A 104,137-nucleotide genomic window follows, 5' to 3' on the forward strand; every position below is an offset into this window, starting at 1 on the left:
GGCGATGATAGCTTCCCAGTTTCCACTGCGGGTGGATCCCGCGTTGATGTTTCTGGTGAATGACTGAAGGTGTGTTCACTATGATAATGAGATACTTTAGAGAGGCAGCACTTCATTTTACAGGAGGTAATCGATAGAGAATATTAATTCCTCAATGATATAGTAAAATTTGAGAATGTGCGTCGTATATTTAATTTAATGTTGTAAAGTAATCCATCATAAGCTTACAGGATACACAGAAACAAAAAAATAAATCATGGTTCAATATTTTTATCATTTAGCAATAAAACTTTCAAGAAGGTTTTTATCAATTTAATCTCAAATACTTGCACCATGTTGTAGATGGTAGAACAAAGAAATAAGCAGAATGCTGAGCTCAGCAGTGTGCAAAAGCATTATCTCATGATCCCTTCTTCTCCAAATCATGCATACTAATAATTTACCACTCACCTTTGTTGGCATTATCCTCCTTAACTTTCGATTTTCCGCTCATGGAGCTCCACTTTTCCTGCTCGTAGAATAAAACTTCGGAGAAAAGGTGCAGCAACGCAGTTTTACTTCTTTATGTTCGCTTTGTATCCCTCGGCTGAAAATACCCAACTCCTCCAGTCCTCCTCCGTCCCTGCTGTCCCCTCTATGGCTCCGTCCCCTCAGACAGACAGACAGACAGACAGACAGACAGACAGACAGACTCATCTCTGGATGTCACCATGTGGCTGCAGACACACCAACATGCGCGAGCTCTAAATCTGCACGCGCACACGCAGGGAGGGACAAAGAAAGATGGCACGAAACTGTTGAGGGATGCAGATGCAGTTAATGGTTTTAATGCTGTTTCCAATATGACAGCTCATTCACTGAGGGGAAAATGGGCAGGTTATTGTGTCACCATTACCGTTACTGTCTTTTCTATCTGTTTATTGCTTAGTGAATGTTCACATAATTTCTTTGTATTACAATTAATATCACGCTAAAACTCAACCAATCCAATTTCCATTTGCAGAAATTATCTCCATATGTGCACTGTAAAACACACATTTCGCACTGTACTGCATAGACATTATTAAAAATCATTAGTTTGCAATGTTCTAATCCAGTGGTTCTCAAACTTTTTTCAGTGATGTACCCCCTTAAAAATATAATTTTAGTCAAGTACCCCCTGACACGGGCAAAACATTTTTGGAATAAAAAAGAGGTACAGTGCTGTAAATACCTTGTAAATACTGAATATAAAATTCAGTGTATGAACACACATTTATATTTTATCGAACTTTTTACAAAATAATTTTTCCCAAGACTTATTATGAGGAGCCTACTGATTTTTTAAAGATATTTTGAAAAGCTTCACGTAACCCCTGCAGTACCTCCACGTACCCCCAGGGGTACGCATACCCCCATTTGAGAACCACTGTTCTAATCAATTCAAACAACTTGTGTTATTGTTATGTTATTGTGTTATTGGTAACAGAATCACGCCAGATAATTTTAATTAAAACTTGACTGAAGATATTGAACCAGTTCTTAAGGTGACTGTTATGATGTAGAGAAAATCTTAGCTGTGTTAGAGAAAAGATTTACATGATTCCACCAGTAAACATTTTAAGTGTATTACTATTTCAGTGACGTTTTATGACTTACACAGATCAGAGATTCTTTTTTGTTTTCTTTTTAATGTGTAGAGTAAGTTGTAAGTATAATTTGACTTTCTTACATAAGTAAGTATATGTTATAGATTTATTTGAATCTTACTATAAGTATCTCTTAACTGTTAAATATTCAGAATTTAAATTAAGATAACTTTATTTAAATTATTAAAATAAAGAAAACTTGAAAATTGTTCAACAGCTGTTTTACCCATGTAAACTTAGACTAGTAAATGTGATCTTAGTGCAAAATGTGCATAAAGTGAATGCTGAAGAACCTAGTATTTGCCCCTTTCTTTAGGTCATTGGTGGCAGCTCTAACATGTTTACAAAAATTATCCATAGCTTTGGACTGAGAGAGGAAAACCCTTGTATTTCTGAGGTTGTCCTATTAATGCAGATCTACTTGCAAATTCAGCAAACCGAATGCAAATTAATTAGTTAATCGATCATTGAAATCAATTTGTGCTGGAAATTTCTCAACTCTTTCACAAGGCAAAAAACAAGAACATAAATGTATCTGCTGAACCTGGATTTTCAGTGATGAACATCAGCCATGATTGTTAGTCCCTGTGTATATGCATACATTAAAAACTATTAGTAGAATAATTTTAAGAATAGTGTTACTGATGAAAAATAACACTTCACATATTTTGCTTTTCTTTCAAGACCATTTTTCAGAACTGATGTTTTGTCAGATTACTGCAATTATATTTTAAACATGCACATACATTATTTCAGACTCGGGACAACATTAATAATAAATTACCAAGTGCATTTTTCTGCCTGGTGCTCAGTTAACTCAAACCTATCCAGTAAAAACGTAATGGTTATTGTGCATTTATGCAAATTTGTGATCTAAACCAAAGAATTTCGCTCAGAAAAAAAAAATAATAATAAAATTGTCTGTTGGGGTCTAACTCACAGCAACCAAAATGTAAGTATAATATTGGTTTGTATCCAGAAAATGAAAAATGTCAACATGTACTTTAATTTTCTCAGCTATTCAGTCGTCTTGCAGCTTATTGTCACCAGTGTGCCTATTTTTGGTAGATTTTGGTGCAAATAAAACACAAAACACAGATTGCAACAATTAACGGTTTGATGCAGTTTTACTAAAATACTGCATCAAAACAGAAAGCCAAAGAATGACAAACTTATCGTGTTTTGAAATAGGTACTTAGTAGCATTGGCTTCAATTATAGAAGAAATTTTGTGAAATTGATTACATTTGGTTCAAATATGCATTCCAATATGTAACGAGTGGAGAAAAACATTTATCAAAACTACTACTATTATTTAAAACAATGGTGTCATGTCCTTTAAAGAACTTGACACACATAAATATTCATCTCAGTTAAGTAATTAGGCTGTTATTTTCCCACTTTGTTGGTGAGGTCCACATGCTATTGAAATGAATCCCTCTAAGCGGTGAAAACAAGACTGATGCATCAAGTCATCTCTGAATTTGACTCATGGTAACCAACTGTGTGCCAGCAGAGCAGCTGGTCCTCTGCAAGAGTCTCCTTCTGTGGATTAAAAATCCTGGACCATCTTCATGGTTACAACAAAAAGTGTCACATCAATCAGCTCCCTGTTCCATCTATCAGAAGATACTTTGGTAAAGTTCGGTTGGAAATTAGAATTTGTAAAAATGTTGTCTGGTGTGTTTTGATTTACGCTGCAATACTACGATATTTACTACAGAACTTGGTACAAAGAACATTTAAAAAATGAATTTGGTGGTGGTATAGTGGTGTAGATGTTAGTTGTAGTTATTTGAGTAAATTTGAATGAAACAAAAAGAAGTTTGATTTAGTTTACTTGAACAAGTATTTCATCTACATCCATTTATGTCAAGTTTTTTTAAAATCATATTTTAATTTTATTTGTTTTTGTTGGCTCTTTTAATATAATATGCAACTACATTCTTATGGGTTTCATTGAATCCAACAAGCAGATTTCACAGCAGTGATGCAGTGCTCATAAAATTGTGTAGCCTGGAAGAGATTAGGATCACTGCAGTGATTTTTCAGCTTTTAACCCACTTTTCTCAGCCTCTGTTGGTGTGTTTACATCTGATATGGCGTCAGCAGTCCATTCCCCCGCAGCTGAGATATTGTGGACATCATTGAATAATCAGATCTCAGGGGGCAGTTGAATCATTACATAATAATTTAAAGGGGTCCACTTGATCTTCCCAAAAAGTTTCCAGCTTGCAGGATTAATGAATCCATAAACTGGCCTGAGTTGTAATAAACAGATAGATAAAATCCTTACTCATCCCACATGACGGAATAAATCACAACAAGGCCGCTGTGGCTGAGGAGCTGCCAGCCCCTGACATTCAGTGATTTGTCTACAGCCGCACCCCGTGTAACTCAAACTGTAATCGGACGGCTGTCAGTCGTCGTCTCTGAGCCTGGAGATCGGCTGCCCTTAAATCTCCTCGAGTGAACAGCAGCTGCAGCAGAGGAGTTTGAAACCAGCGGTTTCTTTCCTGCTGTATTTAAACGGCTCTAAGCTGATTTGCCTGCTCAGATTTACAGCAACATTTGGCTGCTCAGTTTGTGATGCAAAGATGCATTAGTGGAGCTTATGAATGTTTGTGTATGTACTGTGAGTGCTTTGCAATTCTAGGTTTTATAGTTTAATTTGACAGTGGATTTAGTGAGTATTTATGGAGCCAGTAAAATGCAGAAAAAAAATTGCTTCAAGTAACAACAATTATTTAGATTGCATTTGCATTAGTAGTTTGTGCACAGTATCTCTGATAGTAATCAAAACAGTAATCCATAATGATGAGCACAAAGCAAAAATAGTGTTTCCTTTATTTCTTTTAATACAGTTTTCCATTTATTTTACAAAGTGATTTAAATCAGAAGTTGTCCAAATGTGTGTCAGTATTCTTGATTCGTAATGCTTTATACTTTTCATTGTATATAATATAGACCTTCTTTTTTGTTGGCACAGTTGTTTTCCAGGGAGCAACCTATCACACAATTTATTATTTAAACACAAAATGATGCAAACTTGATTGTAATTCTACTAATTTCTACTGATTTTTTAATTACCTGGTGATCATTCTGAGTCTTCTTACAGTCTAAAGCACATCTATTAGCTTAACTTAGGGGTTTTCCAACGCTGGTCCTCCAGGTACATGCCCTGCATGCTTTAATCACGTATCAAACTCAAGTGTAAACATTATTGTGTGTAAACATTATTGGTTGAATCTCCTATCCCTTACCATACTGCTATTCAACATGTCGTTGAACATATTTAATTTAGAAAGATTTTTATTTTTTTATTAGCGCTCAGTCTATTTCTGCTTACAGTAGGTCTCAGGCAACATGTACATGAAAGTATACATTTTGTTTAGGTTGTCCTCCAATGGCTCAGACGTTATATATTCAAATTTGCCTTTTAACCTTCTCTTAAAGGTTTTTGCAGTTTGTTTAACTTTTTCTATGTGTGATGTGTAAAGATGCTCATCACAAAAAGGACCAACAACATTACAAATAGTTGAGCACAAACATGCACACACAAAACATTTTCAACTGTCATGAACTGTCAATATTAGACAATGTTTGACTTGAAGCCAACATGATCACCACCTTCACATTAAGTGCTTCTATAAATCTCTTTTTCTCATGAAATTGGTATGATTAATTCCAGAATAATTAGGTATATTATTTTACCTCACACTTTCTTTCTAATGTCTAAATCTAAGCAAATGTGAAAGAACAAACACTGACAGATTGTGACCACACAGGTGAGTAAACAGAGTGTTCCCTGTACTTTGGAGTGGTGAGTTAGTCTAAGCGCACTGCTTGAGTCTGTGTGTCATAATGAGCCAGATCACTAACAGCAGTAAAATGGCCAGAGTTTGTCTGCTGGTTTTCATTGTTGGTCTTCAACTGGGGATTCCTGGAGCAAGTGCTGAGATCACAGAAAACAACACAGGTAAACCGCAGCTTTTTGGACTTGATTGTTTTGGAAAAAACAGACAAAGATTTAGAAAGCATAGGAGCTGAAAAATCTGTTCTCATTAAGCATCGTCACCTCTGAAAGCATATCAAAGTAAATACAGAATAGAAAAGTTAGAATTAAGTGAAAAAAAAGATTTTTTGTTCTTTTGATAGTTACTGCACATTTTCATCAAAATACTTTGTTATTCCGATTGTGAAATGTAATTTTATTGAATATTTTGTTGAGATTAGTTAAAATTTATCACCGAATATGATATTCACATTTGGTTTAACGTTATCTTTTATCATCAGTTCAATATACCTCTGTTACTTTAATCAGAATATATAGCAGACAATTTTACTATAAACTGAAACTGTGATAAGAGTTGAAATGAAATAATCTCAGAGTGTGAGATCAGGTTTGATCAGGTTTTTGCCCCTCTGTTTTCTTTTCAGAAACCGTGTTTATCTCTCAGCAGAAGGCACATGTGGTGCTGAAACGACAGCGGAGATTCAACAGTGGGCGTCTCGAGGAAGTGCTACAGAAAGCCAACCTGGAGCGAGAATGTAGAGAGGAGCAATGCACCATGGAGGAGGCCAGGGAGTGGTTCGAGGATAATGAAAAAACTGTAGGTTGAACACAAGCACCAGAAGGACCAAACCTTCTGCTTTAAATGTTAAAAGAAAAAACTGAAACCTTCTCTTTAACTTACGTTTCACTTCTAGATGCAATTCTGGTCCCTCTACACTGGTAAGTCAAATATTTGTCAGCTTCCCACACTGACAAGTTAAATCAGCTCTGACCCTCTACTGTGTTTGTTTTTATTGCTTGTGCGTAGATGGTGACCAGTGTGAGTCAAAGCCCTGTCAGAATGGAGGAGTTTGTGAGGATGAATTAAGCTCCTATAAATGCTGGTGCAAAAAAGGTTTTATTGGTAAAAACTGTGAGATTGGTAAGTGGTAACAGCAAGCAATGATGTTTTCTTTTAAGACCTGGCGTTCGGATGTGTTAGTTTACAATTTAACACGTGATTTTATTTTTTACAGAAACGGCCAAACAGTGTTCGATCAACAATGGTGGGTGTGCACATTTCTGCAAAATGGAAGGACGCCAACGTGTGTGTCACTGTGCAGCTGGTTACGAAGTTGGGACAGATAGAAAAAGCTGTGAACCAACAGGTAAGTTAAAAACAGACCACCTATAAGTACACATGCACTGTAAAACAATTTTTAAAATCTTGTTTAGAGTGTTTAATGTCTGCTCCATAGACCATCAGGTACCTGTAATCTAAAAAATCTGCGAGATTTTTCAGATGTTCAGTGTGTATTATTCATATTCTGGAAAAGTCAACAAAAATATAAAACTCTATCTCACCTCAATGTGGCTAAAAACTATTGATGCATTTATTTGTGTTTTGTTCTTCAAGTGAAAACTCTCCTGGTTGTTTCATGATGTCTCTAGTCCTTTAGTTCTTATTCCACAATGATAAACTTTTAACAAAACCATGTGGAACAAAAATGATCACATAAAAACAGAAATATAAGAATACGCACAGTATACTGAACGTTATTAATTTGTTATTTTACTAAAAAAGTAACACATGGTAGTGCAATTTAATATGACACAACAACAGTAAAGTTGTCAAGCTCAACAAGTTACAACCAGCACATCATGAATATGTAAATCATTCCATAAATTAGATGCATTAAGATTAACTTAATTTACTTGTATTAATGCCTCCATCCATGTTAGACAGTGCAATAAAGACTTCAGAGTTGAAAATATGTTAAGAATAATTAGCAAAGAAGGTATAACACAGATCATGTTGCCAAAAATACTAAAGTTATAAAATTCTAAAAGCAGGAAAATCAACAGATAAATTCAACTAATTTGAACCTTTCAAATTATTTCAAATTAATGTGGTTTTCATAAAGCTGGAATGAAACTTCCCATAAATCTGCAACGTTAAGTCTTCTTTTTTTCAGTCAATCTGAAAATGTTTGTGCTTCTCATTTGGAAATGTTGACAGCTGGTTGTTATACAGTAAAAAGACAGAAAGCTGGACCCGTCATGTTTGACATCCTCCATCCTTTAAGGCATAACAAGCTGACGTTTCAGTTCGCAGCTGTCAAATAAAAGACATTGCTACTGAGTGAGGCTGACAGGGTGAAGATGCTTAGAGCCAAGTAGTGAGCAGACAATAATTATCAGATAATTACACTACTGACATGGAAAAAAGGACAGCAGATCTCACAGCCCCAATTCCAAGAAAAAATACTAAAACCATTCTTACCAATAATCCACAAGGTAAGCATACACTGAGCAAACCTGAAGTCTACCAACTCATAATTTTTGCAACAATGTTTATATAGCATGAAAATATATTACCAATAAAAACATTGGAAAACTGAATTAAACAGAAGTTGTTAAGTTTACAGATGATCTTTAAGTGATAAAACTAACTAATCTCCCCTTTTTTGCCTTATTTTCCCCTCAGGGCCGTTCAGTTGTGGTATCGTAAGCCTGTCCTCTGGCCTGGTTGCCAGATCTTTCAGGTGGACACAATCCTCCAACTCAACTAACTCCACCAGACAGGATTACGACTATGATTACACTGTAGAAATCGAGGATTACCTCAACTCTCCAATGAACGAATCAAAACTGTTCAACAACTCAGCAGATTCTGTATTAAATGTCAGATCAGTTGGGTTGGATTCAAGTTCCTCCTTAAATCAAGCCGAGACTATCAACTCTACAGCAGAGCTAGATGACAGCAAAAGTCCCAGACAAAAGCGTTCCTGGGATTTGCCTGTGCTCCCCACCATCGTAGCCCAAAAGAACGTGGACGAGAGGATTGTTGGAGGAGATGAAGCCACACCTGGCGAGATACCTTGGCAGGTAGTGTTACTGAATGCATAAAGAGAATGATTATTTTTGACGGATAACTTATTTTGTTTTGTATGGAATCAAAGCTATTGGTTTCTCTTTACATTGGATTAAAAACAATGTATTGACATGTCGGAAAACTGTGATTAATCTTTTTCTTGCTTTTTTTCCCAACTATTACATGACACAAACACTACCTCACAATGTTTCCTTGCATATGAGATGTTTCTTTATCTCCACCATTAATTTTAGCCTAATCTTTCCAGATTCTCACAATAATATTCCATATATTAGATTATTTTTGACATGTCAATTTATTTCATTAATTTAAGTTACAAATGAAACACCTGTAGATTAATTACCCTGAAGTTTCCAAGCCTTTATTTCTGTTTTCAGCTGACATTTAAGATTAAAATATTACATCAGACAATAAATGTACTACTAAAATGTGGGCTCAAGAAAAGCTATGTGTAATACCTGCTTAAAGGTTGCTGTTTTTAAAAGGCTCTTTTATTAAAAAAAAAAAAAAAGAGCCTTATCAGAATGCATATTCTAATTTATTGAAGATAACTTGTATAGTTGGAAATACACTTTATTTTTTAGGCATGCCAGAGTCTGTAGGCCCTAAGCAGGCTTTTATTAAGGTTACAGTATGAGCTGAAAAATACTCATAAATATGTTTTTTCATGCTTCTAATCAGTTCTTGATTGTACAGGACAGCACTATTTAAATTGGTGGAAGAGACACGGAAGTTAGCTGCATCTATCACTGAAACATTGGAATGTCATGTATCATAAACAGATCCAATAGATTTATTATGTTCTTTTTTATCTATGTATTTTTGCCACACTTTAGCTTTTTTAGCTTACACTTACACTTTAGTTTTCGTTTTTTTTGTTTACCAAACAAATTTAAACCTTTTGGGGGGAAAAACAACAACATTTTACTTAAATTATGTATGGCAAACCATCCAGGTCCTGCAGCAGCAAAGCAGCCCCAGACCATCACACCATGACAACGTTTGACTGTCAGGATGACACTCTTTTTCTGAAATGCTGTGTTTGTTTTGTACCAGGTGTAATTGGATCTGCACCTTTCCCAAAGTCTGGAGATTATAAACATGTTTTTTGTCATCTATGAGATATACTTTATTTTTTAGACCTGGAACTATCCTATCGAATTGTAAACACTGACCATGTGGCAAGGGAGGGCTGGCGTTATTTAGATGTTTGAACATTTTAAAAGTCTACAGCAGAACTGAGACTGGAGAGTAGAAACCTGTCCTGGGACAAAAACAATTGAAAAGACATTGGAAATAGTTATTGCTGTGTTAAAAACCAACACATGACTGTGGTGAGGTTTATATGTTTACATTTGATGATCTGATGACTAAAGTACAAGTGTTGCTATGTGTGTTTTCAGGTGGGCCTGATGGCTTTTTCACCCAAGCGAAACAAAACGCTGCCTATCTGTGGAGGCTCTCTGCTAAGTGAATTTTGGGTAATCACTGCAGCCCACTGCCTGGATGTGGCCAAACATAAAAAATACACTATCTTCGTAAGACTTGGTAAGACAAAGCAAAAGAATATCTAACTGTATACCTTAAAACTGATTAAACTGGGATTAACAGAGCACACAGACCTTCAAATAAAAGGGGTTCTTTATTCTCAAAAAGAAACATTTTCTCTGAGTTGCAAAAATGAAAAAATAGTCCTTTTTTACATGAATGGTCCATATAACACTAGGATGACACTCCTAACCAGCAACACTATTAGCACTCAACAGAGTTGTCGCAACGCAGCTTCACAGTTTATGACATGGGGTAAAAAAGGACAAACGGAAAAACATGCCGTCAGGAATATCACTTCAGCTTTGTGCATGGAAAATAATACAGTTCAGACATTAATTACTGAAAATCTGCATTTTTTTACTCATGTGGCCATGGACCTTACCAAGCTCCGCCCACAACCGACCCACGTGACCGCAAGTCTCGCATGCAAAGCCTCGCGGCGCTTTGTTTCTATGTAAACGTGACTCGATTAGTGCATTATTTCTACCGGATTTTCACAATATATCAGCTATTAAATGGACAGAGGAACTAACAAGTTCATGTCATCATCTGGGAGGAGGTTACTGGTTTCTCAGTCACAAGCTGGTTACAAACCTGAGGCCAGCAGGTGTCAGTCAGTTATGGTAGATCTGAACTTTGACCTCAATATGAGAAGCTACAGGCTGACAGGAGGAACCAAAGAGCTCTGTAAAGGTAAAGGCAAATTTCACATAATTACCGCGGTAGAAGCCATTTGTTTGTTAAAATTTTATGAAATATATTTGTTCTATTTGATGTTTGTTGTGAATGAGGTAAACTCACAAACGAACGAGGTAATTAGTCCAATGTTTAGAAACTACAGCGGCTGTAATGCGCCACAACAAAGGTAAACAAAGGTAAAATAACCTGAACAGGTGATCAACTCAAAACCACTCCTACCTTTTTACTCTCTCTCTCTTTGTAGTTTAAGCACACCTGTTACCGTGGCAACCGCCTGCGCCCCGCAAGACGAGCAAAGATTACGTTAAAAACATAACATTCAGTCCGTTACGATATCAAGTTTCCAGGCTTGATATTTATTTCTCGATTATTAATCAGCGCTTCCCTGAACACAGCGATGGTTGATTGACTAGCTGTACTTGGTGCTAACGTGGCTAACAGGAGTAACAGTTTAGTCCAAAGCCTTTTCTGCTAAAATAAAATCTTTAGTGTATGTCAGATACAGACACATTGCATATTGATCTGTTTAGCTAACGTAAGACTGTGTAGCAGACAGGCTTCAAGGTGTAGAAGTTGTATCAGTTCTGCCATTATGCTGTATTTAGCTAACGGGAAGCTAAGTGTGTTTGTGAGACGGCCACGCACGTGACCACGTAGAATGGGCATCAGCCAATGAAACGCAGCCCCTCTGGTAAGGTCCATAAAGTAGTCCTCTCCAACAAGTCTCGGCTCCAAAATGTCATTCACTTCCGTTTTATCAGTTAAAGTGCCAAAGTTCTTAAACAAGAAGTTTTTTCAACTTCCGGTACTTTTAGACCTCTCTATCACAACAGCACCCCATGCTGAGAAAAACAAGAATTACAACCATTAGATGAAATAAACGTGGTTGCACTGAATTTTCTGTATATGCTTGGAAGCTAATCACAACTAGTTTTTAATATTTTATTGTTTCATACAATGTCAAGCTCTCATGTCATCAACATTTCCAGGTGAGCATGATGTGAATGTGGTCGAGGCTTCAGAGAGCAACCATGAAGTGGCGGAGGAGCACATCCACCCCCGCTACAACTCGAATCACTCGCAGTTTAATCACGATATCGCCCTGCTGAAGCTCGCCACTCCTGTGGAACTGTCCAATGAGAGACGTCCCATATGCGTGGGCCCAAGCGCCTTCATACAGGACCTCCTGAAAGACTCCAGTAGCTCTGTGGTGAGTGGCTGGGGACGGTTAAGGGACAAAGGTCTTGAAGCTGACAAGCTTCAGAAGTTATCGGCTCCTCTTGCGGACCGAACCCTGTGCAAACAGAGTAGCCGGGACCACATCACCCGGTTCATGTTCTGTGCCGGCTTTGCAGACGGACTGAGCGATTCGTGCCAGGGAGACAGCGGCGGCCCGCATGCCACCAACTACAAAGGAACTTGGTTTCTCACCGGCATCGTCAGCTGGGGGGAGGGCTGTGCAGAGAAAGGAAAATACGGCATCTACACCCGTGTTTCACGATACTACTCCTGGATTGTTCAGACAACTGGGATCTTACAGTCCAACTAAAATATGTAGTTCAGCAAATTCAGGATTTCTTTTGACGGTTCCAAGCTGTTGATATTTTACCTAAAGGAAATACTCTTCGTTCCTTTATTTGGACAAAAACAGATTAGTTAGTCCAACTGCTAGTCTGAGAAGGACGAACAATAGAGAGGACGTCCACTCTGACATCAAACATGTTTTTATTTTTCCATAAATAAATTATAATAATTATAACGTGTTGCTTGTGAAAAACGGAGCTCTGTAGAATCATACTTTACAACATGCTGTGGTGGAAGAATGAAACACCCTTCTTGATATTTTTCTGAACGTTTCCACTACTAGATTGGGAACAAAACCTCTTCCATGAATCTACAATAAATGTGCATGCAAAATTTAGCCCTGTCTTGTAGCATTTGTATAGATTTAACTCTACTGTGATTTTTCTTCTAAAACATATATTTATAACTGGTTATATTTGTTTTTCTTTATTTCACAACTTCCAAGCAACACATCAGATGTTCTCAACATTTCTTTGACAAGAAAACAGTTTCTTTGTGTCTGCATTGGCCTGAGGCTCACCATGAAGAAACTGATCCCATTAAGCTTTTCTGCTTTACAATGCTGTCTTCCCAGCTAAATAATTATTTCATATGTGAGAAAAACAGGGGTCTTGTAAGTAAGCGGTGTATTCTGTATATCAGTGATGATGAAAATAGGAAACAGTTTTCTTAATTGGATCAAAGCAGGATGATCACAGGAAACTAAAACTCAGTGAGGTGCAGATGAACACATAAAAAGTGTAAACAGTAGGAATAAGGTTTTAAAAATAAGACTAGAAATGAACTTAACTATAAATCAAAACATAGCAATCCAAAAATCATGTGATTTTAAACCTTCTGTCTGTCAAAAAATAAAACTAAGCATTGACATAAATAATCTATTTTTTAAGATTGTAGCTGTGGATTATTCATTAGGCACATTGTGGCCCCAGACCTAGCAGCTCTGACAACAAACCAGTACATCTCAATAAAGGAATTAACAATTCATCACAGGCAACAGACTAAAAATCAATCTAAGTAAGTACACGCCAAAAGAACGCTGAGATTATATTTTATTAGGCAATAAGAAATTAAAACATCTTTGTGTGATTTTATGAAGTTCAGTTTTTCTGCAAAGACCCACAACATCAGAAGAGGAGTTGAAATAAACCCCTTAGACACATCAATCAGACAGAATCAAATGAAATAACCATGTGCTTACATTTCAGAAAACAGTTACAGGCATTATGCATTATAATACAAGCTTGTTCAATGTTTCAAAGGATAGAAAAAAAGTGCAAAGTGAGCAAATGCAGCAAACAAGTTCAAGTTCAAGAAGCCTGTCAGAACAAAACCGTTTCTAACATCTGAGTTGGTTTGAAAAATCTCACAAAGAAGTAGCTACAGTCCTGTAGGTGTTAAATACAGTGAGATTAAATCTAGTTTCACTGGTGAAGTTAATCTTGAATTTGGTATTACTGGAAGGGTTACTTTTTTTTTTTTAGGATATCACTAATATTGTGTATTTTTAGCCTATCTGTTTAAGTCAGTTGATAGTTTTTGACTGCCTAAGTTATCTATTTAGATACATTTTACATACTAAACTAATAATAATCTTTGTATTTACATATTCACATTTGAATTTTGCTGTCTCAAAAAGTGTCATGTTTTTATAAGTGGCAGTGTTTTAGTGCCACTTCTTACACTTATTCTGTGAAAAACCATTAGTTAAACAAGATCCGTGATAATATGGAAAAGTCAGTCGTGGCAGTTTTTACAGAGGCAGTAAACCGTCTGTCTGTTTCTTCATCATTTCAACTCTAATTAATCTTTGGTTACCTCTTTTTTTTTTTTTTTACAATTATAGCCAACACTAACCACAGTTCTGTGTGTGTAAAACAGCAGAGGAGGCAAAAATAAAGCTAAAGGTAAGTGCAAATCTATAGAGAGGTATTTGTCCACACAGCACTGTGCTTGATAGATGAATGTGAGGAGGACAAGAAACATTTCATGAATAGGTTGCATATGTAACTTATGCAAAGCCCAAAAGCCCAACCCAGGAACAAATACATTTGTAATTACTCAAAATACTCTAATAAGCAGCAATCAAATAATAAAGATTGAAAATGAACAACAAATGAATTAAAAGGCCTGAAAGGGATTTCTTTCTTTGCCACTTTGAGGAGAATAAAGCAGAAACAGAGAATGGACGGAGGACAAATACAAATAGATGGGAGTTACATTAATTTTGAACAGAAGCCTATTTTCTTGTATTCTTTTCCAGTTCTTCTAGATTACTGACCACTACTGTAGCATTAGGTTAACTTTCCTCCTGCATTTTTTCACATTGTATAATATGAGAAATACCAATGTTGTTTGGTGAATAACGTTTCTCTCTCACAGAATGGTTTCTGATTGGCAGAATGCGTAATATAACGGATTACTAAACAGAACTGAATTAAGTTAAACTTGCCCATCATCATGTCCTTAGACATTTTACTGTAAATAAATCAATCTTTTCCTCAGAATGCATCTATGTATATGACCATGAATTACAATAAAACATCTGCAAATTGTCTTCATGGTTCATTGTCTTTTTGCATGCGTGATTGCATGCAAAAAGTTATCCTTTTATTTGATATTTTTAAGACGAAAGGAAGAACCACCGACATAGATGCAGATTGTACAAAGATCAAGATATTGCTAATGTGCACCTGCATGAGAACTGACTGATAAATTATCTTGTGGCTTTACTCTACCAAACTTTTGTCAGATTGTCTTGAATATGTAAAAGTCTAACCTGAAGAAACATAACTCATTGTCTCTCATTATAAACCACTGAGGTGTGAAGATGCAATTTTTTACATGCAACAAAATGTCAACAAGAAGTGGTAAAGTATAATGTTGCCTGAAAGAAATTAAGACAACTTCTTATTTCTTGTGTCCTCTAAGGTAGGTAAATGTAGGTAAATGCAGCTGGAAGACTATCACTACCTTTTTTTTTTTAGTTTACTTCCATTGACAAGAGGTTCTGTCACAACAAATTTACAAAACCTCCTCTCAGGTCGACGTCAAACCTGATATTGCTGCATGACTACCTTTCTGGGCAATGATCTGTATGAATATCTAGACATGCACATCTAGAAGGAATCGTAATCACAAAATGCAAACTGAGGTTATGAACTCTGAAGTTCTTCTTTATAAGTTGCACTTTTACAATTAAAAATGAGTAATATGAACCAAACATACAAGCTGCTTGCACCTCAGCCTTACCCTACTCCTTCCTTTCACTTTTCTGAAAACATTTTGAGGTATCAGCACTTCATATTTCACAGGGAACCCAAAACATACTGATCACTTTGTTCAATGTTGTTATTTATTGCTATGGAGCAAGCCTAGTCATCTAGATAAAGTCAGAGCAGCGGCAGGACAGACTGCTGGTGTGGATGTGATGAGGTGGTAAGTTTGATTTCTGACCAGCAACATGAAAGATCTACCACAGCTACCCCCACAATCTTGCATTGTATGTTTTGTGAATGGACAGAGAAGTCATAGAGCTTCTCAGATAACACCTATGGCCGAATACAGGGGCAAAGCTAATGTGCCAACTTCTTTGCACTACAAGAAACACATCTCATAATGTTACAGGGTGTGCTTTCTAGAGTAGAAGAAGGCAGGTCTCACTCAAAAACATGTCACAAAAAGAAGCTGCAGTGATCAGCTTTCCTACTTGGCACACAGATGATATGTACATAATTATCTGCTTGTGTTTTTTTAAATATGTCATAAGAAAATATTATTTATACAACATCCAAAATAAAAGTCCATATAGGAAGTATGCAGAGGACCCACCAAACCAGTCCAGTCCAAACATTCTTCTGCATCATTGCTAGAGCAGGTAGATAAAAATGGCTTGTATGTGCTTTCAATTTTTACATTCCTCTGAGATCTGTCCTGCAGTACACAGCTTCTGTCACAGCTCTTTAAAGTCGAATAAGCGGCTGATGGAGTGTTTCAGTCTGACTTGACTGAATCAGATGCCTGCATTTGTTTGGGAAATGAATGGATGATGTGAGTTTTCTGGCTTTTGATTGGCTCTCAGCAGCTCTCTCCCAGAATCCTGTGCAAGTCCTCAGGCTGAACTCGACCTTCTTCACCACGACTGATATTCTTCACCATCCTAAAATTACAAACAACACATCAGAGCACAACAAACATTTAAGATTTCTTTTAGACTATGTATATCCATGAATGCATTATAATTTGAATTTTGTTCCAATCGGCACGTTACCACACTCCTGACGAATCCTCATAAAGCAGCTGGATGACATCGCCACAGTTAAAGATGATGTCATCAGAGCTGGCCATGCTGCTTTCTACCATGACCCTGTACCTGCCCGCCACCTGAACATGAGAAATTACATCTCTAGATTTATTCCTACACCAAAGGGAAGATGGGCTTTGTTGTTTTCTGTATGTAGGTGGTTAAATCATGACATTTTATCCATATAACAACATATAATTTGTTTGTTCCCAGCCCTTAAGGAAAAGTTTACCAGTGGGGAGGGATGATCCTCCTCATCCGAGTCGGACAAGGCAGAGAGGTCTGTTGCACCCCAGTCCTCCAGGCCTTCGCAGATCGCCACAGAGTGAGCAGGAGCAGGCCAACCTGAAAAGAAGAAACCCAAACTGCTGCACATTTAAGCCAGAAACATTGTACAGAAAGTATTTAAACCTCCCAAATTTATAACATCAAAGATCAGAGATGAACTTGACTGAAATGTTGAGCTGAGACAGAAAGAAAGAAGCACTCTTCTTTTTTTATTGAAGTGTTTGTAAGAAGATTTCACAATAATACAAAAGACGGACATTTCAGAGAAAATGATGAAGTTAGTCTTGCTTAGCATGCTGTTAAGCTATTAGAGTGCCTATAAAAAATCTCCAACCGCATTGGATTTTTTACCCTTTTTATTGGTTCTACAAATCAATTATGATCAGCAAAGTTTGGCTTTTTTGACAAAAATTTTAAAACTGATTTCTACAAAAAGAAAATAATGTAAAAATATGAAACATAAAATAAGTGATTGCATATATATTCCCCACCTTTAAGTCAGTACTTGGTAGATGCAACATTGTTGAATTAGATCTTTCACTTTAAAGAAGGTGATATTCATGCAAAGACTTATTTAGATGTCATTATTTTGTAAAAATAAGTTTTCACTTTGACATTGCAGTTTTCCAACTCACTACGTCGAGGCGAGTGAACCACAGGGTCTGAGTGGGCGGGGCTCGAATATGTCGACTCCTCCCCTCTATACTTGTGGGCGTGGCTTGTTGCGGAGGAACTGTGAGGAACAGGAAGACACGCTGAGCAGCCTCCCACCGGCGCGGCGCCCCACGACACACACATCTCTGATGTGCTAAAAAAAAGCAACGCATGGCCACAGAAACACAGACACGAGCACCACAAACAGGACAGGCAAACAAACATCCACCGTGTCACAAAAACCAAGGTCAAACCTCGTTTACATTCTGGAGGTTCACACTGCATTCCACTCATTTTGCAACAACATATATTTCAGCCTCTGATTTCGAACTGTGTTCAAACACAGATAACTTAGAGTGCTGCAATATATGGAATTGTTATTTTATTTAAACAAAATTCTACACAAACACATGAGAAAGGTCATGTATATTTATTTCATTTGCAAAGAAAGTGTAGTTTAACTTGCTTTAAGTAGCAGATGGGTGGGATTGGTCCATTCAAATCCAGTAAATTGAGAAAAATTAAAAAAAACAGTGAGTAGAAAAATACTTCTGATTGACTGAAATTCACCCATTTCCTACATAAAGCACAAACAAAGTATTTAAAAATGGTCTCTAATCAATCTTCTGTTTGTGAAAGCCAAAAAGTCTTTCAAGACAGAGTCTCCTCTAAGTCTAGTCTAAAAGACTAGATACTATAGAAATATATGTGATAGGCTATAGTTTATTATTCTTCATAAGTAATTTCAATCCTGGTCTTTGAGATCCCCAGAATGTTCTAGATGGTTCAATAAAAACAAAATTTGGTGTAACTGTCACATCTTTGGAATAAACTGCTAAATATCACATTTTCAGACATCTACCTGTCTTCAAATTTTAAAACTTCTTCTTAAAGCTGACCTGAAGAAAACACATAATCTGTTTTGTTTACCTTTTTACTGATAGCATATTGTGTTAAATTTTAGTTGGAATTGTTTTCTGTGTTCAAAATTTAGCTTGTTTTTACTTGTGTAATTATTTGCATTCCCTAGTTTTGTGATATCACTCACTCACACTTTTACTTGAAACAAATTTAGTTTATCTTCATACCAAAAAATGTCTCTTCTTCACTTTCTGGAAGATGAGAAATTTCTTAACTTAAATAACTTTATGCACAGGACTTTCTTCACGTCACTCAGAGTGCAGGATTAATATAACTAAAGAAGATCTCACAGAACAGATACCATATCTGTTGTAAATTTTATCCGATTACGGCCTTTTGGTAAAACATAAATCTATAATGTCATGCATGGAAACAATGCTGTTTATTTTCATCTGTTGGTAAAATATGTTGGAAATTATTAAAAAAAACAAAAGTTACTCAGACATGAAATAACATGCTGGCATGCAAACACCAATCACTATTACTTTAACATACACAAAGATACAAAAACACCTGTAAAGAAATATAGTTAATTATATCCTGATGAGACTGAATTCTCATTAAAAGTCATTTGAAAAATGGCATAAAAAATAAATTAAAAAAAATAGTGTGTTTTAATTTTTGTCTCATGTTATGATTCCTGGGAAGTATGGCAGAAACTCACTGTTTACAAAAAGAATGCGGTTGAGAAGCAATTTGCTGAAAGACAATTATCCAAATACTAGAGATAGCAAACGTACATATTTGAGCCTGTAACGTTAACACTGTGTATATTATAGAAAATTAGCATTAAGTCAAACTTGTGCAGTCAAATCTATGTTTTTTAATCACATAGGAAAATGGATGGATAAAATGTGCTGCTAAAATATCAAAATATATATAATATTGATATCAGTGATGAGTGTACATAAATATCTGACCAGATTTTTGGTTTGGATATCACTGAGATCTTTAAAAGCGAGTCACCTGTCAGAGAGAAGGTTGTCTGGGAGAGCAAGAGAAGAATCTTCCTCTGAGGATAGATGAAGACAGACACGCCTGGGTTACATCTAAGTGAATTTGAATTTATAAACCACATTAAATTAGTAGAGCAGAAAAAAACTCTGTAAGGAAACGACACTAAATAAGTACAGTTCTGCAGTATTCCTTTACATGTACAAATTATAGCAGATTGCAAGTTTTATATCATTGGCATTTGCTTAAAACATGTAAAGACGTGTTTTAACTGAACAATTTAAGTGGTAGAAACCTTGTTGTAGTTTCTGTGGGTTGGCCAGTATTTTTTGAATCTCGTTCAGCCAGGCAACTTTGACCTCCACCGTGGGAGCCTAGGACAGACAGCATACACACAGACCAAATAAAAACAAGTTTTAGGCTGAAATTATATGTAACTCAACAGAAAATAGCAAACCAATAGCAAAATACCTGAACTAAATAAACAACTTCTCTGCCACTGTAGCAGATTTCAAATTTCTTCACATCTCCTTTCACAGTTTCTGTGATGGCCACAGTGCTCATCTAGAGAAAAACAGAGATGATATAAAACAGCTTTATATACCAAATCTGTATGGTATCAAAGCTGCCATACAGATTTGATACTCAACCAGTAAAATAGTGTTGTTACTACCAAGAAGCCAGGCTTTTATGTGCAGTTTACGTAAACAATCCACACTACTTTAAAGTCTGGACTGAAAATGAAGGAAATCCACAAAATGATTGCTCAAGATCTAATTAGTAATCGGCTGCACAAAACAAACTACTATGAGCTTCATTTACAATATTAACCCAAGTTTAGAAGAATACGCCCCCCAACTCACTACTTGACTCTCAACATCACCCTCCTTTCTTTGACACATCATTTTACTGCATCCTGGAGTAAGAGCTAGATCTTAACTCGGAGGCAGGACTTGAAGCTGTAGAAGCTGTCCTGGCTGTCCTCGTCTCGTCGCTTACAGAAGAGCAGTGCGTGATCGTAGAGGAAAAGATGTCGCTGCATGGGTTTGAATCTGGCCAGCTCCTTCATTCGCACCGCTGCCCGTTTGTGACTGATCCATACACTGAAGTTCCCCTGGAGGATTATGCGGCCCAGCTGGCTAATATCACCCTGAAAACCAAGACACAAATGCTACTAAGATCAAGAAGATCCTCACTGAAAGAATGTTTTTGCTAGTTTTAGCAGCAGTATACATTAAATTAGATGAACTCGGTTTAATTTATTGGTTTGGTTTGCTGGTACCGGATATCCTGTGATGGCTATCTGATGCATGGAGTCGTTGACAGACTTCAGCAACTCCAGCATGGAGTCCAGCGCCTCCTGGAGCTCACAGCGGTAGTGCTCCTCCACACAGTGTTTCAAAAGCTCCTGAGTAAAGACAGACACAGCAGGAAATGTCAGCAGCTTCTGCATAATCTAATCTAGTAAAACTGGAAGTCACTGTCAGCCAGTCTGCTGAGCAGCAAATTAATGAAATCAAATCTACATTTTGTACATCTACAGTTTGTATTGTTGTGCCTGTTTAGAAACATCTACAAGAGTCCTAGTCCCTTGTTTTGTTTTGCATGAATATTAAAATGAAGTTTAGAACCATTTTTTCTGATGTGTTCATTGATCTGGAAAAGACCAGATTTTTGGGGGGGGGTTTAATTGTTGAGGGCCGGTTAAGTCTGACTTCTGTCAATAGCTGATTTCTTGCTGCATCTAAATTGTAAACTTAGTTTGGATGAGCAGAAAATTACCATTTTGTTACCAAGTGCATGTAACAAGCAGTAACAATTTTGCAAAGAAAAAAGCAAATTCTCTTAACCTTTATTGTCAAACCTTTGAAAATAAGCTCCTGTATATTGCTGAAAAGTTACTTATGAGTTAGTTTTGTGTCATTTCAAGTGTACTGAGATATTTGCACTAGAAACTAGATACAAATTCTTATTGAGATTTTATGTTTTTGCAGTGTATACCTAAAATGTTTGTTTTTTCATTCATGTGAAACAGATTTCTGTAGGATTTTAAAACCTTAAGCAGCAGCTGGTACTTAGTGAGGCGTTGGATTGGTTTCAGAAGATAAGAATCTAGGCCCAACTTGTGGTCCAACTTTTTCTGGCACTCCTGAGAGTTACAAGAAGAAAAAAATTACAAAGGGACAGAGTTTATTGATGAATACGTAAATGGAGTAGAGAGTTTCCATATGTGTGCTACATGTAACTACCTGGAAAAATGGCGAATCAGAGCATTGTCTCCAAAGCAGCTCAGAGCAGGGTTTGTTTTGGCAGTAACGTTCGTACACCTGGAATTTGTCTTTCTACTCAAGCACACATAAGGCTCCACTTAGTTCATGCTTTTTTGATCAACTTTGATTCAGTCCTCACATCCCTCCTCCTGTCTACTCACCCGCTGCAGAAAACAAGCCCCCACCCTCTCTGGTGTTTCAAGGCAACCCTGCAGATCATGGAGGAAGATCCTAAACAGAAAATCCAAGAGAAGAAAAAGGCAAGAAGATCTGATTAGAGCAAAAAGAAAGGAAAGAAGAAAGCAAGGACGACTCAGTGAGAGCTGGTGAGAACACGTGTGAATGAGCCTGAAGGCTTGCCTGCTGTGGAACTGGTAAATCTCTGGCATGTTGCCGAACAGAACATCTTTCTGGCAGCGAAGAGCTGAGGGAAGTAGATAAGACGTGGAGGGGTCCTCCATTTCTGCCCTGTAACCCTGATAAATCAGAAATAAAGATCAGAATAAAGATCAAAATAAATGGGAAACTAAGTCAAGAAATATAAAGCATAAGTATTTTTTTCTAATCTTAATGTTTTCTTTGAGCTGCTTAAACTAAAAAATGCAAACTCACCAGAAGAACAGAGAGCAGTTCATCAACATAGATCCTCTCTGTAGCTATCAGTTCCTTCATAATGTGCCTAAAACAGTTCAATAAGGAGACAAACTATCTTGAATTCAAAATAGAAAAAAAATACGTAATGCAGAAAAAGACGCAGATTAAACAAATACATGGTTAGAGCAGAGGTCAGGGGTCACTTACCGTGTGACCTGCTCTGAATTGTCCTCTGCTTCTGAATCAGTTTCTGGGTTGGGACCGTACAGGCAACTGCGGTTACCTTGGTAATCATGCATCACCTCAATCTGACAAAACACGCCCACAGTGAGACGGTGAAATTAACACTAATCACAGATGAAGAAGCAGCACATTAAATAGGTTTTGTTTTCATCTGGAGGCTAAGATGGCTGATGTTTCTAGTGATTTGGCCATTTGTTTTGGGTCATTATTAAGTTGAAAGACCCATTTTCAGATTATTGGTAGAATCCACCATGTTGTTATTTAAAATATCCGGATATTTCAAAACGATCATGATGGAGTGCAGGCTTGACAGCTTCCCAGGATCTTTGGATCGCCATGCTATACTGGTGATTTTATTATTTCTTTCAATATCATTAATAATAACAAAAAAAGATGCACAATAAAATAAACATAAATTGTATCTTCCTAATGTTTCTGTGTGTAACTAGGCCACAGCAGTAAAAAAAGCATATTTTTTTCAACATCTTCACATTTGTGGTAAATATTACAGGATACTGCAGATATAGAAACATAATTAGCATATTTACTAAATATAATATATAAGATACATTTCTGGCTTAATATGGGACAAAATCTTAAGTCGAAAATAAAAAAAATATTCCTTATATAGACTATGCCTAAATGAACACACACCTTGCGCGGGCTGTTGTTTCTCCTTGAAGCTCTTTTGCCAGGAAGGAGATCAAATGAGAACTTTGAGTTCAAGACATTGAAGTCCACACCTGTAGGAAGTGCCACACAAATAAACACAGAGGAAACGATCACCAAATAATACTGATGCAAGTGGAAACATCAACATTAAAAAGAAATCGCGGTACACTTAAAATCAGCAGCAGCAGCAGACCAGATCAGATCGAAACGAATTGCGGTGAACCATTTTGTTATTTGATACAATTCAAGTATTATGCTGTCCAGAAGGAAAGTGCCATAAACAAATAAAATATAACAGAAGCTAAACATTTGAAGAGACAACTGAGGTGGCTTGTACCGTGTTTTGGGGAGAAGAGAGGTGACTTGCAGCGGAGTACGGTCTGATCCGGTTCAGGCCGAGGCGCCACCAGCTGTATGGGTCGAACCTGCACATCTGCAAGCTTCTTCAAACACTGCTCTCTGTTTCTGATCATGCACTGAACTGAGCTCAGCTTCTCTTTCACCATGGTAATCTGGGACTGCGAAAGGGACAAAAGTGTGAATTCTTGCACTGCAACTGAGGAAGCAGCAGAGCAAACAGCTACCTGCAGCTGAGGTGTGAGCACAGCTTCAAACTCCAGGCTCAGCGTGTCCTGGGTGTTTTTTACAACAGATGGCGCCCTCTCCTGGTGGCTGCTCAGGTACTGCAGAGCCTCCTGAGCTCCCTCTTTAGTTTGGAACTTGTCCACCATCTGGCTGGCGAGCAGATAGGCCCCCTCATCACACCAACGGAGAGCCTGTCAAAAAAAGAACAAGACAAAACTATAGACTTTTCTTAAATAACAAAGAAAATATCACAAATTTAAAACAAACATAAATAAATTAAGGATTAAACAAATATTGGCAGATCGAGATAGCTTATGATTGTAATATGTTTACCTCCTCAAGGCGCCGTAGCAGGTCTCGTGTCCGGGTGAGCGAGGCCCGCTTGGTGCGTACGGCAGTGCTGATGACATCACAGTGATGTCGCAGCTCGTTGCAGCGCTGGACGATGAGCGCCAGAGCGTAGTGGTGGTTGGCAGCCAGCTGGTGGCCGTGCAGGATCACAACCTGGGCCCGATTCATCTCCTCCTGATGTACACAAAATTATACGCCCAATGTCAGGGTGTGAACATTACATTAAACTTCACTGACATTTATCTTTCTTTTGAGAACCAATGTAGGACGTAAGCCTTGTGGGTCATGTCACTCGAACAAGAAGTTTCTGTTAAAGAACAAAGTACTAACGCTTTCCTGTGTTACTCCTTGTATTTGTTTTTCTGTGGCCCACCAACTCTAGCAATAGTTAGTGTGAAGAAATGTACAATGTAGATGAAGGTAGACTAAAAATAGTCTGGAAAGATGTATGTTGCATGCAGCAGTGTCAGCATATTTTTGTTGTTGTTAGGTTTCAACAGCCAGCAGAGAACAACTGATTCCACTTTGCCCTTGATGAGGAGAGTAGAAAGCTGGAAAAGCAGCTGGTTTCATGCCAGTTGGGTAGTGTATGTGCTGCATGATCTTGGTCACTAAATTGAGTTTCCCAGTGAGCACTAGTTTCTAGGTAGAAATGCTTTGTTTAAATTATGGGACTGCTGGTCTTTGTGTTTCTGGTCTGGTTGGTGAAAGAGCGGCGTTGCTCAGTAGGTGGAGAATGATGTTAGGTGTTTGTCTCCTGCTACTTTATTAGCGGCATTAACACAATTCTAAAAAAAAATTATTTGAAAAATTTCCCCAACAAATTTCAGAAAACCAAAGCCTTATTTGAAGTCCAATTTTCTACCAATTTGTGTGATGAATCTCATAAATAATCTGAGATATCTCCATTCAAATAACTAGCAATAACAGTTTGTTTACACATAAATGTATTTTTCTAAAGGTTCAAAATCATCTCTCTTTATTTCCAGCTTCATCCCAAGATGCAATATCCACATCTTTTTATTTTAAATGAGACAGGTTTGGTGTAGAATATCAAGTGCAGAATCATCCAACGACTATTGACTATTTACTTTTGATTTACAATTTAAAGGCTCAAAATGGGAAACAATATCATCTCATTTTTGATTAAGCCCACATTTCTATATTAAAAACATTTTTATTGATCTGAAATAATATTCTAACTCACAGTGTTTCATTAGCTTTGAGTAAAAAAAATAATCACATTTAACATAAATATAGGCTTGAAAACATCATTCTGTTGAATTAATCTGAAAAATGAGTTTCAGCTTTTGAATTCAGTAACTTTTCAATATTGCTGTCATTTATTGAGATACACCTGAACATTGAGTGAAGTGAATCTTTATGTGTTTCATGACCTGAGCTCGTTTATCCAGACTGTCCAGATCTTTAAGTAGCTGTTCTGTCTGAACCACTGTAGTTCCCACACAGGCAATTTCCTTCTCCTGGGCCGAGATCCGCTCCAGCACCTCATCCATCTGCACACAAACCACAGGAGTGTAAACCAAGAGGCCTGACTAAAATGACTTTTATGGGAGTGAGAGCACAAACACCAATTATCCCACCTGCTGGAAGCTGCTTTCATAATGCAGCAGCTGGAGGTACTGTTGCAGCTTCAGGTGGTGTTTTTCAAAGAAACCATCAAATGCCTCCTCCATGTCTCTGAGCTGTGCCAGAAGCCTAAAATACACACGGCAGGCACACTCCCAAACAAACTCTCTGCTTAAATAAAGTTCAAATTTTCAAACTGAATCTAAACATGACAAAAAATCTCCAAGAAATGATCCTGGAACCTTTTCACATGAACAGCACCTCTGAACAGTTTCCATGTCGGCTTGTATTTCCCGCTCTTCCTCAGCTTCTCTCTTTGCGGCTTTAACTGTTTCCAGGTTTGACAACAGCAGGCGTCCTTCTTTCAGCACGCCCCGGATGTCATCCTGACAAAACAAGAAAAACACACACAGCTAAAGCAGCATGCACCTAAAATTTAGGAGAAAAACTGCTATAAAAAGTAGAGGAGAGAAAAAAAGACAAGGATGGACAGTGAGTAAGTGCCACCTTCATCTGTCTGTATCGATGTGAGTGGGAGTGGAGCAGGAATTCAATGGCATTAGCTTCATCTGGGAGTTCGGTCTCAGACAGCTCAGAGCCGAATCCCTGCAGCAGCTGAGCGATCTCTTTCACCGTCACTGCAAAGGTCTCAATGGACTGCATAAACAAACAAATTGTCAAAAGTATAAAAACAGATGACATTTCATAAGCATAACTTGGTGTGGTGGATTCGCATCAGTTAGCTGTTTACCGATCGTAGGAGGACCCAGTCACTTTGGCAATATTCAACCTTTGCAGTAAAGTCTGATGCCAGGTGGTTTTCATCGATGTAGCGCAGCAGGTCACCCACTGAGCGCAGCATCACCACCTGCAAGACACAGAGCAAAAATAAATCCTGAGTCCAACATTGCCGTCTAACATTTACAAAATTAGAAAATTAACTAAATGCGGTGTTGCATGCAAAATATGCTGTGTGATATTCGGTAAAGTCTTTTTACCGGCATCTTTAGGAGGAAGTCATCCTGGCTGAAGCGAAAGCCCAGGTCTGTGCTGGAGGACGGACTGGGGGTGGAGCTCAACAAGCTGGTGGGGCGAAGCACCAAGACCAAGTGAAGGTTGCCAGGAAAAGAAGTCTAAAAGAAATAATTCATTTCTTACTTTCATGAACTCCTGAATTCTGTACAAAAATACAACTTAAAAATGTCAAAAATCTTTGACATTACATCTTTTGCTACCAAAGAAACAAACTTTTTGCAATGATGCAGAAAGTGTTGTTTTGAGAATACTAATAGATATAAATCTTTCTGTCTTTCAACTTGTTTTACAAAAAAAATGCTTTTAATTACAGAACATCAGACTGATTATGTCAGCCAAATGACAAACATGCAGCACAGATTATTTTTAAATTTCAGATCAAGCATAAAAAACAACATAACACAGTTTCATATTCCAAGTATTACAGACATAATTATTCTGGAAATGTTATTGTTTTAGCTACAACAAACAGATTTTTGTGGCTTATTCTGTTACTTCTGGCAGGCAGGAAACAGAGAGACGGTACTGAAGACGTTAGACTGCCAACTCAGAGAAAGAGTGCGAAGCTTAACACAGCATCAGCATCCTTCAATGTCAGTCTGGCAGATCTTTCAGCTTCGGTAGCATTTCAGCGCCTCTAAAAATCGGCTCTTCTTACTCACTCCGCTGCTTAGTGAAACATCTTCCTTCAGTCTCAGCTGTCAAGCCAAACTCCCAACAAACAGGCACATTTTCTTTGTTGTAATAAACCTTACAATGTTTTTGTAAAACGTTGTAGTAGCTATTTGGCAGCTGAATGCCAGTTATTTACTGTCATACTGTGACTTACAGCTGTATTTTCTATGGTAAAATAACTGCATTTTAAATCATAAAAAATCTAAAATGTAGCAGTCTGTACATTTTAGATTTTGCAGAAATTAAAGCATATTTTTTTCTTCAAAAGCAACATTTCAGATTTCTGCAGAAGTTGCAGGGTAAACTTTATCTTATCTTCAGGTAGAATTTAATAGCAATTGGAAACTTGATTTTAAAACTCTTTTTGTAAGAATTCACAGTTAGCTTTACTTTAAAAAGACAGTTTGAACAGATGTAAACTGATTATTGTTGCATTTTTTTCACCTAGTTCATCGTAATCTATTGTGAAACAAAACAACATTGAGAATTTTCACTACAATTTATGCAGGAGGTTGAGGATTACATCTTAGCCACTTCACATCACGCACTGAATTAAAAATTACTACATCTGGAGTTATTTACTGGTGTTTTAGAAAATATTCTTTCTTTATGGTTGCTATCAATATTTTCATGAAGATGAAACCATTTTAGTCCAGCGGCAAACTAGTAAACATTACTCTGATTTCATTCAGGATAAAAATCAACAGATAACAGTTTTAAGTGTAGCATGTATTTGTATTTAGTTAAAAGTTAAAGTTACAGTTGCAACTATTTTTGGGGGAATTTTTCTACCCACTTGTACATCTATAGACTGAAATTTCTGCAGTATTGCCTTTGAAAGTTTTCCTGGATTCGATAGGGGACATTTGTAAACATTAATTTTCAATGAATTTAGCCCCATTCACATTCTGGTTCACTCTAAGCCCCCAATATGATGAGGCCATGCATAATGTTTAGCATGACTACAAAAAGGTTCAGTTCGTCTCGTCTGATCGGAGCATCTTTTTCCACGTTTGCTGTCTCCTCTGAATAGGTTGTGTTAAAATCTTGATGCTTTTTGGTCTTTTGTTTCTCTGCTGTAAACGTTTCTGTAACATTATTATCTGCAGAGCTCATTGGTCTTCATTATGCTTTTTGTTTACTTTTGCTCTCTACCGAACCTCTGAGGCCTTCAGAGAAAAGCTGTATTTACACTGAGACAAATACTTGTGCACTTTTTACCAATTAGGTGACAACAAAATGTATCATTAGTATTTAATGATATCAGAATGAAGGGGTCTGAATGCAAATTAACACCCATCATGTTTTAGTTGTAAAAATATTGAAAGCCATGTTAAAAGTGCACTGTCCACCTATAAACACACCTTTACAAATAAAATGTGGACCTGTCAGCAAAATCTACTAAATCTTTCATTCTTATGGGAAAACCAACTTAAGTTCAAATTGTGAATCTTATTTTTGCTCACCCAGCAGCCATGATGATGTAACCAAAACTTGTAAGAACATCAGCATTGCACAACTGTGCAACATATAAAGATCAATGAGGCCGATTTGACTTAATACACAAACAAGGCTTTAACAACACCTTCATTTCTTTGGTCTCCCAGGAAAGCTTTCTGTTTTGCACCTTCAGGACCAATCCAAGCACATTTGTCATTGGCCTGTCCTACACCAAACACAGACTTATTGACAGTGAGCTGCACTCTGCAGCCTCTAGGAAAAAGGCGTGTTAAAAATGTATTGCGTCTTAAAAACACATCACGCACTCGGTGTCGCAGTGTAAAACAGTATTATCTCTCTTTGCTGCAGTAGCTATCCTTCACCGCCCAGTCTGAAGCCTCCCACGTTCCCCACCTCCCGGTGGAGCTTACCGCGGCCCGGCGCAGACGGGGAAACCCCCACCGCATGTTAGATTCGGCCATGGCTCCCAGCGGTTTCTCCCCCCCTGTTCTGTCCCGGCCCGGACCGGCTGTAGCGGGAAGTAGAGTCGGGAGCGAGCTGCCGCAGCGATGGCTCGGTACCTCCACTGCAGTGTCCGGGCGGGCCGAGCGGCGCGCTCAGTGCGCACCAGACGTCCTCTGCTCTGCACCGGGATGGAGGGGCGTGCGGTGCTGCACTCACCTGACGTCAAAACTAACAGCAGCTACGTTAGTGTTAAAGCAAACAACCTCTCTACTGCTATTACTGCTGCGAACATAACTCTAATCTCTGCCACTTGACTGAATTCATAGAAAAACCTGCCGCACACCATTGTAATTATAAAAGAAAATGTTTTTTTAAAAAAAAAAAAAAAAAAAAAAAAAAAAAACACTTTCCCTTTGTTTAAACACGCCTTTTTGAAACATAATTTAAGACAGACCTGGATAAAAACCTTAACATTAAGCTAAGATACAAATAACCTGTAACATAAAAATAATTTAAAGAATTGATTGAACGTTTCTAATAGGATCCGCTAGATGGCAGTAAATGCAAGAATTTGTCACCATGTCTGCAGATCAAAACTTAGCCGAACATTAGCATGAGTTTTAACAGACCTTTTAGTCCTCAGAGATAAATCGTTACAATGCCTGCGGAATCATTCAAAACGCTGTTCAGCAACGATAAGGGTCTGATTATTAATATATATTTTTATACATTTTTGAGAAGGACATACTTTTCTTCCTTGTATTTTTTCTTTGAATGTAAACAATTTTATAAATATGGCCAGAGTTTGTTTTGTTTTTTTTAAGAAAAATGGTCAAAATGTCATTCTGTATTAAAAATAGTAGAGTCAAACTCCAACAGACCTTTGTAAGAAGGTCAGTGCACAAATTTTTTGATTAATTACGACAGAATACAAATTCACAACACACAATTTAGGTTTGGTTTTAATCTACCATGTAAAATTTTAAGAAAACACTATTTGTAATGTGACATATATAAAATATAAATGCAAGGCGCTGCAAATGGTTAGTTTTATCTGCAAGTCCTTCATGTAATGTTTGAGATTAAACTGCAGACAGCTTTTTTTACTTTAGGTTTTATTTGCTCCTAAAGAAAAATAAAATAGTTTAAACTACTGATGACACCTATAAATCATCGGCTCAACTTGGGCTGAGTCCCATGTTTGCCCTAACCTCCAGTTAAACCTTTGATGTAAGGCTGCAGCATTTGGTTTGTGTTGAACCCAGAGGTTTATAGTAGCTAAATTCTAACTTAATTAGCATTCCTTCATTTTTGAGGAAACATTTTTTGAAATGTAGTTTTTTTTTAAGAAATACAACCTATTGCATTAAAATTAATATTACCACTAATAATAATTTCCAACATTTTAAAACTCTGTCAATAGCTTGTCATCATTTCTTTAACTGTGGTATTTTGAGGGCTGAAGGGAAACACCACTGATCCTATCTCACCTTTGACCCTTCACTAAGACAGTGCTGAATAAGTCAGCTTACTCTGATGTTTCTGTCAAGGCTCCATCATCCGTATTGTAACGTGACTGGGAGCTGCTAATCTGCCTCAGTCAGATAGACTTAACTACAGGGAAACCCCACACTGCCCCACAGAAGACTCCAAATTTACAGACTCACTTAAACCTTTAGTTTGACTTTGTTTAATTGCTTTCTTCAGACTTTGATCCCAAACCCAAAGGCTCGGTCCACTTGAGATAGCTGTGACTAATTTTTTCACCACTTACCGACGGGATCTTGTTGGACTTTTACATTTCTAGCCTTAGTCTGTCTTTATTGCCAGTTCTGTAAACATGATTTCCATGAAGTCCTATTATCTTATTTTTGGTTAATGCAACATGACTTCCAGCACAGTTCAGACTAAAAATAACAGCTTTAAAGGCTATTATTAAACTCTAAGTAGACATACTTTTCTGCAAACTATTTAAAGAAGTTTTAATCTGTACAACGCTAAAACACTAAAAGTAAAATGATAGGGATTTATTGTAGTATCTAAGTAAATGTGTATTTTATAGTTGGATTTCTTACGTCTGCAGTGAATAGCAGGCTGGATTAGCAACCTACTATGACCATGCTATGTGGTGGCTGTTGGGTTATCTGAGTGACATTTTTAAACTCTTTGTAACCCAAAATAAGCTGTGGGCTGATTCCTTAATTGGATTATGGAGGAGGCAACGACAGCAATGTAGCTGTTAACTCTGAAACCGAGACAGCAAGATGGTATATAAGGGGACACCAAATGTCATTGGCCACACTCTCAACTCACCTTGACACACACTGACACTAGGAACTTGAGGTAAGACCTTCTTGTAGCGTTAATATTCATGATTTACGCTATATTTACATATATGCAGAGATCTATGAGTGTTTTAGTTGATGCTAGGACTGAAAAATGTGGATACTTGAAAGACAGATGACTGTAGACCAATGTTGCCCAAAGTCGGTCCTCGAGGGCCGGCATCCTGCACGTTTTAGTTCTCTCACTGGTGGTACCAACAACCTTTTCAGCATGTCAATGTTCTTCTTAGGCCTTCTAAAGAGCCATCATTTGATTCAGGTGCGTTAAACCAGGGAGAGAACTAAAACATGCAGGATGCCGGTCCTCAAGGACCGACTTTGGGCACCACTGCTGTAGACAATTGCAAGTTTTAGGAATACAGACGTTATCACCCTGGCAAGTTTGGTAAATTGGTTATGACCTAAGTGGTGTTGTATTTAATCAAAAAAATGCAAATCTATTGTTATTGCATGTGAAAACCAACAAAAATTATCTTCATTATACAAATGTCATACATATGTGAATGTAATATTTAATTAAGTCTTTTACTGCATTAAATCCAAAGCAGGCTGACATTAATAATTTAACAACAGATTTAAGCATTTGGTTGTGTTTTTTACTGCATATCATATAATCATCTTAACATTTACAATATGCAATTTTACTGGCTTATTTTCATTTTCTGATATCATGAAGTCCTAAGTGTTAGTTGAAATAAACTGTCTTAAGGTCAAATATGTGATTGCGTATTAGTCACAGCAGACTGATAATCTGGCCATGCGAGGTCAGTCTGGACTTGTGTTCAGATTAAAGTAGATTTTAGTCTTCTTCTGTGGTGAGAATCTTCTCTTCAGAGTAAAGTTATGGCTTATCTTTGTGACTTCAACATTCTCAGCAGCCAAAAGATGGACAAACCAAATAACAATAACATGTTTTTCCTTACAAAATCCAAAAAGTAGCACAGCCAAACATTAGTGTAAAATTTTTAACTTCTGAAAAATCTTTGAGCAAAGACTTTTCTTTAGTCTATCAATGATTCAGTTTTATTTCTGTCAACCACAGGGTCATTTTTGCTTGTGTGTGTTTGTGTTACTGTTCTGCACCTCTTTGGTTCAGTCTGAAATCTTCACATTTATCACTCTCATCACTATAATCAATAACAAAATTATTAGTGCAAGATATTTGAAAGAAGTTATACTTTTCATTAAAAGGCTTAACTGCAAACTTCTTCAAGAATTTGAGCATTTATTCCTCCTGTACACATGTATCAAAAATAAAGTAAATCCTCTATAAATTTTAGGGCTTGAAAGTATATTCTTTTGGTCTTTCCCTCGTTGTAAACGTATTTATCTAATAAAAAGTGCAGAAAACTATATGCAACATATTCGTGCATGCCATTTTTTTATTAAATAAAGATGAAACTCCTGTTAAAAGACACAACTCCACACAATTTGAAGCATGTCCTCTCATAATCCGTTGTGAGTAGTTGTAATTCTTCTTTTAGGGCTCATGTGTCCAAAAATACCAACTCAAGATGCACATTTAGATGTTTAATCACTTAATCAATTCTTGTGTACAACCCACAATCTGTTCTCTTGAACTGTGAGAGAACAGACTGTGCTGAATGTAAACTGTCTTTTTATTGGGTTTTTTTCCTGATGCGTATGTTTACGAGGTTAGGGCCAGCTGGCTGAAAGAATAACAGCTTTGGCATTGGCCTTTAACACCAGTGGCGTAATCTTATCGCAAAAGATTAACCTCCTACGGCCTCTCGAAAAGAAATATCACCACACCTGCCAAAAACCTGACAGAAGGCACACAATCATTATTTTAAACGCAGTTTATGGCCAACAGAGTGACCTTTCCATAACTTAAATTGACCTTTTTTGTCTTATCCTCCACAGGAAACTTTGAAACATCTTCCACAAATGGCAAAGTAAGTATTATTTATTTCACTTTTTCTTTTGTTCTTTTTTCATTCTTTTTCTTCTATTATTTTTTCTTTCTTTCACAAGTATGGGCCACACCTTCTAGTGTATATTTGGATAAAATGTTGAAAACCACTACATTCTGTTAATCTATCAAATTTGGTTGGGACATGATGAACCATGAATAAAGATAAAAGTGCATAAATACTTTTGTATAGCATTGTGATTGGGTGCTTTCATTAGAAACTGTTTTTCATGCAAAGTTTAAGATTAAACTTTGGATCTAATAATTTTTGTCACAAACTTCACTGCAGCAACTGATTTAAAATGTATGTATTAAGTTTTTATTTGACATTTTAATAATCCGTTTACATGATGCTTTATCAGAATCGTCAGTGTGCAGCTCCTTTGAATAAAGAACACATAAAATCTCAAGAAAATATTTCTAGAAGTGCCCTAAGGTGTTACTTGTGGTTTGTAAGGACTCATGAGGTGATGCGTTGTTTGAAATGTACTCTCAGACACTAACACTGGTAAGAAGCTCCAGACGGGAGCACAGGGGTTATCGGCTATTTGAGAAGACTTTGGTTGCAGCTTTTATGACTCCCTCACCTGACCCAACCTCTCAATCTGGGCAGGATGAGGTAAAGCAGCTCCACATTTAGCTATTATCTGGATAAAGCAGAATAAAGACTTATTGGGTTTACTTCTACATTCCAGGGAAATGTAGAAGTGCTATCCACTGAATCTTAATTACATCGACCATTCATCCTGACTTTAATTAGTAAATCCTGCAAGACTGTAAATAAATAACAGGTAATATAAGTACTGAGGAGATACGGTTTCTAAATTTCTGTTTTTTTCTCATTTCTTCTCAGGATTTTCAAGAAGACCAGTGGAAATGGAGGGGTTAGTGTCCCTCTTTTGCTTCAACATTTTGATTGTGATGTTCTGACTTTTCTAACTTCTCCAATTGCCTCTGCCTGACAGCTTACCCTCTACTTGGGGAAGAGAGACTATGTGGACCATGTGACTGCAGTGGACAGAATTGGTGTGTGTTTTATTTTTATTTCTCCATATTTCTGAGGTTGTACTGTCAAGATTTTAATCAGAACTCTTCCCAAATCCAGATGGTGTTGTCAAGGTGGACACAGCAGATTTTGGTGACAGAAAAGGTAACGTAAAAAAGATTCCTTCTGGACTTATCTCCATGGAGAGAAAAGTAACTCAGCGATAAATGTTCAAATGTCGTCATGTTTGCAGCTTTCGTGCAACTAGCCTGTGCCTTCCGATATGGTAGTGAAGACTTGGACGTGATGGGCCTGTGCTTCAGGAAGGACATCTGGTTCGAGCAGGTGCAGATCTACCCTGAGTGCACCAAACCTCAACTGAGCGCCATGCATGAGACCCTGCTGAAGAAGGCGGGGGACAACGCCTACCCCTTCTCCTTTGAGGTATGGGAGGATTTTAAGACCTCAGCTGGGTCAGCTTTTTATGCCTCTGTCCATGGTGCTGAACCACTTTGCTGGAACTGTTGGGAAAAGTCTATTTTCATTGATGTCAAATAGAAAATAAGTTAGAAAAGAGGGGCTAGAAGTGAAAAATGTTTATTAAACTTGGCATAATGTTAAGGCTCAATGCTTATTCATTTAATTAGTTTGTTTGCCGCCTGAGTGTTAACAGTTGTGCTACCATGTAATCATTACTACAATTTTTGGACAAATGTAAGAAATTAACCTTAGTGAAGTTACGTAGAAAAAAAAACAAATTTTAAAAAAGAATCAAGTGGATTTCATAGAAAGAAAAATAGTACTATTACTTTCCTACACTATCTGTCCAAATTGCATTTAATTGATTTGAAAAACATGGATATGCCATGGAACCATACTGATGCATAATTCCTATTCAGACATTTTGAAAACAAATATTTGTAAACAATGTAATGAAAAATGACTTGTTTGATTAGAAGCTGCTTCATTTTGTTTTTCCAGATTCCCAACAACCTGCCCTGCTCAGTCTCTCTGCAGCCCGGACCTGATGACAAGGGAAAGGTGCGCCCCTTTTTCAAATCCACACATCATGAAATATGCAAGACCTTCATCATCTTGTGTCTCTTTGCAGGCTTGTGGTGTTGACTTCGAGGTGAAAACCTACCTCGCCATGGAGAAGAACAACCCAGATGAAAAGATTGAAAAGAAGTGAGTGCACTTTTGTTATCAGTCCTGCTCCGGTTTTCAGTCTGAGTCATGTTTTTAGTGTTTATATCTGTGTTCTCCGAACAGGGACACCGCTCGCCTTGTCGTCCGTAAAATCCAGTACGCCCCGTCTCAGGTGGGAGCCGGCCCCAAGGCTGAAATCTGCAAGAGCTTCATGATGTCTGACAAACCCGTTCACTTAGAAGCATCAATGGAGAAAGATGTAGGGGGGCAAATTTATTTTACTTATCTGACATTTAACCTTTCATTTACAACACTGACATACTGTATTTATAAAACAGAGAGATGAAAACCAAACAAACTCCTCCAACTAATTTCTGTGTTTTTACAGCTCTACTTCCATGGAGAACCTATTCCAATCAAAGTCAAAATCAACAACGAGAGCAACAAAACAGTGAAGAAACTCAAAATCACTGGTGGGTTCCTGTGTCATTGATTTATTGATCATTTAATTAAAATCTAGGCCCGTCCTGAAAATGTATCTACTTCACTCTCTTTTCACAGTGGACCAAACCACCGACATTGTTCTCTACTCAGCTGACAAATACACCAAGTCTGTTCTTTGCCAAGAGTTTGGGTACGTCTTAGAGCCTATCAGAAAATAAAATTCAGTCAGATTGATGGCAAGTCAACTTTACAGATTGGGGAACATTCGCGCAAATAAGCAAATGTACCCCAAAAATATAAGGCAAGCCAGATCCACCAAATTGTTTGCCTGAGCTGTTAGGAAAGGCAACATAAAACAGATAAATTAATATAGTTTTCTGATATTATAATGGCATTTGTTTTTGTTTGTTTGTTCAGAGAGACGGTGGAAGCCAACAGCACCTTGGATGTAACTCTGAGCATCACACCACTTCTGGCTGAGAACAAGGAGAAAAGAGGTCTGGCGTTGGATGGACGGCTGAAGGACGAGGACACAAACCTGGCCTCCACCACTATGTCAGTGCAAAAACAACACATCAGACAAAGCTAAAAAAAGAAAAAAAAAACAGGATTAAGTTGTGTTTACACCTTTGGATGTAAGCTCTTTTTAGACTTTATAGTTTTGCTGCTGCTTCTTTTGAAATCCACGATGTCGTATGGTAGTACTCTTAACTAAAATAAACCTGTTAATCCCTGAAATCCTTGTAAATCCCTCTTTCACACAGGCTGCGGCAGGGTGTGGAAAAAGAGGTGTTGGGTATCCTGGTTTCCTACAAGATTAAAATTAACCTCATGGTGGCTGGAGGAGGGTGAGTCTGTGTCACACATTTTTTGTCTCAAAGAAACCTAAATATTAAATGAAGAGGAAAAAATCTTATAATATTGTCCTTGCCCCTAAGCCTGCTGGGTGGCCTTACTGCCAGGTAAGCAGCGTCCATCACAGCAGTTATATCACAGCTGATTACCAAGCAGCTCTTGCTAATTGTTTGGTTTATTTTCTTGCACAGCGACGTCACAGTGGAGCTGCCACTGAACCTCATGCACCCCAAACCTGAAGGTATTTTTTCATTATTAACACACATTTCAGGATGTCTTGCTGATATTAATGAATTGTTGTTTATTTTTTAATTCCTCCAACCTGGGCAGAGTAAAGGATCCGCATCGCTGTAAGTGCTGCTTTTAGATTTCACCGTCAAAAATTATGTAGTTTAGGCTCCGAAATTTTTGTGGAAGCGAAACATCAATTTGTTTTATTACTAATACAATGTAGTGTCTCATTGGATGTACGTATGTGAACTCTGCCCCTGTTACTCTGATAACCAAAATAAAATCCAGTGTAAGAAATTCCATTTAGAACTTGCCTGACTTGTAAATTGAACAAGTGATCCACATAAAGTTTACAACAAGAAAAGGTTTATGGTTAAACAGTAATATGTGTGTTTATGTGTACAAGTTTTAAAACAGAAATGTAAAACTTCTACAAATAAAGCAAGTATTTTCTTACATGCAATATTCCATACATGGAAAAAACATATTGTTTTGTTACAAAGTGGCAAAAAATGACAAAAACATCTTTCTTTTTCATTTTGATGTTGAATTAATATGCCTCTATTGCAGTAAATTAACAGAAAAATGCAAACATTTCTGTTTTTACTTCTGTCAAATTTCAAAACACTGATCAGTTCTGTATCAATGCTAGCCAAGCTTATTAAGAGCCACTTTGGAGGGTCAAAGAGCAACGTGTGGCCCCATTGCCATGGCCAAAGCTTGGCAGGCCGTACAGAGAAAACATTAACCAGAACAGCAAAGAAGTCCATGGAAACTCTGGAGGAGCTGCAGAGATCCAGAGTTGATAATGTAACAAATCTTGAGTTCAAGGAGACTGAAAAAACAGTGTAATCCTGGATAAAAAGCTGTTAGAGGTTAATATAGACTTGAGACCCCAGTGGAGGTTAACCTTGTTGAAACTCCAGCCGATGATACTATGGAGTGGTTAAAATTAAACAATTCTCATGTGTTAGAATGGCCCAGTCAAAGTTAAGAGTTTAAGAATCTGTTGCAACTTTTAAAAAAAAATGATGTCCATAGACACACTTCATCTAGTCTGAGATGTTTTAAAATGTCTTACAAAATTCCAGATGTGCAAAACTGTAAAAATACAATTGAACAAACCTGCAGCTTTAATTGAAAGTTTCCTCTACAAATTATTACCTCTTGGGGCAGAACACAAATACATATTTCTGTCCACTTTAATCAACCTTAAATGAACCCTAAATGAATATTTCAAGATTGTATAAACATTTCTAAAAGGCCGTGTTGGATGACTCAATCGCTAATACTTCATTAAAGATTTTTCACAGTCTAAATTTTGTGCTTGATCCTAAACAGAGAAGATGTTACTCTGCAGATTGAGAAGACATCCACAGAAAGACAACAAGACAACCAAAGCAAGTAACATGCTACAAAGAAGAAGAAGATTCTCGTGTCAGGAAGTGAAGAGAAAAACATTTCAATGCAGTGCAGAAAGAAATAAGATGTAAAATCAATCCCCTGTTAGATCTTTTGTTGTTTCTGTTCGTGTAGAGAGTATTGTCATGTAGTTGTAGAGAATGTTGGTGTTTAAAACAAAAGTAATTCACAAGACCCTTACTTAAACCCTCACATAAGTGGAATTTTCTTTCTCCCATAAAAAGTCAGTTTGAAGCCCATAAAACCACTGTGCTTTGAACTCTGTGATATACTGTACTCACCCATAAAGAAAAAATAAATGACTTGGAAAGAAATGCTTTTGTGCTGTAGTTGTGATTTCAAAGTATAATTATGTGTCTACTTATTTATTTTAAATATTAAAATCAAAAGTTTCTTTCCTTTAATCTTTGCTGATATTGTTTGTATCCGCTTAATGATGGAAGACGTTGCACTTTTGAAGCCTCCATGTTTTTGGTGCTTCTATCCATAGTTCTGAATAATGTCAAGCAAATTTCTGAGAGCAAAAGTTTTGTCTTTCATTAATTCTTATTAACATGGCCCTGGTTTTAATACTGTTGGTTTTCTTAATAATATTGGAATCGTTTAATGGGATTAAATGGATAGTATCTTGCAAATATTTGAATATCACTTGAACTTTTTCAGATTTCAAGCCCTGTAAACAGCGTTGTGCAGTTTACAGCAGGTCATAAAAAGGACACAGCAAATATGAAGGGAAGAAGATGCTCTGGTGGGTTTGGATTTAAAGTGTATTAGGAGAAAATGCTGTTTCCAAGTGGCTTGAATAGGAATGCAGGATCTGAACCTTTGATGACAAGTTTTTCTTGCATGAGTTCCTAACTCTGATGACCATATAACAAGAGGCCACCTGGATTTGTCTGGATCTTGGAACAGCCTCCAAAAATTGCAATAAGTGAGTGTCTTTTTTCCAGGGCAACTTTAACTTTAGATTTTTGTTAGATATTCTTAATGACTTAGCTGGGTCTTAATGGGCCAAAGAAAAACGCTTTAAAAATCCCGTCTGCGTTTAGGTTTTGAAAAAGACTTAATTATACACCTTTTAAAATTCAAAAGCATAATACTGGCAAATGTGATTACTGTAGAAAATATGAAACAATAGAGCATGTTATATTAGAATGTCATAAATAAGAAAAAGAAAGATTTAAGAGGAGAGAGTTTGAAAGTATTAAGGAAAATGTTCATTCATTAGATATTTTGAGGAAGAGTTTGGGAAGTAAACATATACAAATAGTTATTAGATTTTTAAAGAAAACTAAATTGTTTCTTAGAATTTGCTTATAGTAGGTGTGTTTGTGAATGTGTGTATGAAATAGATATAGGTGTGTCTATATATATATATATTTAAACAGTACAGACCAAAAGTTTGGACACTAATAAAAGTTTGGACACCATTAATTCAATGGGTTTTCTTTATTTTCATGACTATTTATAAGGCAAGAATTCCCACTTATTAACCTGACAGGGCAGGTTGACCTATGAAGTGAAAACCATTTCAGGTGACGACCTCTTGAAGCTCATCAAGAAAATGCAGAGTGTGTGCAAAGCAGTAATCACAGCAAAAGGTTGCTGCTTTGAAGAAACTAGAATATAAGGGGTATTTTCAGTTGTTTTACACTTTTTTGTTTAGTGCATATTTCCACAGGTGTTATTTATAGTTTTGATCTACAATGTCAATAGTCATGAAAATAAAGGAAACTCATTGAATTAAAAGGTGTGTCCAAACTTTTGGTCTGTACTGTATATATATATATATATATATATATATATATATATATATATATATATATATATATATATATATATATATATATATATATATATGTATATATATATATATATATATATATATATATATATATATATATATATATATATATATATATATATATATATATATATATACTATTTTATATATTATTTTCTTTAATGGTAGAATATATAAAGAGATATACTGTAGATATACAGTATGTAGACCATTACGAACCACACTCCATACCAGTAAGTGGCGGTAAAGCTACTAAAAATTTGTTGCCAACATCCAGTAAAAACCAACAAGAAGAAGAAGAAGAAGAAGAAGGTTTCGTAAAAGCTGGCAGGGGGCGGTAAAGGCCACCTGCCACTTTGACTAGCCACGAAGAAGACACATCACTCACAACGTGTAGCAGCAGTGAAGCAACATGGCTTTGAATGGAGGTTTGTGAACGTAACTGTCTGTTAATTTTGAAGTTTTAAGCAACAACGTGTAAAGGTTATTATAATAGTATTTAGCACTTATTTCTGTTAGCTTACATCGACCGAGCTGCTTCGTGTACGTGTTGTTATCCTGACGTTACCCCGGTTGCTTTGACTGCTAGCTTGTTATTATTTTCTGACAACTATCGTAGCAAGCAAATAAGAGATCAATAAAACTTTACTCAAACAAATTAACTGAAAGCTTTACAATGTGTAATAAACAATTATACAGCTAGCATGTTTGTAACGATATTAAGGAAGCGTGTGCATGTAGCATAGCTGATATTATCAGAGTGTGTTTGCTCGGATATTGATTTTCACTCGTTGTTGCCGACCTGTAGATGAAGAAGACTTTGAGTGGGAGCCTCCAACAGAAGCTGAGATGAAGGTGATCCAGGCTCGCAGGGAGAGACAGGACAAGATCAGCAAGCTGATGGGAGATTACCTCCTGAAAGGGTACAAGATGCTGGGGGACTGCTGCGAGGTGTGCGGGGTAAGCAGGACGTCTGCTTGTAATAATCTAGTCAGAATAAAAGCGGAAGCACTTCATATACATTCATATTGAGAATGAGCTCAAGCACACTGATCAGGAATAGTACTGTTACAGCCTGCATAGTCCTGTTTCATTTTACTGTCACAGCAGTCCAAATATGTTGAATTACTAAGATTTTAGTGGCAGATGCTTTTAAGTCCTGTGTAATGAGAGGAGATTGGATCTGGAGTGTGTCTTCTGATATTTCTCCAGCATTAACTTCCTCAGCCAATATCAGTTTATCTCTCATCTGTCAGGTTGGACAACATGGGCCAGCCTTCAGTCCCCATGCTTATTAATCATGCTTGTGGCACAAGCATCACTAAACTACTTTCATGCATCATGAATAAAAGTACGGTACTTATATAATCACTAAATATTTTTGCAGTCCAAGGAGTTTGTTGTTAATCCCCAAACTCTTGGAGCGAGGCTGCAGTAAGCTATTTTGCACTTTTTCCTATTACTTTTTCCTTCTTCTCAACTTTCCATTAACATGTTTCCTTCTGTAGCGATGACTGTTTAGGGCTTTTTGTACTATTATGTCTCTCTTTTTTAATTGCTTTTATGTAATATTCAAATGTTCTGGGAAACTGAATGTTGAGTTTTCATTAGTTATAATATTGATATTGTGTGTTAATATTGGTAAATATGACAATATCAATTGCGATATACGCCTGTTTCGGTGTTCCTGTCTTTGTCATGTGCGTTTCCTGTGACCTTTAGCATTTTGAAGATGCTAAAGGTCAGTAAAAATTATTGCACTGCAGACATTTACAATACGTGTAAAAGACAGTGTTACTGGGAGCAATGACTATTGGTGAGTGGAGGTTGTTGTCATGGCTTTGAGTGTAAACAATGGAGAAAGATTCACTTATCTAAGGCACATGTTTGTGTTTCCAGACTGTTCTTCTTCAGGACAGACAGCAGAAGAACTACTGTGTCTCATGTCAGGAGCTGGACTCTGATATTGATAAGGACAACCCTGGTAAACTCCTACATGTTTTTTTTTCTGTAGTTTTCATTTTCCTTTATTCCTTTTAGAGATGTTTAAGTTTATCCTCTTTTTTTTCCTCCTTTTTTATAGCTCTAAATCCACAAGCTGCCTTGTCCCAGGTGAGAGAGCGACAGCTGGCAGCCCAGGTCCTGGCAGCTGCACCTGAACTCAACGGAGGACCAACCAGCAGTCTGGCAAGCGTGTTGGTTCCTCAGCCTAGACCAGAGCACTGCGAGGGGGCCGCCGCTGGAGGAAGGGCCCTGTTGCCTCCACCCGCCGTCGCTTCTCCTCCGCCTCCTGCCTCCACCACCACGCTGGCTCCCATCCGTCCCCCGGTTTGCCCGCAGAACACCACCCTGCAACCTGTTTTGGAAGAAGCAGAAGAAGCGGTTCTGACTAAACTCCGCTGGGCCACCACCCAGTTACAGAGCTCGGCTTCACTGGAGGCCAGCATCCAGCTGTGCAGCCTAATCAGCAGCTGTGCCAACTCACTGCGAAGCCTCAGGGAGCTCAGCCAGTAAGCACACAGGACAGACGAAAAGCATAAAGTGTTAGGAGCGCTGGTTCTTTTGCTTCGGAGTACTGACTGTTGCCTTGCTTCTCTCTCTCTATCTGAATACTTGCTTACAGCTGAATCTGAAGTTGTTCCTAAACACACTTGAATTAGGATTCAGGTGTTTAAAAGTGCACGACTTACTCCTGAAATTATGCAGGCATGCACCTAACAGAAAAATGACATACTGATGTAATAGTCAAATTGTAACTTAAAATTACCAACATTTAGCGTTTCAGACTTTTTGACTTGTTCATATTAGTTTAAATGTATCCTATTGAGATTATTAAACCAGGGAGATTCTACATAGAAAATGAAATCTTGTGCCCTCTTGTTTCTCCACAGCCATTTGCAAAATGTTCCTGTGCTGCAAATCACATTTGTTAAATTAACAAATTTCTCCTGCCTTCACACGCCTGAATGTGATGTTGTGTACATCTAACCTTTAGGAGATCAGTTGCAGTTCAAAAGTTGTTTGGCTTGACTTAAAGATTCTCTTTTTGACCCCCTTGAGATGCAAACATGGTTTGTGAGGCTTTTGGAAGAAAGGAAAAACTTTCAGGTAGTCATGTGGATGTTTTGCATGGATGCTTGTATGAGTTTTATTTTCAGTTTATTATAGCAAGTAGAATAAATAAATCTTTGCAATTGTACATCATATGACGGCACTTCATTTTAAAGATCCCATCCTTAATGATAGCTAGTTTTTTAATATTGGACCAGAATAAATCCTGTTCTAAAGTTGCACAGTGTGTTTCTTTCCACAAGAGGGAGACAAAAATTATCAATTTTTTTTTAATAAATAGGTGAAATAAAAATATAAACTGAAATTATCACCATAGACTTCCTGAGTTCTTAAGTAATACAGCGCCCTGCAAAAGTATATATTTTCCTTGGTCTACTTTTACATTTCTTTCATGTCACAACCTTCTGCATATAATATTGGGATTTTTAACTGACCAACAAAAAGTGAAACTTAATTGTCAAGTGAAAGGATACCAGCTGTCCAAGGTTCTCATATGAAAGCTTGCTGAGCTGTGCATTATCCAGCCACTTTTACTCTCTTTCATCTAGATAAAATCAAATACAACAATTACCAACAAGGTCAGTTGGCCAACGCGTGTAAAGGACACCTGTGTGCAATTTAAGCTCAGCATAGATGCAGCTGCCCTCAAAAGGATTCTGGTGTTTGATGCAAACACCTTGATGAAGAGCAGGGAACCCAGCAGACAGGTCGGTGGAAAAGTTGAGGAATCAGAGGTCTAAATTAATAACATCAGATATCATAGTTCAAGCTATCGTTCACAAGTGTGATGGCACATCAGCAGTTGTGCAAAAGACGGTATAAATCAAAGAAGCAGTCAAAAGGTTTATAGTAACTTTGGAAGAGCTGCAGAGATTCAATGTTCAGGTGGGGGAATGTGTTGACTGGTAGTCATGCACTTCACATATCTGGACTTTTATTGGCAAGTTGCAAGATTTTCCTTCCATTGCTGTTTCTGGTTTCTTTAAGTGTGGGGAAAAAACATGTTGCTCTCAACATCATCGTCAGAAGAAATCACTGCATCCACATCAAATGAAAGAACTATTTATTTAAGTCGTTTAAAGCAGAATCATTTTCCATTTGTAGCAAACAACGACGCGGGGTTTTGTTTTGTCCGGGTGTAGGGGTGGGAAGGTGGGGGCTGTCAGTGAACGCCCCTTCTTTTACACAAAGAGCAGGATGCAAAACAAAGCCCGGAAGCTTCATATTCTGTCTGCAGCCAAAAATCCCTTTTCTCCCGTCTGAACCAGGAAGATGATCTCATTTTCTTTGAGTAAACAGCGCCTTTGTGTGAGCAGCTAATTCTGAGAGGTTTTGAAAACGTAAAATCCACTTTTACTGAGGAAAAAGTGTCATGGACGGGAGTTTAAGCAGAGCAGACTATCGGGTTGGTGCCGCTGTGTCCGCCGCAGAGGGGCTGCCGCCGCTGCCAAAGAGCCTGAGCGGGATCCTGAACTCCAGCGGCGGGTCGTGGAGGGACATGCAGACGATGCACAGCAAGAGGAGCCGCATCCAAGCCGAGATCAGCTGCAGAGAGGCGGCTGCTGCCAAGCCTGGTGGACTGGACGCTGCGCTGGCGCTGCTGCGCAAAGAGATGGTAAGCTGTTTACTCATCTGCCGCAAAGCATCCACGGTGGGACAGTAAATCTTCCTGTGGGACATTTGGGCTGTATTAGAAACTTAAAGTCTAATAAAACTTGCATGAGCTTTGACTTTAAGGATGAGAAAAAATGATAGCTTCCCATGAAGTGTTTACTTGACCAAATTAGGGAATTAAAACAGTATTTTTACTATTTGCCTTCTCTTTGTGCCTTTTCCAGAGCAGAATGAATGTTCTATTACTCTGTCATTTTCCCTTGTGGAACCTTTAATGGCTTAAACTTCTTGAAAAAACGAGTCACCATTTTTCTGTTGTGGTTTTAAAAAGGAATTTTAATTATTTATTTTTTCCTTTAATAACACAGTTTTTACACAATGTCTTAATACCTTTGCCTTTAAAAGGTAACGGTATTAACCTTTGTGATCTTAATGAGCTAAAACACAAGGGTCTGTATGGGAGCTTTAACAATCTGGACTTTTTGGTTCATTTTCTGCTTCTGTATTTCAGGTGGGTCTACGTCAGCTCGACATGTCTCTGCTCTGCCAGCTGTGGTCTCTCCAGGAGGCCATCCAGGAATGTAAGGGCGAAGCCTCCATCACCGCTGATAACGGATACTCTGAGGATGAAGAGGAGGAGGATGAGGATGAACTAGAGGAGAAGAATGAGGATAAAGCACAAAATCCTTCTCAGCATTCTCCCAGAAACTCCTTTCATTTTCACTAGTAAATATAAACACATGGACCAACGGTGAAAAGAGACCGTTTGGCTCTTTGAGACCCTTTTTTATTGACGTTTTAATTTATCACATGCCTGTTTATCAGGCACATTTTGCTCAGTAACGAAGCATACGATGCTTGTTTTGTAGAAAAGCAGTTAACTAAACAATGTTTTATATGAGATCACTGTTATGTTCATGTTAACTTTAAGCACATCAATGTGGCTTTTATTTTTTCTTAAAGGTTAGTTTTGTTTGCCCATCACACCACATCATTCATATCCTACTTATAACCTGATGGGCTTGAGAAAGAATTTAAGTACGGTACACATTTATTAACTTTTATGCCCAATTTAATAAATTATTACTTTTTAATCATTTGCATATAGTTTGTGTCTAGAAAGGTATGAGCATTTTAGATAAAGCCCAATTAGGATTGTTGGGGTAACAGTAAAGAGAGGTTTCTTCTTCACAACTAAGGGTCTTTTTTAAAAAGAAAAATGAAACATAAAACACAGAAAAGAAACCAGCAGGTCAACAGTGTTATTTTGAACAGTGCCAATTAAGATTATTTTATATTTGTGCTGTGCATTTAACAGACAGTGGGGAAGTTTTGATTGCATACAAATAATTAATTCTTTGAGAGTGAAATCCAAAGTACATGTAGGAAAAAAGATTCACACAAAAACGCGTTTTCACCATTTGCATGGTAATCAACATGAACACCACTAACACTGTGTAAATGCAGAATAATTTGGATTTGGCTCATGTGATCCTTTTATGAAGCTGTAAATTACACCTAAGTAGTGAAAGAGTTAAAAGTAAAGAACAGTTGAAGTTCATAGGAATGCTCTGATTTAAATACATTTCTAAAAGGTCAGACAGAACATATTTTTTGTGATATTAAACTTCAGTATCTTAAAAATTAGCCTTTTCCTGACCTTACAAAACTGGATGAGTTGCAAATTGTGGGAGTTTATTTCTAAGGAGTAAACATTTAAAGCCCAAAGATTCCTTTCTGACATCTTCTTTATTTATGTTATGATCTGGAAACTTTTCACAGATATTATGAGATTTTACCAAATCCTAGAAACAACTTTTATTTAGTGCAAACATGCCTTCAATAGCTCTGAATGCCAAAATAAACTTTCCAAGTTTCTTGTTTTATTTATTTAACTCCCACACATAGTTTGAAAACTTCAAGTAAAATGTCAGGTTTTGGTGACGTAAAGCAATGATCCTTTTTTCACGTCTGATGTGAATTTTACAATTCAAATAAACAACAAACATTAAACTGACTAAAGAGATAAAAATCAAAACAAGATGCAGCAACCTGGTTGTTTAAGGGACAACATTGTTGAAGTACTTGCTGTTTTCACAACACATTTCGATTCAGTTCCAGTATTCAGTTTTCTTTAGTCTGTCAGGATCCAACATATTAATTTATATTTACCCTCTTCACCGAACAGAAATGTCCAAATCTATCAGATTGTGAGGACAGAAAACAAGCTTCTGCAGGAGACCCCACAGTTTTTTTTCTTCCAGAGCTTTAATTTCTTTTGTAGATTTGGATATATGCTTGGACTTTCTGTGATGCTGAAAAATTAAACTCTGCAGTGTATTAATGCGTCTGAAGATAAGACAATTGTATTGTGCAGGAGACACACTGTGCCTATTCACGAAGGGGCTCCTTCTCTCCACCATGCCCCCAAGTCATCCAAATGCAGCAGCATGGAGAAAAACATTTGGTGTGGGGAGTTTTCAAAGGATGGTTTTATGTTCCACTCTATTTAAAAGGTGCACAAGCGACAGAGATATCAGAAATGGTAGAAAACGTCCCCATCTGTCTGCCAGTTACTGAGCTAAAGATTTGAATGTACCCAAATTCTGCTCATGTCATCCAAAACTATTCTCATTTGTGGATTTCAATCAGATGTATTCAAATATGGACCTATAACTGGCAGTCGCATTTCTTTTATACAGGTTCTGCCCACATGGATGTAGACAAAGACACTATTTTACTGTAAAGTCATGATATGGTTAACTGGAAGTTAATGGAGTTCCATGCTGGTATTCATACCAGCAAGGAGAAAAATGGAGAACCAGATTATGTTGTGTACAAAAGGTAAAACATTTGTCATTTCTGTCTTTAAATCAAAATATTAAAAGAAATTGTGCAATAAAAGTGAAAGAGCCAGACTCCTGACATTTAACATGCATCTAATATGAAGGTAAAAATTACATATATGTTTCTACCAACATTCTTCTTTCGTTGTTTCATTTTGGTCTCATTTGACCTTCTTCGAAACATTTGCCACGTCCCCAACATGACTTTCAGCAAAAGAGTAAATTGGTCTGAATATTCAGGTTTTTCATTAGTAAATATGTTTTTTTGTTGTTGTTGTTTTACAATTACCCCAATACAGCACAGTAGTAAAGAGGTTAATAAGTTTCTGTTCATGTTCTGAACTACAATACATGAAGACATCAGAGCATCACACTGACAGGTCGGTTTACATGTTTGGTCAAGAAGTGGACGGCACTGAAGACGAACTCACAGTGTAAAATTAGAGTAACTCTGAGTCATGAGAGATTTGCCCCCCCCACCCCACCACACACACACACACACACACCACCCGTCCCGCTGTTGCTGCTTCCCCACACTTCTCCATCCAGCTGCCTCTGTCCATAAATGATCCCTGCCTAAAAATACTCTGCTGCTCTCACTGAGGAAAATCCCTGTGCTTTGACCTAACCTGAAAAGGCACACAGACATATACTTACAAAGTGAACCTGGTCCGTTTCTCTGGTGTGGAGACTATGCTTCTGTAGTTCACAGAAAGAAGCACAGTTTTCCCTGAAACATTGGGAGTGATGTTGCTCAGGAAGTGACTTAGTCACAGCTGTGACTTCTGATACAAACCAGGGACAGAATTGACCAATACAGGATTTTCACCCTTGCACCCAGCAAAGAAATTAGACTATGCAGAGTTGATTATGTGGAATAAAGCTAGATAAGGTTGCTCCAGTGATACAGAAAGTCAGGGTCAAAGTCTCCAAGTATTACAGGGACTTTGCATAGCCTGCTGCTGCATCAATATAAACTCATTTTGCATATCCTCTCTCTCTCGTTCTCTGACATAGACAGAAAAAGGGAGGGTTGGCTGAGTCAAGAGGAAGCAGATCTGTGTTACAACAACCCAGAGTTGAGTAAGCTGTGCTGCCTCCATGTGGATTATAGCCAAACAGGGGAAGACAAGCTGTCAATGTTAACGCCTGCAGTTGTTTAGTTGGGACTTTTTAAAGCCTCAGAGGGAAGTCAGTTTCTCTTTTGCTGCTGCTGCCTGTTGTCGTTGTTTTCCTCGCCTTGGTTTACATCAGGTTATATCTTGTGTAGTGCGCGTGCAGTTCGAGGTGTTGCAAATGAGCGCAAGTCGCAGCTTGTGCGAGTTTCATCAGCGGCGGATGAAGAGGAGGCAAACCCTCTTCTAAGGAACAGAACCAGCCGATGAAAGTTGGATTATTCAACTCTCCCTGGGTGTAAACTTTAACCTTACCAACAGCGGCGATGACTTCGGTCTGGAAACGACTCCAGCGAGTCGGTAAAAAGGCTTCAAAGTTCCAGTTTATCGCTTCTTATCAGGAACTTGTCCTGGAGTGCACGAAGAAATGGTGAGTAACGTCGGTTTGTCTGCGATATGTCAACGTCTTTTTTTACTGTTTGACTTAAAAACATTCTTCACCAGAGCTGTTTGTGTGTTATTAGCTATAATAAGGCTCCGTTATGGCCATGATCAGCCTCATGTTGTTGGTCTTTCCGCTAAACTGAGACAGCTGAGGGCGCCCCGCCCGCAGGCTGAAGCTAGTGGTCGTCGGTTCGATCCCCACCTTTCACAGATATCTGTGACACTGAACAGAAAGTCATTAAGTTTCTTTATCTTTAAAGGCAAAAGTCCGGCGCACCAACATGTGTTATTGATCTCAGGAATGCGGTTAGGAAACACTTTAATTTCGTTTGTTGGTGTCTAGTTAGAAATATAAACACACAAGCAAACTGATGGGCAAAAACAGCGTTTCTGCACATTTCAGCGAACTAAATTTAAGCCTTTTTAAGACCTTCTCAAAGCCAGGTTGAATTATTCAAGATCCTTTAATTTAATTTGCTCAATGTATAGCTTATATTTAAGTTTGTATTTTCTTTCGATAAAGAAATAGCGCAATCATGGATGTGGGGGTTTTCCCTTTGAGCATGACTGTTCTTGTGTGGACTTCTTATAATTTTGAAGACCTGATTGTGGGTTAAACAGAAACCTACAAGAACTTGATTTATTTAGTCCAATAAAGTTGGGCTTTTTTGACCCAGATTACTGGGCTAGGTTTTTAATCCAAAATATAGATAAAATGATTAATAGCCACTTACACCTAATGGGACTTTAAATGTTAAATGCTCTGACTGTACAGTATTACAGTATCACCTGCTCTATGTAGACCAGCCTAACTGGTTAACACAACTACCAAATAAACCAATCACATTTTATCAACTTGATACATCCAAGCATGCAGCGTGGTGAAGATGACATGCTGGAGTTCAAAGAGTTGATCAGGATGATGCAAATCTTCATGGATATGCAGTTAACTGATCTGCTACAGATCCACACTGGTGAATGTTTCCCACACCTTGTTGAATCAATGCTATGAATTATTAAGGCAGTCCTCAAAGCAAATGTGGAGCTGACTTATGACCATCAGAATCACAACTGCCCCAAAGTGTCCAATTTATCTAACAGGCATAATTTCCAGAAAGTTTTATGACCCACACATGGAAGTTTTGTTATTCTTTCTTTGAAGTTTAGTCAGCGAAGATCAAGTTATCTAGTTGAAAATGATGGGCCTGAGGAAGAAGGCCCATTCTAGTCTTTTCTCTTAATGCAACAGTCTCAGCTGTATTTTTATGTAGATTTTGGTTATAAATACTTCTATTTCAACAACTTAAACCCAACATTTGGGTGTAAGAAATAACCTAGCAGTTTTTAGCCTGTAGGCTAAACCTGCATCGTATTAATCTGGATAGGATTTCCAGTCTAAATTATCTGGGATATCATTTATTTTATATATTTTATTTTGCTCAAAGCTCTTTGTATCTCCCCACTGGGGAAATTTCCTGCTATACAAAGGCTGCTGAGTCACAAAGAACTAATTGACTCTAACATAAACAGCCAATTGAATTAATCACAGCAGTAAGTTTAAAACTTATTGTGTAAAGTGTTGGGTTAAGAATTTTTACCCTTTGTCCACATGTCCTCCTGTTTTAAAAACTTATCTTTTCGTATTACATGGAACTGGATAATTATTATAATTATTATATAAGCGGCATGACAGCTCTCTGATATGAAACTTAGGATGTTTATCGCAATCCCTGAAGATTTGACAAAGAAGTGAGAAAAAAGGGAAGTGAGGGATTATTAAGAGACAATAGCACATAAATAAATTGGGAAGTTTTTGTTATTATTGGTACAGTAGCTTGCAAAAGTATTGACACTTCTTACTCTTATCATATTTTGTGAGGTTACAACAACAAGCTTTTAGGCTTTCATGTAGGGGTGGACGGTATGGGATTAAAGTTTTATCACAATATTTAGTGGTATTACTGTGATGAAGATAAAAGTGACAATAAGAACTGTGTATTACTCTTTTTGTAGGTAACATTATGACTGTCACTGCATGGCACAGCAATCATAGCCACACAAACACAAATACTGCTATTAAAAAACAAATCTATTAGTAATAGGCTTCTTTAGGACACAAGTTACATATAAAAAAAAATTGTGATTTGTATCACTGAACTGCATACGGTGATTGCATTTAATCATATTTCTTAATCTACTGATATTTATTGATACTCTCAGTGAGTATCGACAATAAAAAATAACCATCCTAACAATATGGACAGTTTTGGAGTTTTTTAAACATTGTTAATTGGAATTTATTGTAACAATAATAAATCAAAATTCTTATCATGGTAAGAAAGTTATCGATATAAATGATAAACAATACGATAAATGCCCACCCCTAGTTTCATGTAAAAGGTTCCCACACTTTTTGGGGAAGTACCAATTATTGAACATCAATAAAATACTCAATCATATAAATTTTATTAATTTTATATTAAAGCAATAAGGGAGAAATTCCAAGTAAGAAAGAGAAAAGATAAAGAAAAATCCTGCAGCTTATCCAAAACATTGTGTGATTGGTACTTTAAACCGTACAAAGGTTTTGAACACCTCAGACATCACATGATTTATCAGCTGCAGGAAGTGATATCATGGTCCACGTGGAGGAATAGATATTCCTTGTTATATGCAGTAATATGAAGGCATGCACCTACTCTTTGAATGTTACTTTGCTCTGAAAGCCACACAATGCTATTTATTTTTCAGTTCAGATGATTTACAGCCAATACTCCACTATCTCATGTCTTTGTAAAGAGTTTTTGGAGGTCAAAAACAGAAAGAGGAGACAATGAGAAAACAAATCATAACTGATTGCAGTATTGGTCTGTATGCGGTGAATGTACAAATAAGCACCTTACTCCCTAGAAAGTCACAAGAATAAAATGATTAAAAGCAGGGCTTTTTTTTTTACTTCCTCCAAAGAAATCTGTCTAATCATTCCCTGTAGGTTTAAGATTTACTAGAGATAGGGAAACAACCAGCAAAGTTTTTGAGAAACACAATAAAGACACCAACGCTGTTGTTTTGAACAGCCTTGTAATAATAACATGTTACTAACTTTAATTCCACCTCTATTGTCTGTAAAATCTCAGCCTAAGCTATCTATCATTACCCACAAGCTCTGCACTTACTTAATGATTTTGCATCTTTCATTTTCATGTCATTACTTCTGTGTCTGGCAGAAGTTATGACAGTCCTCATTATTTCCTCCAAATCTGTCTCATCTCTTCCAGCCATCATCCCCGCTGCGTGCCCCCCAGGCTATTTCTGAAGCCTACACCGACCCACTAACACACATAAACACATGTGCACGCAAAGCACTGTTGGCTTAGCTTAAACTCTCACATACAAGGCAGCAGAGAGAGTCACAGAGCCATGGATGGAAACATACGGGTTTCATCATTTGACTGTGTTTCCACTGAGTTTTAAAGAGTTTTATGGAAAATTATTTGTATATTATACGATTAGATATCTGCATGAAGACTATAGGGGGTTCCTTCTTCCTGTAAGAAGACATACTTCTCAGTCTGGTCACATGACTCTGCCATTTCCGTTTTCACTTCCTGTACTAAGGAGAGCACATGAAGTGATGCTACCAACACACACACATAGAAGAATGCACACCCTGTTCAGTCTAATAACAGATGAGCAGCTGCTTGGGTTATAAATACTGATAGACAAATTGGACATGTCACCATGTACTCCTGCAAAAGCACACTCTCATACAACTAGCACTGGCTTTTCTTGGACGCAGTGGCAGTATTATTCAGCAGTGACAGTCATAAGACTTTGTGTTGAACCCCGTGGCATCGCATTTAGGCATAAAGTCCACTTTGTTCAGATGGTCTGAGATCTAATTTAAAAACTTTCCAAGTTCCATGTGAAAACCTTTTCCACATCCCTTTTTCTTGTCTTGTTCACTCGATCTTTCAAGCAGAGTGTGTACTAGGTGTAATTATTGAGTTACAACATTAGGCAAGGTCTTATTTCTGTTTTGGTGTGTTTGTGTGTTTCTAAAGGCAACCAGACAAGCTGAGAGTGGTGTGGACCAGGAGGAACAGACGCATGTGCTCTAAGGTAAAGCTGAGATGACAAAACACAACAGACTTATGCATGAGTCTGTGTAGTCTCATGGGGATTCTCCTTTTGGGATCACACACAAAAGCCTTCCCTTAATCTGCAACAGTAACATCATTTTGAACAAATGAGAACCTTACTTAGCATTAGTTGATGTTCTGTCATTTTAAAATCCCTCAGTAGTTAAAATTTAAAACATATTGGCATTTGTTCAGTCTGCTTTCTAGAAGAATTTGCTGATGCATACCAAAACTTTGTATTTGTCAAAACTAAGAGGAAAACTCCAGCTTTACTTAAAGGTTGTCCATGTGTCGATAATGAATTAAAACCCCTAAACAGACATGTTAGAGAATAGCAAAGCTCAACTTTGATGCAGCCTCCCTTTATCCAGAAAAAAATATGTTTATTTTGACTCCATTCTCCATGATGCATGAGGATTGTTTTCAGTAGAGATTCAGATAATCCTGTATGTTGGGGAGGTCTCTGTTTAGACCACCTATAGATAGCACCAGAAATATGAAAATATTGTTTTTTAAAATGTGAGACAATTTTAACCAAACTATTTAGGAAAGACATTTTTGCACATAAAATAGAAGCCAATCAGATTGAAAACTTGTTCAGTTTTGCATTTGTATGTGACAGAATAAAGTCTCTTACTTACTAAGTTAGTTTTTACCTTTTGAGTTTACTAGTCTTTCACCTCTTTTGAACTTTGACTTCTGAGCTTCTGTCCTGCTCAGTTATAAACATTTTAAAGATTTTCATCAAGTTAAGATGCCTTGATCTAAATCAAATGTAACTGTAACATCCATTATGTTAATGAGACAAAGTGGTGAATTGGCTGTAGCACCTAGAGCCTGATTCTCTGGCACATATCTGTGCTAAAGCCTGACAAATTAATGTAATCTGCAGAGACTCCCAGCTCCTACTTGCCATTTTAGGGACTGCAGGGGTTTTTGATGCAGAAACATTGCTGGCCAATGAAAGTCACAGTTATTAGACATCTCCTCTCCTTGCTTGGGCATCAAGAAATGTGACTTGTGCCGTTTGATTTGCTACATCTGAAGAAAAATAGTACCTCATAATTATTTTAAGAGTGCATTTGTTAATGTTAACTTTTTCTTGTGCAGCTCCACAGTTGGCAGCCTGGGATAAAGAACCCCTACAGGGGAACGGTGATGTGGCCTGTTCCAGAAAACATCGACATCTCTGTTACATTGTTCAAGGTATTCCATTTCAAACACTATGAGAGGTGACCCAGGAAATTGTTTATCTGTTTAACTTTTTATTTTTACTAGCTAAAACAAACTACTTACAGAAGCCTTTGTGCACTTTACACTTTCTAAAGTTTAACTCTACTTACTGTAAATTGTCTAGTCTTGCAGTTTTTAACTGGGGCTGCATTAGTTTTAGATAAAGTTTTGGTTTTGCATATAATTTATCTAACAACCAAAATGCAAAGATACTGAAGTGGAACACAACCATCATTAATGTGCTTGAGTTCCTCCACCTCAAAGTAAGCTAATGGGAATTATAGATGCGTTAGATAAATGAATAATGTATACAAAAAATTGAAGACCTGAAGTTAATATTTTGAGTTGCACCTCGTTTCAAAAAGTTGGCATGTCTGGAAGGGGCTTATGCATATCTAAATATAAAATTATAGAAATTAAAGAAACAGGATCACTAAGCTTAGAGAATATTTCATTAAAAACTAATTTTCTTATCACTCCTTTAGGAACCTAACACAGACGAGTTTGAGGACAAGGAATGGACGTTTGTGCTTGAGGGGGTAAGTATCACTCTACTGTTTATGCTGCAAATTTACCCAAGTTCTTTTTACAGTGCAATGTGCAAAACGTTTTTGGTAACCTTTAACTTTTTTGTAATCATTTAAAGAAATCTTTATTACTATGTCTTCAGGATTTCAAAGTTGTTTTTTTTCCTTTAGCTGCTTTTTCATGCAGTGTGTGCTTTAAAAAAGTGAATGACTAAAAAGTACTACTGTCTGGCTATTAAAGACATTTTATGTCTTTAAAACTATTATTGAACATTCTCAAGAATAGTCTTTGTGACGGAATTCTTTCTACATTAAATCAAATTCAATTCACAAAAAGTGAAATCAAATGTTTTTATTACCTAATTATTCAAGATTCTTCAAAGGGTTTCTGTAGATGGGGTTGGTCGAGGGCAGGAAGGATCTCCTGTAGCAGTCTGTATTACAGCAAATTTGGAGAAGCCTCTGACTGAAGACAGTAAGTCAGAGGCTATTAAATTTTTCTTTTCTTGATTTTATGTGAAATCTCTCTTTGCAAACTGAGTATTTATAGACACAAAGTGTGTTTATCAATTGACTTCTGAAGTCTTTTTATGGATGAAGAACATTCCTTTTAAAATAGTGCATCACTAAACTTACAATATATAAAAAACAGCCAAAGTCCAAAGTTGGGCTCCTTGAAAATTCAAAGAAATTAAGGGATGAGTTCCAACTTTTGCACAATAATCACATCTACCTTATCAGATAAAACTTCCACTATAAAAATAAGCGCCAGATAAAATACTTTAAATTCAAAGATTGTTTCTACTCATTATCCACAGGAGAACAAAGGTCACCGCAAGGTGCTAGCTTCTGCTGACATCAACCTGAAGCGCTTCGCCAGTCCCACACCGACCCAGACTGACCTGACTCTGAAGCTGAAGCCACTGTCGGTCAAAGTGGTGGAGGCTGAGCTCAAGCTGTCTCTGTCGTGTGTCTTTATTCGAGAAGGAAAAGCTACGTAAGTTGTTTGAATTACCAGGATCAAACATAAAGATAGGCCCCATGTTCTCTCTTATTCTTTCTTTGCATCAGTTTACCCCACATACTTGCTATAGGATTTCAGTTTGGAAACAGAGATATCCATGGGAGAAGGTTGATTTTCCATCTGGTGGATCAATTCTGTGTTGATGTGGACACATGTTTTGGGTCAATATTGTCCAGAAAGACCCAATGGCCCATTATTAGTTTTCTAGCAGAGGCATGTTCATGTTACATGTTCTTGTATTTCAGTGAGTTCATGTTGCCACTAACAAGGTTCCCTGGGCTTTAGGAAGACTAACAAAACCCACAGCATTACAGATCCTCCACCATAATCCAAAATGTCCATGAGGTGCTTAACCACATTCATCCTTTGTTTTGTACTAAACTATGTGGATTAGTTTTTGTTCAAGGCTCTTAAACTCACATCACATAGTTCCAGTTAATGTCCCTGTAGCCGTGTAGCTCTTAGCAAAATGCATTTGTTTGGGTTTATGATGGTAGGACAGAAAAAGGCATTTTGATGGCATATTTGTTTAAGAAGTAGTTCGCTGAGGAAGATGTTGCAGTATTTTAACCTATGAAAATCCACACCTATGTGTCATATTTGATTCATATCTCTAATCTTTCAAGGTGAAATTGGCCTCTGTATCGTGTTAGGAAGTTATGAATGACTAATTTAAAGTTCATTCTACAGAAATGCTTGAGTTAGTTTATCTTAAATTAATTGTTGGAGTGTCAACAGTGTCAGATTTCTTTTTGGTTCCAACAAAATAAGCATGAGTGTGAAGGTCACTGTTTTCCCTAATACTTGTATTGCATGATTCTTTGATGGTGTCTTCTGATTTTGAATGACGTTATTAAGAATAAAATACATATTTTGGGGTCAAATACATCACATATTTGATGATTCAATGCCTTAAAGTGATGTCGCCTACCCATCTTTAACAGTGGTGTGATAAAGGTTTGTTACTGTTTCTCAGTGATGAAGACATGCAGAGTCTTGCCAGCCTCATGAGTGTCAAACCCACCACCGATATTGGCAACCTGGAAGACTTCAATGAGAGCGATGAAGAGGAGGACCGGAAGTCTGTCACTGCCACGGGTAGGTAGAACGTTTTTCTGATTTCATTTCCTATCATCACACCTCTGACACAACCTTCCTTGTTATTCTACCCTGTTTTTCTGACTCCTTCTGTGCTGGACTCTTTCCATTAATGGCTCCTGCAGTTGTTCCACACACACTAACTCGTCCAAACCGTCCTGCTCCTCTTCCTCCTGACACCCGAACATCCACTGGAGTCACTTTGCCAGCTTCAGGTAGCTCCATCTTGCCTTTTCTGTCACTATTTTTTCCTTGCCAGTGAAGAGGAGGTGTGGATGGAAACACTGTCTGTCTGTCTGCATCAGCTGCTAAAGCACTCAGATTGTCTCGCAGTATTTCACACAGTCCTGTCACTCGCCCTGCTGCTGAAACCCACATACTTCTCACTTAAACACTAAACACATCAGACTCCAGCCATCACTGTTCGGAAGTACATCTGCTAGGATGAACAGTTTTGCTGCGGGACATAAAAACAGCTCTGTCAGCCTTTGCCAATGTGAAACCACAGTACTGAGATCTTGAAACGTTTTAGAATTGCAGGAAAATGTCCTCTGTCGATTCCCATTTCAGTATTTACCAATAAAAAAAATTGTTAGTTGATCCCAAATTGTTTGTGGAAAATCTGACAATTTTTAAAAGTATTGGGAAGCTTACATATCTAGGCCTGATGCTACCTGGAACACTACTGGCTGACATTTGCAAAGCAGTCAATCAAAGAGCATCTTTCTTTTTCCTTGGCACTGATTGGATGTAATCCAAAGAAAGACTGTCGATGTTAGGTTTTGCGGTAGCTAAAATGTAAAATGTAATGCAATGCAAATAAAGGTATATTTTCTGTTTCAACTATTAAAATGGACAGTTATATGCATGTTTAATTGTGGTCCCTAAACCCCAACAAATACCAGAGGTTCATTTTAAAATACCATTGAGTGCTTCAAGAGATTTCCATTGTTATTTAGCTCTCACTTTTGCATTCGACACAGTTACTATTGGATCAGATTTATCAGGAAGCATGCTCAGATAACTTTCTTATACTAGCTTTAGCTTCAGCAGGGGTTCTTTATTTTGTTTTGCTTTAAAACGTGATTTACATGACTGTATCGCCACCGACAGTCATGTGATCCTACCATTGTTTCATTGTTTCGGCAGTCACAACCCTCTTTGTCTTTTTCATAGATTCTCTTTTTCCACACCCCATCTTTCATCACTGTGTTTCTATTAAACCAGCCGGTGGGCGTGATGTTGAACCCTCCACTTCCATTCTTCATTCTCGCCCTCCTCTGCCAAATGCTCCACGTCCCTCTCCCCGGCGTTCCCGACATCTGTTCTCAGCTGCTCCTGTCCAATCAGACATCCAACCTGCACCTGGCCCCTCCCCTCAGCCTTCGCCCAGGTCTAAGCGGGCGAAAATGGCCAGCACTGCCTTTTCAGACACTGCTGTGTGCGACTCTGTAACTAGTCCTCCTGAAACGCAGGCCACAGAAAAGCCTCCCCCAGTTCAGAGTCCCTCCTCTGCCTCTCCGCTCCCTGAAAATTCAGCAACCTCCAAATCTTCCTGTAATACGTCTCCAGCTTTTGCAGAAACCTCTTCACCTCTGACCTCAAATACACCCCCAGCTCCGTCCTCAGAGCTTCTCAAGCTTCCACATTCTTCATCACCATCACCTAAAACAGCAATAACATCCTCATCCATATCTTCTCCAACCACATCTCTCATTGTATCCACTGCTGTGACCCATAAGCCAATCTCAGCAGCCTGCCAGATTCCTGCTCCCAAATTTACCTCCCTCCAAAAACCCCCTCTGCCCCATGAGAATCAATCTGTTCAGCCTCCTGTCACCTGGACCCTCTCTCTGCCCCCTTCTCTGCCCAGAATCTTCCAGGCAGGCCCAGGTAAAGCTAACAGGAGGCAGGCTGGCATACACACTGCAAAAATGCAAAACTAATATTGATCTAGTTTCTAGATCAAAATGCACCTCCCTCTGCTAATCTTAGTACACTTGAAATAAGACAAAACTTACTTGCATGTAACTTATCAGCAAGAAAGAGGAGCCTGTTTTGAATCAATTATTTCTTAATTTTGATGAAAACGTTGTATTTCTTTTGGGAAATAATTTCCCTTATAACAAGACATTTTTCCCATGTTATAGGGTTAGTACTTTTTCTAGTACTTTTTCATTAATATTAAGAAATTATTTACTTAAACCAAACTCCTATTTCTTGCCAAAAAGTTGCTTATAAGTTAGTTTTGTCTTATTTCAAGTGTACTAAGATATTTGCACTAGAAAATAGACCAAATTTACTTGGTAAGATTTTGTGTTTTTGCAGTGCAGGCATGCCTCATACTCTCAGCTGCATGTTTTTATTAGTGTGCTGGTCTTATAAAATGTATGCTTTTAACTATGGGGGTGGGTTTGTTTGTGGACTGTGCATGATGATTGATAAAATATTGTTGAGTTTAATATTTAAATGTTTTATCGGTGATGCTGTGTTTTACCCAGGAAGTGAATGCACCTACTTGAACTCATCTTTTTCATAGTCTTTTTTTCAGTCAAAATTCAAACCTCTGACTCATTTTTATGACTGGTGGCTATCACGATAATGTACTTTCTTTTTTAAGGCTGGAACTGAAAAAGTAAAAGTAAAAGATAACTAATATTTGATTAAAAATGTATATTAGATTCAAATATATTCATACACCCTCTCACATTAAATGCCCTTTGAAAAGTTGCAGAGAAATTGAAAACTATGTAGCTGATAATGAGCCTCTAATACAAACTCTAACTGGACATTTGACCACTTTTCTTTACAAAATAAATACTTAGTTGAAAACGGTTCCTTCTCTTGGAACTGCATCACTTTTAAGCATACAGCAGTGGACAAATGTTAAATTAGTTTGAAGTTGCAGTCGATCATGCAGCTTAATGTAAACTTCCATACCTTTACTTTCAGATTAAGTTTTTGCACTTTTATCACTCATAAATATTAGAAGGTAAATATGTATGTATCTTTAGCCTATTTCCAAATTTGTGGACCAAATTCATTTTTGTTGTTGTAATTAATTTGAGTTGCTTATTGTATGACCTTTTCACTCCAAACAAACAACAGCTCCGATGCAGCTGGGCCTAAAACAATGGCTTTCATCTCCATGTATGCAAACTTTAAGCACCAACACATCTGTACACTCCAACTCAAAACCAGTAACACAAAGTCCATCTTCTGAAGTCTAAACAACACATTCAGTAGGAAAATATTACATGAAAGTTGCAAATGAATAGAAAACAAATGGAAATTTAAACTAAGGCAGTGAGATAGAAAACTACAGACTTTAATTATTCACTAAGTCAAATAAACATTAAAGAGTAATAAAGCAGGTGTAATTCAGAGAAAGCCAAACGGGAACCAAATAAGGTCAAACGAATAAAATATGAAATTCAGCAAACATAAACTGCACAGTGAAGTGGAAATAAGCAGAAGGAAAATAGGCAGAGTTTATACAGGAGGAAGTACGAATTAATAAGAGTTCCTGTAAATGCTGGAACCTGAGCAGAGTGACTGAGCTGCTTGAATCCTCTCTAAAGTGCAGTTTAAAATAAATAGGTGGATAACAGACATTCAAGAATGCACATGTCTATATATCCACATATTGAAATAGAACATGAATCAGATTAGCTGCATTTACACTGACATTAAATCTCAGTATGAAGGATTTTATTTTCTAACTAAAATTTATTCTGAAAGGTATTAATTACAGTAGATTTCATTTATGGGTATATGTATATAAAAAAATAGAAAATCCTGTATCCTTTTCTTTTCACTTTAAATCTGAGCTACTTTGTCTTAGTCTGCTATGGAAATTCAAATAAAATACATCGTTTTTTGTACTGGAATGCTAAAGATCCCTTTAACTGATATAAAAATGCAGCAAACAGTAACAGTAACTAAACTTTGAGAACCACCATAAGCAGGATTCTCTCTTAACCTGTCCAGACTAGTGGATCGTATCTTAAATGAGAGGTTTTGGTTGCAGCTTTTGATTTGTGTTTTCCTAACCTTAGGTTACAAAATTAGCTGAGGAAAAAAGAAAGAAGAATAAAGAAGAACTCTTCAGCTTGACTGAGCTTGCTAACATGCTGTGTAATGTTTTATCTTTTTAGAGGATTTGAGTTTTATTGAGCCAAGTAACACAAGGAAACTGCGTCACTCCTACTTCTGAACACAACCTCTTAGAGATCAGAGCATTGCAAACATAATGAAAAAGCAGAACAAGTTTTCACTAAATCTGAAAAAAGCAAAGGTTTCATCTGTGGTTTCTAAACAGCACGTTTGCTTTCCATCCATTTTCCTTTTTGCTTTTTGTCTTAAGTTTCTGATTTACTTTTTTCTGACTGTTCCTCTTTCTGCTCTCCTTTAAGCTCCTACAGTGCACCAGCAGCGCCCCCAAGAGGTTCAGAACGTAGATGATTCTGCTTCAAGCTCTGGTGTGTCTTTTCTCTTTATTCGATGTATTGCTTATCCGGTTCATCCCTATAATATTTCATTTTTACTCTTGCCTCCTCTGCCATCTTCCCCCCTGCACACCAGGCCGTTCCCACGTTTTCAGACCCCAGGTTGTGAAATCCTTTGCACGCCCCACCTCTCCCTCTCCTATATCCGCTGATTCTTCTCCACTTTCATCATCATCATCATCATCATCATCTCTGCCTAAATGTCCGCCCTCTGGCTCAGAGTCAGGTAACCATTGTGTTTGGTCTACCTCACTTCCAACATGTTTTCTACCCCCTTCTACATCCTCCTCTGTTAGTTCTTCTGCATATGAGTTTTCTTTCTGTTTCCTCTTATGTTTTCTATCTTTACTCTTTGTTTCTGTCAGTTACTCAGGGGCTTTGGCCTACATCAGACCCCGCTCCAGCCATTGGAAACATTTCCCCCGTCCCTCTGCTGACTAGTCCAGATCTCGATGCTCTCTGTGACCCAGAGATGCCAGCTCTTTCTGCCGCCCTTATTTCCTCCCCAACTTTTTTCTCCTCCTCTCTCACTTTTATTAATTCTTCACCTCCTTCTGCTCAAATCAGCTCTAGTCAGACAGGTACACCAGCTTTTTAATAAACCTGTCTCATGTATTTATTTATTTGTATCGGCTTTGGATAATTTGAAATCCATCAAGTCTTGTTTGTCTAACTCTAATGATTTTTTTCCTTGATTTCTGTCTTTATAGGCTCATCACTCTCTGTCCCTCTGGTAGCTAAAGAGACAACTGTAAGCCCAATGAGCCAAGACAAAACGTCTCCTACCAGTAACCAGACAGGCACAAACAGAAGAACATTGGAAGAGCCAAAGCTGATTATCGCAGAGAGCAAAGCTGGAAAGACCAGGTGAGTTCAGAGCTTAATTTAGAGTCTTGCTTTGGTTCTTTTAGACTGTCGGGTCAGAGGAAATTAATCTGTCAACAGTGAACAGATCTTAAAAAGAAAGTGGATAGAAATTGAATATGATGCTGTATTCAGGCTAAAAGAAGATACAACTAGTGGTCCAATCATACAAAAACTATTATCAAAAAGCAATAATTTACCCAACATATCTGTGATGGAGTAACGTGATCCATTTAGACCATTTTTAAAAATTCTCTTAAATGGTTTTCAATGTGTTTTCTGCAATGCTACATAATTGTTTAACAGAACTTCCTGAATCTCTGGAAAAATATAGAAATTTTCATGGGCTGATGTTGTTAATGAAACTATGCATGTTTTGTGACTCTAGAACCGTTTCTAGAACAGATTTTCCTTAAACAGTTGTGGAGGCTGTCAGTATTTAAATGATAATCAGTTAACATGATTAATCATTGAGATGGAAACAGACTGCATTTATGAAACTTAAAACAAAGACAATACTTTCAGAGTGGAAAGGAAATCTTTAAGATTCAGTTATTTTCAGTTACATATATTTTATTTCTTTAATCTTTTGGAACTGAAATGAAAGTAATCACTGAGCATTACACTCAAATTAAACTCCCTGCATGTAAAGTGACTTTTTTGTTGCATGCTGACTACTAATCTACTAACAGCTATTAAACATCATGATGGACAAATCCGATTGGATTCTCTTAGTTTTCCCATCATGACTGTGATGCCCTGCTTGGTTTGTTCTGCTCAGATCACCTTTGGCTCAATGTGTGCTGCTGGAGTTATTTTCACTGCTCTTAAGTGTAATGTGTGACTTTAATGTTTTACAACAATTATGCATTATTTATTAGTTTTTATCAAATGACAAAAAAAATCTATACTTGATTTTTTATTTAAATAAATTAAAACTCTGAAATGTGAAAATTGTGAAGGATTTGTCATGTGTGCAGTCACTTTCCCTGTTTTGAGACTTCATGTTAAAAAAAACCTATTAATAAATTGAACATTTTCTTGTTAGCTGCTGATATTATTCTACAGTTCTTGATAGGACAATGTGCAAACTCACTTTTTTGACTCTATTGTGTAACTCCAAATGAAAACATGTTACAGTACGTGCTGGTTGCATGGATGTGTCTTACGACCAGGTTCACTTCCAGAAAATTTCAATGGGTGGTCAGAGGGAATCCTTTGACAATATTTGCACAATAAAACCAAAAACTACATAAGGGCTATATAATCTGCCCTTATTTGTGCTGTACAGCTGGTCAGCTGACTGAAAGAAAGCTACTTTACTTTTACCTCACATAAAAAGAAAGAAAAATGTGTCTGTTTAGCAATATTTCTGGTTGTTAGTCATGTGGAGTCTAAAGAAGCTCCATAATTGATTAAGATTTTCTGTTTTAAAATTGTAATTAGGAAGGTGTCTATATTATTCAGCTGGTTTGAGGCTCTTTGATATAAGCAGCAAATATGAGCTTGTTACAACTGTGTTCGCAATAAAAAGCAGAATGACAAAAAGGTGTAATATTCAAATAAGTATCCATTTGAATATCTGATGCATATTTTTTTTCCTTAAATATACTGTATGTATCAGATTCAAAATAAATATAACAATCATAACAGTTAATATGTTAATTACTTCAGAAACAGCATAAATTTATGTCTCTTTTTAAATGAAATGTACAAAAATAAAAGACATGCGCCAAATAAATGAATAAATAAATGTTGTAACTCAATAAGCCCTTCCCTTTTTCACATTCATATTCTTATAAAATATTCTTAACATAAGGCTGCACAATGAATAGATTTAATGGGTTCCTTAAAAGCCCCCATTACCCTTTGGTGGCGCCATTGTTTTGACAAAGATTTTAATAGCAGAAGAAAGTGAAAAACATTTCCGTCTGATTCATTTTTTGTTTTGTGTATTGACTAAAGACGTCGTGACAAACATGTAGTGACAGGTTGGGACAGGATTGTTCTTGACAAGTTTTATCATCACTCATAAAGATCCAAACAGCCCCAAGCTAACCAACCCGAGTGATTCCTCTTTCTGATACAAATCAAGGCTTCTGAGAAATGTCTGCCTGCAGTTTCTCAGTACCTCAGTTTGCTTTGTGTGCTTCTGGTTTTGGAGCTTCCGGGTTACTAACAGCTGCACTTCACTTCCTGTTGTACGAATCCCCTTTTCCTCCCTGCATTTAAGATAACCAACAGCTCTGCAGCGGATCCTCATGCTCAAGGTTTTGGAGTCTCATCTAATCACCTGTTGAGTCTGATTGCTTATATCTCTGTCCTCAGTCCTGCTCAGCCCTGCTCAGAGCTGATCATAGCCCCGCCACCTCCCTGGCCCTTTTCCTGCACTGAGCGCTCCACCTCTGAGCAGTCCTCCACCTCTGTTGTTGCTGCGTTTATCACACCTAAGCAGTCAGATGTTGAGGAAAAAACTGAATCGAAAAACCAAATCAGTGAGAGTGTTGTAAGTGATAAGCTGTCCAGAAAAACACCTGAACGTGACTATGAGAACAAATCACTTAACCAGAAACAGAAATCAGGGGCTTTGTTTCTGGAAGAGGACAACTCTAGGCATGACACAATCAAAAGGTGTCCTGCAGGGTGAGTTTTTCTTATTTTAATGACAAGATCAATGTCACAAAAACAAACAGAGTGCTTTGCAAAAGCCATCACCGCTTTTTAATTTGATCGCATCATAAAAACAAACCTTACTGTGTTTTACTGGGGTTGCATGTGGAAAACGAGCAAAAAACGTGCATGATTAAGAAGTGGAATGAAAAGAATACATGATTTCCATATTTTTTTTACAAACAAAAATAATCTAATAAAAACTATTAGATGATTAATTCATGAACTGTTTTCCTGCCAGTGTTTTGTGTTGCTCTATCACATAAAATCCCTATAAAATACACTGAAGTTTGTGCTTGTAGCTTTGCAAAATGTGAAAAAGTCCCAGAGTGTGAATACTTTTGCAATGCACATCAACACAGGACTTCAGAATGTGAGGTGATGCTGACAAAAAAAGTTAAGCCTTTTTATTTATCTGTTCTGCAGTCTTGAAAGTAAAACAAATGAAAAGCCATCACTGACAGAACAGTTTGAGGGAGCAGCCGAGAAGGAGAAACAGTCAGAAATCCAAAAGAAAGAGGAGGAGAGGAGAAGGAAGGAGGAGGAAGAAAAAGAGATGCACCGGAAGCAGAAAGAGGAGGAGTTACGAAAGCATGAGGAAGAGCGGAAAAGGCTCCTGGAAGAGGAGAAGAGGAAGCTCCTGCAGGAGGAAGAGGATGCAAAGAGGGAGAGAGAGAAAAGGAAACTTGAAGAGGCAAGACTGCTGAAGGAGAAGAGAGACAAACAGGAGAAAATGAAGGAGGAAGAGGAACAGAAGAAAAGAGAACAGGAGAGGAAGCTTCTGGAGTCAGAAGCTGAAAAACAAAATCTGAAGAGGGAGGAGGAGAAACAGCAAGAGAGAGAAAGATTCATGAAGAAGATGAAAGAGGAGGAGAAAATCAGACTCTTGAAAGAGGAAAAGACAAGGAAGATGGAGGCAAGACATTTGAAAGAGGCAAAAGAGAAGGAACAACAGAAAATAAGAGAGGATGAAGAGAGGAAGAAACAAGAAGCAGAGAAAAGGAGATATGAGGAGGAGGAAAGAAAGCAGAAAGAGGAGAAGAGACTGAAAGACGCAGAGAAGAAAAAGAAGGAGGAGGAAGATGAGAAAAAGAAGGCAGAAGAAAAAAAGAGGTTGGATGATGAGAGCAAGAGAAGAGAGGAAGAGGAGAAAAGAATGAAAGAAATGGAAGAGAGAAAAAACAGAGAGGAAGAGAGAAGAGTCAAAGAAGCAGAGGAGAAAAGAAAAAAAGAACAGGAAGAAAAAGAGAGACTTTTCAGAGAAGAGAGAGAGAGGATGGAGAGGAATAAGAAGAAGGAAGAGGAGAAAAGGAGTGAAGAGGAAGAGAGGAAGAAAGAGAGGCTTCTGATAGAGCAGAGAGAAAAGGAAAAGATGCAGAAGGAGGCAGAAGAGAGAAAGAAGAGAGAAGAAGAGAACCAGAGAAAGCTGCAAGAGGAGCAAAGGAGGCTGGAAGCAGAAAAGAAAATGAAAGAGGAGAAAGAAGAAAAGGAAAAGAAAAGGAACGAAGAGCAAAAGAAGCTTTTTCAGCAGAAGGAGGAAATAGAGATGAGAAAGAAAAAAGAGGAGGAGAAGACGAGAAGCCCTCCGCTCAGCATTCTGGAGGAAAACAAGTCAGATGAGGACAAGGAGAAGATGAAAACCACCTCTAAACTTGGTTTCAATAAATCCCAAACGGATGTCAAAGGTGAAACACAAACTCAACGGTTCCCTCCACTGGTGAAAAACGGCATTACAGCCAAACAGCTGCCTGAAAAAATGTCCCTTCAGTCAGAAGAAAGAAAGAAACTGAGTGAACCGAACTCTGCTTTTGAAAAGCGGTAAGTTTCAATAACGATGTGGAGCTGCAACCAACTGGTGTTTCCTGCTTTGTGTGGTCTGTTTCTGTGCTTACAATAAAACCTAATGATTTTATTTGTAAAATTAATTATCTTCGAAATTCAAAACTCTCACCTATTTTGTTACTGAGCTGACTTATTCCTTTTTCATGACATTTCTTACATGTGGTGTTGTGCTTACTCTTTGTTGATGAACTCTGTGGTATGGGTTTGGAAAGACTGATTCCTTTAATTAACTAAAAATAAGAATCACCTGAACCATAAATGCAACATAAAGACGAGATTTTCAGAACAAAAGAAACTCATCACCAGTAAAAAATTTTAATAGTAGTAAAAAAAAGTAAAATATTTAAGAATCATTCATCATCTTTGATACATAATATTGCTGAAGTTTAAGAAAATATTCTATTTTGCCCTGGTTTTCTATAACACCTCACAGCCTCTGTGTCACATTGTATTTATACCACAGTGGAAAAAAAAGTTCCTAGAATCGAGAATAAAGGGGAAAAAAGTATATTGTAAATAATTTAAAAAAAATAGCTTAACTTTGTTAATGGGATCAACATTTGGTAACCAAGTATGAAATTTTTCCCCAATGAAAGAACGTTGTGTTCATTTCAATTTCTTCAAATCCTCATTACAGCTTTATTCAGTCATCCTTCCTCCTATTACCAAGCATCAAGTTCTGTTTTCAAATGTCTTACATATCTGTGTGTTTGCTGTAATCTTTGTCATTTTTCTGCTTGTTTCTCTTTTGTTCTCTATTTTCTTATTTGGTTTCCTTCTTTTCCTTGCTTACTCCAGTCTGAAGCAACCCTCTGTAGTGGAATGCTCCCTGTCAAACTCTGATACCTCAGAAAAGAAAGAAACCGCCTCACTTCATTCACCATGTGATATTGAATCAGGCCCCCCAGAGGAGCTGAATAAAATAATGACATTAGAGGTCTTGACGCTGGCACTGCCTCCACAGAGGCTGTCTGACGCAGAGACTCCTCTATGGAAAGTGTTAGAAGGGGGAAGTTGCAAAGATACAACTGTACAAATCTCTGCTGAGGAGGGTACAAAACCTTTGTGCAGAGGGTAAGAACTGACAAGGGAATTTCTTTGTGCTTGCTTCTCTGCTTTATTCTCCCAGCCATTCTTTTGTTTGTTAAGTGTGTGAAACTTTGGTTTATAAATACTGTAGTTTAAAGGAAATATGAATCAGTATTCACCTAGCTCTCTTTGTGTTGCAGTTCATCCTCTGGAGAATCTACCAAGTTGGAAACTTTGAAGAACCAAACAACAGCAGCAGAAGCTCCAGAGACACATTTAGAATCACCAAAACCAGTTCCAGAGGAGACTAAAGAGCCTGAGAGACCTTTTGTGCAACCAGTAGCCCCTTCCGAGCCTTCCCCAAAACCAATCAGAGAAAGGACAGATTTGTCGCCCCCAAAACCAAAACGACAGCTGCAGCAGGAGAATGACATCCAGCCACCAGACAAATCACAACTGGAAGGAGCAGTTGACGAGAAACCACCTAAAGTTGCTGATCAGGAGAGCCTTGTGATCAATGAAGAGTCGTTGTGCCATGAAGAGAACAAACTGTGGGCAGCTATGGAGGAGACCACAGCCGAGACGGAAGCACAAAGAGGGACCGGAAGTACTGAAAGTCCTGCAGTGAAGGAGGAGGAAGAGGTTGTAGTAGGGGGGTGAGTCAGTGATGGTTGCTAGCATTCAGATGCAAACCTGCACTTACTAACATCATTCCACTGTGCTGCCGCCTAACAACAGCAAGTAACTTCTTTCCATACTACCTGTAGATATTCATAAGTGAAGAAATTTTATCTGCAAAGTAAAATAAGTGTGTATGTTTGTTTTTATGTGTGTGTTAGCACCCAGAAAGGTGCAGAGGATGATGTGTGTATTGCAGAAGAGCAGAAGGAGACATCTGCTGGCTTCATGTCAGCCATGTTTGGGGTGTTGCACCGAGGGTGAGTCTGCCTGCTGCTGCGGTCAGATTACCTGTTGAGGTGTGCTGCTGAATGCTGGTTTTTGCGGACTGAAATAACAAAAGTGACTGAATGTCATATTTATGCAGAAATATGCCATATGCTTCCCTAAACCTACAAGAGATAATCTCAGTGCATCGCTTCATTGGTGCTAGTGATGGATTTTCATTGGTTTTGTTGTTAAATTAACTTATTCTGCTCAGAAAACGGCACTTAAATGACATCTAGTTGCAAAGAACTTGCATATTTAGTTATTTTCCTCTTGAATTGAAGCTTTTAACAGCATTTGGAAAGTATTTTGATTGTTCCTGGCTGTACCAAAAGAGCAGTTCTCTCTATTAAAAATAAACCCATGTTTCCTTTGGGCTCTTCGAGCAACATTTTTTGGAAGCACACCAAAACAAAGTCTACTAAGGAAACTAATCAAGCATGATGTTTGGCTGGTTCTCTGTGGTCGAGTTCAGCTGCGGTCATGTTGCTGGGTCATTTCAGGGTGAGCTGTGTCTCATAGTTTTCCTGTCTGTCATATTTTGATTCTTAGCTATGAGACAATGGCCTCCATGCTGCACACATCTGCATCAAATGGTGCCAGTCAGGAGCCTTCAGCAGATAAACCACAGGGACTTACAAACACAGAAGAACAGTCATGTTTTCAAAAAGAAGATGCAGCAGTCTGGTGCACCGCAGAGTCAGATAAAGAGCCACCAAGCTCTGCTGGTGTGGACATTTTACCTCCTGCGGCTTTCTCTGACTCAGCAGAAAGTCAGATGATGGTTGAAGACGAGGTTCCCAAGGCTGAATCAGCTCAGGGAGCAGTAAACATGACGCACGGACTGGGCCTTGTGGCAAGTCTGCGACTGGCAGCCAGCGAACAAGAGAAACAGAGAGAACTGGAGATGGAGAGACGAGAGAGAGAGGAAATGGAAAACCGTAGAAAGGCTGAAAGGGAAAAAGAAGAGGAGGAAGAAGCTGAAAGGCAAGAAAAAGAAAGGCTTAAGAGAGAAGAGACAGACAGGAGTGAAAAGGAAAGATTAAAGAGACATGAAGAAGAGAAGAAGGAAAAGGAGAGACTGAAAAGATTAGAGATGGAGGACAAAGAAAGGCTAAAGAGAGAAGAGGCAGAGAAGACAGAAATCGAAAGATTAAGGAAAGAAGAAGTAGAGAAGAAAGAAATGGAAAAACTAGAGAGAGAAAGGGCAGATAGAAAAGAAAGGGAAAGACAAAGGAGAAAAGAGGCAGAGAGAAAAGAAAGGGAAAGAAAAAGAAGAGAAGAGATGGAGAAGATAGAAAAGGAAAGACTGCAAAGAGAAGAGCAAGAAAGAGAAAGACTAGAAAGAGAAGAGGTGGAGAAGAAAGAAAAGGAAAAACTAGAGAGAGAAGAGGTGGAGAAGAAAGAAAGAGAAAGACTAGAGAGAGAAGAGGTGGAGAAGAAAGAAAGAGAAAGACTAGAGAGAGAAAGGGTGGAGAAAAAGAAGAGGGAGAGACTAAGGACAGAAGAGGCAGAGAGGAAAGAAATTGAAAGAATAAGGAGAGAAGAGATGGAGAAGATACAAAGTCAAATACTGGAGAGAGAAAAGTTAGAAAGGGAACGGATAAGGGAAGAGGCAGAGAAGAAAAACAGAAAAAAGTTGGAAAATGAAAGAATTAGAATTGAAAAAGGGAAGGAAGACAAGGAGACCATTTTTTTCGGCCAACAGAGGAAACTTGCTGATGAGACAAATGAGGAAATACATAAGGAAGAAAATGCAGAGATGGAAAAACTCATGAAGGGATGGGAGAATAGAGAGGTGAAAACTGCTGGTATTTTATTTGTTCAGAACCAAGAAAAAGGAAACAAAAATTCGTCAAACACTTGGGCGCCTCTGAAGGAGGCAGAGCTGGATGATATCGCATATGACGAGAGACTGCAAGGAAGCAATGAGAAGCACAAATCTGACCACAAACCAGCCAGCAAAGTCATCCCTGTTTCTGCAAGTACATATAGGGCGATTGATAATAAAACCAAAGACTCTGTGAGCACTGATGTAAAGGCACAGCACAGTTCCAGTCTGAGAGCAGTCAAGCAGGGTGCATCCAAACCTAAACACAATGCCATCCCAGTGTGGCTGCGAGAAGAGGAGGAGGAGGAAGTAGAGTATGAAAGGGGACAGGAAGATCTGGGCTCCATCTGGCTGGCTGAGCTGTATATGGAAGGAGAAGCAGGGTGAGTGAGGGGTGAGGGAGGGAGACATACTAACAGAAATGGGTGAGTAACTTGGCTATTGTCATAAAGATCTCCTTGTTGCCTGCTGTTGTTCAGAGAGAAGTCTGTTTGAAGCATTTGTGGATGTTTTCTCGTAACACAGTCCATCCAGAACATTTACTAACTTGTATTCTTTGGATACTGAGGATTTGGGTGTTCTCTGTTAGTTTCTCTTATGACAGAATGGTGTCTTCGTGCGTACTAAAGATGTAATCTTGATAAATAATTTATTATCATCTCATATACATCCATTTTAAAACAAAATTTGTGCTTCTCTTGTATAGAGGATATCGTAGGGTTTGGAAGAGATCAGCACACATCTCCAAAGCAGACTCCATGGTTAGCAATCCCTGTCCATTAGGCTACATGCTAATGATAATAGTCTGCAGCACAATCCAGTGTTGCGGGATGTTTATCCACCCCAGCATCATGTAGAATATATGAATTTCACAGCACTACCACTACATTGTTGTCCAGAAGTTAGGATGCTAGATTCCATCATCAAAACAGGCTAATATAATATTAATTACATATTTTTGTTATTGATGGTCGGTTTAAATGTTGTGAGGTGCATTTATTGTTTAAGCCTTGCATGGCTAAATAGGTGGATTAGCATGGTTTTAGTCACTGATGCTGCAGATTAGCAAAACGCTGGTATTTTTATAAGGATGTCGTTGGTCCACTAATGTTCTGGGAGCATTGAAGATCATTTTAAAATAACAACTTCTGGGTTAAATAGCAAAAGCTGTTTGAAAGATTCTTAAGTTTTGTGCTTTTTCACTTGGGAGCATCAAAGTGACATCTCTTCTGCTGTTTGGATATGGCGAAGCATGCTATTAATGCTTGCTATGTTAGTCATACCTGGCACAGGCGATAAATTTAGCTTTGAATTCTCCCTTTTTTTTCTTTAGCCCAGGCCACCCGCCTCCTGCTGTGGCCCTGAAGCCTGCATCAGCCCCCTCCACTGAACAAGCTTCTAGAATTAGCTTTGATGTGAAACAACAAAATAAACCTCACAGTCAGCCTCCTGGCCAACATTTTATGTCTCACATGAAGGAAACAACAGAACAAATTTCAGACCAACAATCCGTGAAAGAAAGGAGTGATGGAGTACTTACTAAAACTGATTCTGATGTAAATGTAAAAGAATTTGTTCAACTTTTGGTGGTATCTAAACCGCCCAGTGGCATAAGTATCAGTAAGGTGAATGAGACAAAAATGCCTGTGAATTTACATGTGAGTCCTGAATTGAAGTCTGAAGATGACCAGAAGATACCCAGGTCAGCCAACAATCTCTCCAAAGAGCAGCAGCTCCAAGAGGAGGAAAGACTTTTACTGGCTAAGATTCGACAGATGTCAGGCGACACATCTCCGGTCAGTGGGCCTCGAGCCATGAAAAGACTCATTCCCACTCCTGGTGATATTGACAGCGATGTTGTGGAGAAAATAGTCCCTTCAAACCCCCCCACCGACATCACTGCTCACAGTCAGCTCTCGATCACTTCCTGCTCCAATGATCTGAAGGAAATAAGACTAAATGACACAGAAGAGCCACTTGTAGAGGAAGAAGCGTAAGTCTGTAACCCTGCGCTGCTCTCTGAAATCATCTCTATTATATGGAGTTGATGATTAGAGAGACTTTTGTTGTCTTCCAGTGTATCTATTTGTAGCACATTGCAACAATTCACTTTAACTGTAGTCATGTTAGTACCACAGAGTAATTGTTTTACTGTCCTAAAATTAAGGAAAGAAAATAGTAGACATTTTATTTTTGTCTTTTGACTTGTGAAAATAACTTGGTATATTCCTGTTTTTATGCTTTATTTTTTGTGCAGATTGGTAACTTTTTTTGACTGAAAAACTTTTTCTTTATGCAGTGTACTTAAAAAACATTTTTTTCACATTTTCATGTATTTGTTTATTTATTTCATAGTGTATATCTGGCTTTAGGCAACTGTAATGCCAAGTCAAAAAAAATTCAGAATACTATATGAATGTTACCTCACGTTGTCTAAGACTCCCACCATTCTTCATTTGTCTTCATCAGCTTGTTCAGCTTTTTCATTATTGCACGACTGCATGTCTTTTGCTTGTATCTCTTGTATCTCCTTACAGTGGATGGATTCTCCTGTTTTTTGGGGGGGTTCAGCTCTCTGTCCCATCTATTCATCATCTGTCTTCTGCCTTGTTGCCTTCTAGGTCAAAGCACAAAACAACAGATGTACCTGATGGTGGACTGGTGAAACAATCATTTCATTCCAAAGACACCTCCAGTACACATACCATCGTTTCCTCACTTCAGTGTGAGATCAAGAATTCTCGGCTTCCGACATTACCAGAGGAAGAAACCCCCGAACTCAGGACCACTGATCCATTTGAAGTGGTCACAGAGGAGGTCAATGGGAAGGATGACACTGAGGTAACTGGATCATAAAGAGACAGTCAAAGGAGATCTTATAATCCCATAACTAAAACTGAATTGTTTTTATTCTGCTTTTCCTCCAGGACCTTGTGAACTCTAGTCAGTCATTGCTCCAGTGGTGTCAGAGCATCACCAACAACTACGAGGGTGTAAAGGTCACAAACTTCAGCACGTCCTGGAGAAACGGCCTGGCCTTCTGTGCCATACTGCACCACTTTCATCCAGACAAAATGTAAAGCATTTCTACACTATCACTCTTGCTAAATATCTTCTTTGAATGCACAGTTCATTGTTTAAATGGTTTTCATCTGTCTTAAATAAATGTTATTGTGCTTCTGCTTTTTCCCCATCAGAGATTTTGAATGCTTGGTTCCTCATGACATCAAGTTAAATAATAAGAAGGTGAGAATGGCGTGGATTGTTTGGTCCTCTGTGCAACCACTGCACTTAGTGTGTTAGTTTTTGAATCTGCTCTAAAGCAAAGAAAATTTAAAACTATGATTGAAATTGAACTGAATATAAATACATCTGTCTGATTTTTACGTCTATAAGATGAATGTGCAATAAAATGCACATTAGTTCATAACATGACAAAATGTATAAAGTTCAAGACAAAATTTTACAATATGTGCAGAGCTTTTTTATTTTGATTATTGTTAATGACAGTTACGCTGCTCATTTTATCCATTATTTAATCTCAGGCATTCGACTGCTTTGAGGCGCTGGGGATCTCTCGTCTGCTGGAACCGTCCGACATGGTTCTGCTGTCCGTCCCGGACCGGCTCATCGTTATGACATACCTCAGCCAAATCCGCTCACATTTCACCAACCAGGAGCTGAGCGTACTGCAGATCGAGCACAACAGCAGTCAGTCCAGTTATGGGCTCGCTCCTTCTGGTCCCGCTCCCACCAACGTTGACGCCGCCGCCTTCTGCATGGCCAGGCTGAACGAAGGTGTGAGTCTAGAGGAAGGAGGAAGCAGTGCCTTGGTGGTGCCACCACCCAGAATCAAAAGGACTATTAAAGGTAAATTTCTCATTTTGTCAAGCTTTTGCTTATTCGTTTTTGCTTGTTTAAGCCTCCTAACGTCAAAACAGGGATGACTGCTGCCTTGTTTTCTTTCTGTTTTTATCAGCTCCTTTAATTTTTACTGAGTAATTTGGAAATAAGCCTCTTGGTGTGTTTCCTATTGCATAAGATTTATTAGTTAATTTCTTATATCTTTCGAAACTGAAATCTAAACATGTGTAACTTGGAATCTCAAAAACTTTGTCAAAGTTTATGGAAAGGACTAAAAAGTATGAATGCCTGGTCTTGACGAGGAATCAGACATCTTATTGCTTTCATAATCTTTTTGTAGTGGAAGAAACAAGAATCCCAGTCCCACCCCCAAGATCGGTTACCAAAGCTGCCAAATCTGAACAGGTTACACTTCTTGTCATCAAATGAAAACTCTTCAAACAATATGTGATGTTTATTAGTGTATTATATTTTGCATTTGCAGGATGAAGATGCTTCATCTCTTACTGAAAATGCTAATAACTCAGGTAGGTATTATCTGGACTGAGTCTTGCTAGCACCTAAAATACTGTGGGATAAAATATAGTGGGGTATTTTTTTTCCACTTTTGACTGGATTATTTTTTTCTTTGCTGCTCAAGCTTTAATCTGCCTTCTGTGTTTCTGTGTTTGCAGAGCTGCAGAGTGCAGTTGACATCCAGCCTCCTAAACAAGAAGAAACTATGGTCAGTTTTGTGTTACAGCCCCATATACACAATCACAATAAATCTCTCCACTGCAGATTAAATTCAGTTTGTTTTCTCCAGTGACTGACTTTCCTCTAATCTGTGACTTTCCTTTTTCTTGTCTTCACTTTTCTTTTCTTCCCCTTCTTCTCCTCTCCTCATGGCTGCCGGGCCATTTTCATTTTTATGTTTATTTGTATTTGTGTGTGTTTGCATGTTGTGTACATGCATACAAATATGTATGTGTGTGATGGGACTTGTGGTCAGCACCTGCAGGACACCAGTCAGTACGTCTTGAGCGAACTGGCGGCACTGGAGACAGAGCAGAAACACATCGACAGCAGAGCAGCAGTCGTGGAGAGACGATTGCGAAGCCTCATGGAAACAGGTTGGTTTTTTATTTTTTTAATCTGTCTAAAAGAGGTGGGAGTGTTCAATGTTCTGTTTTTCACAATGCAGGGAAAGATTTTATTTTCCAGAACTCTTACATGAATATACAAATTGTTCTCTTCTGTTTGCAGGGAGTGATCGTGATGAAGAGGAGAGACTGATCCAGGAATGGTTCACTTTGGTCAACAAGAAGAACGCTCTGATACGCCGACAGGATAACCTGGAGCTATTGTAAGCGAACTGAAAATACATGTTTTATATCATAAACAGTGATTTTATTCGATTTCTCTAATTTCTGACTGCTCTGCAGACAAGAGGAGCAGGATCTGGAGAGGAGATTCGAGCTTCTCACCAGAGAACTACGAGTTATGATGGCTATAGAAGGTCAGTGTTTGGTTTAAGTTTTATTATATCTGTGGATCTGTGTCTTAGTCACTGAAAACAGAGTTCAGGGTAAACAGAAGATTAAATACATGTGTACACATTTAGAATACGTTATTCATAACTTATATTTGTAAATTTGACTAAATTTTGATTGGTGAACATTCTAAACTAATGTCTTGTGAAATTATTGGTGAAACGTAATCCACAGTGTTTTCAATCTCTGCTTTAAAAGTGTCTCATAACTCCTGTAGTCACCAACACTGCATTTACTAAAGTTTGTGTGACTTTCTACCTACTAACTATGATCTGCAGGGCAACTGAATAAATGTTTTAAATTAAAAATGTAAGAAAATGGTTCTTTAAGTTATTATTGTCAGACATTCTGTGGGAGATGGTTCATATTTCAGTTTTTAACTTGCAGAAAGAGAAACTTCTTTGGCATATTAAATCAAAGAGCATGTAAAAGTAATTGTCAGACTTAAACTTGTGTTACAAATATCTAAAACATTAATAAAGAAGTAGCATTTGGCATTTTGCTGTATGTTTCACAGACTGGCAGAAGACAGCCACTCAGCAGCAGAGGGAGCAGCTGCTCCTCCAGGAGCTGGTGTCACTGGTTAACCAGCGGGATGAGATCATCAGAGACATTGACGACAAAGAGAAACGGTGAGTGGATGCTTTCAGTACGGCCAGAAAAGGTCAAACAAACATGCAGCGTTCTACACAATTATTGACCGCAGTTTAATTAAATAAGTTTACAAAAGGAATTGGCTTTTTTGGAGACTGATCCTAAGACTGTTCTGCTTTCTGTAGTTCTCTAAAAATGAACTTTGAAAAGTTTTTTTTCTTTAAATACTTATTTATTAAATAATCAATTTACTTGGAGGCCTTTTACACATTGTTACCCAGAGAGCTATTCCTTTTTTGTAGCTCAGTCCTCTCTATGGTTTTATCCCTGATTATTGAGAAATTGTTTGTCCTGAACTGATGTTTTTGTGTTTGCAGTGCTCAGGAGGAGGACGAGCGGCTGGAGCGAGGTTTGGAGATGAGGAGGAGGAAATTCAGCAATAAGGACAACAAATGTGTGTTACAGTGAAAAGGACAAGCACAAACTGCAGTTGTCATTGAATCCCAAAGTCTCAAAAAGTGTTTTCCTTGAATGTTAGGAAAAAAACGAAACTTCAAAGATATCTGTAGGATTTCATCTGCCTTTTCTCTCCTAGAAATGTTCTCTAAGTCTGAAACTGGACATTGTTGTCTGAATGTAAGGTGTGTGTTTTAGTAGTATTATGTTGGTTTCTTTAATTAGTTTTTTTTTAATTTATTTAAAACGTGTGTCATTTTCTCATACATTTATTGCACTTCTGATGTTTTCCATGTGTTGTGTACATTTTTTGGACATTGCTCAGTATTCACACACCAGCTGGTCCTCTGCTTATTTTTATGTTGTGTGTCTCTTGTGCCTTAATAGAAACTTTTCGATTTGTAGGCCAAAATGCACCAGCCTTTACAAGAATTTATCTGCTCAGGATTCGAGTATGCAAAGAAATATGTTCTGTTGCAGGTGACACTTTTATCTTTTCTGATAGTTTCAAAAAATAAAAATGTAAGCATGTCAAAGCATTTCAGAATTAGTATATTTTGTGATTATTTGAGCTGGACTCAATTCCACAAGGTTTTCAGTGCAGAATGGTTATTGACGCTCAAAGTGGTAACACATCTTAAAACGTTTCTTTTAATGTCGGACCCTGGTGATATAAGTCATCTGCAGCTTCTTTGGATGTTCCAATCTTCTTGACCGGCGTAAGTTAAGTTTTGGTATTTCTGCATAGTTTGATGAATGGTTTTTGATGTGTGCAGTTAAAATGGTACGTATCATTCAAATGTTAATTTCGATATTTATAACTGTTTTATTCATGAATGACAAATAAAATAAAGTTTAAGAAAAATGGCTCGAGATGTGTGAAGTCTTTTTTTGTGGGGGACAGCACAGTACTTCAGACGTAAATGTATTACAAACTAAATCAATGTAAACAAAGCACAGATTGTAGAAATGGAGAATATTAATAAAATTGGCCTACAGGAAGTTCACATTACTGTAATATGTTCAACTTTGTGCAAACCATCTCATTTAGGGAAATATGAAGCATTAAAGGCATGCAATTGAATTATGTACTTACAAAAAGATATTAGTGTCTTAGAAAATGTTCCATTATTCAGGAATGAATCGACTTTAAAATCTGTCAGAATTTGAAAGTTGCTACTTCTATAAAACTTGGGCTTTAACGTTGATTTCTGCGATGTTTCCCACAAATCTTTGGAGAATTTTCTTGCCCGTCTTCTTTGCCTCATTGTTGGCTGATTAGGGGAAAATGACTCAGGGTAATGCATTGAGTTCCACTACCTCAGACATAATAACACTGTTTATTACTTCCTCATTGGAGCCGGCGTCATGTCAGTCATGCGTTGCTTTGCTTTACTACAGAAAATACAAAAGTAATACCTGTCAAGTCTCCCGTTTTGGCCTGGAAACTACCGTTTTCTACCTCATTTTCGCGCTGTAGTCTATTATTTTCCATAAATATCCCGTAAAACCACCACAATACATCAGACGGCGACATTTCCCTTGACTGGTATGATAATACATTGAAGGTCTTTGTAAATATTTAGTAAAGCATTGTGTATATTTAGGACAGTAAGTTTAGTGACACTTAGTGAAGAAACTGTAAGAACAGGCTACAGTTACCACTGAGGCCTGGGCGGGTTGTTGAGAGGCTCATGAGTGCTGGACTGGTTATTTAGCTTTTGGAGGTTTTTACACTTCATGTCCGAGCTATTACTAGAGGAGCAGGTTTACTATGAAGCACGTACGTATGTCCACGTACTAACTTTAAACTGACACGCATATGGGAGTGTTTTGGATTTGTATGACAGCGGTCTCAGTTTGAGCAACTTCCCTGGTGGTCTAGTGGTTAGGATTCGGCGCTCTCACCGCCGCGGCCCGGGTTCGATTCCCGGTCAGGGAACAGTTTCTTTTTCGATATAGAAACTACTACTTTATGAAAGATTACATGATACGGTGCGATTATTTTTTTTATCTATGTCTTTCTGTTGCGCTTTAGTTAATCAGCTTCTCTGCACTGGGATCTACTAATCTAATCTGACATAAAGGATCAAGCTTATCCATTCGAGCATGTTGACCCTGTGCTACTTTATTCATCCCTCTCCTGTGGAACCACTTGAAGCTCTACAGTTTGCAGATCTCCTGTTCTGTCATGCAAGAGCTAGGACATAGCTGTATTAGGCTGGACCAGTACACAATCTGTTGGGTGAGTGTAATGAGTTGCCTTCTGCTGGCTTTTCTCTATGTGGGTAGCTTATATGTCTGCTGGAGTACCTTACCAAGGTATGCAACTCATCATCAGCTTTGCAGTCAGTGTTGTTCAAGTAGCCTGTTAATGAAAGTGTGTGTCTTAAAGGGACCATCCAAGAGTGATAAAGCGTCGCTCTGTCAGTGTAGCTCTGGTGTCTGCAGTGTCTCCTGCGTTTGTGAAGCTATGGATGCACTGGGCTGATATCACAGTGAGTACACTTTCCTCTACCTTTTGATATTTTGGGGTTTGAAAGCTCTACAGGCAATTGATTTTCATTGTGATTCCTACGTGCTTTGCTTTCCAGCTACTAATCATCACTACCCACAATACTCAGGTGATGAGATCTTCTGTTGAAATAACTTTGTTTAATAAATAAAGTGCATCCTGGGTCTCCAGGTTGAAGAGTCCTTGTGGGAGCTGATGGGAGTTCGTTTGAAAGGTTTCATTCCTGCATCTGTTCTGCCTTTGCTATTGATTACGGTAAGCCAATAAGGTATAACATGAACACTTTAAAGGAAAAGTTTTGTAACAATTGTTTTTGTAATTATTTTATTCTTTCTGACTTTAATTTTAAAACTGAAACAAAATGAAATTACTTCTTAAACTGAAACTGAACTGAACTCTTTACCACACACAATCAAATAAGAGGAATGGAATTTTTATTTATTTATTTATTGCCTTCAAGTTGTCAAAAGTGTTTAAAAAGTCATTTTGAACGTGTTTTCCAGCGTCTGCTCACACAGATTTCGAAGGGTTTGTTTTTTTAGATTTACTTTATGCTTTATTGAGGCAGATTAGACATTTTAGATGTTTTATTTAATTTAACTCTTTAACAGGTGACTGTAACTTTATATTTTTATTTGAGCTCCCTTCAGTGTTTAAACTACATACTAAAATGTGTGCCATTTTATCCCTTCATACTTTTGATCTTGTTGTTATTTATTGCCTGTGCATGTTATAAACATCTATATTCACTCTGTTTAATAGTTTTTTTATCTGGGGCCCCTGGTTCAGTCTGCTTTGGACAATCCTGACGGGTTCTCTGGGGAGCTTCACTCTGCTCTGGGTATTTATAAGGTTCTGTTAGAGAAATCTGATGCAAAAAGTTTGACATGTGTGCTGCCTTTGCATTAAAAGTGATCACAATCTCCTGACTAATGTATTTTCCCAGATGTGCAGAGTTGGAGGATGTGCGTCCAAGACGCAGCGTGGCTCAGGAACCAGGTGGTGGCGCCAGTGACGGAGGAACTGGTGTTCAGAGGGGCCATGCTGCCTATGTTGGTGCCTTGCACTGGAGCCACAGCTGTTATCTTCATTGCTCCTCTGTTCTTTGGTGTTGGTATGACAGGAAACTTTGGCGCCACAATGACATCATACTCTACTAAACATGACAAAATGCACCAGTTGACCTGCAGGAGTTTTGCTGCTCCTGTTATAATGTTTGCAAACTTTATTTAAATTTTACTGTCGTTCTAGCCCATCTTCACCACATCATAGAGCAGCTTCAGCTGGGAAAGGACAATTTGAGAGCCATCATTCTGGGGGCAGGTCAGCTTATTCTCAAATAAACTACATGTGGGAGGCGATTGATGAGTGTTTGATCATACATATAACAATAAATCAAATCCCAGTGAAAATCAATCTAAAATTATGAAGACACTAAATGCTATTTATGCACTGTATATGAAAAATAAAGTAGTATTACACCTAAGAAAACATTTATAAGTTACAGTCTAATAAACTATGTTATTGCACAATACCAACAGTTGCATAAATGAGAGGTAACAGAGACAGTAAAACAAATGATGATGTATTTTGGTGGAATTTTGTGCCACACTTGCACAAAGCAACTCGGCTTCTATTTTTAAAGAGGAAGGAAAATGATTTACAGTTTTGATTTATTTTTCTTCTACACATGAAAATCTCAAAAGTGTGGTGTGTTCATATCCTTTACATTACATATTCTATATACTTTCCAAATCTACGGTACCTCTCACACCTAGACTACTTTGCTTTTCTTTTGTTTCAGTAAAACAACTCAAACTCTCTTAAACTGGTTGAATACCGTCTGCAAACATACATTTTTAAATTCTACCTAGAATTCCTGATTGGATTTAGATGTGGACTTTAACTGAGCTATTCTAACACATGAAAATGATTTAATCTTAACTGTTACACTGGCTTTATGTTTTGGATTGTTGTGACAGAGCAACGCTTTATCACTCTTGGATTGTTTGGATTATCCAACTTCAAATCAGCTTATGCAGTTTTCCTGTCTCTGCTGAAGAAAATATCCCCACAGCATCATACTGCCACCACTATGTTTTACAGTGTGGGTGGTGCAATGTTAGTTTTCCACCAAAAATAGCTTTTTGTGACAAGGTTAAAAATATTGCAGTAAGGACATTGGAGAGATGGGGTTGAAATTGAATGCAAACACTACCTTCCAGTTTTTTACTAAAAGAAAAAGCTGAATTTTACTTTCACTTTGCAATAAACATGACTGTGTGTTGTCTGCCATAACATTTTAAACAATGTTTTTGTGACAACAGTCAAAGAGTATGAATACTTTTACAGTTTGTTGATTATTCATTGTAGTTTTCCTTTACAGGGATTCAGTTTTTGTACACAACTGTGTTTGGTGTCTTTGCTGCTTTTATTTTCCTGAGAACTGGTGAGAGGCAAAAATACACATTCATCCTCTAAAAGCGCCTTCTCGTGTACATACGGTAGTTTCACATCTTGTGGTCTGTTCTTCTAAAGGTCATATTGTGGGTCCAGTTTTGTGCCATTCATTCTGCAACAGCCAGGGTCTCCCTGACATTGGTTCCGCTCTGAGCCGCCCTCAGCGTTCAGCCGTGCTGATCTGCTATCTGACTGGAGTCCTGCTGTTTCTGGTGATGCTCTTCCCCTTCACAGACCCCTTCCTCTATGGAGCCAGACCTGTATGCAGCCTCGCCGCCTCTCAAGCATTGGAATGTTGATTGAGAAAATGTCAAATACTCAAGAAAGTCATGAAAAATAAAATCTTGAGACAGATTTTAACTTTAGTATTATTTTTTTCAGTCATGATTGGGACTTTTCTGAAGTGCGTGCATGATTTTTGCGGGTGGACAAGGCAGGAGAAAGATCCCAGTGCTTCAGACATTTCCTGCATGGTTCAAAAATATTTCCTACTGTATGAAACTTAACACCAGCACAAAACTCCCTGGCTACAACAAAGTAGCAGAAGTGTACATGAGTGCAAGCATAGAAAACCAGATGAAATATGGTGGTGAAGAAGGAAAAAAAAGCAGGCAATAGAGGACATGATCACAAAGAAAGACGCGGAGGCAGGCAAAACATGCAGACATCGTTGCCAATAAATACACCAACAGAACCCAATTGGAGAGAGACAGCTATTTAAAATCATGTTTTTAAATCAGACAAGGCAATGAATGCCAGAGGAAGACTTAAACAGAGAAGAGTGGAAAATAAGTGGCTTCAGCCAGGAGCAATAAGAGCAACGCCAGCAGATGAGGAGACACAAAAAGAAAAGGTGGAGTGAGGGAGCGCAGGGATAAAAATTGTTCTTCCCCGGGGAAATTGAAAATTTGGAGTAGCAGAGCAGAGGAAAAGGGAAAGGTCATGCAGGGTATGTTGAAATGTCTGGGAGGTGAAAGGTTGTGTTGAAGCTCCAGATTTATGAGGTAGGTTTATAAGTAATAAAAACTTTGCGACGTAAAATTGGGCAAACATAATAAATTCACATGTATGTGTCTTTCCTGTTCTCCACACAGATTCCAGATGCGTTTTATTTCTTGTCTTTTTTTTTCTTTTTTTTTTACAGTTTGTAGCTGTAAACTCTGGTGCTCATTTTACAATATTCAATTTCACTTGACCTTCTTTTTAAAGTCTGAATGACAAATGAAAGAGGAAAACACCAGTGAAGTCAGAAATGTGAATGTACTCATTATCAACACAAATTTACTAATAATATTTAACAGTTTGCTCAGTAGTTTGCTTCATGGTGCAGTTCAGTTGACAGAAACAAGTTTGGATTGTGGATTTTCTCAAATGCATCCTGTTAACATTGGGACTGCATCTTTTTCTTGACACAGCTGTTACTAAAACGTAAAGCTGCATGAAGGATGCATTCCCATTCACATGGTTCATTTACTGCTTGGAGCCAGATGTTCATAAGAGAAGTAAAAACAAAAATCTAGTTATGGTTACAGAGAATGCAGTGTTAGAAGCTCAGTGTTAGCTGATGAGATCATTCTTGGTATTGACAGAAAATGTTGGCATTTTCTTGACAGACATCACATTACTGTCAAAAAAGCTGAAAATTGATCAATTTATTTCCAACTGTGGTCAAAAATGCTAAGTCACAGCAAGAAGATCAGACTAATGGCTTGTTTTTTTTAGAAGCATGTGTCCTTTCTCTAAATTTAAAAGTAGTGTTGTTCCTTTCACCATTTCACCCCATTAAAAAAGCATTTTAAAAGTTTTAATTTCACCTTCACCTAATCCCAATTTTTGTAGCTGACTGTTGCATTACCTAATGTTTCAGGTGAGGAGTTAAACAAGATCAGAAAATAGGTTTGTTTTTTTTCACGACTAAAGACATACTGAGAACAAACTAATCTCAAAACGGTGTGCTGAGTTCTCAGTCTTCAGTTTGAGCTTGGTTTCAGGCCCACAGAAGGCACGTAGGCTAAGAATGAACAAAGGCTAAACAGCTCGGTAATTATTTATTTATGTGTGTCTCATTTGAGGCCAGTTGTACTTGAATGTGTCTGGGATGTGTGGGTTCATGTTTACAGAACGAACTGTGCATGGGAGGTTCAACAGCTTCTAAAGAATGCGTTAATCTGACGTCTGCAAGGCTGCAAGCAAAACAAGGTGGTTACAAATATGGAACAGTTTCATGAACCCATAGGTCATAACCAAATCTAAAAACAAACCAGCAACAATAAGAGCTTACCTTTCTAACAAACGTTTTTGTTTTATATACTGCCCTGCTAAAGTATTTTCACCCCCTGAACTTTTCCAAATCACAAGCAAAACACTTTGATGCTTCAAATTGAGACTTTGAGCTTGAGTTAGACCGAAATGTTTGTTATTTTTTCTTCTTTTTTATCATATATTTTCAATTTGATGCGGGTTTGATTACACACTGATTATTGTTTAGCTGCAGCTTAAACCTCCAAGCCAGTCTCAAATCCCACATTTTATGTTTAATGCTTTATCCAGTGTTAGCTTGATTGTGTATTTTCAGAATGGTGTTTTAATATGTTGTTCATAATGTAAGGTGTAAGTGTATAATTGTTTAGTGATTTTCTATAGCAAACCTCAGAGGCCCTCAGAGCAGCTGGATTTATTTTGAGGTTAATTACACATTACCTCAACTGTGTATAAAATTTGCTGAATTTTATTGAGCGATAAAGATACAAGATAAAGAAAACCCCATTACAAATGCATGCCACATTCTTTCACAATTCTAACTGAACATGTTTAAGAACCTTATGCCCTTTTTCCTTTCCCTCACAAAAATGCAATAATACATTTTCTAGTAACATAAAACCCAAATAAAATAAACTGAAATTTGATGCTTAATGAGTTTCACTGCTTTTGTACACTGTGGCTCTTCATACTCCAGGTTTAACTTTTCTGTTTCTCATTTTAAACTGAAAGTCAAGCAACTTATCTACAAGGTTGGAGAGTTCTTATTTCTGAGCTGATGTGAATACCAAGAGCAGCTCTGGTCACAAAATCACTTCTTTCCCCTCTGCTCCGTTCTGTGAAACGCTAGAAAGGGTTTGGTCCAGTGGGGATTAAGGCGGCTGTTCTCTTTATTTATTCAAAGTCAGGCGGCTGATCTCTCATTTTGCTCCCTCTCTCCCTCCTGCTTAATACATTTCAGCTCAGTCACACTTGAAGTCTTTCCATTCCAAGAAAGTATTCAGCTGCTGACTGCTTGAATCTTTCTAGGGGGACAACACTGCTGCACTGGATCAAGCTTGTCAGCACTTTTCCAAGATGCAACAGCCTTACCTGTTTGCTTCCTCTATGATTTTCTCAGATAATTATACAGAGATAAAACCTAGCAGCCTCTGCCTCAGTGGCCACCCTCTGAGCTGGTGTGGTGGCCTCTGCCTCCCAGTTGGACGGGTGAAGGAACTAATGGGGGAGGAAAAGAAGACCCTGTTATTAGACTTCCCTGCACATAACAAGTCTGCAGAAGATTTTAGCATTGCGTTTAGGGAGTAATTTGCATTCTTTTGCCGATGCAAAGTCAGGCAGTTTATGGTTTCTTTTTTTTCCCCCAAAAAATGCTTCATTAAAAAAGAGGCACACAGTGGAAAATGAGTCCGAGTCATACAGGGGTAGTGGAGATGTGGTGCAAAACTTCAAGTTCAAGTGAAATGACAGAGAAAGAATAATAGGAAATAAGCCAGACAGAAACACATCGGATGCCTTTCTGTCTCTTTGTTTCTCTGTGAACCTTTTGTGCCCTGATCCTTTCTTGTGGAGCTGACATCCTTTCTTCTCACTGTTAATGCATTTACCATCACACAGACACACACACACAAAATAATCTGAAGAGCAGTATGATGATAGAAGTGTCATGTGTCTGTGCAGATCTACAGTATGTGCGCACGGCTGAGTCTATGGAAAAGTTTAGCCGATCATCTGGTAAAGGAATAATCTGTCAGGAGTCAGCCTGTCCGTGTGTTCTGTCCGTCATCCTTCGCTCTGTTTGTTTGTGGTTTGTCCATGCATGTGGAGGACAGCTGAGAGCACTTTATCTTTAAAGAGAGCATCGATGCTTTGTTTTCTGTTTGTTTCTTTCAGTTTTAGATGGTCTTATGTTATGGTTGAGTAAAAAACTGAAAGATGATAATAGATTTTCCAAACTATCTCTCAATTTAAAAACCTCAAGTTTTTCCATGGGAGCTGTGCTTGCACTCTGCATCTCCCAGTGCTAACATGAGTCAGACGAGGCACGCAGAGAGAGAGACTCATTTTCACTTAAAATCCTTCCTCTAATATGGATTTACTTCTGCGTGATGACATACAGAACTGTCCTGACATTTTCAGCCGACTGATTCAGTATTTTTTAATTTATCACTTTATACTCAGCGGGTCGCTGCAGTCATTTCAGATGTTTGTGGTAAAGATTTGTTGATAGTCTGGGTGTGGATTGAGGGCATTCGTGTCTGCAGCAAGAGATGAAGCATATGGACTTTGTAGAATAAAAGTTTGATCTCTTTCCCCCCCTTTCTCCACCCAGTAAGCAGGGGCTCATATTTAACCATAATGGAGGCTGCTAATTGCTTCAGTGTGTCCCTGTGTGTTTGTCTGTGTGAGAGTAGGCAAATACTGATGGGTTCTGCTCAATTTAATACGGCACAGACACGTCCATATGCACAAACAGTGTGAGTCTGTGATGATCTAACTCAAGACTGCAATGTAATAACAGATCTTGACATTAGTGGGAAGTTAAGAGACATCAGGGACACAGGTCTCCTTTTTATTACCAAAGCAAAGACACTTTGTGAAGGTCAGTTCCTGCAAACGGTGCCGGGTTTTTTTGTTTGTTTTTTTTTTAAAGTATGCCATAATTTTGCTCTGCTTTTATCACTTTGAAAGCATTTAATAAAATCCAGTGCAAACAATTACCTTCACAATTCTAACTGGTAAATTGTCATCCTGTGTGATTTAATCTCTGTATAACTACAACCGTTCTGTAAAGACCTCAGAGGCCAGAGAACAAAATAACCTCATGAAGACCAAGGAACACAGCAGACTGGTCAGGCAGAAAGTTGTGACATACAGTACAGACCAAAGGTTTGGACACAACTGTGTGTCCAAACCTTTGGTCTGTACTGTAGTTTAAAGCAAATATTCTTGAATGTACAATCAACTTGGTGGTGGCAGCATCATGCTTTACAACTAAACTAAACTTTCTGTACAACTAAAGCATCATCCTTTAGCTGTACAGAAGTTTCATTTTTTGATGAACATTTAAAGAGAATGGCAGAGGTGTAAACCTCTGCAGGAGGAGGATTAATCATGATAGCATCACATGATTATTTTAGTTAAATATAATGACTTCACCCTAAATGAAATCTGGCTTTAATTCCTGCATATTTACTCAAAATATTTATTTTTCTAAAACTCAAATCTAACTGTACCACAGATCTCCACTTGCCCAGGGAAATATCTTGGCATCTATTGGAAGGGTTATGGATTGGTACACAATTTGCAGAGACAGTTATTATGTGCATTAAAGCACAAATCACTCTGACTTTTGTTGTTGGCATGTTTTTCCTTTACAGCTGTTATTAGGTTAACATTTTGCTCCCAGACATGAGTGTTTAATTTGGAGTAGGGATCAATATTCCATTTCACATTCTATTTTTATAAATTCTGTAATATTGTAAAGTATGAAGAATCATCTGGTTTTGATTTATCTGTGTTACCAAATACAAACCTAAACAATGCAAAACATATGGGATGGAACTGTGCAACAGCTGGAGTTTATCTATATTGGATAAAATAGTGAGTGTCAGCATGCTTGGACAAATATTATGCCTGTTTTGCATTATCTATGCTTGAATCCAACTGAACACATAAGGATAAAAATCACCTTTCAACATTAAACTTATTCAGTGCCAAAGATTGACAATATATTGACAATATATAGATTGAGCTATATTCAGTTCCTCTGATTTCTATATTTTTTGAAAGTATATTTTCCAAACTCTAAATTCTAGAATTATATATACTTAAGTTGTCTTTTAAAATGCAATTACTTTAAAATATCAAACCCTTTTGGAATTAAAACAGAAATGAAGGAACAACACTTCTCTGCTGCTTTCCAAATAGGTATCAGGCTTGTCACCTGAGTAATGTCTATTCACAAAGCATCTATAGCTTCATTCAGACACTTGCAGATTAAAAAATAATATGCAAAACTCAGCCCTTATGGTGGACGAAGCATTGGACAATGTGGTGGAAGCAAATGGCAAAGACAGTTGGGTTGAGAGAAAGCCGACTGGACCAAATTATTTGGAAAATTCAGAAATTTGATTTAAAATATAACAAGATACTCTTATTTTTTTATATTGCATACCTGTGTAGACTTGAAAAATACTGAAATCTAATTCCAGCTTTTCCCCGAGGAACCCTAAAATATACACTAATTGATCTAAAATGGATGTCGAACAAATTTTATGGCCACAGTGACATTTTAAATGAGATTGTGGGTTTCTGTTGTTGAATTTTATTCACTGTTTATAAGTGTAAACTTACACCCAGACAGTCATTACTGAGTCTACAATAGACACTTAAAAGCTAAATATCAGAAGCAGGACAAATGAGACCATAAAGAAGACACAACAATAAAAATATCAAATATTTTTATAATAAACAGAATATTAGAAAATAAAGAATTTACAGTGCCTTGCAAAAGTATTCATGCCCCTTGAACTTTTCCATATTTTGTCACATTACAACCACAAATCTAAAAATATTTCATTGGAATTTTATGTGAAAAATCAACACAAAGTGGTATCTATTGTGAAGGAGAAAGAAAATTCTGCATGATTTTTTACAAAGTAAAAAACCAAAAACAGCTAAAGTATTCAAACCCCCCTGAGTCAATACTTTGTAAAATTACATTTTGCTGCGATTACAGCTGCAAGTGTTTTAGGGTTTGTCTCTTCTAGTGACTGAAATTTTTGCCCATTCTTCTTTGCCAAACAGCTCAAGCTCAGTCAGACTAGATGGAGAACGTTTGTAAACAGCAGTTTTCAGATCTTACCACATATTCTCGATTGGGTAGGTCAGAACTTGGACTGGGCCATTCTAACACATGAATATGTTTTGTTTTAAACCATTTCATTGTAGCTCTGGCTTTATGTTCAGGGTCATTGTCCTGCTGGAAGGTGAACCTCCATCTCAGTCTCAAGTCTTTTACAGACTCCAGCAGGTTTTCTTCACACATTGCGCCGTATTTGGCTCCATCCAACTCTGACCAAATTCCCTGTCCCTGCTGAAGAGACGCACCCCCAGAGCATAATGCTGCCACCACCATATTTGACAGTGGGGATGGTGTGTTCAGACTGACGGGCAGTGTTAGTTCTCTGCCGCACATAGAGTTTTACTTTTGGTCAAAGCGTTTCATTTTGGTCTCGTCTGACCAAAGTTCCTTCTTTCACATGTTTGCATTTGGTCCAGAGTCACCATGGGCCTCTTGGCTGCATCTCTGATCAGTTCTCTCCTTTTTCGGCCTGAAAGTTTAGGTAGACAGCTTTGCCTTGGTAGGTTTACAATTGTGCCATACGCTTTCCATTTCTGGATAATGGATTGAACAGTGCTTAGTGACATGTTCAAACCTGGAAAGTCTTTTTATAGCCTAAACTTGCTTTACATTTCTCCATGACTTTCTCCCTGACCTGTCTGGTGTGTTTTTTGGACTTCATTACGGTCTTGCTCCCCAATATTCTCTTAGCAAACCTCTGAGGTGTCACAGAGCAGCTGGATTTGAACTGAGATTAAATTAAACACACATGGACTACAGTTAGTCACCATCAGGCAACTTCTGGAGGCAATTGGTTGATGTCAGAGAAAAGGGGGATGAGTACCTCTGCACACCACTATTTTCAGTTTTTTATTTGTAAAAAAAAGTTTTGAATGATGTATAACATTTTCAAAATAACATTCAATCCATGATGATTGCATGTAAACATCTGGCCAGAATGATAACTTTCTGGTCAAACATTTACTATTCTATTTACTTAACTTGGTGCTAAGTGTTCAGAGAAGAATGCTCAATAAAGAATAGTTGTCATTGTTAAATTAATGAAATACAAAGGACTAATAGCTTCCAGTGTGCAGCTCAGCTGTAGAAAAGCTAGAAGGTGTGAAATAATCAGAGCAAGTGGGAAAAGATAAAAAGTCAAGGGCTGACTTAAAAGGCGGCAGATATAAAATAAAGAGGTCTGTATGTTCCATTAGATATCTTTAGGTTGGCAGATAGAGACTTGGCCGCACTGTGTGTAGATTAATAGGAACAAAGGGATTTGGGAAAGTATGGCTATGGAAAGAAGAGGTCTTGTCTGCTCTATCAATTATGCTTCTGGTATGTTTCTGGGGGTGTTTCTGTCTGAGAAAGAGGAGGGGCAAAAAACAGGCTGACTTATGAATTCAGCAGGCAAAGAGTGAAGGTTTGGGGGTAAAACACTGATATTCTGGAGGAGGACAATAGCTGCCTGATTAAAACAATCAGAATACAGATGTCAAGAAGGAGCTGGAAGGAGAAAAGGGACACATTGGATTAAAAAAGTTGAAGGTGGTGATGATAAGGTCTGATGGTGGTCCAAGAGAAACAGAGACAAGTTAGAAGACGTGAGCAAGAAGACCAAAAGGCTCTTTAGGTTCTCCAGGATCCAGAGGTTTTATGTTCTCCCTCTAGCTACAGTGGTTGTTACATAAGGGGAAAAGACTGCCGAATAATAACACTGTGTATATTGTGTTTGCCAGAACCAACACACCACATCCAGCCAGCTCATCTGCACAGAGAGAGCACAGGCGTCCAAGTTCGACTGTGGTTAATAACTGCTCCGGCTGCACTTAATGCATTACTTTTCCACCCTGTCATCTTTTGTTACAAGGCTGAGCAAGTGACTTTGTGCTGTCAGTTTGTAATTTGCATGACACATCTGTTGCTATCAGAACCACTGTGTCAAATCGGCATTAAGTCGCCCCAATTATTGTTGTGGCTGAGTCACATTTTCCAAACAAAGAAAAAAAAAGATCTTTTGTGGAGTCTTTCTCTTTTTCACTGAGTTTGCATGCTAATTTTACAATCCCTTTAACCTTTTCAAGTTTTGAAACATTGCAAAACCTTATTTATATATTTATATGTTAGTGGGATTTTATGATGGACCAAAACAAGGTAATCACAGACTGGAAAATGATAAAGGATCATCTGACATTTTAAAATTAAGGATAAAAATAAAAATCTGAAAATGTGGCATGTGTTGTACTCATTGCCAGAAAGAAGTGGAGAGGTTCAGAGCATGGTAATGTTCTAAAACAATAACCTAGACTTTGAACATCTAATCAAGCACGCTGGAAATGCAAAGAGAATAGCACAACTGATAGGATGTAGTGGGCCACCTAAATTAAAACATTTTAGTTCCTCTAACATAAGAAGTTTTGCAAACAATTTGTATTATTTTTAGCCTCTATATGTGCAAAGTTAATGGAGAAATGCCACAAAAAAAGCTTTTAAAGCAGCAACTGTGGCAAGTTGTGGTTCTACAAAGTACTGACTCAAATTAGGTGAGTAAAATGATTGGTACCCTTTTCAGAATTTTGTAAAAAAAAAAAAAAACACACAAAAAAACCAAATAAATATGGACAATATTTTGTTGATCTAGAACACTGAATCCTAATAAAAGACATTTCTGTAGGTGGTTGGAACAAGTTTGCTTTTGCTGGGCACTGCTAACTTCAACATGGAGTTTCCAGTTTCCTTCAAGGCTCAGGTCACAGCTATTGGTTTCATTTAATATTTTCCAGCTTTACTCTTCACTCAGGCAGAAGAAAAAATAAAGAGATTCGAGTTGTCTTTGGAAAAATGCAAATCCACTGTTTGACTTCCCACAATGTTGTTGATGGTGTTGAATAGTGTGGCGTCAGCAGAGATGCACCCCACAGGTCACTCCTGCTCCCTAGTCATGGAGAGGTCAAGCTGATGCACATCTGGCATTTCCTGTTTCCTCTCTTCCCTTTGCCCCCGAGTTATACTCACACACACACACACGCGTGCACACACACTGAGGAGTGTACATTAACATCTGTGCCTCTGTGGAGTTAATTTTTACCAGCAAGAGAATGAAGTCACCCACACTGTGTGCACATTTCAACAGGTATTCCTGCTCCATAATGTTTCCATTGAGCAGTAAAAACTTCTAGCTGTCATGGACCAAAAGAGAGAGAAACAGAGAGTGAAAAAGCAAGAAGAGGAGGAGTGAGAAAAAGTTTATGAAGGGAATGTAAAGAAATTAAGACAAAATCAGTGAAGAAAAACTAAGAGGGGAAGACATTAGGGATGATCAAAAGTCTGGATAACAAGGAAGAAGAGCAACAGAATTTCATTACCTGCCGAAGCTGACCGACACTTTTTAATATGCTCTGATGCAGCAAAAGCTCTTTATGTTTGTGTTTATGTGTGTGCATACAGGACAAAGCATCATCATGTGGTTTTCATAGCTTCCTGAGGGCTTTCAATTCTCCAGCTACCCCATTCACCCCCAGCTTCCCAACACACACACACACATCATCCTCTCCAGTGTTCTTTTAGATACTCACACATTTTACCAGCCCCCTCTTCCAAAAGCACACAATTGCCTTCAATAATTTTCCTCTACGTAGCCTTCCACCCCCACCTCAGTCCTCCCCAAGTCTGTCTCTCTGTCTGATGCTCAGTCTGAAAGTCAGCCTTGCAGAGGCAGGAGCCGGGATCAGATATAGCACAGGGTTTCTGCTCCGGATATTTACTGAGTTCATTTATGGAACAATTCATCCTTCCTTCTGGGACCTGGATAACTGGACTGTATTTTCAATTTTGCAGGATTTAATTGGAGTTCATGCAGGGATTTGTTCATGTTTTAAAAAAGAAATTCTTTAAATTGTCAGCAGTACTGACAGCTTGAATGAAAGTTGGTCTGGTTTACACTGGAGGGGTCTTTCTCCGGTTAACATCATTTACAGATGCCTATTCTGATTTGAGAAAAAAATCTAAAATTTGGCTCAGTTTTAGAGGTTGATAAACAGTTTTTTCCATTGTTAGGATATTTATGTTAAAAAGTTGCTAAAATATACATGTTAGGTTATATTCCACCATTGCATTATTGACAATGCTAAATATCAAAAGGAGTAGTAGCAGTTGCAGCAGCATGACTCTCCTGTATATCGTCTGGCTGCTGACAGTTTGTGTGGCTCCTGGGAGTCAGGGCCAGAGAATGAAGGAGCCTGATGGGGAGCAGCAAGTAGCTGAAGCCCAGCTGGGTGAGAAGGACGCCATCTGCAACCAGGAGGGATGCTTTGCCGTCTTCTTACAGAAGAAGGCCTTCAGGGAAGCTAGGCAGGCCTGCCTGGATCAAGGTGGAACCCTGGTGACGATGTACACTCGTGAAGCGGCGGGTGTGGTTCACAACCTGCTGTCAGGAACTGCTGTGCATGGATCAAGGGCCAGGCTTCGTCTCTGGATCGGGCTGCACCGACCTCCACGCCAGTGTTCAACCACAAAACCACTCAGAGGATTCGTCTGGGTCACAGGCAAAGTCTCACCTTTTTTGACTTTTGCAATTCACATATTTTGGTTCTTTTTTTTTATCAGTCATTCTGTTTAATGGGTAGCTACAGAGAAGCTCTGATTGGCACATGAAATGTTCAAGTTTTTCTAGAGGTCTGGCCTGCTGATTCCAAGGTTAACCAATTCCAGTTTATTCTTTCTGTGACACATAAAGGAGGAAACTGCATTGCAAGTTTTTTACTAGAGGTAGTAGTTTTGATTCCAACAAGAACTACAATTTTATCCCAATTTAAGCAAATAAGCATACATACCTATCCTTTTGTTGGTTTTAATCATAAAGCTGACTAGAACCAGTTGTTTTAGTCTCCTGCAGTTTTACCTTAGTAATAGCCATGGGTAGCATCATATTCTTTGCTCCTCAGAATACAGGCAGTGAAAACACATTTGGCATGTCATTAAAAGGACTTTAAAGACTTTGAAAACTTTTGCATGCCTTGCTACTGGTAAGCAACCTAGTGGTAATGCACCAATTTGCCACACCCCATCCTGTCAGAAATTGACACTCAAGTCAGTTGGCTGAGCTTTGGGCTCCTGGTATGGTTAATCCATTATCTTCTTTTATTTCTCAGACAGACTGGGTGCAACTTGGAGATTTTTACTCTTTTTGACCCCATTGTTACTCACCCAGTCTGATTTAGTCATTATACACACTGACAGAAAACAGATGTGTCTCTCCTGGTAGAGAAAGGCATCCAGTTTTTAAGAGTTGTACAATCTGTTTACTTCTGTGATGCCGTCATGACTAAATAACTCTAACTTACTCAAGTCAGCGCCTCGCCATGCAGACTTTTCTGGTTTTATTAATGCAAAATGACACATGATGACTGAAAATGTCTGACCCAAATGAGAGTATTTAATAAATCTAGGTTTTAAATACACCACTTTAATCAGATGCACTGTTTTAAGAGCATCTGTTTAAATCCTGCAGAGATCATCAATTTCTCCCAATTTAAGAGAAACTGATTCTACCTCCATAAATGGAAATAACAAGAGGACAAAAAGACCTGTTCCCACATAAATAATTGCATTTTAAACATTAGACTTATTTTTTATATGGGCGACATCTAGTGGTAAAAAATATGACTCTCACTCTTGCAGAATATGTCCCACATCAATAACCCCAATGGGCCCAAAGAGCGCAGGCATTTTAAAAATGCAATTGGATTAATTTGTTAGAAAATTAAACTCCAGACAAAGGTTATGTTGGCAATTTTCTCAAGGCGACTTAATGTTTTGATGCTATGTCAACCCAAAATCTGTCATAAAGCCTGAAAAGAAAGAAAAGGGCGACAAAAAAAAGTTACAGAAAATTACAACTCTAGCAAGTTAGATCCAAAGTAAGACTGAAAACTAACTAGGGCTTTGTCCTTCTCTTCTAACAGGAAACCAGGAAGCTCAGTTCTCCAACTGGATCCGTAAAGAAATGCCCAACACTTGTGCAGTACCTCGCTGTGTGGCCATGACTGTGCATACGTCTGACGCCGCAGGAGAGAGCGGCGAGAATTTCCGTTGGGCTGAAGGACCTTGCGTCATGAAACTGGATGGATTTATTTGCCAGTACACCTACAGCATGATGTGTTCACCCCTGAAGGATGAGGGTGGAGGTCCCGCTGTCTATGAAACCCCATTTCATTTCAAAAGTACCCAATTGACCCATGTGCCTTATGGGTCTGTAGCTGACATGCCATGTCCTACAGATAGCTCAACTCCAGATGCACCTTCCAGGGAATCAGCACTGTGTATTGAAAGAGATGATGGCACAGTGGGTTGGTTTACAGATGCCCCTCTTTGCTCTTCCGGTTCACCCAGACAAACCCAGGACTGGTGTAGCGGTGAGCATGAATGTGAGCAGCACTGCCAGAACAGGAATGAGGATTACTACTGTTTCTGCTCTGAGGGCTACATATTAAATGAAGATGGCTACAGCTGCAAGTTGGACCCTCTGAGCCAAACTGACCCTCCAGAGCTATCAGATTCTGCTTTTGCCACAGACAAGACCCCAGTCAATCGGATCTGTGTGGATATGGGTTGTGAATATGACTGCTCAATAACATCTCGGAGCACTCGCTGCACCTGCCCCCCAGGCTACCAAATAGGTCCAGGTGGACGCAAGTGTTTGGATGTGGATGAATGCCAACAGCAGCCGTGTCCGCAACTTTGTGTCAACACTCCAGGCACATTTCACTGCACCTGTTACCCAGGATACCAGCCAGACAGTACAGATGAATGTGTGGACATAGACGAGTGCCTGGATGAAGGCACCTGTGCAGGGACTTGTCAGAACACTGAGGGTTCTTTCAACTGTCTGTGTGACCCTGGCTTTGTATCAAACAGTGAAGGAGAATGTATAGATTTGGATGAGTGCACAGAGTATTCACCTTGTGACCAGCAGTGTATTAACTTTGTTGGAGGGTACCAGTGCAACTGTAAACTTGGCTTTGAACTGAAGAAGGACGGACTTACCTGCCAACCTCCAACTTATGACGGAGAATATTCCACTCTGAACCCTGACCCCAGTATTTACGATGATCTGGATACTCCCTGGTCCACTCTTGATCCCTTTTTCAAAGCTGATGTCAACTGGCTGACAGATTCCCCTCAGAGACCCACCCCTGACATGGCTCATCAGTCAGATAACCACCTAAACCAATGGGATCACTTATCACCAAAGCAATACCAGACAGCCTCATCCCCAACCCAAAAGATGAGAACAGGCAACAACATTGAAGATGATACTCATACAGGAGGTGGCAACTCCAATGATCAGAAAGTAATTGAAATTGCAAAGAAGCCCACAAGTGGGACTGAGGAGGCTGAGACACCTAAAATAGACAGTACAGGTGAAACCAATAGTACAACAGCGGTTAAAGACGGATCTGATGATGTGAAACGCAAGCATGACAAGAGCTGGCTACTGGTGGCTCTTCTCGTCCCTCTGTGCGTGTTCCTGGTGGTGATGTTGGCTTTGGGAATCGTCTACTGTACCAGCTGTGCAGTAGACAAGAGCCTCAGCTTTGCAGACTGCTATCGCTGGGTGCTCCCTGCAACACCCCCAGAGAGGAGGGAAAGCAAAACCCACGCTTGAACTCTCTCATTAACAACAAAAACAATTTCTTTACATGTTTGTTAACATTATTTTGGTTTCTGGTGACAAATTTGCTCACTAAATGTACAATCTGGATTTCATACCAAGGACTGATTTCATACTTTTTGCTGCACAGCCTTTGTAAATAGCTGACTATCATTTTCACAAATTCAATAAAATAAAAAAAAAAACTGATTCAACACAGCGTGGTCTTTAAAATAAAAATGATAATGTCCAGCCACTTGGCATTACTTTCTTGTTAAATTTATTGACTGTAAATCAGAAAATTTGGAGTCAAGTTTGAAAATGGAATAAAACTAGTGGACTTCTAGCATAGTTAGTCAAGTGGTTCTGCAATGAATATTTAAATCATTATTATTGTGGCGAACACGCAGGGTTGTTGCTGCTGTTAGGAGCTGATGAGCAGTAATTGGGTTCACCTGTGTGGGAGGGGATAAAAGGGAACAGGAGTGGAGACAAGAGAGACTCATTTGTTGTTGTGCTGTTTAGCTGGGCACCAGGTGGGAGCGTGCTGTTTGCAGTGACTAGCACTGCCAGCCATGAAGACATTCGCTGAGTTAAGCAGGGGAGCTGTTTCTGTGTCAGGAGGAGAGGCCTGGGCTGGCCTTGGATGCCAGCTCTCAGTTGTTGCCATTTTGAGTCCCTCTTAAAACATTTTATATCTTCTAACATAAATAAAGCTTTACCCTTTTCATTAAAGTAAACAGCTCTTGTTAATTATTCTCTGCCGCAAAAGACATTACATTATGTTTGCAATGGACAGTTATTCTCAGAGAAGTTTGTCAAATATTTACACAGGAAATTGACAGGATGTGTTACAGAACAAATAAAAATATCTTTATTTGTTCTGTAAAATAGGCTGACAGAAACAATTAAAAGTCAAATAAATGGTATTGACTGTAATATTCTTGCTTTTCACGTCACTCCACCCATCTGTAGGACGATCACCCACTGCCTCCTTCCTTTATTTAACATTTAAGTAAGCATCTGATTCAATGTAAATAACCAGCCAATACTAATGCAACCGCCTTAAGAATCATAAAGAAACAGTTTCACGATGTGCTATTACAATTTGAAACTTTTTTAAAGTATTAGAAGTCTGCTTTAGTCTTGCCTGACGTCAACGAGGTAGTAACCGAACAGGAACCCGAATATCTTGATTGAAACTATGAATTTCGTTTGGTCCTCAAATGCAGCATTATGTAGAGCAGCGTTGTTTAAGAGCGCCTTATAAAAAGCGGCTAAGAAATCCGTGAGTGTATATATTTATGTATTTTTATTTTTAATTGAACGGCTTAGAGTTCACTTGAGAAAACACGACGCATTTGTAGGTTTAACAGAGTCTTTTTGTTTTGCGTTGTTGGTCATTAAACGAGCTAGCAACCGGGCTGCATGTAGCAGGCACGTGGCACAGATGACACGTGCAGGGATAAACTACAACTTGGAGCATAAAGATCCACAAAGAGGATGATGCTATGGGATGAGGCCGGTTGTGAATCGTCTCATGTAATGAGAAATGTCGAGCCTCACATTAATCTTCCATGGCCGAAATAAATAAAACACAAATGAATAAATTCAACAGCATTTAATTTTCCTGATGACTCACAGACGAAGGTATTAATATTGTCACATAAAACTCTTACACTGATCATAATACCTTGAAGAAAATACATTTTTTAGATTGGGTTTTCAATAATTAAAGTGATCTTAAAATGTTTTAAACTTTGAACTGCAAACAAATGCTACAATTCGTCAAGTCGGAGGGTAATAAAACAACAAAGTTAATCTGTATTGTTACATAAATAAGTGGATTTCCCGTTAACTTCATGCATTTGTTGTCAATCCAATAACATTCGACCCAAATTCAAACACCACTTCAGGTGGACAAACCCGTGTAAACCACTACAATTGTTCACTGCAAACTTATAATGCACTCGATTCACTGCAGAATGATTACATACAATCCAAACTCAAGATCACACACCAAACAGGATTGGGTCTGAGATATTTAGGATTAACAGCGATATGGAATGTGTGTATTTCAGGAAGTGACCCAAAGACAAGACGCAGGACATACAAACACAAAACAAATGGAAAATTGTTAGCCCGCCCTCACAAAGACTAAGGGAAGACAAACGATCCAAAGCTGGGTGGTGTCATGAAATGCGGTGTGTGAGGTGGTGAGGCAGACGCAGATGACCCCAGGTAGATGTGAGAAAATGATCTTTTAATGATGAAAATAGTCCACAAAACCAGGCAGCACGACTGAGCGGAAGCCAGGGCTCAACGTCGGTAGCAACAGGCTAAACGAAGGGACAGCAAGACAGACTGGTGCATACGACACGCACAAACGACTGCAAGACAAGGACCCAACAAGGACACAAATACACAGAGGGTAATCACAGAAACGAGACACACCTGGGAATGATCAAGGGGAGAACAGGACAACACGGAGACACAGAAAACTCTAAATAAACACAGAAAAACACAGATCCTGACAGGTGGACTAACAAAAATAAAGAAAATCAAACTGTAAAGGACAGCAGGAAGCAGTGATAGAACTGTAAAAACAAAAATTAACTAAATGCTTATGAAATCACTTTAATTACATTAAAAACTCTACACTGCATTGCATAAACCAACACTAAGTCATATTTGAAAGATCTGGTGTAGCCCTACCATAAAAATCAACAATATAAAAAACAAAAACATACCTTTCAATCTAATTAAACAGACAAACGTATAAAGCCACCTGTGGCGTTGAACAACCACACACCCCGGCAACGCTACCACCGGAACGTCACTAACAGTGTGGCCCTGTATAAAAACACCACATCAGCACATACATATTGTGGTGCCACCTGTTACACAATGAAGTGCAACAAAGACTGAAGATCACAAACCTGATTCACTACAGCAGACTCTGTGAAAACAGAGGATTTGTGGCTATGGTTCCCCAGCTTTCTGGAAGCGCATGGCAATCCACTAGCACAGTTCCTCCAACCCTGCTCCTTCACCTGTGGTCAGCACACAGTTTAGAACTTCGCCATAATCATGATGTTTGTCATCCATGTAGCCATCTCAGAAATTCCACCAGCAAGTTTCTAGATGGTCTGTTTGGTAAAAACAACAACAAAAACCCCAATTATTATCTGATTATAATTTGGAATGCAAATTATAATCAGAATGGAGAAATAAGAGGTGTTTTACTATACCTTTTTGATTTAGTCAAGCTTTAAAATTCTGCCGTATTTGATGTGATGACACCCTTCATCTTGGACAAGTGACCAAGTATTTTGTTGGCATGCAGAGTCTCAAACCACTGTGCAAGAGGAAAGGGGATAAACTGGTGGATTCTGAGATCACGTCATGGCTCCTAGCTAGGGCGCTCTTCTTTTTGTGAAGCTCAGTCAAACAGATACTCGATGGTGCGTTTTGCCCACTCCTCACTGTGCAGTGCTTTTAATGTTTGCCTTATATAACTGGAGCTATTTCCAACAGTTCGTAGTCTCAGCAAAGTCACACACCTTTTGTCCAGAGCCACTTGTGTGGTAAGAACTAATTTAGCACCTTAGTGCCCCATGATCAAACTTGAATCGTGCATTTACTGCATCACAAATAATCTCCCCCAATCAAATTACTGTTAATTCTGAATTACTGAATTACTATACTATTGATAGTATCAGTTTTGAGAGGGCCAACAAAATTATAGAAGACACAAATAAATGATCAGTTTACATTTATTCACTCTTACACAACTACATTCACAGAGGACTAACAATATACCTCGACATGTATAAAGCAGCACCTAAAGGCTCACTAAAAACATACAGATAGTAACAGAGAGAACTTCAGATCACACATTTGTCATCTGTCAGCCATAAACTCAGCCTATCCAAGTGCAAACCAAAATAAAGGAAGTGTCAAACACTTCCATTAATTTTCTTTACTCTGTATTCGTTTTTTGTAGTGTTTATTATTAATCTACTTCAAAACTGTTCTCCCTCAAAATATATTTTAAATATAGAATATAAAACTATCAGTGAGCTGAGCCAGAACACCCTTCAATATTCTTAGTGCAACCTCATATGCACTGATAAAAATAGCTCCACATTTAGCAAAGATAAAACCAACTGCTTGAATTTCTATCCCCTGAAAACTGGAAACTCACAAAAAACAAAATTTTTTACAGAAAAAAAACATTATCAAAAATAGGTAGAAAGACCAAAACATATTTTAGTGTATATATCAACAAAGCTTAATAATATGTAATTTTTCTGTAGCTAAACACAGAATAACACAGATTTCATTTGACAGCAAATTCCAGCAATATAAAGAAACAGAGTTATTTCACTGAAAGTTAAGTATTTAACTATAAGGTGATTTAGCTTCATAAAAAATTGAGGTCACAAGAAAGTTATGTTTATCAAAAAAAGGTTTCACCGTTGTTTGTAATATTACATGCACTATTCTGTAACAAAGAGGGATAAAGACCAATACAGTTATTAACTAAGCCCTCATAAGATGGCAGTCGTCCTTTCAAAGTTTACAAACAATTCTGGGCTTTAAAACAAAAATGATGAGATGATATTAAAAGATGAAAACTAATAAGAAAATCTTTCTGTCACGATTTGGTGGTGAGAGGTGGTGAGGCAGACGCTGTAGACCCAGGTAAGATGAATAGTAGATTTTAATAATGAAACACACAGTCCAGCAACGGGCAGCACGGCCGAGCGGAAGCCAGGGCTCGACGCCGGTAGCAACCGTAAACACGACTGGAACACGAAAGACAGACCGACGAGGACGCAGACACACAGGTGGCACTAAATACACACGGGGTAATTAGGGAACGAGAAACACCTGGGAGTAATCAAGGGGAGAACAGGACAACATGGAGACACAGAGACACCGAAAACCCGAAATCAACACACAGAAAACACAGAACATGACAGTACCCCCCCCCCCCTCCCTCAAGGGCGGCTACCAGACGCCCAAAAAACACAACAAGGGTGGGTGGACGGGGGGCCAGAGTCCTTTGTGTAGATCCCAGAGTGATGCATCTTGGTGTTGCATTGATGACACTTCAGAGAAATACCCCACATCCGCATAGGTGCCCATAAAAACATCCTCTGCCTGAAGTAGACCAGGGGATCTGGAGGTGCATTCATTATCTTTGGTAGACGGGGTGGATGAAACCAGTTTTGTGAGAAGTGTTGTTTAAACTGTCCAGTAGGATTATAAAGGCACTGTGCAATCCATTGCTGGTCTGCTGGCTTGATGACCCGCAAAAACTGCTTGGGAAGAAAGCTGACCCAATTCACCTCCGGAGGCCTAAGGTGGGGAATAGATGAAGAAGCAACTGAAGGAGTTGGGGTGTTGCACTGTTGCAAGGCACTGTTGTGGCTGAAGTGCTGGTATCTGGGGAGGTGTTGCTGGTTTCTGGGGAGATGCTGCTGGTTTATGGGGAAGTATTGATGGTTTCTGGGGAGATGCTGCTGGTTTCTGGGGTGAAGTTGCTGGTATCCCATGTTGTAGTTTAAATGCTTGATATTGGTCTGGCATAGATGGTGATGTTTTGCCTGGTGGCTCATGACCTTCTTCAATATGATGAAGCAAACCAACTGCACCCGTGACCTTTTTCCCACAATGTTCACAACATTGCTCTGCATGAAAGTCAGATAAATGTTCAGAGAAAAGTTCCACGTTGACGTCTTCACTACATAATGCACACTTTATCTGATTTGGAGTTTGACTGACTGACATAGTGGGAAGTTGGCAGCTCCCTGAACTTGAGCTCCTCTGCGCTATCTGGTCAGCTGGAACTGTGCCTACACTTGAAATGTTTTGTGTGGCTGGATCTGCTGCAGCTTCAACTATGCTTGAGCTCCTGTGCATAGCAGGATTAACTGTTTTTAAAGCTGAACTGGTTTGTGGGGTTGAATCTGCTGTAGCCCTAGGTACACCTGTGCTGCTCCCTGCACCTGGCATGCTTTCTGCTTCAATCCCTGTTGTATTTGCCTGCTCAGCTGACTGTAGAAAAACAACATTAAATAAACTTGTGTAATAAATCATTAAATTCTTTCCAGTGTTCTATAGCCATTTCGAATTATTGTCTGTTTTTGTCTTACATATTAAGATAGGTAACAAAATAATAACAAAAATTTAAGTGAAACACTTAAAAATTTCAACAGTCACTGGTATGCAACATAGCCTTTTTTAATCTATTGTATACAATAAAAAAAATTTACTTACCGTATGATAACCACAGTTGTAGGGGATTTTTTTCCCAAATATGTTGGTTGTCCGGAGTTTTTGATTGAAGACAGGAATCAGTGGACATGGATGACAGACTTCCATCTTCTGACTCTCTTCCCGGTGGTAAACCTAAACGTCTCCTTACCATACAGTAATAATTTGTGACCTTACTGTACAGAACTGTAAATTATGTCAGAGTTCAACACAACTGGTTTTCAGAGTTCTGCCACCTCTTTGCCACTATCTGAGTGTATTTATAACAATATTTAACGATTACATAGCCAGGATCACTCTGGTCACAGA

At 38.2% G+C, this 104,137-nt stretch overlaps 9 protein-coding genes and 1 non-coding gene across 22 annotated transcripts in view; 8 read left to right on the plus strand and 2 right to left on the minus strand.

Moving 5' to 3' along the window:
- Nucleotides 1-620, minus strand: part of LOC102233151 (fibroblast growth factor 13-like) — a 25,169-nt gene extending 24,549 nt beyond the window's left edge. Inside the window, exon 1 of the mRNA XM_023342916.1 lies at nt 451-620. Within this exon, the coding sequence (XP_023198684.1) occupies nt 451-493 (43 nt within the window). The 5' untranslated portion in view covers nt 494-620. The remainder of the gene's footprint in view (nt 1-450) is intronic.
- Nucleotides 621-5,466: 4,846 nt separating this feature from the next.
- LOC102232890 (coagulation factor VII-like) lies at nt 5,467-12,762 on the plus strand. Of its 2 annotated transcripts, XM_023342369.1 has the most exons (9): nt 5,467-5,606; nt 6,068-6,240; nt 6,338-6,362; nt 6,451-6,564; nt 6,659-6,790; nt 8,110-8,510; nt 9,921-10,065; nt 11,757-11,977; nt 12,123-12,215. In XM_023342369.1, exons 1-9 carry the CDS (start codon nt 5,492-5,494, stop codon nt 12,129-12,131), a joined length of 1,335 nt encoding a protein of 444 aa, XP_023198137.1. In that variant the 5' UTR covers nt 5,467-5,491; the 3' UTR covers nt 12,132-12,215. The 2 variants fall into 2 exon arrangements, with proteins under 2 accessions (XP_023198137.1, XP_023198136.1); XM_023342368.1 differs by having other exon boundaries at nt 11,757-12,762.
- Nucleotides 12,763-13,809: 1,047 nt separating this feature from the next.
- On the minus strand, nt 13,810-29,700 carry LOC102226251 (proto-oncogene DBL-like). Of its 3 annotated transcripts, none has more exons than XM_014471387.2 (26): nt 29,358-29,697; nt 26,775-26,909; nt 26,528-26,644; nt 26,284-26,433; nt 26,038-26,162; nt 25,791-25,905; nt 25,584-25,703; nt 24,169-24,360; nt 23,835-24,026; nt 23,588-23,768; nt 23,233-23,321; nt 22,543-22,643; nt 22,354-22,420; nt 22,102-22,217; nt 21,903-21,972; nt 21,721-21,813; nt 21,528-21,620; nt 20,754-20,879; nt 20,412-20,621; nt 19,943-20,035; nt 19,767-19,845; nt 19,484-19,529; nt 17,578-17,750; nt 16,887-16,999; nt 16,622-16,734; nt 13,810-16,510 (listed from the first exon to the last, which is right to left on the minus strand). In XM_014471387.2, the coding sequence occupies exons 1-26, from the start codon at nt 29,406-29,408 to the stop codon at nt 16,429-16,431; spliced, it is 3,042 nt and encodes a 1,013-aa protein (XP_014326873.1). In that variant the 5' UTR covers nt 29,409-29,697; the 3' UTR covers nt 13,810-16,428. The 3 variants fall into 3 exon arrangements, with proteins under 3 accessions (XP_014326873.1, XP_005806037.1, XP_023198135.1); XM_005805980.2 differs by having other exon boundaries at nt 17,578-17,675; nt 29,358-29,696; XM_023342367.1 differs by lacking the exons at nt 13,810-16,510; nt 16,622-16,734; nt 16,887-16,999 and having other exon boundaries at nt 17,662-19,030; nt 29,358-29,700.
- Nucleotides 29,701-31,648: 1,948 nt separating this feature from the next.
- Nucleotides 31,649-39,069, plus strand: LOC102232630 (arrestin-C-like). Its single transcript, XM_023341878.1, has 17 exons — nt 31,649-31,734; nt 33,621-33,652; nt 34,523-34,553; nt 34,635-34,695; nt 34,775-34,819; nt 34,908-35,098; nt 35,636-35,695; nt 35,766-35,842; nt 35,927-36,062; nt 36,192-36,276; nt 36,365-36,437; nt 36,665-36,802; nt 37,012-37,095; nt 37,186-37,209; nt 37,294-37,343; nt 37,433-37,452; nt 38,675-39,069. The coding sequence occupies exons 2-16, from the start codon at nt 33,645-33,647 to the stop codon at nt 37,435-37,437; spliced, it is 1,068 nt and encodes a 355-aa protein (XP_023197646.1). The 5' UTR covers nt 31,649-31,734; nt 33,621-33,644; the 3' UTR covers nt 37,438-37,452; nt 38,675-39,069.
- A 1,808-nt stretch (nt 39,070-40,877) lies between these two features.
- sssca1 (Sjogren syndrome/scleroderma autoantigen 1) lies at nt 40,878-43,850 on the plus strand. Its single transcript, XM_005805979.3, has 4 exons — nt 40,878-40,987; nt 41,368-41,519; nt 42,459-42,543; nt 42,643-43,850. Exons 1-4 carry the CDS (start codon nt 40,972-40,974, stop codon nt 43,071-43,073), a joined length of 684 nt encoding a protein of 227 aa, XP_005806036.1. The 5' UTR covers nt 40,878-40,971; the 3' UTR covers nt 43,074-43,850.
- Nucleotides 43,851-44,801: 951 nt separating this feature from the next.
- On the plus strand, nt 44,802-46,339 carry LOC102232367 (protein FAM89A-like). Its single transcript, XM_005806003.2, has 2 exons — nt 44,802-45,246; nt 45,757-46,339. The coding sequence occupies exons 1-2, from the start codon at nt 45,004-45,006 to the stop codon at nt 45,970-45,972; spliced, it is 459 nt and encodes a 152-aa protein (XP_005806060.1). The 5' UTR covers nt 44,802-45,003; the 3' UTR covers nt 45,973-46,339.
- Nucleotides 46,340-49,159: 2,820 nt separating this feature from the next.
- On the plus strand, nt 49,160-78,677 carry LOC102231861 (EH domain-binding protein 1-like protein 1). Of its 10 annotated transcripts, none has more exons than XM_023341811.1 (27): nt 49,160-49,636; nt 53,715-53,772; nt 54,903-54,998; nt 55,511-55,564; nt 56,371-56,549; nt 57,553-57,674; nt 57,800-57,889; nt 58,851-59,567; nt 62,090-62,155; nt 62,259-62,408; nt 62,548-62,763; nt 62,893-63,049; nt 68,788-69,243; nt 69,427-69,525; nt 72,697-73,356; nt 73,985-74,204; nt 74,291-74,439; nt 74,561-74,609; nt 74,909-75,233; nt 75,568-75,632; nt 75,712-75,754; nt 75,902-75,951; nt 76,219-76,339; nt 76,473-76,572; nt 76,652-76,725; nt 77,277-77,391; nt 77,731-78,677. In XM_023341811.1, exons 1-27 carry the CDS (start codon nt 49,533-49,535, stop codon nt 77,819-77,821), a joined length of 4,626 nt encoding a protein of 1,541 aa, XP_023197579.1. In that variant the 5' UTR covers nt 49,160-49,532; the 3' UTR covers nt 77,822-78,677. The 10 variants fall into 10 exon arrangements, with proteins under 10 accessions (XP_023197579.1, XP_023197580.1, XP_023197581.1 ...); XM_023341812.1 differs by having other exon boundaries at nt 49,161-49,636; nt 76,228-76,339; XM_023341813.1 differs by having other exon boundaries at nt 49,161-49,636; nt 58,902-59,567.
- A 1,002-nt stretch (nt 78,678-79,679) lies between these two features.
- Nucleotides 79,680-79,751, plus strand: trnae-cuc. Its single transcript has one exon. It is a non-coding gene; the product is annotated as a tRNA-Glu (tRNA).
- Nucleotides 79,752-79,986: 235 nt separating this feature from the next.
- LOC102231599 (CAAX prenyl protease 2-like) lies at nt 79,987-83,083 on the plus strand. Its single transcript, XM_005806000.2, has 8 exons — nt 79,987-80,131; nt 80,205-80,307; nt 80,496-80,579; nt 81,087-81,165; nt 81,271-81,438; nt 81,576-81,647; nt 82,711-82,773; nt 82,863-83,083. The coding sequence occupies exons 1-8, from the start codon at nt 80,001-80,003 to the stop codon at nt 83,081-83,083; spliced, it is 921 nt and encodes a 306-aa protein (XP_005806057.2). The 5' UTR covers nt 79,987-80,000.
- Nucleotides 83,084-93,561: 10,478 nt separating this feature from the next.
- Nucleotides 93,562-97,758, plus strand: LOC102231336 (endosialin). The gene is made up of 2 exons (XM_005805999.3): nt 93,562-94,436; nt 95,856-97,758. The coding sequence occupies exons 1-2, from the start codon at nt 94,016-94,018 to the stop codon at nt 97,556-97,558; spliced, it is 2,124 nt and encodes a 707-aa protein (XP_005806056.2). The 5' UTR covers nt 93,562-94,015; the 3' UTR covers nt 97,559-97,758.
- Nucleotides 97,759-104,137: the final 6,379 nt, after the last annotated feature.

This window comes from Xiphophorus maculatus, chromosome 11 (genome assembly GCF_002775205.1).
Source record: "Xiphophorus maculatus strain JP 163 A chromosome 11, X_maculatus-5.0-male, whole genome shotgun sequence".
NCBI lineage: Eukaryota > Metazoa > Chordata > Actinopteri > Cyprinodontiformes > Poeciliidae > Xiphophorus > Xiphophorus maculatus.

Coding starts and splice junctions, on each gene's coding strand:
- LOC102231336 (XM_005805999.3), top strand. CDS start 94,016: ATGCTAAATATCAAAAGGAGTAGTAGCAGTTGCAGCAGCATGACTCTC. Junction 94,437..95,855: donor AGGATTCGTCTGGGTCACAG/GCAAAGTCTCAC, acceptor CTCTTCTAACAG/GAAACCAGGAAGCTCAGTTC.
- LOC102226251 (XM_014471387.2), bottom strand. CDS start 29,408: ATGGCCGAATCTAACATGCGGTGGGGGTTTCCCCGTCTGCGCCGGGCC. Junction 22,644..23,232: donor GAAACAACAGCCCGCGCAAG/GTGTGTGTTCAT, acceptor GTGTTTTGTCAG/ATTGAGGTGATGCATGATTA. Junction 16,511..16,621: donor GAGGATTCGTCAGGAGTGTG/GTAACGTGCCGA, acceptor TTGTAATTTTAG/GATGGTGAAGAATATCAGTC.
- LOC102232630 (XM_023341878.1), top strand. Junction 34,696..34,774: donor GACTGCAGTGGACAGAATTG/GTGTGTGTTTTA, acceptor TCCCAAATCCAG/ATGGTGTTGTCAAGGTGGAC. Junction 35,843..35,926: donor GATGAAAAGATTGAAAAGAA/GTGAGTGCACTT, acceptor TTCTCCGAACAG/GGACACCGCTCGCCTTGTCG.
- LOC102231599 (XM_005806000.2), top strand. CDS start 80,001: ATGCAAGAGCTAGGACATAGCTGTATTAGGCTGGACCAGTACACAATC. Junction 80,308..80,495: donor TGCACTGGGCTGATATCACA/GTGAGTACACTT, acceptor CTGGGTCTCCAG/GTTGAAGAGTCCTTGTGGGA. Junction 81,648..82,710: donor AGCCATCATTCTGGGGGCAG/GTCAGCTTATTC, acceptor TTTCCTTTACAG/GGATTCAGTTTTTGTACACA.
- LOC102232890 (XM_023342368.1), top strand. CDS start 5,492: ATGAGCCAGATCACTAACAGCAGTAAAATGGCCAGAGTTTGTCTGCTG. Junction 6,241..6,337: donor TCGAGGATAATGAAAAAACT/GTAGGTTGAACA, acceptor TTTCACTTCTAG/ATGCAATTCTGGTCCCTCTA. Junction 6,565..6,658: donor TGGTAAAAACTGTGAGATTG/GTAAGTGGTAAC, acceptor TATTTTTTACAG/AAACGGCCAAACAGTGTTCG.
- sssca1 (XM_005805979.3), top strand. Junction 41,520..42,458: donor ACTGCTGCGAGGTGTGCGGG/GTAAGCAGGACG, acceptor TTGTGTTTCCAG/ACTGTTCTTCTTCAGGACAG. Junction 42,544..42,642: donor TATTGATAAGGACAACCCTG/GTAAACTCCTAC, acceptor CCTTTTTTATAG/CTCTAAATCCACAAGCTGCC.
- LOC102231861 (XM_023341811.1), top strand. CDS start 49,533: ATGACTTCGGTCTGGAAACGACTCCAGCGAGTCGGTAAAAAGGCTTCA. Junction 62,156..62,258: donor TGATTCTGCTTCAAGCTCTG/GTGTGTCTTTTC, acceptor CCTGCACACCAG/GCCGTTCCCACGTTTTCAGA. Junction 62,764..62,892: donor AATCAGCTCTAGTCAGACAG/GTACACCAGCTT, acceptor CTGTCTTTATAG/GCTCATCACTCTCTGTCCCT.
- LOC102232367 (XM_005806003.2), top strand. CDS start 45,004: ATGGACGGGAGTTTAAGCAGAGCAGACTATCGGGTTGGTGCCGCTGTG. Junction 45,247..45,756: donor CGCTGCTGCGCAAAGAGATG/GTAAGCTGTTTA, acceptor TCTGTATTTCAG/GTGGGTCTACGTCAGCTCGA.